This window comes from Hyperolius riggenbachi, chromosome 8, assembly GCF_040937935.1.
Source record: "Hyperolius riggenbachi isolate aHypRig1 chromosome 8, aHypRig1.pri, whole genome shotgun sequence".
NCBI lineage: Eukaryota > Metazoa > Chordata > Amphibia > Anura > Hyperoliidae > Hyperolius > Hyperolius riggenbachi.
The window spans coordinates 27,867,016-28,011,194 of record NC_090653.1 but is presented as its reverse complement, the minus strand read 5'-3'; the positions used below and the strand labels follow the sequence as shown (position 1 = coordinate 28,011,194).

At 45.1% G+C, this 144,179-nt stretch overlaps 3 protein-coding genes across 4 annotated transcripts; 1 reads left to right on the top strand and 2 right to left on the bottom strand.

The window, feature by feature from the left end:
- The first annotated feature begins 29,669 nt into the window (after positions 1-29,669).
- LOC137527213 (olfactory receptor 2AP1-like) lies at positions 29,670-30,608 on the top strand. Its single transcript, XM_068247716.1, has one exon. The coding sequence runs from the start codon at positions 29,670-29,672 to the stop codon at positions 30,606-30,608; it is 939 nt and encodes a 312-aa protein (XP_068103817.1).
- An 11,246-nt stretch (positions 30,609-41,854) lies between these two features.
- LOC137528057 (peptidoglycan recognition protein 1-like) lies at positions 41,855-118,025 on the bottom strand. Of its 2 annotated transcripts, none has more exons than XM_068249295.1 (5): positions 117,845-118,025; positions 74,115-74,203; positions 62,286-62,499; positions 44,986-45,104; positions 41,855-42,091 (listed from the first exon to the last, which is right to left on the bottom strand). In XM_068249295.1, exons 2-5 carry the CDS (start codon positions 74,167-74,169, stop codon positions 41,916-41,918), a joined length of 564 nt encoding a protein of 187 aa, XP_068105396.1. In that variant the 5' UTR covers positions 74,170-74,203; positions 117,845-118,025; the 3' UTR covers positions 41,855-41,915. The 2 variants fall into 2 exon arrangements, with proteins under 2 accessions (XP_068105396.1, XP_068105395.1); XM_068249294.1 differs by lacking the exon at positions 117,845-118,025 and adding an exon at positions 99,196-99,271.
- Positions 118,026-125,070: 7,045 nt separating this feature from the next.
- On the bottom strand, positions 125,071-142,919 carry LOC137527211 (peptidoglycan recognition protein 1-like). The gene is made up of 4 exons (XM_068247715.1): positions 142,913-142,919; positions 136,180-136,405; positions 132,316-132,434; positions 125,071-125,234 (listed from the first exon to the last, which is right to left on the bottom strand). The coding sequence occupies exons 1-4, from the start codon at positions 142,917-142,919 to the stop codon at positions 125,071-125,073; spliced, it is 516 nt and encodes a 171-aa protein (XP_068103816.1).
- Between the last annotated feature and the right edge of the window lie 1,260 nt (positions 142,920-144,179).

Genomic DNA, 144,179 nt, shown 5'->3' with positions numbered 1-144,179 from the left:
GCAGGAAATGGTCCTCGGCAGGGGGTCAGCCAGGCGTGAAACTCCTTGCTGACCTGACACAGGATGTGTGGGAAGGTTACTGTACTCTCTACAATGCTCTCAGAGGGGGGAAACGAGAAAGGAAAGGTATTTTTTGTAGTTACACAGCACTGACAGTGATGGAGCGGGACCATACGAAAATCGTTGGCGATTACGCACACGACTTTCCGTAATGTTCACCACACATACTCCTAAGGGCACTCCATTTACTGTCTACTAGGGATGATCAATGGTAAGCAAATCTTTCATAGTCCATGCAGGATTATGTACATTTTTTTTTTGCGTTAATATGCAGCTTGAAAATGGACCAATTAATTTGAACCTGGGTGGGACTTGATTTCAAGCTGCATATAATTTTTGCATACAAATTTATATAATCCTGTATAAACTGTTATATTTGCATCTCATTGATAATCTTTACTGTCTACTCATAAATTCCAGTTAGTGAAAAAGGATAAAAAGTTCATGACTAGTAACAAAATAAAGAACCAAACGTAAAAAAAAAAATGTGATACTGGACTTATGGTTAAAGTGCTAACTAGTGGGTTTTGCACATGGTTACAAAAAGCATTTCCATTGCATTGTTTCGTTCATAGTTAGACCACGTCCATGAAGCTGATACACCAAGCTTCCTTTCAGAGAAACGACTTCTCTGTATCCCTCGCTTCTCAGAGGCTGTACTGAATCAAGGACCAACCACCATAATTGGGGAGCAGTTTGCCTCACATAGCAAAAATGTCTAGCGACCAACGTTTTGTACCTGGCCTCACCCACCGCGTACTTATAGATGGAATATTTATGCTCTTGTCAGCTGACTTACTAAGCAGGTCATCATGCCCCACATACATCAGGCCACAAGGGCATTTGAGGCCTCCCGTTTATGCTGACTACTCTGCCAGAATGTGGGTTTGAGATGGTATTACCTCTCCGGATTGCACTGCACACATTGCAGCTGCAACAGGCAAAGTTATCATTCCTTCGCTGCTCGACCCTTATCTCAGCTGGTAGTATATCGACCTCTCTCTCCCATGTTTGCATGGTTTTTTTCCTCTTTTCTAGGCAAAAATAGGATTGTCCTCAAAGAGTGACCCAATGGTTTGGTCACTACTGAGTACTGGCCAGAACTTCCTTACAACCTTGGAGTATTCCAGCCGACATTCATAACAAAGGGAATGCATTTTGAGCTGTTGCTCTTTCTAGAGCCACCCAAAAGATCGGTATAGTCTATCATTCCGACTATAGCACAAATTTTATCCAACTGTTCTTGCTGGTAGTATAATACCATGCCAGAGTTGGTGTTGGTGTTCTTTCCAGCAAGACTGAAACGATCTGCATTGAATTTCAGAAGATCTTTAACTCCAGGAATGCAACCTTCAAAAAGATCCTGCTAACCTGAACATGCAGTGGTGAGTTCTACATACAGTTAGTCACCACTAACTTTGAATATGCTCATATAGAAGATGGATACGGTGGATGGGTTTAAAGCTTCACTAAGATCTCTGAATCAGACTTTCTCAGACACTCAATGGCATAAGATCCTTATACTAGCCCATAAATGCTCTATTTCAGCCCGCATTCAGGAGTGTGGCTATACAATCCTAACACAGTGGTACCATACGCCGGACAGACTCTGCCGAATATACCCAAGCTCTAGCCCCCTCTGCTGGCGATGCTTAACTCACACAGGTACTCTTTTGCATATATTGTGGAGTTGTCCGGCTATTTGCCCATTCTTGGATTCTGTAAAGGCCATCATTACATAGGTGACAGGAGTTAAAGCCTCAGATGATCCTGCCTATTACCTACTACACAATTCTCTGTGAAGGCTCGGAAACTATAAAAAAATAGCTCTCTAAACATTTGATTAACACAGCACGAATAATCATAGCACAGCAATGGAAGTCCTCTCGGGCACCCTCGGTAGCTTAAAGGAGTTATCAGGCAAAAAAAAATGAGTTTCACTTACCTGGGGCTTCTACCAGCCCCATGCAACCATCCTGTGCTGTCGTAGTCACTCACTGCTGCTCTGGTCTTCCTCCGTCAGCTAGTTTACTTTTTGCTGACCTCGGGGTCGGCGGGCCACATTGCGTACATTTTTAAGCATTCCCGCTGATGCAGGAACATTAACACATATGTTTTTACGCGTTAGTGGTTCCATGCGTAAAAATGTACGTGTTGAACCACTAACGCGTAAAAATGTATGTGTTAATGTTCCTGCACCAGCAGGAATGCGTAAAAATGTATGCAATGTGGCCCGCCAACCCCGAGGTCGGCAAAAACTAAACTAGCTGACGGAGAGGGACCAGAGCAGCAGTGAGTGACTACGACAGCACAGGATGGCTGCATGATAACTCCTTTAAAGGAATACTATCAATACCCAAGTGTTCTAAAATGACAATGTACAAATAATGTCTAAGTAGCCGTGTAAACATTTTCCTAATTTTCATGTAAAATATCAGAGGCAAAAGCTTTAATTCATTGTGTATAGGATTCAACTCTATTGGGGCAAATCATTTGCAAAGGGGTGTCTGCTTCAATGCACAGTCAGTGTCTTTTTTTTGCATATCAGACTAAGGAGTAGTTTTCCCTGAAAGCAAAACAAAGTATGAAAAGCTGTTGAGGCACTGACAATTAATGTTTAAAACAAGTAACCGTACATTTCCTCTGCTCTCTGCAGACCGCTCAGAAACACAGGCAGCGTCTGAGAGCTCTCTCACACACAGTTACACACAGAGATAACAGTGAGGGAATCCCCCCTCCCCTCATTGTTCACTCTCCCATCACAAAATGAGCAGACTGCCGTCAGTATGTATACATCATTATTAGGGATGAGCGTAATGACCTAATTACGAATTTCCGAAATTTCGCGAAATTACTACAATTACGATTTTAGCAGTAATCGAAATTTCGTAATTTTCGCAAATTACGCAAATTTTCGTAATTACGATTACGAAATTTAGTATTTTAAAGTTTGCAAAGGTTTCTATCCCTCTAGATGCCTTCGTAATCGAAATTTCACTCCCGTAATGACGAATTTTGTGTCTTCAACCGAAATTTTACTGTTTCAGGTTTGTAAGGGTTTCTATCCCTCTAGATGCCTAAAATGAATAGCACAGCCAGCCAGCTCCTCCTCCTCCTCCCTCTCTCTCTCTCTCTCCAGAGATCTGTAGTACTTCAAAACCATACTCACATTCATGACATGTCCAGGGATCAAACCCAGGCCAACCACATGGAAGACAGCTATGCTCACCACCATACCACCAAACACACACTAAATAGACTGCTAACCTAAATCTTACTTGTAGACAGTCATATGAGACACATGCTGGGTGCAGGGCTTTGTGATTGGACCATGCGATAGAGTGAGGTGCAAAAATGAAATCATGCCTAGCAGAGGATGGTTTCACAGTGCTAAATGCTAGGCTGGCTGTGGTGCAATTGGTTAGTGTGTCTGGCTGGTAACAGCAAGGTTACAGGTTCAATTCCATCCAGGCATGTCTTTTCCTTTTGCGTTCAACAGTTGTCCAAACAGAGCCAACAGAGCCCCAGATAGCCATGTAGAGTTAGGTCACAGCTAGCCTGGCTGTGGTGCAATTGGTTAGTGCGTCTGGCTAGTAACAGCAAGGTTACAGGTTCGATTCCATCCAGGCATGTCTTTTCCTTTTGCGTTCAACAGTTGTCCAAACAGAGTCAACAGAGCCCCAGATAGCCATGTAGAGTTAGGTCACTGCTAGCCTGGCTGTGGTGCAATTGGTTAGTGCGTCTGGCTGGTAACAGCAAGGTTACAGGTTCGATTCCATCCAGGCATGTCTTTTCCTTTTGCGTTCAACAGTTGTCCAAACAGAGCCAACAGAGCCCCAGATAGCCATGTAGAGTTAGGTCACAGCTAGCCTGGCTGTGGTGCAATTGGTTAGTGTGTCTGGCTGGTAACAGCAAGGTTTGATTCCATCCAGGCATGTCTTTTCCTTTTGCGTGCGCGCGCTGCGCCATTGAACCCCATGGGGTATTTTGCGTGCGTAAAACTTTACGCATGCAAAACTTTGTGCTCGGTGTTTGGACAACTGTTGAACTCAAAAGGAAAAGACATGCCTGGATGGAATCGAACCTGTAACCTTGCTGTTACCAGCCAGACACACTAACCAATTGCACCACAGCCAGGCTAGCTGTGACCTAACTCTACATGGCTATCTGGGGCTCTGTTGGCTCTGTTTGGACAACTGTTGAACGCAAAAGGATAAGACATGCCTGGATGGAATCGAACCTGTAACCTTGCTGTTACCAGCCAGACGCACTAACCAATTGCACCACAGCCAGCCTAGCATTTAGCATTGTGAAACCATCCTCTGCTAGGCATGATTTCATTTTTGCACCTCACTCTATCGCATGGTCCATGGTCCAATCACAAAGCCCTGCACCCAGCATGTGTCTCATATGACTGTCTACAAGTAAGATTTAGGTTAGCAGTCTATTTAGTGTGTGTTTGGTGGTATGGTGGTGAGCATAGCTGTCTTCCATGTGGTTGGCCTGGGTTTGATCCCTGGACATGTCATGAATGTGAGTATGGTTTTGAAGTACTACAGATCTCTGGAGAGAGAGAGAGAGAGAGAGAGAGAGAGAGAGAGAGAGAGAGAGAGAGAGAGAGAGAGAGGGGGAGAGAGGGAGAGAGGGGGAGAGAGGGAGAGAGGGAGAGAGAGGGAGAGGGAGAGGGAGAGGGAGAGGGAGAGGGAGGAGGAGGAGGAGGAGGAGGAGGAGGAGGAGGAGGAGGAGGAGGAGGAGGAGGAGGAGGAGGAGGAGGAGGAGGAGGCTGGCTGTGCTATTCATTTTAGGCATCTAGAGGGATAGAAACCCTTACAAACCTGAAACAGTAAAATTTCGGTTGGAGACACGAAATTCGTCATTACGGGAGTGAAATTTCGATTACGAAATTGTAAATTACGATTTGAAAATTAATTACGAAATTACGAATTTGGGTCGTAATGTTAAATTTCGCATTCGTAATAAAAGCAGTTCGAAATTTCGAAAATTTCGGCTCATCTCTAATCATTATCTACCAGCACTTCAGGAACTCTCTCAAACTCAGGTTCAAAAACACGTTACTCGATAGTGTCCCTTTAATGGCTGCTCAAAATTAAATCCATTGAGCAAATGGAAGACTTAACAGTCTATTTATTTGAGAATTGAGCAGTACACTCAGACATGGAGGCCCTGGTTTGAATTTTCTGAATCAGATGAATATAAACGGCTTCTAGGGAACTAACAAAATATAATCCCACGTACCCTGGCGTTAAATGGCCGTCGTCCTTTCCTCAAACCTTGACTGGAGATCTTAGGCTTCAGGAGCACATCCACGGTACATTGAATTGGCCATATTTCCTGCTTTTCTCCCTTCTCTCTTTATATACTTTTCTTATCTTGTCCTCATTTTTCTTTCTTCTTTTTCTTACTCTCCTTTTCTTATTAGCTGTAACGGGGAAACATTTGCCCATTTGGCTTCCTAATCCGGGAGATTTAGCTATAAAAGGTGGTGCCTGAGTGTATGATCCCTCTGGACCTCAGGTACACCAGAAATATTCATCACTGGCGGTTCTCTCCTGGATTTCCTGGCTGTACACAGGGGGGCAGACCTGTGGTACCTAGCTATTTTGTTTATGTTTATAGCAGTTTATGGTCAACATTTCCTGTTGTGACCAATCTCATATTATTCTCATTGTGTTCTGTCAATAGCCATATGGTGACATTGGCTAGTCACCTTGACCTTACATCTTCTACTTGTATGCCTGACACGATGTGATGTTCTCTCTCTCACACAGTTGTTTTGAAAAATGTTTTCAAAAGTAAAAATCTTTAAAAAAAAAATATTGACATATTGTATAGAGATAGAAAAAGAAACATGAGAGAAAGATGTTAGCACATGTCCTTACTGGGGTTTTACCACTAAACATGGCTTCAACTCAGACCTGTTTGGTAATTAGTAGAAGTGTAACCAGCTGTGGGGTAGATCTCAGCAGCAAGCTGTGTTTGGCTATGGTGATGTTCACCCAGGTATGTGCTGTGGCAGCATTACAATAGTGTAGTGTATTAATGTAGTAAGTATACTTACAAGTTTACAAGTAATCTTATAATCACTCATACTTACTTTACAGTGTTGTGATTTCTGGCCACTAGATGTCAGTGCGCTTCTTGTGAATAGGGTAATACCAGCATGTGGTTCAGGCTCAGTATATAACAGGTCTGCTGCTCTGATTTTTCATACTGTGAACTTCTGCAGTTCATGCCTGAAAACAGGGGCGTAGCAATAGGGGGTGCAGAGGTAGCGACCGCATCGGGGCCCTTGGGCCAGAGGGGCCCCGAGTGACCCTCCCTCAACTGCAGTATTAGCTCTCTATTGGTCCTGTGCTCATAATAATGATTTCTACAGGTACTTTGAATAGCAGTAATCATTAACAAACTGTTCCCCATCCTCTTCTTGCACCTCTGACACTGTAGTTGCCATTGGCAGGTTTTGGTGCGCCGTATCAATTGTTATGTATAGAGTGCTTGGGGGGGCCCCATTGTAAAACTTGCATCGGGGCCCACAGCTCCTTAGCTACGCCACTGCCTGAAAATGCATACAATCCTACAAAGTGTGCTCCCAGCCTTATTCATTTTAATCACGTCCACTTTTGTTGATTTCTGCAAAGAACAGGACTTTTTTTTTTCTGGAATCCATCTAATAAATGGCTAGAATTTGCTCCAAAGTGACTGTAAAGTTGTGCAGTATATCCATATTGTTCTGCCCATATCTACCAATATAGGCATTTAGTAAGCTAAAATGTGATGTTATGCTGACACCTAGTGGTACTAGTGAGCAATTATGTTTAGTCAGATCAGAATTACAGGATGATGTAATTTCATGGGAGGGTCTCAACCCTTGAACTGGAACTTCCTGTCTTCCATTTTGTGAGAAGCATTCAGCTGAATAACAGCACATGGCAAGAGCTCTTACTATTTCAGGACTAAATGGTGGAATTGTCTGTAAGTACTTACGCCTATGGGATGATATAATGCTTAATGTGCTGTAGTGATGTTTCATGTACTGATTTGTGCATTCTGTATTTGTTTATGTTGCAGTTTTAAAAGTAAAGTGTAATTCAACAAATATTCATACAGACTCAAGGTCTCACGTGTCTTACTACTGGATTACTTATTGTTAAGCTGTCTGACTAGCGTTATACAACTGCTCAATAACGCGAAGCAGAACAGTAAAAGGACAACCTGCGCAGCAGTCTGAAATATACAGAGACCTCATTACTGCAGCATGAGTCTTAGATCAGGAACAAGGTATCAGGTGGATGATGTGCCACTGCCGACACAGCAGAGCAGGGAGAGCATCCCCAGTGCTCAGCAAGACGATGCACAGTCGCATGTGTCCAGATCTTCACGATCTAGCAAGACGTCCTCAGCTAGTTCCCTAGCAGCCAGAGCTCGCGCAAAAGCAGCAGCTGCCCGCATCCAGCTACAGTTTGCAGAAAAGGAAGCCAGGATGATGCAGGAGATGGCAGCCAAGAAAGCCGCTGTAGCACAAGAAGAAGCAGAGCTAGAATCAAGACTGCTTATCCTGCAGCGTCAGACAGCAGTTGCTGTGGCTGAAGCAAAGGTTGCTGCCTATCAGGAAACAAGCCAGCCAGGGAGTGAGAAATCATATGAAGACCCAGAGGTCCCAGGAAAACTTCTATCCCCTGTGGATCGTACAAGTGAGTATGTTCAGAACCTCACTAATGTGCATACAAAAGAACAGTCCTTAAAACCTGAAGCAAAGGAATTCAGACCGAGTTCCACAGAACCCCGGAATGAGTCCAATCAACCACGTGACAGCAACAGCTGCCGGCAAACCAAGAATCAAGCACCAGAGCCTCCCAGGAACAAGGAGGAAATGTTCCCACCACTTCAACCCAAAGATTACATGCATGAGCAACAATGTGCAGCGGATATCACCAAATATCTCATTCGAAAAGACATGATTAGCTCAGGCTTTCTTTAATTTGATGACTGTCCCGAAAACTACTGGGCTTGGAAATCTTCCTTTCTGAATGCCACCAGAGGTCTGTACTTATCACCAGCAGAATTGCTTGACTTGATGATAAGGTGGCTTGGTACAGAGTCAGCGGAACATGCAAAGAGGATGAGAAGAGCAAACCTGTTCAATCCCGCAGCAGGACTCGACATGGCCTGGAAAAGACTAGAAGAAACATATGGATCCCCAGAGGCAATCGAAGGAGCACTGTTGCGAAAGCTTGAAGTCTTTCCTAAGTTAGGCTACAGAGATAATGTGCGACTACAAGAGCTGAGTGATCTTCTGTTGGAGGTAGAATATGCCAAGGAGGATGGCTACTTGCCAGGACTTTCATATCTAGATACAGCCAGAGGTACCAATCCAATAGTAGAGAAACTGCCCTCAAATTTACAAGACAAGTGGATGTCTGTAGGAGGTAAATTCAAAGAGGACTATGGAGTTGCTTTTCCCCCCTTCTCTGTATTCTCCAGATTTGTTCGACAGCAAGCGAAAATCCGAAGCGATCCCAGTTTCACCTTTACCACAAGCAGCAATCAGTCACATAGGTCTGAAAGATCTCACAGACCTCAAGGTAAGACTTCTGTGTCCACACACAAAACAGCTGTACCTTCAGAAGCCACAGACTGTCAAAACACCCACAAGGTACATGCAATAGAAAGCCCTGATAAACATTGCCCAATACATAAAAGGCCACATTCACTAAAGAAATGTAAGGGCTTCAGAAGCAAACCTATTGCAGAACGCATGTCTTTCCTTAAGCAAAATGGCATCTGCTTCAGGTGCTGTGGATCTACTTACCACATTGCCAAAGACTGTAAAACACCTGTAGAGTGCACAGAGTGTGGCAGCGAGAGACATATCACAGCTTTGCACCCTGGCCCTGCTCCACTAGAGACTGTAGAACCTGTGAAAGATCAGGGCAGGGAGCAACAAGACACCCCACTGTCCTCAGTAATGTCTAATTGCACCGAAGTATGTGGCCAAGGCAAGAGTGCACGATCGTGCTCTAAAATCTGTTTAGTGACTGTGTACCCCACTGGCCAGAGAGAAAGAGCAGTGAAAATGTATGCAGTGCTAGATGAGCAGAGCAATAGGTCCCTTGCAAAGTCAGACTTTTTTGATCTCTTTAACCTTAAAGCAAGTGCATCTCCATACACTCTTAGGACATGTGCAGGGACAATTGAAACCACAGGGAGAAGAGCTATTGACTTTACCATTGAATCTTTCAATAAGAAAGCGCAGTTCCCACTTCCTACCCTGATAGAGTGTGACATGATACCTGATGACAAAACAGAGATCCCCTCTCCTGAAGTAGCCCATTATCACTCCCACCTTCACTCAATTGCTCACCTTATTCCAGCTGTTGAGCCAGATGTTTCTATCCTTCTACTTCTTGGAAGAGACATTCTACAGGTACACAAGGTGCGCCAGCAAATCAATGGACCTTACAATGCCCCCTATGTGCAGAGACTAGATCTGGGGTGGGTAGTTGTAGGAGAAGTTTGTCTGGGAACAGGGCACCAGCCTGACAGCATTAGCACTTTAAGGACATGTGTGTTAATGAATGGACGCCCATCTCTTCTCAGTCCATGTCACAACAGCTTCATTGTCAAAGAAAAGTTTGACAGCCCAACACAACACTGGGACTCTTCTATAGCATATGGCAAAGAAGAAGAAGTCAGTTACAACACTGAGACAGACAATCTAGGGGTTACTGTGTTCCAGAAAACCAAAGATGATGATAAACAGACCCTCTCCATAGAGGATCAAACCTTCTTGCAGATTATGGATAGGGAGACCTACCAAGATGACAATCACAATTGGGTGGCCCCTCTCCCCTTTCGCACACCCAGGCGTGCTTTGCCCTGTAACAGAGAGCAAGCCATGAAACGTTTGCAATCACTTAGCAAAACACTGCAGAGAAAGCCAGAAGTAAAAAGAGATTTCACTGAATTCATTGAGAGAATGTTAGTCAATGACCATGCTGAAGTAGCAGGACCACTTGAAACTGATAAGGAACACTGGTACCTACCAATGTTTGGTGTTTACCACCCACACAAACCAACCAGATCAGAGTAGTTTTTGATTCCAGTGCAGAGTATGATGGAGTTTCTTTAAACGATGTACTGTTAAGTGGCCCTGACCTTAACAATACTTTGCTAGGTGTCCTTATGCGCTTCAGAAAAGAGCCCATTGCATTCACAGCAGATGTGCAGCAAATGTTTTATTGCTTCCTTGTCAGAGAAGACCACAGAGACTTCCTGCGTTTTCTCTGGTACAAGGACAATGACATACACAAAGAAATTGTTGAGTACAGAATGAAGGTACACGTATTCGGCAACAGCCCTTCTCCTTCAGTCGCTATATACTGCATGCAAAAGACTGCCCTGAAAAATGCTGAGCGCTATGGGCAAGAAGCCAAACACCTTGTATTGAGACACTTCTATGTAGATGATGGACTCGCTTCTGCTAGCACACCTGAAGATGCTATCTCTACCCTCAGTAAGGCAAAACAAATGCTGGCAGAATCCAATCTGTGTCTTCACAAAATCGCTTCTAACAGCCAAAAAGTAATGGAAGCCTTCCCTGTAGCAGACAGAGCTAAGGACCTCAAAGACCTTTGCCTAGGTACAGATACTCTCCCCTTGCAGAAAAGCTTAGGCCTGAGTTGGGATTTAGAAGCAGATAGCTTTGTTTTTCAAGTTTCCTCAGAGGAAAAGCCCTTCACACGTAGAGGTATTCTGTCCACCGTAAATAGCCTTTATGATCCCTTAGGGTTTGTATCACCCGTGACAATAGGAGGCAAGGCCTTAGTTCGCGAACTGTCATCTGGTAAAAATTATTGGGATGCATTGCTTCCACAAGAGAAATTATGTAAGTGGGTTCAATGGAAAGAATCTTTGCAAGCTTTAGAGCACCTAAAGATAGACAGATGCTATGTTCCCGTATCTCTATCAACAGCTTGTAAGAAGGAACTGTGCATTTTCTCAGATGCATCCACCACAGCTATAGGTGCAGTAGCTTACTTGAGAGTAATTGATGCAGAAAATGTATGCCATGTAGGATTTGTGATGGGGAAGTCCAAATTAAGCCCTAAACCAGCCCACACGATTCCTCGTTTAGAGTTGTGTGCAGCTGTACTAGCAGTTGAAATGTTTGAGCTAATCTCAAGTGAGTTAGATACTGACTTTGATGCTGTACAATTCTTCACCGATAGCAAGACTGTCTTAGGGTACATTTGCAACAACACTAGGAGATTCTACCTGTATGTCTCCAACCGAGTGAATAGAATCAGGCAATCTACACAGACAGATCAGTGGTTCTATGTACCTACAGAGCATAACCCTGCAGACTATGCCACTAGACCTACACAAGTTGCATGCCTTCAGAACTCCATATGGTTCTCAGGCCCATCTTTTTTGTACCAATCACACTGTGAAAATATGAACACTGCCAACATGTACCCACTCATAGAGGCCGAAGCTGACCCAGAAATCAGATCTGAGGTTACGAGTTTAAGTACTAAAGCTTCTCAAGCCACCTTCCACTCACATTGCTTTGAGAGATTTTCTTCCTGGAAGGTACTAGTTAAAACCCTGGCCAGACTCATCCACGTCTCTAAAAGCTTCCAGAGGGAAACCAATAGCAGCCAGGTTAGAGGGTGGAAAATTTTCCATGAGCAGGTTGATCTAGAAGAACTTTCTCAAGCAAGGTCTGTTATCATTTCTTCTGTTTAAGCCAAACACTTCCAAATGGAGATTAACTGCATCTCAAAACAAAAGACATTACCAAAACAAAGCCGTCTTAGAAAGCTAAGTCCCTTTTTTGACAAAAATGGATTGCTTAGAGTAGGTGGACGTTTGTCTCTTGCTGAACTTTCAGAGGTAGAGAAACAGCCTATTATCATACCTCACGATCACCACATTGCTACACTGCTTGTTAGGTACTATCATGAACAAGTTGTCCACCAAGGGCGCCACATCACAGAGGGTGCAATTAGATCTGCAGGTTTCTGGATCCTTGGTGGCAAATGCTTGGTATCAGCAGTCATACACAAATGTGTCACCTGTCGCAAGCTGAGAGGGAAACTACAAACTCAAAAGATGGCAGAGCTACCTAAGGACAGAGTGGTTGCTGAACCACCTTTCACTAATGTAGGTTTGGACGTGTTCGGTCCTTGGTCAGTGTTAACCCGCCGCACTAGAGGAGGCAGCGCGGACAGCAAACGCTGGGCAGTACTTTTCACTTGTCTGTCTACCCGAGCTGTACATATAGAGCTACTTGAAGCCATGTCAACTTCAAGCTTCATTAACGCTTTGAGGAGATTCTTCTCAATTCGTGGCCCAGCAAAACTACTCCGCTCCGATAGAGGAACAAACTTTGTGGGAGCTTGCAAGGAACTTGGCATTTGTGTTGGTGACCCACAGTTTAAGAACTTTCTACATGATAAAGGATGTACATGGGTTTTCAATCCTCCACATTCCTCTCACATGGGCGGTGTCTGGGAGAGACTTATAGGTATAGCCAGGCGAATCTTGGATGCTATGTTGCTACAAAATAAATCTGCTCACTTGACCCATGAAACTTTAAGTACCTTTATGGCAGAGGTTACAGCCATCATGAACGCCAGGCCCTTAGTTACTGTATCTTCAGACCCGGATACACCTATGGTCCTCACCCCAGCAATGTTGTTGACTCAAAAAACAAACTCTTTGTCTGCTCCATCTAAAGACCTAAACACAACACAAGTTCACGTGAAGCAGTGGAAACAAGTGCAATGCTTAGCAGACACCTTTTGGAAAAGATGGAAGAGGGAGTATCTGTCTACTTTGCAGTGCAGAAGGAAATGGACTGAGGACTGTCCAAACATAAAAGTGGGTGACGTTGTTCTGCTAAAATATGACCAAGAGGGCAGGAATGAGTGGCCCATGGGACTTGTTGTAAACACATTGCCAAGTAGAGATGGCAAGGTTAGAAAGGTGGAGGTTAAAATCACCAAAAATGGGACTGCCAGAGTTTATCTTAGACCTATCACTGACATTATAATTCTAGTCTCAGATTAGTCAGGATTTCATTTTCTTGTTTCTATGTTTTCTACATAGTGGTAGTTTATGTAAGTAGTGACATAATAAATTATGCCAGGCAGGGAGTGTTCTGCCCATATCTACCAATATAGGCATTTAGTAAGCTAAAATGTGATGTTATGCTGACACCTAGTGGTACTAGTGAGCAATTATGTTTAGTCAGATCAGAATTACAGGATGATGTAATTTCATGGGAGGGTCTCAACCCTTGAACTGGAACTTCCTGTCTTCCATTTTGTGAGAAGCCTTCAGCTGAATAACAGCACATGGCAAGAGCTCTTACTATTTCAGGACTAAATGGTGGAATTGTCTGTAAGTACTTACGCCTATGGGATGATATAATGCTTAACCTCCCTAGCGGTATGGACAGAAATGTCCGTTCAAAAAAACATGCTGTGAACAGTATAAACATGCATACACATCAATACTCTCCTGCACTGTATACTAGACCCTTGCTTGACACATTTTGGCAAGTTACAGGGAAAAAAAGTTTTAAAAATAAATTTTATCACTGTTTGCACAGAAATCCTGGGGAAATTGAACGCTGGGAAGGTTAATGTGCTGTAGTGATGTTTCATGTACTGATTTGTGCATTCTGTATTTGTTTATGTTGCAGTTTTAAAAGTAAAGTGTAATTCAACAAAGATTCATACAGACTCAAGGTCTCACGTGTCTTACTACTGGATTACTTATTGTTAAGCTGTCTGACTAGCGTCATACAACTGCTCAATAACGCGAAGCAGAACACATATTATACAGATACAGTACAGTTACGTGTAGGACCGGCATTGTGTGAACCGAGCCTGAAGAAAAGATTGCCATTAGTAATAAGAACATTTTGTTTAGAGCTTATTGTAATGCCTATTATATATATTTATGTACAGACTGGACTGAGTATTTACAGTGTTTTTCGTTAAAAGTATTATACATAAAGTGTTGGATGAAGAGCCCGCCCCCTTTCTGTATAAATATATACAGCCAGGAGTGATCTGTTGCTATAGCTGCAGAGAAGGAGGAGAAGTCTGTGCGCAGAGGAGGGAGAAGCTCAGCCTATACAGAGAGTGTAGTGGAGAAAGTTATGAAGTGACCTCTCTGAAGATTTGGCGACTGGAAGGACACGCGATCTGTCTTTGTTTTTGGCATCCTGGTTTCCATAGGTGCAGGGAGTCAATTATGACCAATTGTCACGGGCAGCACGGTGGCGTAGAGATTAGTGCCCTCGGCTTGCAACACTGGGACCCTGGTTTGAATCCCAGCCAAGTCAACATCTGCAAAGAGTTTGTATGTTCTCCCTGTCAGGAACCAGCCCCGCAGCACGCCTGCAGATACGGTTCCCAACTGCGGGTTTGACCAGATCAAGCGGGGAGCAGCCTTATTCAAGCTACAACAAGGCTGTCGCCCCTGAAAGCACTTCTCACTGCCACCACTAGCTGCTGCTAGACACTTCAACAATTCACACTCTGCTGTTGAGTGATCTGCACGCAGTCCGCGTTTTCGTATTTGGGGCAGCTTTGCGCTTATGCCAAACACGGGAATGCCACACACACAATACAATCGTACAGTAGCAAGGCACAATCAGGCACTGAACTTGTGATGTAAATTACACTGCAGTCTCTTTCTAGGCTATGAGCGTTGGCTAAGTATAGCAGAAGTCAAACTTATTAAATAAATATTTAATATTCCAAAAAGTAGAACAGTGCAGACAAGAATATATACAAAAAGATTTACAAAACAAAGTAAAAATTACAAAGATAAAAGTTACAAAGGTACACAAAAAGATAATTTGCAGAAATAAAAATAAATTGGGATAAACGTTCCCAGCACATAGATCTGAGCGTTGTTGTGAGGAGAACGTGGTTCTGGTCAGACCAGGATAGTCCTAGCGTCTTGCTATCTCCAAAGAACTACAACTCAAAATCTTCCTAGCTGAGGTTTTATAGCCAGATTTGTGGCCCGGGGCCACTCAAATGTCCAGATCCAGGAATAATCCAATTTCCTCAGGTGTGACAGCACATCCTTGCTGAGTTTCCTGTTAGCCTTTGAAGTTTGCAGAGATTTCCCATCTCCCCATAGATCTAATTTCCACAGGTAAAATTGTAGTCTAGCACACACATCAAAAATACTTTTTGAGTAAGGCTTCCTGGCTTCTTCAACATTCCAGCAGGCTGTCATATGTAAATTCCTGGCTCAGGCTGGTGTGATCTGCGGCCAGTCCAGGTGACAATAGTACACATCTGAGACAGTATTTCACAGCAGATCAAAGGCGGGGACATGACTGCTATTGGCCTAATTAGCCATCTACTAATTAGAGGCTAGCAAGCCAATTTAGCAGTTCCTGCTCCTACTATTCACAAGAGTTCACCCTTCAGATGCAAATGTACTATAAACTGGCCTACAGAAGATCCAATTAGCAGTTTCCAACTTCCAGAGGAACTGAATACAGACTCAAAGTACTTCATATTGTCATACAGACAATCACAGCTTCCCCCAAAGCCAGACCGGCTTTAGAAGACATACACAGGATACAGTCAGAAAAATGAAAAATATGGCATCCACGCGATACAATATGGCTGCTATGTTCTGCATATTACCGTACATATCATTACCACATGGACCCTCACACTCCCCGTGTCTACGTGGGTTTTCTCCGGGCACTCTGGTTTCCTTCTACATCCCAGAAACATACAGATAAGTTAATTGGCTTCCTCCTAAAATGGCCCTGGACTACAATACATACACTACACGATACATACATAGACATAGGACTATGGTATGGATTAGATTGTGAGCCCCTTTGAGGGACAGCTAGTGACTAGACAATAAAATATGTACAGCGCTGCGTAATATGTCTGCACTATATAAATAAAAAAAATCAGTTTTGCAATTTAATACAGTATCTCAACCCTCCTCAGGAATATCCTTTCAAAACACATCTGTCACTCTCCAACCTGTGAAATCTTTAAAGGATGTCTGAGAGGCGAGACATAAAAGTTAGCTTTACTCTCTAGGGCTTCTTTCAGCCCCTAGAGGTCACGTGGGTCCCTCACTGAAGCTCCGTGTTTTTCCTGGTCCGGCTAGCAGCCTCTACAGTATCGCGACCCTAGATAAGTCAGCGTCTTCTGCGCATGCACCGACATGTGACTGTGCCGCGTGCTCTCTTGCCCACATTATTGGGAGCGTACTGCGGCTGCACAATAGTACTGCACAGGCACAGTACGCTCTTGGTGACGTGGTTGCGGGTGGGCGCCCGTGCATGCACAGAAGACGCCAACTAATCGGGTTGTCAATACTACTAAGGCTGCTAGCGGGACTAAGAGAGGAGCAGAGCTGCAGCAAGGGACACACGTGACCTCTAGGAGCTGGAGGAAGCCCCAGGTAAGTAAAACTAACTTTAATGTCTCACCTTGGATATCCTTTAAGCACTCCCTGAAAACTCACTTTTTTACAAAAGGCAAACACTTCAAGTTAGACCATTCCTAATTCAACCTCTGGACAAGTTGTACGCCTTACTAGATAACCTAAAACCACACTGCCACTAGGTACTCATTATTATTTTTTTTCAACACTGACTTTTATTGAAGATAAAGAAAAAGCGTATTACAAGAGTACAAAAGGTTAAACCTGTGTAGAGTTTCTCTAGGAGATGGCTTAAAGAGGAACTCCAGCCTAAACTAACATACTGTCATTAAGTTACATTAGTTATGCTAATTAAAATAGATAGGTAATGTAATCTCTTACCCACGCTGTTTTAAAAGAACAGGCAAATGTTTGATTTCATGATGGCAGCCATCTTTTTGGTTGAAAGGAGGTGACAGGGAGCATGAGACACAGTTCCAACTGTCCTGTGTCCTGATCACCTCTCCCAGTTGCTAGGCAACGTGAACAACAACATAGGAAATCCCATCATGCTCAGCACAACATCAGGGAAAAAAAGCCCGGGCTTTTTTTCTTTGATGGGTGGAGCTTAGGTAAAAATGCAGCTAAAAAGGATGCTTTGGTAAGAAAAACAAAGTTCTGATGCTGTGAAACTGTTAAAGAAACACCAAGCCTTTTCAGTTTTGCTGAGTAGATTTTTAGTCCAGAGGTTCACTTTAAAGGGAAGGTTCAGGGACTAGCTAAAAAAAATAAAAATCCATTTCCACTTACCTGGGGCTTCCTCCAGCCCGTGGCAGGCAGGAGGTGCCCTCGGCGCCGCTCCGCAGGCTCCCGGTGGCTGACCCGACCTGGCCAGGCCGGCGGCCAGGTCGGGCCTCTTCTGCGCTCCATGGTGCGTTCCACGCCGGCGCGCTGACGTCATCGGACGTCCTCCGGGTTGTACTGCGCAGGCTCAGAACTACTGAGCATGCGCAGTACAGCCCGGAGGACGTCCGATGACGTCAGCGCGCCGGCGTGGAACGCACCATGGAGCGCAGAAGAGGCCCGACCTGGCCGCCGGCCTGGCCAGGTCGGGTCGGCCACCGGAGACCACCGGGAGCCTGCGGAGCGGCGCCGAGGGCACCTCCTGCCTGCCACGGGCTGGAGGAAGCCCCAGGTAAGTGGAAATGGATTTTTATTTTTTTTAGCTAGTCCCTGAACCTTCCCTTTAAGGAGAGTTAGTGGTAGAGGGGACTATGTCGCCTTGTTAAGGTTTGACAAGATCTTCAGTCGGCAGTCCGAGACTCTGACAGTAAACTAGACGAGGAAAGTTTCTATTGTCCATGAGAAACTTATTACAGGATGCTTGGAGGTAAGATTATAAACATTTAACCTCCCTGGCGGTTTGTTAAAATCCGCCAGGGGGCAGCAAATACCTTTTTTAAAAATTTTTTTTTCATGTAGCGAGACAATGTCTCGCTACATGATAGCCGCTGCTGAGCGGCATCCCCCCAGCCCCTCCGATCGTCGCCGGCGAACGGAGATCAAGAGATCCCGTTTAAAGAACGGGATCTCTTGGAGGGCTTCCCCCGTCGCCATGGCGACGGGGCGGGATGACGTCACCGACGTCGTGACGTCAAAGGGGAATCCGATCCACCCCACAGCGCTGCCTGGCACTGATTGGCCAGGCAGCGCACGGGGTCTGGGGGGGGGCGGCTGCGGCGACGGGTATAGCGGCGGATCGGCAGGTAGCGGCGGCGATCGGAGGTTACACGCAGCTAGCAAAGTGCTAGCTGCGTGTAACAAAAAAAAAATTATGCAAATCGGCCCAGCGGGGCCTGAGCGGTGCCTCCCGGCGGCATAGCCCGAGCTCAGCTCGGGCTTACCGCCAGGGAGGTGAAATGGCAGTAAAGTATGAAGTATGAAAGACGAAAGGGTATGAAGAGATGAGAAATATAGTTAGAGAGTAGAGGAGTGGAAAAGAGGGAAGAAGGTAGAAATAAAGATACTGGGGTTTGTCATGAGTCACAGTGGTTATAGACCTCCCATAATGTTTTTAGGTTAGAATAGTAAGGGAAGGGGTCGAAGGGCCTGCTCAGGATATGTTGTATAATTGGGTAAAAAGGGGTAAGGGTGGAATATTGGGAAGCTTGGGGGAAGGTGAACAGTCGGTACGCCTTAGGATACTGGGATGGTAGAGTCAAGGGGGTCTATACTAGGTACTCATTTTATATACTACCCCACCTCTAGTTTTCTCCCTATTTTTTAGATTGTCAGTTTGCAAGGGCAAGGTTCTGTCACCCTTTTGTGTCTCAGAATTTGTTATAAATTTCATTTATAATGCTACATTTGTCCCTGTAATTGTTATGTCTGCCCAACTCTGTATTCTGTACCAACTTCTATATTTGGTTTATATCATGATATTATCATATACCCCATGTTTGCTTTAAAAATCAATGATCATTTAAGTGATTGGTCTTTCTTTTTGCCACTTGGAGTAAATTATGGTACAGGAATTTTTAATTCTTTAAAACTTATTTTTGCTGGGTAAATTAATCATTTTACTACATTTTTTTTCATTTTATTTTACCTAAGCCTCCTAGTTCATTGTTAAAGTGTTTATTTAGTAGATGCGAATTTAATTACTTGCCTCATGAGATATAAGGTTGGCCAGAATGACTACATCTTGTTAAAAAATAATTGCGTAGTCTTCAGCGCGATCTATGCCTTATGGGACAGAAATAAGCTACACAACCCTTATAAATGGTTTCTGTGAAATAAAAAGAATGAACGATAACAAAGGTAATCACAATTTTTACAGGCGAATAAATGTCACTGCTTGAATTATAAGGCAGCAGCAGATTTCTCAGACAAAAAAATAAAAATAAAAATCTAAATTCACCTAGAGCACGACACTTTCTCCGAGAAGCACAAACTTTATTTAGTTGCAAGAATACCACCTGCTTTCCAGTATTCCTGTATGTTTATGGACCTCTGCTGCTCCTGACCAACATTTTTTTTTAATGTTTGACTTTTCTTACAAGTTGTTTTATTGGTGAAGAATTCCTACCTTTATATATGTTTCTGTATGTAGTAATATTATATTGCGCTTATATATTTTTTACAAGCTATAAAAAAAGTGTGTGTTGCTGAAACGGTACTTTCTCTGCATGGTAGTTGACAAAGTAATAAAAAAAAATAAAAAAAATGTGGAGAATGGCTATAGGATTAACAGTATAGGCAAAACCACAAGATGACGCTTTTGATTTAGATGGAAGGGACTTCACAGAGCGAGTTTGAAATGGAAAGTCCACAAAATGTTACCACAAGTTAATGAGAAAAAAAATAAAATACGGTTCTTATACAAGACAAGACAAATAACATTTATATCATGCTTTTCTCCTGGCGTACTCAAAGCGCCAGCCACTAGGAAGCGCTCTATAGGCAGTTGCAGTGTTAGGGAGTCTTGCCCAAGGTCTCCTACTGAATAGGTGCTGGCTTACTGATCAGGCATAGCCAAGATTCTAACCCAGGTCGCCTGCGTCAGAGGAAGAGCCCTTAAAGAGAATCTGAAGCCAAAATAAAAATGGCTTTTTAGCTTATTTCCCTATGAGGCATGTATGCCCCAGCTAAAACACCCCTATTGCTCTGCATAACGAGGGGTCTTTACCCCTAAAATCCCCCCTGTGCTGCCAGGGGAGAGCTTCCGTGTGAGGCAGGGCTATGAGCTGCAGCCCTGCCTCGCGAGCGTCTGTCAGCGGCGGATCTCCGCCTCTCCCCCGCCCCTCTCAGTCTTCCTTCACTGAGAGGGGCGGGGGAGAGGCGGAGATCCGCCGCTGACAGACGCATGTGAGGCAGGGCTGCAGCTCATAGCTCTGCCTCACACGAAAACGCACAGGGGCAGCAAAATCCACGACCAAGAAAGTCGTGGATTTTGCAGAGGGGATTTGGGGGGTAAAGACCCCTCATTATGCAGCGCAATAGGGGCTTTTTAGCTGGGGCATTCATGCCTCATAGGGATATAAGCTAAAAAGCCATTTTTATTTTGGCTTCAGATTCTCTTTAATCAGAACAATATCCTGCTCTATTTATAAATTCCCTGAAACCTAATAAAATACGTCTTTTTACCTGCTACTTATGTTAAGCAATATCAGCAGTGCTGAAACGCTGCATTCCTGTGGCAGAACAAGGCTTTTATACCCCCAAATCCCCGGGGCAAAATTCTGCAACTTTCCAGGTTGTGGATTTTGCTGCCCGGAGAGGCAGAGTTTTGCCCTTTAGCTCTGCCTCTACTGGAGTCAATCCTCTGCTGATCACTGCCTCTCCCCACCCCTCTCAGTGAAAGAAGAAGGAGAGGGGCGGGGAGAGGCGGCCATCGGCGGAGATTGACTCCAGTAGATACAGAGCAACAGGGCAAAGCTCTGCCTTTTACAGGCAGTACTCCCCGATTTTTGCCCCGGGGATTTGTGGGGTATAAAGCCCTCGTTCTGCTGTGGGAATGTGGCATTTCTGCACTGCTGATATTGCTTAACATAAGTAACAGGTAAAAAGAAGTATTTTATTAGGCTTCAGACTTCTGCTAGTGCACTTCTTTGTTTCCTGCACCAGTGATTACTTTTGCTGCGCAGTTCAGAACTTATGCATGCGCAGTTCAGAATCGCTTGAATATGGCTACTTCCTCTGGAATACTTGACTGAAGGAGCTGTTTAAACATTAAGGCCTGGGACACACTGGCAGCGCTTTTCTAGGCACTTGTGGTTTGTAAAGCTCTGGCTCATGTAAGGCTATGGGGGATTTTCACAAAATCTCTTAAAGGGGCACTACAGCAAAAAACAGTAAAATGTAAAATATGTGCAAACATATACAAATAAGAAGTACATTTTTTCCAGAGTAAAATGAGCCATAGATTACTTTTCTCCTATGTTGCTGCCACTTACAGCAGGTAGTAGAGATCTGACAGAAGTGACAGGTTTTGGACTAGTCCATCTCTTTATAGGAGATTCTCAGGGATATAATTATTTTCAAAAGCACTTAGTGAATGGCAGTTGCTCTGTCCAACTGCTAAAAAACTGTGTAGGGAGCAGGGAAGCTGCTTGTTTAAATACTTTTTAGGGAATATCTTTATAAAGAATAAAAGCCTTGCTGAGAATCCCCTATCAAGAGATGGACTAGTCCAAAACCTGTCACTTCTGTCAGATTTCTACAACCTACTGTAAGTGACAGCAACATAGGAGAAAAATAATTTATGGGTCATTTTACTCTGGAAAAAGCGTAATTCTTATTTATATATGTTTGCACATATTTTAAATTTTACAGTTTTTCGCTTTAGTGCCCCTTTAAGTGAGATCACACACATAGCATTACATTAGCAAGAGCTTTACAAATGACAAGCACTTAGAAAAGCCCTGTTCGTAGGTCCCAGGCCTAAAGGTACTTGGATTGATGAGCTAGAGGGACTGTTTCCTTAAAACCATTATTAGCAACTTTTTTAGGTGACCATTTTATAAATGATCATGATCGTTGCACAGACACATAAGCAGCCCTTTCCATTCTATGGTGGGGCGGAGGGGGTGGCAATAACAGTTGTTTACGTTGGTAATTTAGTGATCCAGCACAACACATTGCCAGACAACATCATGTACCGATACTAGGTTTACACTCAAGATGATCATGAGCATTTGTCTTATCCGCTTGACAGAGGTGCCAAGCGCATTTTTGACTCCGTGCTGTGTATCACTCCTGTTGTTTATCGTCTGAGGAAGCTGGATTTTGCCCGTGAAACGCGTTGCAACTTGTCTTTGGAGTATATAAATAAATTATTTATTACTTGAATCGACAGTACCTGTGTCTGTTTTGGGTTGGCTGGTCCACCACCGCATCCCGAACGTTTTAAACGTTTTAGTGACTTTTATCCTACTGGCGCCTCTGTACAGCTCTACACAATTTTCAGTTCAGGTTTTCTTTAAGGAAGCACTGCTGATTAATGTATATTAGAATATTTATTGGGCGTCCTTTTTTCTGCTTTGGGCACCGTATTAACAATAAATGCATGGTGGCGGCCTTTTCGTTCACCCTTTTTTCCTGCTTCCATTTTCCAGACCTTCTCAGGTGCATATTTTAAAGAGCAAATGCAGTCATCAGTTGAAACATGTAAATTTGCTCTGGGTTGGAGCAGGGCCGGATTTAGGCCAAGGCCACCTAGGCCATGGCCTAGGGCACCACAGGAGCAAGGACACCAAAGCAGCTGACTAAACTGGTGCAGCATTTGCAAGCTTGCAAATGCTGCAATGCAAGGAGATCAGGCGAGCACCTGATCTCCCTGCTGCCAGCCACTGGTGCAGCTGCCATCTTGCTCTCTGTGCACGTTGGTGTTGGTGCGGGTAGCTATGGACTTGGGCAGCATTGGAGACGGAGGGGAAGAGGAAGCTTCTGCACTGGAGATGAGCAGAGAAGTGAATGACACTGATGGCTGCTGTGGTGTGGAGGTAAACTGTACTGAAAGAGGGGGAGTGGGAAAGGGAGGGATTAAGGGAGTCATCAGGCTATCTATATGGGAGAGGGACATCAGGCTACTTATACTTGAGGGAAAGAGGGGAGGGGTCATCTGGCTACCTATACGGGGGGGGGGGTGGTCATCAGGCTACTTATACAGTAGGGAACGGGATAGGGGTCATCTCGCTAGCTATACTGAAGGGGGCAGCTGGTGACATTGGCCTTGGGGGGTAAAGAGTACAAATCCGGCCCTGGGTTGGAGTAGGTAGTCTGGGACCACTCTAGTTTGACTGCTTTTTTGTCTGCACTGGGAGGAAAAAGGATTTTATGCATAAGTTATGAAAACATCTCCTGTGAGAAAACTCAGGAGAAATGTTTATTGAATCAGGATGTGTATATTTTTTTAGTTTTGTTGATTCAAAATGCTTTCTGACTCTGAGATACTGTTTTACAAAAAGTCATTTAAGGAAGAACTCTATGAGGTTTATTTATTTATTGCATTTTATTTATGCCTTCTTTTTAATATTTTTCCTCACCCTTCAGAAATTACTAGATGCAAAAACTTTAATGTGTCTTAAGCCCTTTCTTTAACCTCCCTGGCAGTAACCCCGACCTGAGCTCGGGGTAGGAAAAATGTGCTAAGAGTGGTAATCCCGAGCTCAGTTCGGGGTAGAGAATTCAACGCTTTCCTATGTGATTAGGAGTCCCGTACGCGATTGTCGCTGCGCAGCGGGACTCCAGCCTCCCTCCCCAGTTCTATGCCGCTCTCTGCAGCTTCTCTTGCCGCCGGGATCCCCTTATCCCCGCTCTTGTTCCAGGGACCTGGCGGCCAATCAGTGCGGCGGTGGCGCGGCAACGCAACATCAGGGGTGGGACTTATTTTTAAAGTGGACACTGGGCAAAAAAAAAAGAGATGCACCCTATTATATGTATATACATATAGTTTAGTGTCACCTGACTGCCATGGCAGATAAGCTCATTTGAAAGCACAAGATGTCAACATTGTAGCCATTTGGTTCCCAACTGCTTCTGAGCTAAGTGCTTCCAGCCTTATTGTTACTTAATTTTACCTGGATCTTGACTACTCTCAACCTGCCGCCTGCACCAACCTCTGTCTGCATTTTGACTACTTTCTGCCTGCCGCCTGCTCCGACCTCTGCCTGGATTTTGACTACTTTCTGCCTGCCGCCTGCTCCGACCTCTGCCTGGATTTTGACTACTTTCTGCCTGCCTTATTTGTACAGTTTCACATTTTTCAGTTTATTCATAGATTTAATGAATTTAACAAATGTGTGTTCTAGTCTTTTATTTATACGCAAAATGTCTGCCAGGCTTTTATTCTGGCATATTTTGGTGAGTTATGACTATTGGAGGTCTAAAATTCTTGAAAAAATGTACCACTTTTGACTCATAATTCTAGACAGAAATGCACCGCCAGGGAGGTTAATTTGCTGTTCAACGTATGGCTCAGACTCAAACAGACCGGGCCTTTGTGAACTGGCCCACAGAAAGTCATTGTAGTCCTCAAACCATCTTTTAAGTCCAATGCCTGGTCAGTCCAAATGGAAGGCAGCGGACATGCGACCTGATCCAAATTCTTCAAGAAGATTTTTTGTATTGCTTTTTTTTTTAACATAATTTTTATTTACGGAGAGAGACATTACAACACAAATCCATGTTAAAAGCAAAAAGGAAACAAGAAAAGCATGATAAAGGTACCTGCGCAGGGGTCCGTAACACAGACAAGAGAAAACCGAAGATATAATAAGCATCCACTCCTCAGATTTTCTGCTAAACATCAGGTGAGGCAATACACCATGATATACAAGTGAAGCCACTGAAATTCACCTACTAGGCCAAACCTTGACCCAAACTAACTAAACATAACTATAGTATGGTATATTCAGGCTTTATAGAAACATATTAATAATAAAGGCAGGGATTTGAGACTGACAGACAAACGGACTTAACAGTGTATAACTTAAAGAGGAAATCCAGTGAAAATAATGTAATACAAAAAGTGCTTCATTTTTACAATAATTATGTATAAATGATTTAGTCAGTATTTGCCCACTGTAAAATCTTTTAAATCCCTGATTTATGTTCTGACATTTATCACATGGTGACATTTTTACTGTTGGCAGGTGATGTAGCTGCTGCTTGCAGTTTTGGCAGTTGGAAACAGCTGTAAACAGCAATTTCCCACAATGCCACAGGGTTCATAGACAGGAAACTGCCAAGAGTACGTACTCAGAGCTTCTTTGTGGGAGGGGTTTCACCACAATATCAGCCATACAGCGCCCCCTGATGGTCTATTTGTGAAAAGGAATATATTTCTCATGTAAAAGGGGGTATCAGCTACTGATTGGGATAAAGTTCAATTCTTGGTCAGAGTTTCTCTTTAACTTAGGATTCTCACGTATTCCTCAGATGATTGATAGTCTATCCAGATTGCCCAGGTGGAATAATATTTGTTATATTTGTCTTTACTTTCCAATACCATCTCCTCGATCCATTTGATTTCATTATTCCTTAGAAACTAATCCCTCACCGAAGGCACCTGGGTAGACTTCCAATTTAGTGCTATAAAGCTTTTGGCGGCATTTAACATATGCGGTACCACCGATTTCTTATAACTTTTGGATTTAGAAAGGTGTAAAAGCACGCACCATGGGTTGTCTTCTATTTTTTGACCGACACCTGCCTACTTATTCTAAGAACCTCAGACCAAAATCCCTGAAGCTGAGGACATTCTCAAAACAAATGGAGAAGCGTACCTCTAGCTCTGCAGCCACACCAACAACTGTCATCTGTTAACCCATACGTTTTTGCAAGTTGTACAGGCGTCCTATACCAGTGTGTTAGAGCCTTATAGTTAGCTTCTTGGATACTGGTACTGATAGAAGAGGTATGAACATTCTGTAAGATGGTCTCTCTTTGGGAGTCATCCAGGGTGTCCCCAGTTTCCCTTTGCTTTTTTTGTATTGCTTACCCAGTAGAAGGTGGGGATTTTCCTTTGAAACTTTCATTTTAACTCGTGCCATCGCTTAAGTTTTCAGTCCTTCCTAATAGATTAATATCATTACTATATATATTATTATTCTTTGTTATCCTTTATACATAAAGTGTTGGCATTTTATGCAGCACTGAGATTTTGAAGGACCACTGTCGCGAAAATAATAAAATTTTAAAATATATGTAAATCTATATAGATAAGTAGGTTTCTTCCAGAGTAAAATGAGCCATAAGTTACTTATCTCCGATGCTGCTGTCACTTGCAGTAAGTAGTAGAAATCTGACAGAACCAAGAGGTTTTATACTAGCCCATCTCTTCATGGGGAATTTAGTGTTTTCTTAATTTTCAAAAGCGCTTAAAAATGGCAGTAGCTCTGTACAACTGCCAGAAAAGTGTGCAGCGAGCACAGAGGCTAGCCAGTATATTTGTATAAATCTTTTTTCAAGGAGTGTCTTTATAAAGCATAAAGGTCATGCTGAGAATCCCCTATGAAGAGATGGACTAGTCCAAAACCTGGCTTATTGTAATTTTTTTTGTTCATAAAAATGTTTATTTGGGTTATTTTTTTGGTGCTGGGAAATAAACAGTTAATTTTTAATGTTATAATATGTGTAAATTGGCATGAAAAATGTATGTAGATGTAGTTTTACTATTTTGAGTTTTTTTTTTCCTCCTTGTGCTTCTCACTTACCGGAAGCACAAGGAGGACAGGGGACATTTTTTTTTTCAGAAAAACTGCGGTCTCATAAGAAAGCGTTGGTTTTTCTGCCTGCAACTTAGATCGGTCAACGGGAACCATGTTCCCGTTCACTGATCCCAGGGCTACCATGGGACAGCATGGGGACACGGGGGCGCGCTCGGTAGCACGCCGAAGCACGCCTCTGCATCAGAGCAGCCGCCTGGACGTGAGGATCACGTCCGGGCGGCTGAAATGGTTAAAGAGAACCCGAGGTGTGTTTAAAGAATGTTATCTGCATACAGAGGCTGGATCTGCCTATACAGCCCAGCCTCTGTTGCTATCCCAAACCCCACTAAGGTCCCCCTGCACTCTGCAATCCCCCATAAATCACAGCCGTGCTGTGAGGCTGTGTTTACATCTGTAGTGTCAGTCTCAGCTGCTTCCCCGCCTCCTGCATAGCTCTGGTCCCTGCCCCCGTCCCTTCCCTCCAATCAGCAGGGAGGGAAGGGATGCAGGCGGGGACTGGAGTTCTGCAGGAGGCGGGGAGAGCAGCAGACTGACACTATAGAGATAAACACAGCCAGCTCTGACAAGCTGTTTGTCAGCAGCGTGGCTGTGATTTATGAGGGATTGCAGAGTGCAGGGGGACCTTAGGGGGGTTTGGGATAGCAACAGAGGCTGGGCTGTATAGGCAGATCCAGCCTCTGTATGCAGATAATATTCTTCAAACCCACCTCGGGTTCTCTTTAAGGAAAATCTATGTAAAAAGAAATTACTTTTTTTTTACTGTTATTTATTGTGCCATGTAATTCTCTTGTTTTGGAGGGGAACAACTTCAGTTCAGTTTTATAAATAGCAAGCAATGATACAAATATTATTTCAACTTGTTCATATAACTTTTATGTATTTAGAAATATCCATTCCAAAGTCTCCCCCCCCCCCCCCAGCAAACTTAGGTGGGCGTGTCACAGCTTGCTGGCAGTCATTGGATTACTTTATGTGTGCAACAATAATAAGGGTGCCTGCTCCTGCATACATTCAAAATAGTTGTGTGCAAACGATAAATAAAAATGTAATTGGGGTAGTAGAATATTGGTAAATATACCAATATTCTACAACCTGATTCATATAGTGAAATATTGGCAACATTTGCCGATATTTCACTATAACCTAACATCTTCCTACTCTCACACAGAACCCTCCCGGTGGTGCCTAACCCTAAGACCTTCATGTTGGTGCCTAACCCTAAGACACCCCCCTGGTGGTGCCTAACCCTAAGACCCCCCTGGTGGTGCCTAACCCTAACACCTCCCTGGTGGTGCCTAATTCTAAACCCCCCCCCCCTAGTAGTGCCTAACCCTAAGACCCCCCCTGGTGGTGCCTAACCCTAAGACCCCCCTGGTGGTGCCTAACCCTAACACCCCCCCTGGTGGTGCCTAGCTCTAAGACCCCCCCCCCCCTGGTGGTGCCTAACCCTAAGACCCCCCTGGTGGTGCCTAACCCTAAGACCCCGCCTGCAGGTGCCTAACCCTAAGACCTCCCTGGTGGTGCCTATCCCTAAGGCCCCTCTGTGATTAATAAGTCTCCCTCGCTATACCAATATTCTACAACCTGATTCATATAGAGAAATATTGGCAATATTTGCCGATATTTCACTATAACCTAACATCTTCCTACTCTCACACAGAACCCTCCCCGGTGGTTCCTAACCCTAGGACCTTCCTGTTGGTGCCTAACCCTAAGACCCCCCCTGGTGGTGCCTAACCCTAAGACCCCCCCCTGGTGGTGCCTAACCCTAAGACCCCCCTGGTAGTGCCTATCCCTAAGACCCCCCTGCAGGTGCCTAACCCGTTTGTTGTACACCACACAGAATATTGTTGCCATTGTTGCAAAATTGTAGGTTTCAGTCTATTTGGTAACATTAACTGCCAGCTACAAATTGAAATTGGAAGGTAATTTTTAATAACCTGAACAAATTGTAGCATTTATGCTTTTTTATTGTTTTTTGTTGATTGATTTTATATTGTTGATTTTTTTACCTCATCTTTTTACAATTAAAGAGAACCCGAGGTGGGTTCTGACAATGATATCAGCACACAGAGGCTGGGTCTGCTTATATTGCCCAGCCTCTGTTGCTATCTCGATCCCCCCCTAAGTTCCCCCTGCGCTCTGCTATGCCCCATAAATCATCAGCTGAGCTGTCGACACGCAGCGTGTCGCAGCCAACTGTGTTTACCTATGTACTGTCAGTCTCTGCGCTCCCCCCACCTCCTGCATAGCTCTGGTTCCCGCCCGCGTCCCTTCCCTCCCCACTGATTGGAGGGAAGGGACGCGGGCGGGGACTGGAGCTATGCAGGAGGCCGGGGGAGCGGTGAGAGTGACACTACAGAGGTAAACACAGCCCGCTGCGTGTCGACAGCGTGGCTGTAATTTATGAGGGCATAGCAGAGCGCAGGGGGAACTTAGAGGGGATTGAGATAGCAGCAGATGCTGGGCAATATAAGCAGACCCAGCCTCTGTGTGCTGATATCATTCTTAGAAACCACCTCGGGTTCTCTTTAAGAGAGGGGCCATTTAAACATGCTTAAAATAGACATTAGTCTATTTGATGAAGAAAAATCCAAAAGAGCGGTGTCTGTCAAGCTGTGCACTGAAAAGCTTGAAGGAGACTATTAATTGCCAGATAATGGATGGAAACAGTTTGAGTGAATTTATGGATAAGGTCTGGAATTTAGGTGGTACACAATTTATGAATTTAAGGCAACATGTAGTAATTTAAACTTTATTCTCAGGGGGACTGGAAGCCAGTGAATGGATCAGTTACCATAATTACACCATGGCTGTTTAAATATTTTAACTATTTGGCATAATATTGATGTCAAATTATTTTTAGCTGGATCTTGAAATACGCATATAAAGCTTAGTGTCCATAATTCTGATATTCCTACAAATATGAATGAGCAAAATAGCACGTCAGTGGCCTTTTTCGTGATCAAGGGGATTTCAGATGTCGCAGTGCTCCAGATCCTCGTCTTTGTCTTTGTTTTTCTCATATATCTCATCACATTTACTGGGAACTTGACCATTTTTATGCTGGTTTGCCTAGAACCACACCTTCACACTCCAATGTACTTCTTCTTGAGTAACTTGTCTGTCATGGATCTCTCGGCTTCAACCATCGCTCTACACAAACTCCTTCTGATGTTTGTAAGCGGGAACAACACGGTATCCTTTATCAGTTGTATGTCACAAATGTTTATTTTCTTGTCACTGACATGCTGTGAAGCTATTTTGCTGACCATCATGGGTTACGATCGCTATGTGGCTATATGCAACCCGTTACATTACTACATGGTCATGAAATGGAGTAAGTGTGTCCAGTTGGCCATAGTCTGCTGGATAATAGGCTTTGTAGAAATTATACCTAACCTTTGGGAAGTTGTCCATTATTCCTGCTACAAGTCCAATCATATCAACCACTTCTTTTGTGATATAGTCCCTCTCATGAGCATTACATGCAGCAGCACGTACATTTTGAAGATGTATATATTGTTCGTAGGAGGATTACTGTGTGGTTTTACGCCGCTCTTTCTCACCTTCCTCTCTTACGTGTTTATCATCTCGAACATACTTGGAATCCGTTCTAGAGTTGGAAGACAAAAGGCCTTCTACACGTGTTCCTCACACCTTACGGTTGTGATTCTGCTCTATTTCACTTTGTTTTGTCAGTACCTGAATCCAGGCTATGTGGAGTCTTCGAACTTCAAGCTTTTTTCTTTGGTTAATACGGCCGTTGTTCCAATGCTAAACCCGCTAATCTACAGCTTGAAAAATAAAGACGTTAAAATAGCCTTAAGGCATATGCTTAAACACAATAAAGCTGTTTTTTAAAAGGAAATATTTATCTGTTGTTTATAAGGTACTGATGTCACTGCTGGACTCATTTTCATAATATTTCAGTTCTCAGTACAGTCAGCCTCAGTAAGGATGAGCACCAAGATTGGGTATTGAAGTGTACCCAAGCCTAAGCTTGGGTACAAATTGAGATACTTACCTAAAGAGCAAGAAGTTTTGAATCAGTATGATACCTAAAGAGAGGGAAGCCTCAGGATCCTATTGAGGCTTCCCTCCGTGTTCTGTTGACCCCCGTTGCTGAGCATGGCGATCCGTAAGATTTGCGATAAGCTGGAGCTTAGATTAGCTGGAGTCGTGGACTTCATGCTACTGCGCATGTACGGCCGATGTGGAGAGGGCCTGCACTTAGTGACAGGGGACATTGGACCACCGAGGGAAGCCTCAATATTATCCTGAGGCTTCCCATCTCTTCAGATGAGTAACTTATTCTGCTTATCCCGAAGCTCGCTTTAGAGAAAACCTGAAGTTAAAAGAAACTTATGGGATAATTGTATCTGTAGAACTAATCTCAAACAGAACTTTCCTGCAGTCCCGAATTCTTAAAGGGGCACTGTGACGGTTAATGCCACTACTCAGATGACTGATTACTGGTGATCTGCGGGATCACCAAGAATACAGACGCTATGCTCGATTATGTGTGATCCGCAGAATCACCAATAATGCCAGTATAGCAAGAACGAGAGCAGAGCGTAAGTGTGTGTCTGGTGCCACCGTAACTCTAATGGTTTTACAGGACCTTACCACAGGAGTTAGTAAGGAACACTCAGGACACCAACAGAACAGACTAGACACAAGGCCCCCCAGTGGGGCTGGAAGGTACGGACAGATAAATACGGTTCTAACGGTCACCTGTGGAGCAGGTGATTCAGACCTTACTGCAGTCGCAGAGATACAAACAACACAGCTCTAATGGTCACCTGTGGAGCAGGTGATTCAGACCCTACTGCAGTCTCAGAGATACAAATAGCACAGCTCTAATGATCACCTGTGGAGCAGGTGATTCAGACCTTACTGCAGTCTCAGAGATACAAATAACACAGCTCTAATGGTCACCTGTGGAGCAGGTGATTCAGACCTTACTGCAGTCTCAGAGATACAAATAGCACAGCTCTAATGGTCACCTGTTGAGCAGGTGATTCAGACCTTACTGCAGTCTCAGAGATACAAATAACACCTCTAACCTGTGGAGAGTGTAAGTGTAAGGTGCAAACAGTAATACCTTGAGGACCGCACCTAGAAGTAGAGTTGGGCCGAACGGTTCGCCTGCGAACGGTTCCATGCGAACTTCCATGGTTCGCGTTCGCGTCCCGCAGGCGAACGTTTGCGGAAGTTCAGTTCGCCCCATAATGCACCATGGAGGGTCAACTTTGACCCTCTACATCACAGTCAGCAGGCCCAGTGTAGCCAATTTGGCTACACTAGCCCCTGGAGCCCCACCCCCCTTATATAGGGCAGGCAGCAGCGGCCATTACGGTCACTCGTGTGCCTGCATTAGTGAGAGTAGGGCGAGCTGCTGCAGACTGTCTCTCATAGGGAAAGATTAGTTAGGCTTAGCTTGTTCCTGGCTGCATACCTGTTCTGTGAACCCACCACTGCATACCTGTTCATTGAACCCGCCACTGCATACCTGTTCTGTGAACCCACCACTGCATACCTGTTCAGTGAACCTGCCAGGCTGCCACTGCATACCTGTTCTGTGAACCCACCACTGCATACCTGTTCAGTGAACCCACCACTGCATACCTGTTGTGTTCAGTGAACCCGCCACTGCATACCTATTCTGTGAACCCGCCACTGCATACCTGTTCTGTGAACCCACCACTGCATACCTGTTCAGTGAACCCACCACTGCATACCTGTTGTGTTCAGTGAACCTGCCACTGCATACCTGTTCTGTGAACCCGCCACTGCATACCTGTTCTGTGAACCCACCACTGCATACCTGTACTGTGAACCCACCACTGCATACCTGTTCAGTGAACCCACCACTGCATACCTGTTCATTGAACCTGCCACTGCATACCTGTTCTGTGAACCCACCACTGCATACCTGTTCTGTGAACCCACCACTGCATACCTGTTCAGTGAACCCACCACTGCATACCTGTTGTGTTCAGTGAACCCGCCACTGCATACCTGTTCTGTTCAGTGGACCCGCCACTGTATACCTGTTCAGTGAACCCGCCATTGCATACCTGTTGTGTTCAGTGAACCTGCCACTGCATACCTGTTCTGTGAACCCGCCACTGCATACCTGTTCTGTGAACCCACCACTGCATACCTGTTCAGTGAACCCACCACTCACCACTGCATACCTGTTGTGTTCAGTGAACCCGCCACTGCATACCTGTTCTGTTCAGTGGACCCGCCACTGTATACCTGTTCAGTGAACCCGCCACAACAAAAGAAAAGGCATGTACATGCGCCCATTCCCCTTCGTGATCATTACCTTGCCGTGGTGAAGGGGCTTGCGTATCACAATGAAGCAATGACCGGCGCCTAGATGAGTGTCTCGGGGGGCACACAAAAGATAATAAGGTCGTTGCTTCATTGTGGTCAGACCAAATTTGATCAGCTGGACAGTCACTGTTCTGTCATTCAGCTACATCAGCCAGGCGACCATATGGGCTGTAAAGCCACCAAAACCTGCACTCTCGCCATGGTGCGCACCAGTCCAGCACGGCCGTCACTACACAAATAGCTGTTTGCGGTGCGTTACACGGTGAGTTTGGTGTGTCAGTGTGAAGCAGTACCTTAATTACACTACCTAATTGATGTATACACATGCAAGATGTTTTAAAGCACTCTAGGCCTGTCATTTAGCATTCAATGTGATTTCTGCCCTTAAAACGCTGCTTTGCGTCAAATCCAGATTTTTCCCGGGGACTTTTGGCGTGTATCCCACTCCACCATGCCCCCCTCCAGGTGTTAGACCCCTTGAAACATCTTTTCCATCACTTTTGTGGCCAGCATAAATATTTTTTTTTTCAAAGTTCGCATCCCCATTGAAGTCTATTGTGGTTCGCGAACTTTAACGTGAACTGAACCTTCCGCGGAAGTTCGCGAACCCGGTTCGCGAACCTAAAATCGGAGGTTCGGCCCAACTCTACCTGGAAGACAGGTGCAAGAGCCAATAGGAACACTGCTCAGCAACAAGTTCCTTCCGTAGTCTGGACTCTCCACGGGGAGGAGTCAGACAGGGAGAGGGAAGGACAGAACGTGAGTGACACCAGAGAGAGGGTGTCACTAACAGGTCTGGCGTACAGTAACGATCGGTGTAACACAGAGAGGGTCTGATTACCGGTGAACTGCAGTATCACCGAGAATGCAGAATATACCCGATTATTGATGATCTGTAGTATCACCGATAATCAGATATATATTCTAACCTCTGGACACCTGAGTTACAAGTGAGTGTTTAGGCAATAGTAACACTTTGAGTATACACAGAGGACAGTTCCTTCCAAGGCCTAGACTTTCCCGGGGGAGGAGCTAGGCTGAAGGTAGGAAGGACAGAGCGTGAGTGACACCAAAGAGGGGGTGTCACTTACAGGTCTGGGAACTGCCTCTAACAGTAAGGCCAGTTCTCGAGGTCGGACAAGCCAGGTCGTCAACACACGGACAGACAAAGTACAGACTCAGGAGACAGACACGGAATCCAATGAACAGGCAGGGTTTGGCAACGGTGTATCAGATTAGCAGGGTACAGAATCAGAAGGCAGATACAGAGTCCAGGAACGAGCAGAGTTTGGCAACAGGATATCAGAAATAGCAAGGTACAGAATCAGAGTTCACAAGATTAGTCAGGCAGGCAGAAAGTCATAACAAATAATACAGTTCAATTCCTAACGCTAAGGTGTGAGATCCTTAGCCGTCAACACCTTTGGAAACTATGCTAGTACACAGAAACAATTCAATTAGTACTTTAAGCTATCAACAGAATCTGGCTAAGTGTGGATCCCCGGCTCCGGCCGGTTCTAGCACACTTTGGGATCTGCCTATGGTCTGAGTGCTGACACACAAGTGTTCACGACGACAGACAAAGACAGAGTAACAACTCCAGGTTAAAACACTGACAACAGATTCAAGCAGCCCCGCCCGAGGGGCTGAACCAACCTGCAAGGAAGATTGACAGGTGAAAGTCAGCTGACCACAAAGTCAGCTGATCTGTCTCCTCTGCCCATAAATGTCCTTAAGCTCCATGTAAAGGTCCTTTTGCTCCATGTGCAGGTGTGTGGACCCAAGCTGCTGCAACAGAGATCCCTGTCCCAGCTGAGTCGGGAAGCGACACCCGGGATGGCTTGGCCAGAGAGGTGACATCAGGTGTGAAAGCAGCTGCGCTGCTTCCCACCACAGAGGTAACGTTTTAAATCGTTACAGGCACTATGGCAAAAAATTGTAATATTTAACCACATAAGGACCACAGTTTTTTCGCCCCTTAAGGACCAGAGCCTTTTTTTCCATTCAGACCACTGCAGCTTTAACGATTTATTGCTCGGTCATACAACCTACCATCTAAATGAATTTTGCCTCCTTTTCTTGTCACTAATACAGCTTTCTTTTGGTGCTATTTGATTGCTGCTGTGTTTTTTAGTTTTTTCTATATTCATCAAAAAAGACATGAATTTTGTCAAAAAAATTTTTTTTTTACTTTCTTTGATAAAATTTGTCAAATAAAGTAAAATTTCTGTATACATTTTTGTCTAAATTTATTGTGCTACATGTCTTTGATAAAAAAAACATTCAGTGTATATTTATTGGTTTGGGTAAAAGTTATAGCGTTTACAAACTATGGTGCAAAAAGTTTTTTCCCATTTTGAAGCATCTCTGACTTTTCTGAGCACCTGTCATGTTTCATGAGGTGCTAAAATTCCAGGATAGTATAAATACCCCCAAAATGACCCCAAATGACATCCCAAAGTATTCACTGAGAGGCATGGTGAGTTCATAGAAGATTTTATTTTTTGTCACAAGTTAGCGGAAAATGACACTTTGAGACAAAAAAAAAAGTTTCCATTTCTACTAACTTGTGACAAAAAAAAAATTTAATCTGCCACGGACTCACCATGCCCCTCTCTGAATACCTTGAAGTGTCTACTTTCCAAAATGGGGTAATTTGTGGGGTGTGTTTACTGTCCTGGCATTTTGGGGGGTGCTAAATTGTAAGCACCACTGTAAAGCATAAAGGTGCTCATTGGACTTTGGGCCCCTTAGCGCACCTACGCTGCAAAAAAGTGCCACACATGTGGTATTGCCGTACTCAGGAGAAGTAGTATGTGTTTTGGGGTGTATTTTTACACATGCCCATGCTGGGTGGCAGAAATATCTCTATAAATGGACAATTGTGTGTAAAAAAATCAAAAATTGTCATTTACAGAGATATTTCTCCCACCCAGCATGGGTATGTGTAAAAATACACCCCAAAACACATTATACTACTTCTCCTGAGTATGGCGATACCACATGTGTGACACTTTTTTACAGCCTAGGTGCGCTAAGGGGCCCAACGTCCTATTCACAGGTCATTTTGAGGCATTTGGTTTCTAGACTACACCTCACGATTTAGGGCCCCTAAAATGCCAGGGCAGTATAGGAACCCCACAAGTGACCTCATTTTAGAAAGAAGACACCCAAAGGTATTCCATTAGGTTTATGGTGAGTTCATAGAAGATTTTATTTTTTGTCACAAGTTAGCGTAAATTGATTTTTATTGTTTTCTTTTCACAAAGTGTCATTTTCCACTAACTTGTGACAAAAATAAAATCTTCTATGAACTTATCATACACCTAACAGAATACCTTGGGGTGTCTTCTTTCTAAAATGGGGTCACTTGGTGGGGTTCCTATACTGCCCTGGCATTTTAGGGGCCCAAAACCGTGAGGAGTAGTCTGGAAACCAAATGCCTCAAAATGACTGTTCAGGGGTATAAGCTTCTGCAAATTTTGATAACAGGTGGTCTATGAGGAGCCGAATTTTGTGGAACCGGTCATAAGCAGGGTGGCCTCTTAGATGACAGGTTGTATTGGCACTGAAGTGCAGGAAGTGCAGGGTGTTCTCAAATCATGACCTGGACATGGCAGCAGAGAACATGGGCATGTGATGTATTGGGTGCGTAGGCCAATAAGACCGCAATACATTCTTTTTGACTAGACCCATGTTAAGGAGAAGGCCCCCAAAAATGTTACATTCGGAAACTTGGTGTGGTTTCCACTGAAAAGGCTGGGCATGGTAGCTTCTTGGATTGGCGGTTGCGTATTGTGTGGCATAACGGTTGGTCTCAGCCACAATTAAGTCGTAGAGACCAGCAGTGATCAGGAAAAAAAAAATCTGTCACTGCGGTGGGGCAGGTGAAGGATTGACCGGGTGATCAGAAGCCCGTAGGGGGCAGATTAGGGCCTGATCTGATGGATAGGAGTGATAGGGGGTGACAGGAGATGATTGATGGGTATCTCAGGGGGTGATTAGAGGGGAGAATAGATGCAATCAATGCACTGGGGAGGTGATCGGAAGGGGGTCTGAGGGGGATCTGAGGGTTTGGCCGAGTGATCAGGAGCCCACACGGGGCAAATTAGGGCCTGATCTGATGGGTAGGTGTGCTAGGGGGTGACAGGTGGGGACAGGAGGTGATTGATGGGTGTCTCAAGGTGTGATTAGAAGGGGGAATAGATGCAAGCAATGCACTGGTGAAGTGATCAGGGCTGGGGTCTGAGGGCGTTCTGAGGGTGTGGGCGGGTGATTGGGTGCCCAAGGGGCAGATTAGGGTCTGATCTGATGGGTAGCAGTGACAGGGGGTGATTGATGGGTGATCAATGGGTGATTAGAGGGGAGAACAGATGTAAATAATGAACTGGAGAGGTGTTCAGGCGGGGTCTAAGGGAGATCTGAGGGTGTTTGCGGGTGTTTGGGTGCCCACAGGGGGCAGTTTAGGGTCTGATCTGATGGGTAGCAGTGACAGGTGGTGACAGGGGGTGACGGGGTGATTGATAGGTGATAGAGGGGAGAATAGATGCAAGCAATACACTGGTGAGGTGATCAGGGCTGGGGTCTGAGGGCGTTCTGAGGGTGTGGGCGGGTGATTGGGTGCTCAAGGGGCAGATAGGGGTATGATCTGATGGGTAGCAGTGACAGGGGGTGATTGATGGGTGATCAGTGGGTGATTAGAGGGGAGAACAGATGTAAACAATGCACTTTGGAGGTGATCTGAGCGTGGGTCTGCGGGCGATCTGATGGTGTGGGTGGGTGATCAGATGCCCGTAAGAGGCAGGTTAGGGTCTGATCTGATGGGTGGCAGTGACAGGGGGTGATTGATGGGTGATTGACAGGTGACTGACAGGTGATCAGTGGGTGATTACAGGGGAGAATGGATGTATACAGTACACAGGGGGGGGGGGGGGAGGTCTGGGAGGGGGGTCTGAGTTCATTCTGAGGGTGTGGGCAGGTGATTGGGTGCCCAAGGGGCAGATTAAGCTCTGATCTGATGGGTAGCAGTGACAGGGGTGATTGATGGGTGATTAGTGGGTGATTAGAGGGGAGAACAGATGTAAACAATGCACTTTGGAGGTGATCTGAGGGTGGGTCTGTGGGCGATGTGATGGTGTGGGTGGGTGATCAGATGCCCGCAAGAGGTAGTTTAGGGTCTGATCTGATGGGTGGCAGTGACAGGTGGTGACGGGGTGATTGATGGGTAATTGACAGGTGATCAGTGGGTGATTACAGGGGAGAATAGATGGATACAGTACACAGGAGGGGGTGTCTGGGGGGGGGGGGTCTGGGGAGGATCTGAGAGTGTGGGGGGTAATCAGGAGCCCCCAGGGGGCAGTTTAGGACCTAATCTAAAAAATAGCGTTGACAGATAGTGACAGGGAGTGATTGATGGGTGATTAGGGGGGTGATTGGGTGCAAACAGGGGTCTGGGGGGTGGGCAGGGGGGTCTGATGGGTGCTGTGGGCGATCAGAGGGCGGGGGGGCAGGATCAGTGTGCTTGGGTGCGTACTAGGGGGGCTGCAACCTGCCCTGGTGGTTCCTCGATCACTGGGACCACCAGGGCAGGAGGCAGCCTGTATAATACGCTTTGTATACATTACAAAGTGTATTATACGCTTATGTCGAGGCAGATCCGGGGTTAACAACCCGCCGGCACTGCTAATTGGCCGGCGGGTTGACGTCGCGGGTGGGCAGAGCCTATTGCCGGCGGATGTGCACGTATACAGCGCGCGATCCCCGGATAGCTTGTGCAGAACGAGCCGCCGCCGATGGGCGTATTGGGGTCGTTCTGCACACCACTTTGCCGCCACCCATGGGCTGTGGGCGGTCAGCAAGTGGTTAAAGGAGAATTGTAGTGAGAGGTACATGGATTGCATACGTGCATTGATCTATTGATCTATTGACTTACTTAGTAAATGTAAAATTACTGTTGTAGGTGGTGCCCAATGCTGGCTTTTTCTATTTAATTTACTTAGCACAATAAATTGATACATTGTTAAGTTTTAATACAATTCCCTGGTTTGTCCCCCAAGTATTAAATCCAACAAATGTAGCACATGTTTTCTCTATTTGCCTATGCTCACCTCTGTTGCCTACTATAACCAATACCAAAAACCTCCCTGTGGCTGGGTTGCCTGTGTGGCCTATGGTGCCATAATGTCAGGGTGCAGTGAGGTAATAAGACAGAAATGGATGGAGTTGACATGAACACTGATTTTTTTTACTTTCAATTTTACCTCAAGGAAGGGACAATGATGGACAACGTCAGATTCCAACTGGGAGATGGGATTTGTTTGATAATAATCAGATCTTGGCTGACTGGCTGGAGGAGAATGGAAGGAGATATAGCTATGTAAGAGGCAATTGGACTACAAGGGGTTTGCAATGTGGCCAATTGAGTTTTTATATAGCTCAATAGAGATGGAAATGTAACAACATAGAGAAATATGGCTGAAAGAGGAATATGGTTTTATGTTGCCCATTTGACTAGAAGCTGTCTAATGTTGATAAATTCACCACACACAAGCAATAGAACACAACAGTACATGCATCCAGCTACATTTAAAAGTGGTCAGCAGGTGCTCGTCAGCCAATCAGGATGCACTGTAATACACCCTTTACCTGCCATACCACATCTAGCAGCCATTAGCATTCAGGTGGGAGGCTTCAGTTGGACGCCATCGCAAGATTGCGTCGCTAGCAGGCCTTGGGGCCCCGGCCAGTGAGAGAGGTCCGGGGCCCCTGGCCATCGTGTGAACCAATCGTGTGTTTTTAAACGTTTTCTTTCAGCTCTAGGACATGGCGGACAGGTGAGCGGTTAGGGAGGGACCCCTGTGGGAGGGATGCCTGCACGGGGCGGTCCTGCTAGCAACGCAATCTTGCGATGGCGTCCAACTGAAGTCTCCCACCTGAATGCTAATGGCTGCTAGATGTGGTATGGCAGGTAAAGGGTGTATGACAGTGCATCCTGATTGGCTGACGGGCACCTGCTGACCATTTTTAAATGTAGCTGGATGCATGTACTGCTGTGTTCTATTGCTTGTGTGTGTTGAATTTAGCATTCAGTATGGAGGCAGTGTTGGTGGGTTTTCTGGATGTGAGAGGGCTAATGTTGATAAATGTAAGGAATGTAGCGAGTAGGAGGAGACTAAGGCAGGGATCACACTTGAGTCAGCAGAAAACAGCAGCAGTTTATGCAGATGAATCTGTGTCTGTTCAGTTTGGGTCGACAGCCAGATGACAGCAGCTGAATTTCAGCAATAGGGAGTCGCACGTGATGTGCGAGAAAAAGTAATGCTGCTGGTATTTTTTCCCACAGTGGCAAAATACACATTACTCCCATTGCACTGTGATTCTGTGTTGGGAATCATCATGAGCATTTCCCTATGTTTCCAACATTTCCCAACTGAGGCACTTAAGATGGCTACTGATGAAGCGGGACCCATGAAACGCATTGCAAAAATCATGAATAAAGAGATTTTTTTTTTGCTGTTTAATTGACTGGTGTGTGTCTACTGTGTGAGGTTAGTCCACTACTAACTCCCTTTATAAACGGTTTTTAAATATTTTCTTTAACTTTGGCACCTTTGTTGTATTTATTATTTTATTATTGTTTTTTAGATAATTTTTATTATTACTTTTTATTTATTTTAATTTTTAGACACCCACATTTTATACTAATATGTAGAATCTAACATTTTTAGAGTCTAAATACTACATTCTATTATTTTCCATTGTCACGTGTTGTTTTGGCTTAACACTATATATTTATTTGGGTTCTGAGCCATCCATCTCTGCTTTACAGATACTGATCCATTATATTACCTGATGAAGCAGGATCATACCTGCAAAACACGTTGCAAATTTAGAATGTTATGAATTAATTGTTGTATGTTTAAAACCAATGATTTTTGTTCCTTACTGAATAGGTGCTGGCTTACTGAATAGGAAGAGCCGAGTTTTGAACGCAGGTCTCCTACGTCAGAGGCAGAGGACCTTAACCAGTACACTACCAGTGGCTGGATAATGTACTGGTTAAGGGCTCTGCATCTGACACAAGAGAGGCAGAGCCCTGTTCAGTAAGCCAGTACCTACTCAGTAAGGAAACCTTGGGCAAGACTCCCTAGTACTGCCAGCGCCTATTCAGTAAGGAGACCTTGGGCAAGACTCCCTAACACTGCTACTGCCTCTAGAGCGCACCCTAGTGACTGCAGCTCTGGTGCTTTGAGTCCGCCAGGAGAAAAGCGCGATATAAATGTTATTGTCTTGTGTCTTGTCTATCCAAGCTCTGCACGTGCCACAACCAATGAAACATGTGACACCATTCAGATAAATGATCAGACTTGAGCATACTATATGTGCTCTGCTATGAACATGCCATATTTAATAGATCTTCTTCAGCCTCTGATTAGTGGAAGGGCCCCTCCCATCAGCCCAGAGGCCAGACAAGTGAGAGTCTTGCTCCACCCACTCTGAAAAGGAATCGCCACACTGTAGCCTGGAAGCAATATAACTGTAAGAATTTGCTTGTCATTGTTACGCAGCAGGAGGAGTAGAAACACTGTATAAAGTTTCACTAAATTCACACGACGGCACACAGTATTTGCAGAAGCAGGAAATGACATTTTTATTGGTCGTTCAAAGCAAATTATACAAAAGGCAAAAGAACATATCAAATAATTGCAGTTGCCGATTTGTCTAATTACAGAGATCCGCTGCCTGATTTGTCTATGCTAAATATTGATGACATTTATAAGAATAAACTCCTGCACCGGTTGGAAATGGAAGAGTTCATCAATTTTATGGAGTAACTATTAACTCTGCAGTAATGGCTTTACCAAGTTCAGAATCTGGCTTGACTGTTTCTGGATCCTGGAATCCCTCCAGGTCAGCATTTTCTGCGATGACAAGGTTGGCCTTCCCACAAGCAATAAGGTTTCTAGCTGCATCCTGTGCTGCTTTAAGGGGGGCTGTATCTGCATGGAGGAGACAAGCACAGTAACAGGTCATTAGAATGAAATGATCATTTGGTGGATCGTTTGATGAATACAGCCTCATACACATGTTTGTACATAGTCACCTAATGTAGAGATACATTAAAACTGACTGTGCTCAGGGCTGGATTTGTATTTTCTACTACCATCTGTTAGCAATCCCCCCTGCCCCCAGGCGGTGTCATGGCGCTTGTTTCTCACCTGGACCTACTCCACGTGTAGACTCAGGGTCCTTCCTGACCTGTCTGCCGTCCCCGACTTTTATTACCCTGATACACACTTTCAGGGGGAGAAAAGAAAGCGCTGTGCACCAAAACGTGTGCTTGCAATTTATTCCAGAATCACATACAGACAGCAAAAGCGAGTAGGGGTAACAAAAGGCCTAACAGCCGTTTCGCGGGATAAAAGTTGCCCGCTTCCTCAAAGACCAAGATATAAGCACAGGCAGTCCCCTTAAATACAGTAAATGTAGTCACTCACCTACCGCAAAACGCCGTCTGCCATAGCGCCCAGCACGCGGATTCATGGGGTGGTAGCAGTCTGGAATTTTTGGATCTTACAATTTTTGCAGAAAAAGGGAAACTCCTGACTAAGGGGTACCGCAAACCAATGGCTACTAATAGTCTTGCTGTATTCAAGTTTCCACCCTAGACATGTGATAGACTCCATCCCATACAGCCAGTTTGTGCATTTGAAGCACAATAACAGTAAGGAGGAGGATTTTATGAACCAAAGCTTTGAACTGGGTATAAGATTCTTGATGACAGGGTATCCCATACATTTGATTGTGCAGGCTTTTAAGAAAGCTAAATTGCGGAGCAGAAATGAGCTGATAGAAAAAGGGGGGAGGAGAGATAGGAGTACACCCACGAACCATAGAGAGAGTAAGGGGACAGAACATCAAAATCCCATTTGTATTTGATTTTTCCCCAATGGCAAAACAGATCGTCACATCAGCTCATAGAAACTGGGGGGATCTTAAAGGAACCTCAGATTTGAGCCCACTAATCCAGGAGAAACCCCTGGTTACTTTTCATAAGGCTCGGACAAATGGCGATTTGCTAATCAGCAGTGAACTGAGGGAGCAGAGGCAGACGGACTAGATGGACTAGCCATGAGAGTGCTTGCTAATTAATCAGCATATTTATGTCTCTTGGCTAATTCTGATACTGTAAAAAACCTGTATTGACCCAGGAATCGCATGGTGTAAGTATCTATTTGCAGTGGAAAATATCTCAGTTTCCCCACATTCTATACGATGAATATATCTAATTATGTGGTCACACATACATATTTTTTTGTGATTTTGTGTCAGGAATGGAACATTACTGGAAGGTAAGTCATTATGTTTCTGTGTTACGGGTTGATTCAATGAGCTTACTTATTTTTTACCTTAAATGGGCACTACAACGAAAAACTGTAAAATTTAAAATATGTGCAAACATATACAAATAAGAAGTACGTTTTTTCCAGAGTAAAATGAGCCATAAATTACTTTTCTCCTATTTTGCTGTCACTTACAGTAGGTAGTAGAAATCTCACAGAAGTGACAGGTTTTGGACTAGTCCATCTCTTCATAGGGGATTCTCAGGGATATATTTATTTTCAAAAGCACTTAGTGCATGGCAGTTGCTCTGTCCAACTGCCAAAAAACTGTGTAGCGAGCAGGGAAGCTGGCCAGCATCATTGTTTACATGCTTTTTAGGGAATATCTTTATAAAGAATAAAAGCCTTGCAGAGAATCCATATGAAGAGATGGACTAGTCTAAAACTTGTCACTCCTGTCAGATTTCTACTGCCTGCCTACTGTAAGTGACAGCAACATAGGAGAAAAGTAATTTATGGCTCATTTTACTCTGGGAAAATGTACTTCTTATTTGTATATGTTTGCACATATATTACATTTTACAGTTTTTCGCTTTTCTCCTTTAACTGTAAGGAGAGCAAACACATGAGATAAACAAATAAGGAGAATTAAACCATGATTTAAATCAGTTAAAGGACATCCGAGGTAAAAATAAATTAGAAAAACAATTGTACAGTAGCTATCCTGCTTCTTCTAAAAATGTTTTTTTTTTGTTTTTTTTTAGATATCCCATAGTTTTATTTTATATTTAAATTTACTTTTTACGTTTTTACTCTTTTATTGCTTTTGCTCAATGACACTTTCATTGAAGTATGCCAGAGCTAAAATCTATGAACTATTGAACCTTTTTATCTCTTTCCTAATCTCAGAAACCATTAACAGTTTTTAGTGTATTTTACCCTATGCTGGCATCTCTGTTATAATTATTTTGTACTGTTTACCTACCCTTGGTGGAGAGGTGTTGCCCCTTTCTTCACTACAGAGAGTGACTTCTTAACCCAAGTGTGGTCGGGTTTATTTTCCCAAACTGCCAGCGTGTGATGTCCCACACGTGCCCACATCATGCCGGTAACCACAAGGGGTGTGTGCATACGGCACAGAGACAGAGAGAGGTAAAGTATACTTAGCCGGGCACCGTGGGGGCACAATTTACATTAGGGGGGACAGTACCAGGGGTTCCGTCATGTTGATCATCCTGAAATCACTCGCTGTTACCGCCGTGCACTCAATCAACCATGACGGCCTGACATCCTGCAGCATGTCCGTTCGATACAGCCAACCAACTTTGGCCCAAAATAGGTTGCATGCTCTTGGCGGCATAGATTTTCAACCTATTCAATAATAATTATCGAATTGGATGGTTGATCGGCTGCCAAGTTGAGAGGTGTATGGCCACCTTAATTTATGGAGAGATAAACTGTGAATTAATAAGTAAGGTGAGATAATTTAACAGAAAATCTTTGTGAATCAGCCACGCAGTCCTCTGAGAATACGGTGCAGTACTACATACCTTTGAAGTTTCCTATGAAGGCAATACTAATGACGCCCTTGTCATAGTATTTAGCATAATATCCCAGTGTTACCCAGCCACGACCTTCATACACATTGCCATTGTCATCGATTAGGAAGCTGTGTGGAAAATAATAAGAGACGTTCAGTGAGCCACACACTATACTAATGACACTAAACAGCTTCTGTCACTATCTTACCTTACTGTTGTGAAACAAGAGATAAAAGCTCCAGACATATGTAACTTGGGATGCCAATTCGGATCCCTGTGGAATTTAAATCTCCGCATTTCCAATCAAAAACACACATTTCCGGTCAGAATTCGGAAATCGGAAAAATGGAAATCGAAACTCTCTGTAGAAATCCGATTTACCACAACTCGGTAATTTTAGCCAAGTCACAGGACTTGGAAGCATTGGACCAACCCGAGAATGCAGAATTTTTCAGCAAACTTTTACTTGTAGCCCAATTACAAGACCATTCTTCCGATTTTCTGACTTCCTATTTTCTGATTTCCGTTTTTCAGATTTTTTTTTCAGATTTTGCATTCTCTGATGCAATAAAGTGACTAATAAAATACTCCAAAAAAAATTGGAAAAAATGAAAATCGGAAGTTTGGAAAATCGGAAAACCGAAAATTAGACATTAGACATAGAATTGGAAATAGGCATTTTGGACCACCCCTATATGTAATCATATAACAACCTCAAGGGTGAAAACTAAATGTTCCAGCTACAACTTTTTTTTTTGGAGCAAACAAGTTTTGGAATTGGACTAATCAAAATGGCAGAACGTTCTTTTGATTGGCTGAGTGCCAAACTGTGTAAAAATTGCATTAAATCTACATGCAAGATGGAATTCTTAGTATCTTGTTGGCCATGTCTGGTAAGCTGTATTGCATTTAGTATGATGTGTTCACTTCAAAAGGAAATTAACTGTAACATAATTTAGCAGCTCCTCTAGCTCCGCAATAGGCTATTAATCAGCATAGAGGTGTGGCTTCAGGTGATAGAGCAACCACTCTCCCCTCCTCCGCATGCCTGTGGGGCTAAATGAATGCTTGCTGAGGTGAAGTTGAGTATTAATAAAATACAATAGTTAGTTTACTCATTTTGAAAATTTTATAAATATATTTAAATCTATATAGGCATAATGAATGTAAAATATTGTTCAACTAAAGGCTGTACAATGACAAGCTGAAATGATTTGCATCTCACTGACCATGACTAATCATGGAGTAAATATACTTCATAGGGGTGCTGCATTTATCTGTCCTAGTAAGGTGAATCATTGACCTGGCATTAATGTTTCAATGTAAAGCGATGTATGGGCAGATTCGACAAAAAGACACATTTATCTCTAATCAAATCTGATTAGAGATAAGTTTTATTTGTTGGTTCTGCCCATACACTACAGAGCGATTCCCGTCCGATTTCAGCATGAAATCTTCAGGGAATCGGCTGAGTCCGCACCGCCACTGCCCCCCCAATGTAAAATGTGCCCCCCGTGTGTACATTTATATGTCACCTGTCCTGCAGCAGCCTCCGTGCGGGGTCCGTATTCCTCTGGTCAGCTATCCGTACACGTTACTGGCGCATAGCGTCTAATATCAGACGCTATGCGCCGATGTCAGTCACTATGCACCAGTAGCGTGTACGGATAGCCACCCAGAGGTTACGGGACACAGCGCGGAGGCTGCTATAGGACAGGTGACGTATAAATGCACACACGGGGCACATTTATACATTGCGGCAGGGGTTTCGTTGCCTCGTCGCTCGTTCCAGAAATCGCCGCCATACCTTCGCACACCTGACCAACCAACTTCGGCACGACATCTTGCGGCATGCGCGATCGACCATGCGACCAATTTCCATCCCAAAATTGTCACGTTGTCGGTCGGGCCTGCACTTGGCAGAACCGATTTTCATCCAGTTAGATTATAATAATTGAATTGGATGGTCGATCGCCCGCCAAGGCACCTGATGTATGGCCGCCTTTAGTCTTGAATCACGATGATACCATTTATTGACTAACTTAGAGATACATAAACATAAAATAATAAGCGTTCGTCGGACTTGGTTCCTGACCAAATGTGAAGAACACAGCTTATATATACTGACATGCAGAGGAGAAACATTGTTTAGCAAACATAAATAAATGTAATTCGATGCCTTAACTGTTACTTCAGGAGGCTTTCTCAGGCATCCTGGCTAAATAGATAAGATGACCAGTCTCCTAAAACATAACATACAACAGACTGATGGTGAGACATGGTAAATCCCGAGTTCAAATGTGACTGGGCAGACTACATGCACCATTAGTTCTAAGCTAAAGAGAATTGTGGCATTTATAACCATCTTCCCAGCACATGAAATAAAATGAATAGTGGCATTAAACACCATCTTACCAGCCTATCAAACAAAAAATGAAAAATAAAAAGAATTGTGGCATCTAAAACACATCATACCAGCACATAAAATTAGAATTCTTCTACAGTTTTGAACCAATGTATAAATTGTGTTTCTTGTGTTAGTCTCTCTTTATGAGATTTAAAGCCACCCTTTAATACAGTGAGGAGAAAATCACTTAAACTGTGTAACAAAAGTGTGTGGGTAATGGGAAATCAGTTTATTTATTTTTTGCTGTTAATAGTGAACCTGTGGTGGTTCATGCTATCACCTAGAGGTTTTGGACTAGTCCATCACCTCAAAGGGGATTCTCAGAATTTTCTTTGTTTTCAAAAACATTTCCTGAGTGGCAGTTTAACTGCCAAATTGTGAGAAAACGCGGAAGCAACACCGCATGCACTTCTGGCAAGGCGGCGGATTCCGCGTCCAGCGTGACCACTGATGTAGGTGATCACTCGTCTTTGTGTCTGCCTGAACGCGGAGGAACCGCCGCATGCGCATTTCACAGCAGGGTTCTGGTGTGGCTGGGAGCTGTAGTCCACATAGGTTTAGGTGGACTGAGAGGAAGAGCTTTATACCAGTCAGTGGGGGATCAGCTGACCAGGCTGGTCAGCTGACGCCAGAAACGGTTTCCATTGGTCCAGCACTTGGGGGAGGCGCTGGAGAGCGCTGAACTATATATACTGGTGGCTGGGCATTTGCTGGTTGTCTGCCGTTGCGATCACTACATGGTAGCACTCAGACCTTGTCTGTATCTGTGTTTAGACCAGTTTCCAAAGGTGTTGATGGTCAAGGATCTCACACCTTAGTATAGGAATTCTGTTATCTGTATTGTAATCTAGACCAGTTTCCAAGGTGTTGACGGCCAAGGAACTCACACCTTAGTCTAGGAATTCTGTACCATCTGTATTATTCGTATTATCTAGTCTAGTTCCTGGAGTGTGAGAATCTTGGAGCTCACACTCAAGTCTAGGCATTGTTTATTATCTGTTATGACTTTCTGCATTCCTGACCATTCTCCTGATCTCTGATTTTGTACCTTTGTCTTCTGATTCCCTGTTGCCAAAACTCGGCTAGTCCCTGGATTCTGAATCTGCCTACTGTCTTTGTACTTTGTCTGTCTGTGTGTGAACGACCTGGCTTGTCCGACCTCGAGAACTATCTCCCCGGTTAGGAGATAGTTCACAGATCTGTCAGTGACACTTCTCCATTGGTGTCACTCACGTTCTGTCCTTCCCATTCTCTGTCTGACTCCTCCCCTTAGAGAGTCCAGACTACGGAAGGAACCAGTTGCTGAGTAGTATCCCTATCTGCTCTTGCACCTGTCTTCAGGTGTGGTCTAGTGTTGGGCGAACATCTAGATGTTCGGGTTCGGGCCGAACAGGCCGAACATGGCCGCGATGTTCGGGTGTTCGACCCGAACTCCGAACATAATGGAAGTCAATGGGGACCCGAACTTTTGTGCTTTGTAAAGCCTCCTTACATGCTACATACCCCAAATTTACAGGGTATGTGCACCTTGGGAGTGGGTACAAGAGGGAAAAAAATTTAGCAAAAAGAGCTTATAGTTTTTGAGAAAATTGATTGTAAAGTTTCAAAGGAAAAATTGTCTTTTAAATGCTGAAAATGTCATGTTTCTTTGCACAGGTAACATGGTTTTTACCGCCAGGCAGTCATAAATGTAATAAAGAGAAGAGGTTCCATAAACAGGGACCGGTAACGCTAACCCAGCAGCAGCAGCAGCACACGTGATGGAACAGGAGGAGGCGCAGGAGGAGAAGGCCACGCTTTTTGAGACACAACAACCCAGGCCTTGCATGAGGACAAGAAGCGTGCGGATAGCATGCTTTTTACCGCCATGCAGTCATAAATGTAATAAAGATAAGAGGTTCAATAAACAGGGACCGGTAACGCTAACCCAGCAGCAGCAGCAGCACACGTGATGGAACAGGAGGAGGCGCAGGAGGAGAAGGCCACGCTTTTTGAGACACAACAACCCAGGCCTTGCATGAGGACAAGAAGCGTGCGGATATAGCAGCAATGCTTTTTGCCGCCATGCAGTCATAAATGTAATAAAGAGAAGAGGCTCAATAAACAGGGACCGGTAACGCTAACCCAGCAGCAGCAGCAGCACAGAGCACACGTGACGGAACAGGAGGAGGCGCAGGAGGAGAAGGCCACGCTTTTTGAGACGCAACCCAGGCCTTGCATGAGGACAAAAAGCGTGCGGATATAGCAATGCTTTTTGCCGCCATGCAGTCATAAATGTAATACAGATGAGAGGTTCCATAAACAGGGACCGGAAACGCTAACCCAGCAGCAGCAGCACACGTGATGGAACAGGAGCAGGCGCAGGAGGAGAAGGCCATGCTTTTTGAGACACAACAACCCAGGCCTTGCATGAGGACAAAAAGCGTGCGGATATAGCAGCAATGCTTTTTGCCGCCATGCAGTCATAAATGTAATACAGATGAGAGGTTCAATAAACAGGGACCGGAAACGCTAAACCATCCCAGATGTTCATTGGTCATGTTACTTGGTTGGGGTCCTGGAGTGTTGCGTAGTCATTTCCAATCCAGGATTGATTCATTTTAATTTGAGTCAGACGGTCTGCATTTTCTGTGGAGAGGCGGATACGTGAACCTTGCAGGCAACGGCATTCTTCAAGCTTCGGGTTATTTTGCTGACCACGTGCTCATGCAACTCAGGCACTGCAGAGCGCGCAAAGTGGTAGCGGCTGGGAACCACGTAACGTGGGATGGCCACTGACATCATGCCCTTGAAGCTGTTTGTCTCCACCACTCGATATGGCAGCATTTCGCAGGCCAGAAGCTTGGCTATGCTGGCTCTTACTGCCACGGCCCGGGGGTCATTTGCTGGCAATTTCCTCTTGCGCTCAAACATCTCCGAGACAGACAACTGAACCGTAGGGCTGCACAACGAAGGGCTGTTGGTTGTTGTGTTTGATGAACACTGGGAGACCTCAAGAGCACTACTCCGGAAAGTGACAGTGTCAGCGTCATCTGATTTTTTGGAATGTTTTGAACCACGCAATGGCTGGGCTACTGCTGCTGCTGAGGCGGGTCTGGTGGTGAGTCTGGTGAACCCAAGGGAGGCAGTGTTGCTGGTGGTACCCTGTCCTGCCGCGTTTGCCCACAGAGTGGGATGTTTGGATAGCATGTGGCGGCTCATGCTGGTGGTGGAGAGGTTGTTAATACTTTTCCCCCTGCTCAGGCGGGTCTTGCACACCTTGCAAATCGCCATGGTAACATCCTCAGTGCAGTCTTCAAAGAAAGCCCAGAATTTGGAGCACCTGCCTTGCTGGCGATTTCTGTTTGCGCCTCTTTTGCCTCTCACTTGAACTTCCACGCTTGTGGTGCCTGAAATTGCGCGCCGCCTACCTTGTGGCACAAGGCGAACTCGTGCAGCAGTGGGTTCTTCAACAGACTCATCTGTGCTGCTGCTACGACGGCGATGTTCTCGTTCACAAACAAAATCTGGGTCTATGTCCACATTGTCCATACCCTCCTCTTCCATCTCCTCAAACTCGTCATATGTCATTGTGGGGGGCCGCCGCCGTGGAGTACAGCTCCCCAGCACAACCGTCAGGGGAAACACCTCTTCCCTTGCCCCTCCCTCTTTCACCGGATTTCTTCCTCATTTCACTTATCCTTACAGTACACGCTGACTGGCAGCAGTACAGTGGCAGTACAGAAATGCTATACAGTGGTGGGTGAGCGGTGTACCACTATTGCCAGCAGCGACACAGAGCACAATGCTATACAGTGGCGGGTGAGCGGTGTACTACTGTTCCCAGCAGACAAAGAGTGGCAGTAAACACAATGCTATATAGTGTGGCTGAGCCGTGTACACAGAGTGGCAGTAAACACAATGCTATATAGTCTGCTATATAGTCACCCCGAACGGGGTGATGTTCTGCAGCACCCGAACAGTGGCGAACACTGTTCGCCCAACACTACTGGGAACGCAGATTTTAGTACCTAAACACACGATACAACATGTTTTCCGGGGTCGGACTCTGAGGCACATACAGATGGTCCCGATCATCATCCTCATCATACAACTCTTCTCCTGAGTCTGACCCACCCACCACCTCTGCCACCCCAACATCCCCAGACACAGTCACAGACCCCTCATCGTCCTCAACATTAACTTGGGATGCTGGCCTGAGCCCGACCTCCTCCTCCACATCAGGCCCCATCATCCCCTCAATGGCAGCCCTCATTAATCGCTCTGGCGCCGGACCGATGGACACAACGTTCTCCTCCGGGGAGGGCTGCTGCTGACCACTGGCTGCTGGGGTGGATGTTATAGCTTGCGTGGGGCGTTGGCTGTTGCTGTTGTTGGGAGTGCTGCTCACAGCGGAGGTCTCTGAGGAACTCATGGTGAGCTCATATAGTGGTTGACGGTGAGTGGAGTATTACTGATCCCAGCAATATACACACTGACTGGCAGAGTACGCAATGCTATATAGTCTGGCTGAGCCGTGTACACAGAGTGGCAGTGAACAATGCTATATAGTCTGGCTGAGCGGTGTACACAGAGTGGCAGTACACACAATGCTATATAGTCTGGCTGAGCCATGTACACAGAGTGGCAGTAAACAATGGTATATAGTCTGGCTGAGCGGTGTACACAGAGTGTCAGTAAACAATGGTATATAGTCTGGCTGAGCGGTGTACACAGAGTGTCAGTAAACAATGGTATATAGTCTGGCTGAGCGGTGTACACAGAGTGTCAGTAAACAATGGTATATAGTCTGGCTGAGCGGTGTACACCGAGTGTCAGTAAACAATGGTATATAGTCTGGCTGAGCGGTGTACACAGAGTGTCAGTAAACAATGGTATATAGTCTGGCTGAGCGGTGTACACAGAGTGTCAGTAAACAATGGTATATAGTCTGGCTGAGCGGTGTACACAGAGTGTCAGTAAACAATGGTATATAGTCTGGCTGAGCGGTGTACACAGAGTGGCAGTACACACAATGCTATATAGTCTGGCTGAGCGGTGTACACAGAGTGGCAGTACACACAATGCTATAGAGTCTGGCTGAGCGGTGTACACAGAGTGGCAGTACACACAATGCTATGTAGTCTGGCTGAGCGGTGTACACAGAGTGGCAGTAAACACAATGCTATATATAGCGTGGCTGAGCGAGGTGCACAGTGGCAGTACACACAATGCTATATAGTCAGGCTGAGCCGTGTACACAGAGTGGCAGTACACACAATGCTATATAGTGTGGCTGAGCGAGCGGTGTACTACTATTCCCAGCAGACACAGAACAGTAAACACAATGCTATATAGTGTGGGTGAGCGAGCGGTGTACCACTATTCCCAGCAGACACAGAACAGTAAACAGAATGCTATATAGTGTGGCTGAACGAGCGGTGTACCACTATTCCCAGCAGACACAGAACAGTAAACAGAATGCTATATAGTGTGGCTGAGCGAGCGGTGTACCACTATTCCCAGCAGACACAGAACAGTGAACAGAATGCTATATAGTGTGGCTGAGCGAGCGGTGTACTACTATTCCCAGCAGACACAGAACAGTAAACAGAATGCCTTATAGTGTGGCTGAGCGAGGTACACAGAGTGGCAGTAAACAGAATGCTATATAGTGTGGCTGAGCGAGCGGTGTACTACTGTTCCCAGCAGCGACACACAATGACTGGGGGGGACCCTGGCTAGCGTGGCTGGAGAGCGAACTACCCTGCCTGCCTACCCAAAGCTAAACCCACAGAGAAATGGCGGAGATATGACGTGGTTCGGGTATTTATTTACCCGAACCACGTGACCGTTCGGCCAATCAGAGCGCGTTCGGGCCCGAACCACGTGACCCGTTCGGCCAATCACAGCGCTAGCCGAACGTTCGGGGAACGTTCGGCCATGCGCTCTTAGTTCGGCCATGTGGCCGAACGGTTTGGCCGAGCACCGTCAGGTGTTCGGCCGAACTCGAACATCACCCGAACAGGGTGATGTTCTGCAGAACCCGAACAGTGGCGAACACTGTTCGCCCATCACTAGTGTGGTCCTCAAAGTATTACTGTTGCACCAAAACACTCTTATCTCTCAGGTGTCCAGAGGTTAGAAGATATATCTGATTATCGGTGATACTGCAGATCATCAATAATCGGGTATATTCTGCATTCTCAGTGATACTGCAGATCACTGGTAATCAGACCCTCTCTGTGTTACACCGATCGTTACACAAATCAGATAGAAGCCCACCTCCCTACTCACTTGCACACTATTTTGGCAGTTAGACTTATCGACAGCTGTTCAGGAAATGCTTTTGAAAACATTGAGGATATGGACTAGTCCAAAACCTGTTGGTTCTGTCAGATTTTAACTGCTTACTTTTTTTCGCCCAAGGGGTCTTTTAAGAAAGGCTTCACACTTACCTCCATGGAAATGATTTTCCCATTGACTAACATGGACAGTTACATCTAATGTGATTCTGCATGTGGTGAAACCACGTGCAATGTCCTCTGTAAGAATTTAGGGATTATATTTTTGCAATATAGAATCCCTCATTCACTTTAAAGAACCGCTGTTCAGCAAGAAGACTGGATATTCAGAGTTCTGCTTTAGGACACATTTCTAGAGAAACAGTTCTGGGTTTTAGCAAAACATTTTGCTTGAAGGGAAGGTCACGGAGCAGATAAAGATGCTCTATGTACAGACAGCCAGCAAGCAGAATATCAACAAACTCGCCTCGATTCCAAAACATATGAAAACACATGCATTCCGGGAATAGGTACAAGTCACCTGAAGCTCCAATTTTGGTTATAATTTCTGGTGCACGTGCAGTGAGTCTCGACATGTCACATGCTCCTGACAGCCAATCGCAGGCTTAGGAGTGTGAGGTGTAGCTGGCCCACTCCCACCGGATGATGTTAAAGTTAACTCTTGGGAGGAATTCTAACTTCCTTAAACTTCCTGTATCTTCACTCCTACCTACCTTCACTTCACTTTTGCTGTAGTCTCTGTCCTAGTGTAATGTAGTGTGGACTGTTCTTAAGAGAAACCTGAGTTATTCACAAGGACTATCTCAAGCTCCATGAAACGCCTTTAAGAACAAGTGACACCCATGCTAACCTGGTAATAAAAAACACGTGTATAAGTAGATAAATACTACTTCTAGTTACATAACAGATGTATTGTGCTATCCACGTAATGATTCCTGTGAATTTTATAAAGGCAAAGCAGAAAATCCTATTGCAAGCAGTGGCCATTTTGCCAAGCTAATGCTGACATCATATCCTCCCTGACTCTTGTTTCCCCCCCCCCCCTCCCTTCTCTTGCTCATTGTGTATTCATTAGCTGCCCTCCTCCTAGAGTCTTTTTTTATTTACACATCCAATCGCTGAGTCACCTCAGCCTTGCTTGTAAACACAAGTGATCAGCTAGGCAGGGAAATAAATGGAAGAGGAGGAATATATTATAGATAGGAACTCCCAGCATTCAAAAGAACTCCCAGCATTCAACTTTTTGGCACTGTTTGGCACTAGGGCCAGTGCTCCTAAAGTATGTGATAACTCCAAACCATAACAGCAGAAACAGTTTTGAATGCAGGATTAGCATTTTTATCACTTAATACACTCAGACCAGTTGCTGTTGAAATCTGATTTTTATGGTGACAATACAGCTTTAAGATGAACTACTACAGATTCCTAGCTTTGTTGAGGTGATGGCAATAACTGATGTACACACCTGTATGCCTTCATTTGCCAAATAAATGTTCCCTAAAACTTAAGGCATCTGGAGTCCAAATTTGAGATATCTGTCGGGCTGTGAGAGTGTCGAACCACTAGGTGCGGCCATTCGGGCTGCTGGTGCCGAAGAACAGTGTGGTAACCCCTAGCAACCGTAAATCACGTTTTAACACCATCATGTGTGTCATTGAATGATCCCCCTGGCAGATCAACTCAGCTGAGCCCTGGCTAAGGACATTGTTCTTTCACTCGCCCTGCCTGCTCCATTTTGTGCTGTGCTGTAAGCCCTCCTCCCCTGTATGGTAGCAGAACTGTACTGTATTGGCCCCAAACCTTCACCCCAGGGAACAAATCCCATTCCTTTCCGGGGGACAGTCCTCATACATATGTACACTAGAGATGGTCCGAACAGTTCGAACGTCGAACTATATGCGAGTTCGACCCGCCCCCTATACTACATCATTAGGGTCAACTTTGACCCTCTACAACACAGTCAGCAGACACAGGGTAGCCAATCAGGCTACACTCTCTCCTAGAGCCCCCCCCCCCTTATAAAACGCAGGCAGCGTCAGCCTTTTCACTCACTCGTGTGGCTGCAGTAATTAGAGAAGGGAGAGAACCTGCTGACATAGGGAAAGCTTAGTTAAGCTCTTGTGTTAGGCTTGTTAGGTTGCTCCTTCTTGCTGATACTTATTGCTAAAAAGCACTCCTCATCCTCAACAGCTCTTTTGAGAGCTAATGTTGTTCTTGTGATCTATTTTTTTTTGTGTCCCACAGACACTTGTGTTGCATGTACAGCCCTGTTAGTCAGTCACAGCTGCTGGACCTTGGCCCCTTGGTAATTCCTACTGTGCTACTGCCAGGCCCAGCACATTCAGTGACTACCTGTGTGTGACAGCTGCACAATTGTAATACCAATCACTGCATACCCACCTGTTCAGTGCACCTACCTACCTACGTGAGCGCATGCAGTGTTATATACCACCAGTCACTGCACATTGTATACATGTCACTGCATACCTGTTCACTGCACCTGTGTGACTGCACATTGTATTAGTCAAGTCATACCTTTCACTTCATCCCCCCCCCCCCCAATATGGGCAAAACAGGCAGAGGCAAGCCACCCGGCAGCTCTGTTCGAGGTTGTGCTGTCGTGATTTCGTGCAGCCCTGGACCAAAGTACAGTGTTCAGAAGGCGCATGCCATCAACCCCCAAGATTGTCAGGACGTAGTTGACTATTTAACACAGAACACCTCATCTTCCTCAGCTTCCGCACAGAAGCGTGACATATCTTCCTCCTCCTGCTCTGATTCTGGCACCCCACTTAACACTCAGTCGGCCGCCTCCACCAAAGTGCCATCACCCCAGGGCTCAGCGGTGTGGGCATATTTTTGTGTGTCTGCCTTAGATGAGAGCAATGCAATCTGTACTCTCTGCCACCAAAAATTGAGCCGTGGAAAGACCAAGACCCACGTAGGGACAACTTCCTTACGAAGGCACATGATGACAAAGCACAAACTGCAATGGGATGACCACCTGAGGAAAAGCAGATCACAAAAGCAAAGCAAAGCCATACACCGAAGTGGAAGTGGAAGATACCAGGCCGCAATTATTTCTCAAAAAAGGTGATACCCAAACTGTACCGTGATGTTCAAAGGCAAGTGGTGTCATCTCTGGCACACAGCATTGGGTCAAGGGTCCATCTGACCACGTGGCCAGCAAAGCACGGTCAGGCCTGCCCGAAAGACTAAGTCAGTCCTCACACACAGCATCTCTGCCTGCACACCGTGTGACTGCCTGCCCCAAGACCAAGTTGCTCCCCACACAGCATCTCTGCCCGCAGGCCGCTTGACTGCCTTCTCTGCCACCACCAAAAGGGTCCAGGACTCCAGGCGGATTCTTGAATCTTTAAGGCCGCTGCTAGCCTGCCTAATTTTTCTGGCTGCACTGCGGCTGCAACAACAAAACAAAAGGACAAAAGGCATGTACATGTGTCAATTCCCCTTCGTGATTGTTACATTGCCGCGGTGAAGGGGCTTGCGTATCACAATGAAGCAATGACCGCCGACTATATGAGTGTCTCGAGGGGGGCACACCCAAGATAATAAGGTCATTGCTTCATTGTAGACAGACCAAATTCAATCAGCTGGACAGTCACTGTTGTTCTGTCATTGAGCTACCTCAGCTCGGCGACCATATGGGCTTGAAAACCGCCATCGCCTGCACTCTCGCCATGGTGCGTACCAGTCCAGCACGGCTGTCACTACACAAACAGCTGTTTGCGGTGCGTTACACAGTGAGTTTGGTCTGTCAGTGTGAAGCAGTACACTAATTACACTACCTGATTGATGTACACACATGCAAGATGTTTTAAAGCACTTTAGGTCTCCAATTTAGCATGCAATGTGATTTCTGCCCTTAAAACGCTGCTGTGCGTCAAATCCGGATGTTTCCCCGGGACTTTTGGTTTGTATTCCACTCCGTTGAAACATCTTTTCCATCACTTTTGTGGCCAGCATAAATGTTTCTAGTTTTCAAAGTTCGCCTCCCCATTGAAGTCTATTGCGGTTTGAAAAGTTTGCGCGAACCGAACTTTTTGCGGAGTTCTTTGAGTTCAACTCGTTCTTATTAATGTTATTATTATGTTGGCTTGCTGCCAACACATTGTTCTACAAGTTCAGCTGGTTCTTCTTCTTATTAGTGCCCCCACTTTCTATACGCTACAGTTTTAGGGGTACAAGCGCCACATTTTTTACATTTATTCGTCTTATAGCAAAGTACATTACTTGTGCTTTAATAAGTGACCCACCGCGTCTGTGCGGCGGACCACCAAAGACCACTTTTTCGCCATTGACTTTGACAGAGAAAATTTACAAATTCCTGCCACTCGTACGGTTTTGAAGCTTCACTCCCCAAACTCAGACCACATATTGTTAGTGGTTTGTTTTGGGTGTAAGACACCCTCTAGAAAAATACACAGGAGACAAAAAAAGGGACGGAGCCCAATGGTGTAGTATGTCAAGATTATGTGGTAAATGTGGAAGTAAAAAGAACTACTCACAAAGGTGGGTTGCAGAGGGGCAACCGACCGCAGGAAGAAGGTGGAGACAATAAACCCAACTTCACTCGGGGGGTCGCCGGGGACCTGGATGTGGTCGCACTCCTTAGGAAAAGGAAGAAGACAGATCTCTACCATGGTAGGACCACGGATGCTCTGCCTCCGCCCCTCAGACTGGTGACGTGTGGGGGTATTAGATGCACTATTTGGGTAAAAGAGGCGCCGTGGTATATGGTAAAAGCGTTTAAAAATGAGGTAGCTTACCTCAATGATGACAAAATCTTTGTAACAACAAAATATTTTATTAGTGATAGCACAGGCAGCACGTTTCGCGGGTCTGAGCCCGCTTCCTCAGACACTGCTATTGGCCTGAGGAAGCAGGCTCAGACCCGCGAAACGCGTTGCCTGTGCTATCACTAATAAAATCTTTTGTTACTAAGATTTTGTCAATTGAGGTAAGCTACCTCATTACCTTTTAGTTTTTAAACTGTTTTTAAACGCTTTTACCGTATACCAGGGTGCCTCTTTTACCCAAATAGTGCATATATTGTTAGTATCACCCCAAATAAAAATATGAATTTTGGGGACAGACAAAAGTGGGCAGAGCTAGCAGAGGCCAATGAATATTTTGCAATTTTCTATACGCTACTCCTCCTACAGTTTTAGGAGTACGATTTTGAAACTTTGCACACTTGTTCGGCTGATACCCGAATAGGTTGCTTGTGCTCAGGGCAAAGGCGAGAGAGGCTCCAGCCTCTGGGCGCAGTGTAGGAGGGGGCGCACAACTTACTCAGCTATCATTCCCCTATTGTATTTGAAGCAGAGAAAAATAAGAAAAGGGGATACATGGCGGTGACTGCAAGCCAGATAACCAGAGATTAAGGTGTTGGGGGCCTCTTAGTCTAATAGCAATCAGTGTGTGTGACGGCTGGGGTGGGAGGGATGGAGGGCGCACTTTGGTGTGTCAGCCTTGGGGGGCTGGAGGACCTTGTTCTGGCGCTGCTTGTGCTCTGTTAAAGTGGATCCAAGATGAACTTTTACTCATTGCATAATTGTGTTCCTTTCCTATTGTTTATAGGGCATTCCTTAAGCCAAATAGTTTTTTTGTTTTTGTTTGAATACTCTAATTTATTATAAACTAAATGAGCGCCGCCCACTTTTTTCAGAGAGCCTTGGCAGTAGCAAGGGCTCATGGGAGCTCAGTCTGGGCAGGAGGAGGGGGAGGTATTACTAGCCAGAAATTTCAGAGGCAGAGGGGAGGAGGGAGGAGGAGGGGGGATCAGGTTTTTTTCAGTCTGTGCTGATGGTGCAGATAAGCCTGCTTCTGTGTAATGTTTACAAACAACATGGCTGCTGTCATTGCATCACAGCAAGAAATAATCATATTCTCTTAAAGCTGTATGCAGACAGATTTGCTGTTTAAACCATCTAAACTTTAGATAAGATATATAGACAAGTTACTTGTTATAGTTAGTTTTTCATCTCGGATCCGCTTTAAGCAATTCCACCCTCTATGCACCTGTGGCGGCCCACCAAAGACCCCATTTTTCCTATAGACTTTCATTGGAAAATTTGAAACGTTTCCCACTCGTACAACTTTGAAGTTACACTCACCAAACTTGGGTCACTTAGTCATGGGGTGAAGGTAAAACATTCTGTCACATTTTGGGGATCCAAAAAGTGGGCAGAGCTGCAAACAACCAATCACATTTTCCCTATTGATTTCAATGAGAAAATGTAAAAAGCTCTCATTCTTATAGCATTAAAGTCAGAGACCCCAAACTTGGAACAGTGGGTCACTGGGCTAAAATCTTGCAAGGTGGGTGAGTCACAGACTCGGCACTTCTCATGTCTTTTACCATTTTATGAAGATTGAATAAAGTATTATTTTAGATGGTGCGGATCATTTTGTGAAGAAAGTTACATACCTTTTAGGCCTCTTTCACAGTGGGACGTTGCATTTGATGCAACGTTAAGGTCGCATAACGTGACTCTAATGCAACACATTGAAAGACTATAACTTGGACGTTATAGTACAATCTTTAGCCCTGCGTTTGGTGCGTCGTTTTCATTGCACAGTGATGGAACGAAAACGGTGCATGCGTTACATTTAAAAAAAAAACATTACTGAGCATGTGCAACACACATAACACAGCAAATGTATTGCTAAACGCACAGCATGCAGCAGCTTTCTAAATATTGCTACACGTTGCACACAACGCAACGTGTGCACTGTGAATGTCGCACAGACTTAGTATTGCTGTGCGTTAGTCTGTGTTGGAACATTTTCTAATGTGCGGCTTTAACGTCCCACTGTGAAAGAGGCCTTAGAGCAGAGAGGAAGTTCTGAGTTCAGGTCCGCTTTAACATGTATCTACTAAATCTAATAAATACACAACTGGACTAAATGGAGACTTCATTGGGCATATGCAATTCACTTTTTCTCCCAGGTGATATTTTCACACCTTGTTATAAAATGCCTTTTAAACCACCAGCAAGCAAGAAAATACGTAAAATAATTTTGATAGTGCTTTTTAACCAAGTTTTGGTTACTTTTTAAGTTATTTTAACCACTTAAAGGGAACCTTAACTGTGGACCCCCCAAAAAATTCACTTACCTGGGTCTTTCCCAAGCCTCCTGCAGCCGTCCTGTGCCCGCGCCGGTTCTTTGGTGCCCTCCGGTCTCCCTCCGCGGCTAAGTTTGTTTTCGGCCGACTGCCAGTCGTCCTTCGGCAAAGCATCCTCTTCTTCCGCATTCCCCGTCGTAAAGAGCCGTAAAGCGCGTCCGCATGACGCGTCTTGCGACATGCGGACGCGCTTTACGGCTCTTTACGACGGGGAATGCGGAAGAAGAGGGCGCTTTGCCGGAGGACGACTGGCAGTCGGCCGAAAACTAAACTTAGCCGCGGAGGGAGACCGGAGGGCACCGAAGGACCGGCGCGGGCACAGGACGGCTGCAGGAGGCTTGGGAAAGCCCCAGGTAAGTGAATTTTTTTGGGGGCCCACAGTTAAAGAGACACTGAAGCGAAAAAAAATATATGATATAATGAATTGGTTGTATACTATGAATAATTACTAGAAGATTAGCAGCAAAGAAAATATTCTCATACTTTTATTTTCAGGTTTATAGTGTTTTTTCTAACATTGCATTATTCTATAATATGTGCAGATTACACAACACTCAGCATTCAAAATGATTCTTTCAGAGCAGTCTGTGAAGTAATGACCTCTCCTCTAGCAGAGAAAAAGTAAACAGTTTACTTACAGTTGAGATAATAAAAGTCAGATAATAGCCCTCTCCACGACTAATTTAGTCGGAGAGCTTAATGGCTTGTTTACATAGAGATAACAACTGGAGTTTCTCAACTCTTCCTGTACTGGAAACAATTAGACTGATGTATCTGATCTTAATGTTTTATTTCTTAGCTGTACTACACATACAAATCATAATATCATAATTTTTTTTCGCTTCAGTGTCTCTTTAAGGTTCCCTTTAAGGACCAGGCCATTTTGATCTGATCTGTGCTGCGTGGGCTCTCCAGCCCACAGCACAGATCAGCAGACAGTCAGGGTGACCAGACTTCCCCCCTTTTCTCCCCACTAGGGGGATGTCTTGCTAGGGGGGTCTGATCGCCGCCGGCTATTTTCGCCTTGTGGGGGGGCTCCTCAAAGCCCCCCTCCGCAGCGACTTTCGGCCTCCCTGTCCTTCCCTCCCTCTCCTCTTTCCCCTGGGCGGCACAGGACGGCGTTCCATCCTGCGCCACCTCTGATAGGCTTTAGCCTATCAGACTGCGGCGATCCCCGGCCAATCAGAGGCAGAGGCAGCAGCGCCGTATGATGTAAACAGCGGGATTTCTTCCCCGCATGTTTACATTTTGCCTGCGAGCCGCGATCGGAGGCTCGCAGGTTGTTCACGGAGACACCCTCTGTGAACTGACATGGAACGGCCGTTTCCATGTAAAACCACTTAACACCTAGGTTTGCCGATCGGCTAAAATATGAAAATGATCTCCTAGGAAATAGCTCAGGAGAAACCAAAGAGAAGCATATGGGCCCCAATGTCTTTCTGAGCAGACTTGATTTGCTTCTTACTTGTAGGCAATGTCTTTCAGATTTCTTTCAGCCATGTGACTGTCCCGTATTCCCTGGAGAATGGTATCACAGGATGTTTCTGGACATGAGTTTCCACCTGTCTGATGGATGATTACTTTTGATGCTGCACCGATCAAGGGTTTTCCACAGGTTGGTTCCTCTGTTCCGAATCCCCACCCATCACGCGCTATAACAGCGGGTGTGCACACTATTTCTAGAGACAGAGAAAAGACAGACATTAAACTACACAATAATATACCGGTATAAAGCAAAGGAGAGAAGCCAGCACATCCTATAACCGCTCACATCTGAAATGACTAGCAGCTCTAATAGGTTAACTACACACATTGCATTCAAAACAGGTGCAATTCATATGCATTAATGGCCCTAGTTTTAATTGAACTGAACATTAACATGCAAGCTTGAATACAGGCTGAGAACAGCTAGCCTTGTACTTACATTGTATATAGCAGACACAGAAAGGAAGGTGGGGCTGTGCATCCCAAAAACGGATATGCCGCATCTGAATGGTTAGGTTCCATTTATGCTTAATCAGTTGGTACGCGTTTTTTCGTTCTTCTCCATAGCAGTGCATTATGAAAAATCTTTCAGTTAAACCGCGTATAGTGTGAACTGAGCCATTGGGAAACATGGACATTACTTTGAAAATCAGTTATCCTTTCAGTTATAACTACGAGCAACTGATTAAGTGTAAATAGGGCCTAAAGGTGGCCACACACCATACATTTTTTTAAATATCTGTTCAATTCAAGAATAGCAATCAATTTTTCTGACTGATCGTAACAATTCAAAAATCTGACCAATGTACCACACACCTATGTTCAATCTTTCCCCAATCATGAATAAAATAATTGAAAGCTCAGAAAAAAATTGATTGGAACTGTACATCGAGTAATTGACAATCCATCACACCCCATACAATTCTTGATAAAGTTGGTCTGAAATTTCAAACATGACCAATCTCCAAAAATCGAAAAAAAAAGAAGAAAAATAAATTTGATCGGATTTATTAATCGAAAACAATGAAAAATTCTCGATTTTTCGAGACAACCGATCAAAATTATCGAATTGGTGAAAAATTAGATCATTAATTATATGGTGTGGGGCCACTTTTAAAATGGATAAACGCCCAGGCGTGCACCCCCTAACAGGCTAAATATACTCTCTGAATACAAACAGATCCTGCATTTATTTACACTATGGAGGAGGCTATCCTCAGATGCTGCATGCCCATTTTTGGAATGCGCAGCCCCCCGTTTCTGCAATGTACCTGTATAATACAAAGTACTTTAATCCTTCCCCAAGAATTCTGACAGACAAATTGTAGGCCATACAATTTGTCTGTCAGAATTCTTGGGGAAGGATTAAAGGAGTTTGTGCATTATTTTGCTGATTGGTGCCCGGATATTTGTATACTTTCTTGTGCCATAAATTGTACCTACTCTTCCGGAGGCACGGTCTCTAACCCCTGTTACCCCCCTGGGGCTGCCTACCAGGGCATCTAGTGCCACCCTATCCACTCTTCTGGTTGCTGATAATACAAAGTACAAATGTGCAGAAAGATGGTCTCTGTGTTTTCTCTTTAAGCCAGAAATTCGAGCTGCTGTTTTTCTATTATAATCGGAAACATTAAGGACTAGTATACACAGATCACAGTGCAAATGCAACCTAAATGCAATATGAACTGCATTCATACTGCATTTGTGGCTTTCCAAACATAAAAAACACCATATGGTACATTTATTAAACCAAACAACTAAATCATTTCAGTGGCATTTTTGTATTTCTAAAATATAACTAAACCAGTGGGTTGTATTTTTTTTCTTTAATCAGAACCACAATATAATCTCCCTGGCAGTAATCCTGAGTGTAGCTCGGGCTAGCCGCTGGGTGCTCAATGCAGAGTATAGCGCACACCGTGCACTTTTACTCACCTCCCAAGGGATCCAGACATTGGTAGTCATTCTCCTTCCTGTTTCTCTGAGACTCTGAATCACTCTGGCGAGATCGCCGTCATTGATCTCACGACAGAGTTACAGCGCCACCTGGAGGATGGAGGGAAAATTGCAGCACTGGAGCCCAGGGAGGTGAGTGAGAACCACTGCAGAGATTATGGCGGCATGAATTTTTTCCTGATTTTAGGGTCTGAAACATTTTAAAAAGACCTTGAAATCCGGAAATAACCATACCACCAGGGGAGTTAAAGGACCACTGAAGTGAGAGACATATGGAAGCTGCCTTTAATATTTCCTTTTAAACAATACCAGTTGCCTGGCAGCCCTGCTGATCTATTTGGCTGCAGTAGTGTTTGAATCACACCAGAAACAAGCATGCAGATAATCCAGTCAGACTTCAGTCAGAAACCTTTTATCTGCATGCTTGTTCAGGGTCTATGGCTAAATGAAATAGAATAAATAGTGCAACCTTCATATTCCTCGCACTTCAGGTTCCCGTTAACTGATTTTGAATGTCCTTAAAGTGAACCTCCGGACTAAAAATCTACTGAGCAGAACTGAAAAGGCTTGGTGTTTCTTTAACAGTTTCACAGCATCATAACTTTGTTTTTCTTACCAAAGAATAATTTTAGCTGCATTTTTAGCTAAGCTCCACCCATCAAAGGAAAAAAGCCCAGGCTTTTTTTCCCTGATGCTGTGCAGAGCATGATGGGATTTTTCTATGTTGTTGTTCACGTTGCCTAGCAACTGGGAGGGGTGATCAGCACACAGGACAGTTGGAACTGTGTCTCATGCTCCTTGTCACCTCCTTTCAACCAAAAATATGGCTGCCATCGTGAAATCAAACATTTGCCTGTTCTTTTAAAACAGTGTGGGTAAGAGATTATATTACCTATCTGTTTTAATTAACATAAGTAATGTAACTTAAAGGGAACCTAAACTGAGAGGGATATGGATGTTTCCTTTTAAACAATACCAGTTGCCTGGTAGTCCTGCTGATCTCTTTGCTGCAATAGTGGCTGAATAACACACCTGAAACAAGCATGCAGCTAATCCAGTCTGACTTCAGTCAGAGCACCTGATCTGCATGCTTGTTTAGGGGCTGTGGCTGAAAGTATTAGAGACACAGGATCAGCAGGAGAGTCGGGCAACTGGTATTATTTTAAAAGGAAAAAAACATGCCCTTCTCAGTTTAGGTTCCCTTTAATGACAGTATGTTTGTTTAGGCTGGAGTTCCTCTTTAAGTATAAGTACACTAGCACATTACTAACACAGCACTTTAGCTCCCTGGAAATGTCTTGTTAGTGAGGTAACGGTCCAGGCTCCCACACTGTGCAAGAACCGGCCGCCAAGTTTTTTATGACCACATTTCACCATTATTTGAAAGAAGTGGAGGAACAAAGATAAAATTGATTTAAAAATAAGCTTCATAGTTGCCCTGTGGCTTTGAAGTTAGATGCATAGGGCTATATGCCAGCATTAACTTCTTAGGGGGAAGGAAACCCTGCTGGGAAATTCAAAGATATTTGTGTCGAAGTTCCTTGTACAGCTGCAATAGGAAACTGTATAGAGCCGTGGATTTTTTTTTTTTTTAAATAAGTACCCGTGGTTTTTTAGAATTTGCTTCTGGGATCTCTATTAGAGATGATATTTAAACTGACCAGTGAGTATTCTTCAGTGCGAGGACTCTCATTGGTAAGGAGTTCTGGCAAAAGATTCAGGCTGGATTCACACTGCACGCATTATAATGTATGTGACCTGCAATGGAGGCTGGACATAGACTTTAATACAATGCCTGCATGCAGCCCCCCCCTAGTGTTTCCACCTCTCCCTTTAGATTGTAAGCCTCTGGCAGGGTCCTCCACTCCCTAGTGTAATCTACAGGATCATGTCTTCTGTCCTATGACAGCCTGTACTTGTATTACTGGGCCTACCTAACCAGCCCATATTGCATGATCGTGTATTTTGTACAATTTGTATGTATAACTTTGTTCTATGTGTATAACCCTATATATGTCATCCTTGTATCATTGTATATATTTATTGTCCAGCGCTGCGTAATATGTTGGCGCTTTATAAATACAATAAATAATAATAATAATAATGCAGCGAGTTAGAATAATGCGATCAGTTGCAATGCAGTATTAACCTGCTGAGCGGTCTGGACGAGCTCAGCTCGTCCAACACCGCCAGAGGCTGCCGCTCAGGCCCTGCTGGGCCGATTTGCACCAAATAAAAAGCAGCACACGCAGCCGGCACTTTGCCAGCCGCGTGTGCTGCCTGATCGCCGCTGCAGCGCGGCGATCCGCCGCGTGCAGCGGCGAAAGAGGGTCCCCCCAGCCGCCCGAGCCCAGCGTAGCCGGAACAAACAGTTCCGGCCAGCGCTAAGGGCTGGATCGGAGGCGGCTGACGTCAAGACGTCGGCTGACGTCGATGACGTCACTCCGCTCGTCGCCATGGCGACGAGGGAAGCGAAACACGGAGGGCCGCTCATTGCGGCCTTCCGTGTTATCTCTTGCCGCCGGAGGCGATCGGAAGATCGCCTCCGGAGCGCCCTCTAGTGGGCTTTCATGCAGCCAACTTTCAGTTGGCTGCATGAAATAGTTTTTTTTTTATTTAAAAAAACCCTCCCGCAGCCACCCTGGCGATTTAATCAGAACGCCAGGGTGGTTAAGAACAGGCCCATAGGGCGAGCACAGGGAATCCAGCGCAGGAGACTTGGGCTCACAGAGAGTAACTCCGGCGCCGTCAGCAGGCGGAGCTGAAGTTACTTTTAAAACACAATAATTCGGCCTCCAGCAATCGCTGGAAGCCAAATTATTTCATTCCCCACCATCCATGGCGGCCTGGAGAGGGAATAGTATTTAACACGGCCGGGACTTGTGCAGCAGCAGGATCAGCCATATACCGGCTGTATCCTGCGCCCAAGTCTCCCGCGCTGATATCTCTCGTACGCCTATAGGATTGTATGGGCAATGAGTTGAATTGCTCTGCAATCAGGGGTGTAACTAGAGGAGAGCAGCCCCTGCGACTGCAGGGAGACTCAGAGCTGTAAGGGGGACCCAACTACTACTTCACTCCCTCCGATAAAGACGTCCATCCTTCAGATTAGCTGTTTTGGGCATCACTTGTTACACTTGTTATGGGTGTGAAGATCATCATGTCGACACTTGTCACATGACCCTTGTGAGATGGCCCCCCCGGGCTGTCCTGGTGACCAGGAGTAGGAGAGGAAAAGTGTATAAAAATTGGAAGACCCTATCAAAATTTTGCAGGGGGGGGGGGGGGGGGGCATGATTTGTAGGTATGGCCCTGTCTGCAATGCAACTGATTGGGTAGTTACCCTCACCTTTAAAGAATAGAGGTGAGTATGAGCCCCTTCTCCTTGTCAGAAGCAGGAAATTTGGGCGCAAGAGGCAAGTGGACAAAAAGGGTGTTGCCATTGACTCTCATGTTAAATATCGTTTAATTGGTTGCCAACCCCGTCACGCCAATGGAGGCTATGTCCAGCCTCCATTGCCAATGGGCGTGGCCGTGGCGGCAGCCGGCAGCCCCAGGACCACCTAACGCTGATCGGCGTAAAGTCCTGGGGCTTCAGTTTGCAGGAGATCATGCACAGGCTGCGTGCGCATCTCCTGGTTGGTAGGTGGAGCGGAGTTCCGCCTTCAGTCTCCCAGCGGCGTTTGCAATTGGTGCCTGGTAAATAATAACGTTTACAATGGGTGCCTGGTGAATAATAACGTTTACAATGGATTCCTGGTGAATAATAATGTTTACAATGGGCGCCTAGTGAATAATAACGTTTACAATGGGTGCCTGGTGAATAATAATGTTTACAATGGGTTCCTGGTGAATAATAACGTTTACAATGGGTTCCTGGTGAATAATAACGTTTACAATGGGTTCCTGGTGAATAATAACGTTTACAATGGGTTCCTGGTGAATAATAAAGTTTACAATGGGTTCCTGATGAATAATAACGTTTACAATGGGTGCCTAGTGAATAATAACGTTTACAATGGGTGCCTGGTGAATAATAACGTTTACAATGGGTTCCTGGTGAATAATAACGTTTACAATGGGTTCCTGGTGAATAATAACGTTTACAATGGGTTCCTGGTGAATAATAACGTTTACAATGGGTTCCTGGTGAATAATAACGTTTACAATGGGCGCCTAGTGAATAATAACGTTTACAATGGATGCCTGGTGAATAATAACGTTTACAATAGGTGCCTGGTAAATAATAATGTTTACAATGGGTTCCTGGTGAATAATAATGTTTACAATGGGTTCCTGGTGAATAATAATGTTTACAATGGGCGCCTGGTGAATAATAATGTTTACAATGGGTTCCTGGTGAATAATAACGTTTACAATGGGTTCCTGGTGAATAATAACGTTTACAAAGGGTTCCTGGTGAATAATAACGTTTACAATGGGCGCCTAGTGAATAATAACGTTTACAATGGGTGCCTGGTGAATAATAACGTTTACAATGGGTTCCTGGTGAATAATAACGTTTACAATGGGTTCCTGGTGAATAATAACGTTTACAATGGGTTCCTGGTGAATAATAATGTTTACATTGGGCGCCTGATGAATAATAACGTTTACAATGGGTTCCTGGTGAATAATAACGTTTACAATGGGCGCCTAGTGAATAATAACGTTTACAATGGGTTCCTGGTGAATAATAACGTTTACAATGGGCGCCTAGTGAATAATAACGTTTACAATGGGTTCCTGGTGAATAATAACGTTTACAATGGGCGCCTAGTGAATAATAACGTTTACAATGGATGCCTGGTGAATAATAACGTTTACAATAGGTGCCTGGTAAATAATAATGTTTACAATGGGTTCCTGGTGAATAATAATGTTTACAATGGGTTCCTGGTGAATAATAATGTTTACAATGGGCGCCTGGTGAATAATAATGTTTACAATGGGTTCCTGGTGAATAATAACGTTTACAATGGGTGACTGGTGAATAATAACATTTACAATGGGTTCCTGGTGAATAATAATGTTTACAATGGGCTCCTAGTGAATAATAACGTTTACAATGGGTGCCTGGTGAATAATAACGTTTACAATGGGTTCCTGATGAATAATAACGTTTACAATGGGCGCCTGGTGAATAATAATGTTTACAATGGGTTCCTGGTGAATAATAATGTTTACAATGGGTTCCTGGTGAATAATAATGTTTACAATGGGCGCCTGGTGAATAATAATGTTTACAATGGGTTCCTGGTGAATAATAACGTTTACAATGGGTGACTGGTGAATAATAACATTTACAATGGGTTCCTGGTGAATAATAATGTTTACAATGGGCTCCTAGTGAATAATAACGTTTACAATGGGTGCCTGGTGAATAATAACGTTTACAATAGGTGCCTGGTAAATAATAATGTTTACAGTGGGTTCCTGGTGAATAATAACGTTTACAATGGGCGCCTGGTGAATAATAACGTTTACAATGGGTTCCTGGTGAATAATAACGTTTACAATGGGTTCCTGGTGAATAATAACGTTTACAATGGGTTCCTGGTGAATAATAACGTTTACAATGGGTTCCTGGTGAATAATAACGTTTACAATAGGTGCCTGGTAAATAATAATGTTTACAATGGGTTCCTGGTGAATAATAACGTTTACAATGGGTTCCTGGTGAATAATAACGTTTACAATGGGTGCCTGGTGAATAATAACGTTTACAATGGGTGCCTGGTGAATAATAACGTTTACAATAGGTGCCTGGTAAATAATAATGTTTACAATGGGTTCCTGATGAATAATAACGTTTACAATGGGCGCCTGATGAATAATAACGTTTACAATGGGTTCCTGGTGAATAATGTTTACAATGGGTTCCTAGTGAATAATAACGTTTACAATGGGTGACTGGTGAATAATAACATTTACAATGGGTTCCTGGTGAATAATAATGTTTACAATGGGCTCCTAGTGAATAATAACGTTTACAATGGGTGCCTGGTGAATAATAACGTTTACAATGGGTGACTGGTGAATAATAACATTTACAATGGGTTCCTGGTGAATAATAATGTTTACAATTGGTGCCTGGTAAATAATAACGTTTACAATGGGTTCCTGGTGAATAATAATGTTTACAATGGGCTCCAAGTGAATAATAACGTTTACAATGGGTGCCTGGTGAATAATAACGTTTACAATGGGTTCCTGATGAATAATAACGTTTACAATGGGCGCCTGGTGAATAATAATGTTTACAATGGGCGCCTGGTGAATAATAACGTTTACAATGGGTGCCTGGTGAATAATAACGTTTACAATGGGTTCCTGGTGAATAATAATGTTTACAATGGGCTCCTAGTGAATAATAACGTTTACAATGGGTGCCTGGTGAATAATAACGTTTACAATAGGTGCCTGGTAAATAATAATGTTTACAATGGGTTCCTGGTGAATAATAATGTTTACAATGGGTTCCTTATGAATAATAATGTTTACAATGGGCGCCTGGTGAATAATAATGTTTACAATGGGCGCCTGGTGAATAATAACGTTTACAATGGGTGCCTGGTGAATAATAATGTCTACAATGGGTTCCTGGTGAATAATAATGTTTACAATGGGCGCCTGATGAATAATAACGTTTACAATGGGTTCCTGGTGAATAATAACGTTTACAATGGGTGCCTGGTGAATAATAACGTTTACAATGGGTTCCTGGTGAATAATAATGTTTACAATGGGCTCCTAGTGAATAATAATGTTTACAATGGGTTCCTGGTGAATCATAACGTTTACAATGGGTTCCTGGTGAATAATAATGTTTACAATGGGTTCCTAGTGAATAATAACGTTTACAATGGGTTCCTGGTGAATAATAATGTTTACAATTGGTGCCTGGTAAATAATAACGTTTACAATGGGTGCCTGGTGAATAATAACGTTTACAATGGGTGCCTGGTGAATAATAACGTTTACAATGGGTGACTGGTGAATAATAACGTTTACAATGGGTGCCTGGTGAATAATAACGTTTACAATGGGTTCCTGGTGAATAATAACGTTTACAATGGGCGCCTGGTGAATAATAACGTTTACAATGGGTTCCTGGTGAATAATAATGTTTACAATGGGTTCCTAGTGAATAATAACGTTTACAATGGGTGACTGGTGAATAATAACATTTACAATGGGTTCCTGGTGAATAATAATGTTTACAATTGGTGCCTGGTAAATAATAACGTTTACAATGGGTGCCTGGTGAATAATAACGTTTACAATGGGTTCCTGGTGAACAATAATGTTTACAATGGGCGCCTAGTGAATAATAATGTTTACAATGGGTGACTGGTGAATAATAATGTTTACAATGGGTGCCTGGTGAATAATTTGTTTACAATGGGCGCCTAGTGAATAATAATGTTTACAATGGGTGACTGGTGAATAATAATGTTTACAATGGGTGCCTGGTGAATAATTTGTTTACATACATACTTACTATAGTTATCGTTTGTATCTACGTAAAGTTTAATAACTAAAACAATATTATCTGGAAAATGCAAATATTCCTCAAATAACTAAATATATTGATTTAAAAAATAATTTGATAAATGATATGGGAGTTTTAGGGTTAGGCACTACTAGGAGAGTTTTAAGGTTTAGTAAAGTTTGATAACTAAAACGATATTATCTGGAAAATACAAATAACTAAATATATCAATTTTAAAAATAATATGATAAACAATACGATATAGGAGTTTTAGGTTTAAGCACCACCAGGGGGGTCTTAGGGTTAGGCATCAGCAGGGGGGGGGGGGTTAGGGTTAGACACCACCAGGGGGGGTCTTAGGGTTAGGCACCACCAGGGGGGTTTAGGGTTAGGCATCAGCAGGGGGGGGGGGTTAGGGTTAGACACCACCAGGGGGGGTCTTAGGGTTAGGCACCACCAGGGGGGTTTAGGGTTAGGCACCACCAGCGGGGGGGGGGGGGGTTAGGGTTAGGCACCACCAGGGGGGTCTTAGGGTTAGGCACCACCAGGGGAAGGGTTAGGATTAGGCACCACCAGGGGGTCTTAGGGTTAGGCACCACCATTTGGGTTTTAGGGTTAAGCACCACCAGGGGGGTTTAGGGTTAGGCATCAGCAGGGGGGGTTAGGGTAAGACACCACCAGCAGGGTCTTAGGTTAGGGTTAGGCACCACCAGGGGGTTTAGGGTTAGGCACCACCAGGGGGGGGAGTTAGGCTTAGGCACCACCAGGGGGGGGTTAGGGTTAGGCACCACCAGGGGGTCTTAGGGTTAGGCACCACCAGGAGGGGTTTTAAAATTAGACACCACCAGGGGGGTTTAGGGTTAGGCACCACCAGGGGGGTTTAATGGTTAGGAACTGCCAGGGAGGATCTTAGAGTTAGGCACAATCAGGGGAAGGGTTAGGCGCCACCAGTGATGTGGTTAGGGTTAGGCACCACCAGGGAGTGGTTAGGGTTAGGCACCACCAGGGGGGTTTAGGGTTAGACACCACTAGGGGGGGTCTTATGGTTAGGCACCACCAGGGGGGTTAGGGTTAGACACCACCAGGGGGGGTTAAAGGTTAGGCACCACCAGGGGGGTCTTAGGGTTAGGCACCACCAGGGGAAGGGTTAGGGTTAGGCACCACCAGGGGGTCTTAGGGTTAGGCACCACCATTTGGGTTTTAGGGTTAAGCACCACCATGGGGGTTTAGGGTTAGGCATCAGCAGGGGGGGTTAGGGTTAGACACCACCAGCGGAGTCTAAGGGTTAGGCACCACCAGGGGAGTTTAGGGTTTGGCACCACCAGGGGAGTTAGGGTTAGGCACCACCAGGGAGTCTTAGGGTTAGGCACCACCAGGAGGGGTCTTAAAATTAGACATTACCAGGGGGGTTTAGGGTTAGGCACCACCAGGGGGGGGGGGGGTCTTAGGGTTAGGCACCACCAGGGGGTTTAATGGTTAGGAACTGCCAGGGAGGATCTTAGAGTTAGGCACAACCAGGAGAATGGTTAGGGTTAGGCGCCACCGGTGATGTGGTTATGGTTAGGCACCACCAGGGGGTGGTTAGGGTCAGGCACCACCAGGGGGTGGTTAGGGTTAGGCATCACCAGGGGGGTTTAGGGTTAGGCAGCACTAGGGGGGGTCTTAGGGTTAGGCACCATCAGGGGGGTCTTAGGGTTAGGAATCACCAGGGGGGGTCTAAGGTCTAGTGCACACCAGAGTGGTTCGGCAGCGTTTTCAGATCCGATTGTGGATGTGGAAACGCTAGGGTAATGTATTTCAATGGGGTGGTGCACACCAGAGCGGGAGGCGTTTTGCAGAAACGCATACTCCCGGGCTGCTGCAGATTTTGGATTGCGGAGGCGTTTCTGCCTAATTGTAAAGTATAGGAAAAACGCAAACCACTCTGAAAAATGCTACATCAGAGCGGTTTGCCAGGCGTTTTTGTTACAGAAGCTGTTCAGTAACAGCTTTACTGTAACAATATCTGTAATCTGCTGTACCAAAAACCGCAGCACAAAACCGCAAAACGCTAGCAAAACGCTTCAAAATAAGAAGAAAACACGCAGCTAAAAATGCTAGCGTTTTGCGGATCTGCTTGCAGTTTTTGGTGTGCACCAGGCCTAAGAGTTAGGCATAGGTAGAGGAAGGCAGGGCCAGGCCGACACATAGGCTTGCGAGGCATGTGTATTGTACAGTGCTGCGTAATATGTTGGTGCTATATAAATCCAGTAAATAATAATGCATATTACGTGCCAGTTCAAGGATTATATTTATGAGGTTAAGTTATGTACACAGTACATCCCAAAGCACTAGAATGAAAATGACTCAAAAACTTACCCAGGGCATTTAGTGTTGTGCACAGCACAGACAGAATAACAAGAAAGAGAATCATGATGACACCAGGAAATACAGGAAGTTAGATGACTCTGCAAGAGGAAAAAGACAAAAGTAGGCAATAAACTTTTGATATGTGTAATAAGTCAATAAACCAGCAAAGGAACATTGTCCATCCACGTTTTCTGCCTCTAGGCTAACCTTCCTGTAGCTCCCATTCCACGTACAGCAGACCCCCACCTATTCCATGTGCAGGTCCCTCTACTATATGTAAAATCCATATACAGCAGCTCCTCTTTTTAATGTACAGCTCATTTAGGTGCCAGCTTCCCTCTTCCATATTTTCATCCCTACTTGCCTCCTCCCTTTTCCATTTGCAGCCTCCTTTTCGAAATGTAGCAAACTCTAGTGTTGATCGGATACCTCATTATCCTATTCGAGTTTGGTCGAATTCGGATAGTAAACTATCCGAATTCACTCGAAGTTCAATATCCGATGTAATCGAATATCCGATTCGACCTCGGATATCCGATGTCACTATCCGAGTCTGTATTCGAGTAAAATATTCGAGCTGGCCTTAAATAGCTTGTAAAACTTGTATTGGAGGTCAATGATGCATGAAACCACCTTTTTTATGAAGAAAAACATCAAGATTATGTGGTGATGTAGTAGTTATAAAAAAAGGTCTCAAAAATAGTAAATTAACTTCATGAAAAGTTTTTGCATGAGAAGATGTGTCCAAAATGGTTGTTGTAACAGTCTTCATTTTACGTTGTCTTCATCTTTTTCTTCTATATCTCCTTCTTCTTCTTCTTCTTCTATATCTTCTTCTTCCTCTTCTTCTTCTATATCTTCTTCTTCTTCTTCTATATCTTCTTCTTCCTCTTCTTCTTCTATATCTTCTTCTTCCTCTTCTTCTTCTATATCTTTTTCTTCTTCTTCTATATCTTCTTCTTCTTCATCTTCTTCTATATCTTCTTCTTCTATATCTTCTTCTTCTATATCTTCTTCTTCATCTTCTTCTATATCTTCTTCTTTTATATCTTCTTCTTCTATATCTTCTTCTTCTTCATCTTCTTCTTCATCTTCTTCTATATCTTCTTCGTCTATGTCTTCTTCATCTTCTTCATCTTCTATATCTTCTTCTTCTATATCTTCTTCTTCTTCTTCTTCTTCTTCTTCATCTTCTTCTATATCTTCTTCTTCTATATCTTCTTCATCTTCTTCTATATCTTCTTCTTCTATATCTTCTTCATCTTCTTCTTCATCTTCTTCTTCTTCTTCTATATCTTCTTATTCTATATCTTCTTCATCTATATCGTCTTTATCTTCTTGATCTTCTTCTTCTTCTATATCTTCTTCTTCTTCATCTTCTTCTTCTTCCTCTTCTTCTCTATCATTATATTATGTGTCTTGGTTTTCCTTTCTTTTGTAATATTTTTTTTTACTTCATTTGTGGAAATATTTTATTTTAATAACACCATAATTATGGTTGTGTTGATGGCACAATAGGTAGGTAGTGGCACATTGCAAGCCACAGCACCTTTTTCTGTGTACCCAGGCGGTGGTAAAACACAGACATCAGCAGGAGGAGGAAGTAGTTGCAGGCTTGCAGCTATTTGTAGTGTGTGGTAATAGTCGGTCGGTACTCGGTAGGAGAGTGGGTGGGCAGGTGGCAGCAGAAAATAGTTCTTCTTCTGTTCTCCCTGGCAGTGGTAGCAGCACACAGACAGCAGAAGCTCAATGCAGCTACAGGATGAGGAGTAATGTGTGTCAGGCAGTGTGATGTGACTGACATAATAGGCCCTGGTTCCTAGCGGTGGTTCCAGGGCCATAAATGAACATCATGAGGTTCCAGACAGCGGTCGTGAAGCCCACATTGTGTCCAATACACAATTGGGACAGCACAGTTTTCAACCCGGACACCTCTAAAATAATTACAATTTTTTTTAATTATTGCAACTATTGTTGAGCGTAACAGCTGGTGGCGCATGGGCAGCAGCACCTTGTAATGTGTTCCCTGGCAGTGGAGAGGAGACACAGACAGCAGGAGGAAATATAACAGCAGGCAGCGTGAGGAGGATAAGTGTGTGGCAGACTGGCATTTGGCAGCAGGCAGGAGGGCAAGCAGCGAGACATAGTAAGCCCTGGTTCCTAGCGGTGGTTCCAGGGCCTTAAATGAACATCATGAGGTTCCAGACAGCGGTCGTGAAGCCCACATTGTGTCCAATACACAATTGGGACAGCACAGTTTTCAACCCGGACACCTCTAAAATAATTACAATTTTTTTTTTAAATTATTGCAGCTATTGTTGAGCATAATAGCTGGTGGTGCATGGGCAGCAGCACCTTGTAATGTGTTCCCTGGCAGTGGAGACACAGACAGCAGGATGAAATACAACAGCAGCAGCAGGTGTATGTGTGTGTGCCAGTCGTCACTTCATGTCCCCCTCTCGCCGACAACAGGGGCCATGAATTCGCCTTCCACCCAAGCCTGGTTCATTTTGAGAAACGTCAGTCTGTCCACAGACTTGTGAGACAGACGAGATCGCTTCTCAGTGACGACTCCACCGGCTGCACTGAAGCAACGCTCTGACAGTACGCTGGAAGGGGGGCAGGAGAGCACTTCCAGGGCGTACTGCGCAAGCTCGCTCCAGATCAGCAGGTGCTTGACCCAATACTCCATGGGATCAACAGGGGCCACGCTGTCAAGCCCGCTGAAGGACTCCAAGTGGTCAGCCACCATGCGGGTCAAGCGCTGCCTGTGACTGGAGAAGGATGCTGCTGCAGGCACCTCCTCTCTAGTCCTTGGCAGCTCTACACTCATGTAGAGCTCTTGGGTCAGAGACAGCAGGTCTGTGGTGTGCGTGCGCTTGCTGCTGGTGGATGCAGGCACCTGCTGCTGCCTCTGTGCTGGCTGGACAGTGGGGGTGGATGTCTAAGGGAAGGCTTCCTCCAAGCGCTCAACAAGGGACAGCTGCAAATCCCTCATTTGTTGCGCACGGTCTCCTCCTGCAGGCAGGAACTGGCTGAGCTTCCTCTTCAGACGTGGGTCCAGCATCATGCAGATCCAGATGTCCTCCCTCTGCTTCATCTGGATCACTATTGGGTCCTTGCGCAGGCATGTGCGCTGCCATTGAGAAGAGTCTGGCCACGTCTGTTGGCACATCATCGGCAGCCCCAGAGCCGACATTGCTGTCCTCCTCTGCCTCCTCCACCTCATCCTCTCTCCACCCCCGCACCAGTCCAGCTGCGCTCTGCTACTCCCCCTCATCAGCAGCAAGGTCAGGGACCTCGACCAACTCCAAGCCCTCCTCCTCCTCAGAGGTGGCCTGTGAAGCTGCCTGCAGCTCCTGCTGGTCCAAGGCTGCCGCTCCCTCTTCCAGCAGTGCATACAGGGCCCTGTCCAGCACACACACCAAGGGGACCCACTCGCACACCATTGCATGGTCCCTGCTCACCATGTTGGTGGCCTGCAGGAAGGGTGCCAGGACTGAGCACACCTGCTGCATGTGCCCCCAGTCCTCCGTGGAGATGATGGACGGGAGGTTGGTGGCGGCACGCCCAGTTGCAGTGAGGGAGGCAACTGTTGCTCGTGCAACGTACTGGCTGACAGCCTGCTTCTGTTCAACCAGATGCTCCAACATCGCCAGGGTGGAGTTCCAGCGAGTTGGAACATTGAGCATGAGCCGGTGCTGTGGCAGGTGCAGCTCCTTCAGCACCTCTTCCAGGCTCGCCACGGCTGCAGGCCGGTGCCAGAAGTGACACACAACCTTCCTTGCCGCCTCAAGGAGTCGGTCCATCCCCTGGTAGGTCCGCAGGAACTTTTGGACTACCAGGTTCAGGACGTGCGCCAGGCAGGGGATGTGGGTCAGGTCTCCCCTGCTGATGGCAGCAACCAGGTTTGCCCCATTGTCGGACACCACCTCTCCGACTCTGAGGCCTCTGGGGGTCAGCCAATTCCTCTCCTGCTCTCGGAGTTTGGCCAGGACGTGGTTCGCCGTCAGTTTGGTCTTCCCCAGGCTGACCAATTCCAGCAGCGCTTGGCAGTGGCGGGGCTTCACGCTGCTGCTGAGGCGGGGGGTTTGGGCTGGTGTGCCGGAGGATGGAAGCGGATCAGAGTAACCTGCTGCTGTTCCGCTGACCCTGCATGGTGGCACCACCCACTGCGTTGTTGGTGCTGCTGCTCTGACAGTGCCCGATGCTGCTCCCCCCTCCTCACCCCCTTCCACCAAGCTGACCCAATGCACGGTGAAGGACAGATAGCGGCCTGTCCCAAACCGGCTGCTCCATGAGTCCATGGTGACGTGAACCCGTTGACCCACCGCCTACTCCAGCCCTCTCCCGACATTGGCCATCACAGAGCGGTGAAGTGCAGGGATGGCCATGCGTGCAAAATATTGTCGGCTGGGGATTGGCCAATCGGGGGCTGCACACATCAGGAGCGCACGCATGTCGCTCCCCTCCTGCACAAGGGAATAAGGCAGGAGTTGGGAGCACATGGCCCGTGCCAGCAAGCCGTTCAGCTGACGCACGCGACGGCTGCTGGGAGGCAGAACCCTGACCACCCCCTGGAAGGTGTCGCTGAGCAGGGTCTGGCGAGGCCTTTTGCTGGCACGGGAAGCAGTGGAGGGAGCAGAGGAGGCCACTGAGGACTGGCTGCCAGAACAGGCCTCAGTGTTGGCGGCAGGAGTTGCAGAGGGAGGAGGATCAGTGACGCACTCCTGCTGCCGACGGCTTCGCAGTGGTGGCGGGTCTGCCACTGCCAGTTTCCTTCAACTTCACGAACTCCTCATGCTCGTGAAAGTGTTTCCCTGCAAGATGGTTTGCCAGAGAGGTGGTGCCAAACGCAGAGGGCTCCTTCCCTCTGCTGAGCTGCTTGCGGCACTGGTTGCAGGTGGCATACTTGCACTCCAAATATGGAAGGGTGAAAAAATTCCATATTGGGGAGGTGAAGTTGCCCCTTCGGTTGAAGGTGCTGCTGCCGCTGGTCTCCCTGTGGTGGTTTGGGGGGGGGGGGGTTCTTGGTGCGGCTGGTGGTGGCACTGGCAGAACTCGTCTCCTGATCAGCACGCTGTGTGGCCTGCATACAGGGCCGGGCCGAGGCATAGGCTGGAGAGGCTCCAGCCTCAGGGCGCAGTGTAGGAGGGGGCGCACAATTCATTCAGCTGTCATTCCTAATTGTGTATGAAGCAGAAAGAAATAAGAAAAGGGAATACATAGCAGTGACTGCAAGCCAGATAACTAGAACAAGATGGCGCCTGGATAGGTAGCCACGGCCACAGGGGCTCTGGCTAGTAACCACTTTTTTACTCACTTTCCCAGCCTGGTCCTCTGGTCTAGCCGCCTCCTGGCTCACCCAAGGGAAGCCCGACAAATTGAGATGTCTGGCAACTCCAGCACAAGCCCAGTCCCGACTTACTAAGCGGGGCGACTCCAATTCCAGCAGCGGCCATGAGAGCTCCAGCAGCGGCCATGTGCTCTTCCACCGGTACTCTTCCATCGCTCCTCTGCACTCTGCAGCAGCAGACCCCAGGACATCGGATCAGTGGCGGCTTGCAGTCCAATCTCGGCAGGTGACGCACGACTTCGGCTCCAGCGGCGGCTTCTCCGTACCACGTGGGAGAAGCTTCGACCCGATGGCGGCTCTGATCAGGACACCACCGCTACCCCCTCATGGCGCCGTTTTGGAGAGGCCCAGCACATCACATGGGGAGATCACTTTAGGTCATGCCACTCTACCGCCGACCGCCATCCAGGACACTCCGTCGCTCAGCCTCTTGCTGCACAACACTCCTGCTGCCGATGTGGGCCTGTGCTGGGGAGTTGGGGGCTGAGTAACGCCACCATCGGTGGCCTTGTTCTGCCGCTTACCGCGGGAGTCAACCTCACGCCGCCCGGCTTCACCATTGCAGCTGCTGCTGCAGCTCTCCAACTGTCCTTGTCGCCCTGCCGGCCAATTCACTGCGGCCCGCTCATGGAGGTCGCAGCGGCGTTCCCATCGGGCCGGTCCCATGAATTTTTTTGCCTGCAAATGCCGCATGCCCGGGCACCCATGCCACCGATTCTGCCCCTGGCTGCTCTGATGGAGTCTGCACCAACACGGACCTTCTGCCTAGGAATGGGGTATGCAAGACCGGGACAGGTATTACCATCCCCCAGGGGACTCTTGGACTCACTGGCTACCACTTTTTTTTTCTTTTTTTTTTTCTTTTCCAATTATCTTTTTTATTTCTTTGACCTCTCTCTTCCATCTTCTTGTTCAATAGCATACTGCGGGGCGTCCAAATGTGCTGCAGAGCAGTTGAGCGCCACACAAAGATTGCGGCAGCTCCGCTCAACATAGCACCAGACGGTCCCCCTATATGACTACTATGTGTATTTTCATCTGTATTTTCACCTGCATTCTCATCTGTGTGCTTGTTACTGTACCATCGCCAACCCTGTATGTGGCAAAAATAATTCCGGGTTCAACCCCTGTTGTACTTGGCGAAATAAAGTATTCTGTATTCTGTATATTAAGGTGTTGGGGAGGTTGTGCTCTCTTAGTCTAATAGCAATCAGGGTGTGACAGCTGGGGTGGGAGGGATGGAGGGGCGCACTTTGGTGTCTCAGCCTTGGGTGCTGGAGGACCTTGTCCCTGCTCTGCCTGCATACCATGCCCACTTGTGATCCTGCCCATGCCTGCGATGCTGATCCTTCTAGCAAGGCCCGCAGACGCATCCTCCTCCTCCTCCTCAGAGCTGATGACATCCCCACTCCCAGGACCTGGCAACCAGTCTTTGTCCTTCACAGTGTCATCATCATCCTCCCCTCCGCAAACATGTCCTGCTGGGATCCCCCAAACTCCCCTTCTGCATGCATGGGCGGATGGACAGTCACCACTGTCTGAATGTCCAAAGCACCATCCCCCAAAGTGCCCATGAGCATTCCTTCCTCCGCCAATTCTTCCGCAACAGCATTCCATAACCCCACTGCGCTTGGGGATAACAAGGTGCTGAGTGACAGGGTGCTGATGTCGCCCGCTGGGGCTGGAGAACTGCACTCCTCCTCCTCCTCCTCCTGCTCCCCAGGCAGTGCTCGTTGGCTACTGCTGCTCTTGCGAACAGGAGTGGTGGCGGGGGTGGAGGACTCGGTTCCAGAGCTAATGGTGGCCTGCTCATCCACCATCAGTTCCACCACAGCGTCTGCGTCCTTCTCCTCAATAGGACGGCTACGACCTGGCGGTGGGAGGAACATCTGGGCCACACGCTGCTGCTGCTGCTGCTGTATCTCTGCAGCGTGACTCCCAGCTGTTGGGCGGCCAAGGCGTCCACGGCCAGTGGCTAATGGCGGAATAGCCACTGGTTCAGACGCAGAACTGTGCATGGTGGTGGTGGCGCGGCTGCCACGTCCATGACCTCCTCTCTTGGCGATGCCCTTGCTGCCCTTGCTGCCCCTGCCCAAACCGCGGCTGCCAGTGCCAGACATTGTATATTTTTAATATTATACAAATGAAAAAAAAAACATATGTATGTAAAGGCGGGTGGGACAAGTGGGGTACTTTAATGGGGTGGGACTGGTGGTGGTGGGTGTGTGAGGTGACGGACAGGTGTACTGTACAGCAGAGACCGGTGTAGCACTAACGAGAGAGTGCGCACTGCGCACACAAAGACCCTAGCTGACGCTGACTGACGGTGTCCCTATACACAGACTACAGTACAAGTCAGCAAATACACAATAGAAGTAATAGAAAAAATAGGACGGGTGTAGCACTAACGAGAGGGTGCGGACAGCGCAGATGTGCACTGCGCACACAAAGACCCTAGCTGACGCTGACTGACGGTGTCCCTATACACAGACTACAGTACAAGTCAGCGAATACACAATAGAAGTAATATATAAACAATAGAACGGTGTAGCACTAACGAGAGGGTGCGGACAGCGCAGACGTGCACTGCGCACACAAAGACCCTAGGTAACGCGGTGACGGATGGTACCTATACACAGACTAGAGTACAGTACACTACAGTACTACTAACTAAACAATAGAAGAATCTAGCTAAATAATACAACAGGTGTGACTAGATTACAGAGAGCAGATACAACAGGACAGGTATAGCAGTAAAGCTGGGCCTTGCTAACTACAAAATAGTACAAATCTATCTAACACAGAAGTAGTAGTAGTACAGGAGTAGAGTAGGACAGGTGATAGCACAGGTAAGGTAACTAGAGACTAGAGCACAGAGCAGGGCAGGCTGCCTTGCCTAGGCACAGGGCCTAGCTGCTGGCTGCAGGCCTGCAGCAGCACCAGTGACAGTCTCTCTCCCTCCCTAGTCCCCCTAGTAATCACCCAAACTAAACTGCCTAAAATACAATCTATCTACAATACAAAGCAATACAGTTGAAGATCAAGTGTTGGAGTGTAAAAACGCTAGGTTTAGAACAATAGCAATGCACTTGCACACAGACAAAAAGCACTGGAGCAGTCTCTCAGTACTATCAGTCAGTAAGTCGCAAGCAGGACGAGTGAGGCAACATGGCGCCCGCTATTTATAGAGGGGGGCTTGGCCAGGCTCCCCCTATGTGATTGGCTGCAGTCAGAGGGCTGGGAGCCCTCTGATTCACTTGTGAGGACTCGAGGTGACGTCTGTCGTGACGCTATCCGAGCTCGTGACGCTATCCGAGCTCGGATAGCTAGGATATCTCCGGATAGCTGCTTGCGCTAATACTATTCGAGTTCGGTATTCGAGCTCGAATAGTGAAAAAAGAGCTAGGATATCCGAGACCGAGTAACTCGGATATCCTAGCTCAGATAAGCATCACTAGCAACCTCACTTCCATGTCCTGTTTTCCCCTTGAGCAGTAGCCACCCTAGTCTTGGGTCTGTGTGTTCTTCACAGAAATCCAGCCCTAATCTATCTAAAACAACAAGGGATTTTTTAGCTTTCTCTTGGAAAAAAACACTTAAGCTTTTTGCAATTACTAAAACAGACAAGGTAGATGAGGTTACTTTTGGGGGTGGTTAATTTAGAGTTTTCTGTCAGTGTAAGGTTCAGACTAGTGTGAAGAAATTTGTTTTGGTCACAGTGCTGGGATATGACAATACTGATTCTGGTACCTACTAGGTGAAGGTACTTGGTTTCAGATGGCAGATAATGGAATTTATTGCTGTGGATGCTTGTATTATGCCTCAGATAGGGATTCCAAACTCGTAAGAATAGAAAAAACACACAGGCACCAGGAGCTCAATCTGATGTAATAAAGTCTGGTAATGGGCACAAATATAACAGTAGGTAAGTATACTAACAATTGTGGGTTGCTAAAGGAGTCAACCGCTCATAAGAGCATGTGGGGAAGTACCATCTCCACTTTGCCTTGTAATAGGATGTGAGTTTTCATTCTATGAGTAACTTGTTGAATGCGTCTCCCAGTGGGCCAGATTTATCAAAGCATTACCAACAGTTTTTTCTTCTTAAACAGTTCTAACCAGCAGAGGAACTGTTCTGCATGATAATAAGAAACTTCTTAAATCCTACTTAATAGTGACAGTTTAGCGTCAATTTCTAGAGCTGCTCTAAAAAAGTGGAAATACATCCCTAAACTGTCACAGATTAAGGAGCGCTTTATAGTAGTTCTACAGATGGTGCAGCAGTGCAGGCTAGACACGATTTGTGAAGGGTTCCTCCCCCTGCTGAATTCCTCACTGAATCAATACAGCAGATGTATTGGTTACCTCAGCAACAGCAATTTCCCTCACACACTGCACTGTCTGAGAAACCTATTTTACAACTGTTTTAGAAGGAAACTGCACTATCTAGTTATGTCTTAATATGTCTGAGACAGTTCTGCACAGATTTCTAAAAACTTACCAATATTTTGTCACAGACACTCTTGATAAATGTCCCCCTCAGGGACAGATTTATCAAAGCATTACTGACAGGTTTTTCTTCTTAAACTGTTCTAACCAGCAGACGGACAGTTCTGCATGATAATAAGAATATTTCTAAATTCTACTTAATAGCATCAGTTTAGCATGAATTTCTAGAACTGCACTACAGTTAAGAAAAGTGCAAATCCATTCCTAAACTGCCACAGATTAAGAAGTGCTTATTAGCACTTCTACACAGCTTGTGCAGTGCAGGCTAGACATGATTTGTAAAGTGCTCCGCTATTTCAATTCTAATACATTTATATCATATACTTATTTACATTACATCTTGTCAGATAACCTAAAATAATCTACCGTAAATAATATATTTATGCTATTATAACTTCTCTTTTCTGTATCAATATAGCAGATGTATTGGTTATGTCAGCAACAGCAATTTCACTCACACACTTCACTGTCTGTGTTACCCAATACATCTGCTGTATTGATACAGAAAAGAGAAGTTATACTAGCATAAATATGTTACCTAAGGTAAATTATTTTAGGTTAACTGACAGGATCTAATGTAAATAAATATATAATATAAATGTATTAGAGCTAAAAAAAAAATCAAGCTTAGGAATTTGCAGCATCAGATATTGTTTTCCCCTTATCTTTCTCATCTCTCACACACACTCTTTTTCTGAGAGAGGAATTCAGCAAATCATGCCTAGCCTGCTCTGTGCAATCTGCAGAAGTGCTATTCAGTACTTCTTAATCTGCAGCAGTTTAAGGATGGATTTGCACTTTTCTTAAATATAGTGCAGCCACTATTAAAGGACATCCGAGGTGAAAATAAACTGATGAGAAAAACAATTCTGTCTATCCTCCTTCTCCTAAAATGACTTTTTTTTACATATTACCCCAGTTTTATTTTTTATTTAAATCTTGTTTTTAAGTTTTTACTGTTTCATCATCTCTGCTCAATGACACTTTATTGACGTATGCCAGAGTTCAAATCTTTGAATTATTTTTATCTCTTTTCTGCTCTCAGAAGCAATTTACTGAAAGAAAAGTGTTTTATGGCTGTAATTACTTATCACTGAGGGTTATGCTATAATCTGAACCAGTCCGATCCGGTCCCGACTGAGACATAAACTGTCACTTGCACACCTAATGTTTAACTCTTTCAGGCAGAGAAAGAAAAAAAGGAACACAGCCTAGTTATATATGGGCTTGAAAACCGCCACGGCCTGCACTCTGGCCATGTTGTGCACCAGTCCAGCACGGCTGTCACTACACAAACAGCTGTTTGTGGTGTGTTACACAGTGAGTTTGATGTGTCAGTGTGAAGCAGTACTCTAATTACACTCCCTGATTGATGTATACACATGCAAGATGTTTTAAAGCACTTTAGGCCTGCAATTTAGCATTCAATGTGATTTTTGCCCTTAAAATGCTGATTTGCGCCAAATCCAGATTTTTCCCCTTTGGACTTTTGCTGTCTATCCCACTCCGCCATGCCCCCCTCCAGGTGTTAGACTCCTTGAAACATCTTTTCCATCACTTTTGTGGCCAGCATAAATGTTTCTAGTTTTCAAAGTTCGCTTCCCCTTTGAAGTCTATTGCGGTTTGCGAAAGTTCACGCTAACTGAACTTTCGCGGTAGTTCGCGACCCCGGTTCACAAACCGAAGATCGGAGGTTCGGGCCATCTCTAGCTGTCCCAAGCAATGTCAACTGAACTCGGACAACCGTAATGACAGTGATATGGAGGCTGCCATATTTATTTATCTCCTTTTAAGCAATGCCAGTTGCCAGGCTGCCAGGCAAATGGTATTGTTTAAAAGGAAATAAATATGGCAGCTCCCCGTCCCTCTCATTACAGTTGACCCCCCCCCACACACACACACAAATATCTGCCACCACGTTTTACAGTTAAAACACAATGGGCTTGATTCACAAAAGAGTGCTAACTGTTAGCACGGCTGTTTTCGCGCAAATTTTCGCATTGCCTGCGATCGCGAACTTTCGCGTGAAACGATAACGGTTTCGCGCGCAAATGCGAATTTTCACGCGAAAACGATATCGATTTCGCGGTAAAATTCGCGTTTGCGCGTGAAAACGTTATCATTTCACGCAAAAATTCGCGATCACGCGCAATGCGAAAATTCGCGCGAAAATGGCCGTGCTAACAGTTAGCACTCTTTTGTGAATCAAGCCCAATCTCTCAACAGTCAGCAGGCTAACTCATTCTAGCCCTGTTCTAGCCCTTTGTAAGAAATGTCTGCAACCTCCGACTGCCACGCTCCTGGCAGAAATGATGAAAGGTTGCATACACAATATTTTACAGTATATATGTTATATACAGTAAGTTTTACAGTAGCATTACTAGTATCATTACCCGGTTCAAAACATCTGCTTCAAAATACAAAGATATTTACATGTTTGAGAGCTGAGGCTATTTTTCAGGTTATGTCAGTGATCTGCAAACTTGGCTCTCCAGCTGTTAAGGAACTACAAGTCCCACAATGCATTGCAGAAGTCTGACAGCCACAGTCATGATTCATAAAGGGAAATGCATTGTGGGACTTTTAGTTCCTTAACAGCTGGAGAGCCAAGTTTACACATCACTGGGTTATGTCTATAAGTGTCTGTGCATAATGGCCCCCAGAATGAGAAGGAACATCATTTTCCTAGAGGACCATCTGGCAGGCTCATTAGGAAAAACAAAAAGATGACTTCTGACTTTTTACAAACTTACATGAAAGACTTCTCAGAGGAAGATATTAACTATTTGAGCAGAAAAAAAGATCAGGAGAGGTGGGTGAAAAATACAGAAAGATGAAATAAAGGGCAGTGAGACTATGAGCCAGAAATCCTACCAAATGAGGTGGAACCATGGAGGTTTTTTCAAACTGTTAAGGTTAAAGCATCATTCATTATCTGCACGTTTAATTGGTACGATTGCTGCTTCCTCTTGCAAAGTCTGATTTACAATCTCTGACTGCAATCATTATCTGCACGTTTCATTGGTACGATTGCTGCTTCCTCTTGCAAAGTCTGCTTTACAATCTCTGACTGCAATCATTATCTGCACGTTTAATTGGTACGATTGCTGCATATATTGCTACTAAGATTGTTTAATATTAAATTAAGTAGTTCAGCAGTGTTTGTAAATTTCCATATTACATTTGTGAATCCTCGTGTTCCAGCCCAGTGAGCAGCAATTATTTATTGTAGGGCTGCTCTTGGTAGCCACACCCATCCTCAGCTGAACTGTTTTTCCCAATTTCTAATTGAGAATCACTTCCAATTCAACCATGGCAGCTATCATACCTATTTAAGCGCTGGAGCTTGGTCACTTATGGCCTAGGTCACTTGGTGCCATTTAATTCCTAAGTGCCATTTATTACAAAGTGCTTTACAACTTAACAAGAATTTACCAAGAATTCACCCAGGAATTAAAACAGGATTCAATAGCCACAGGACTCTGCTGGAAACTACTACTCTGCATCCACACCTGCCTCCAATGATGTTGCTAAAAATGCCACTGCTGGACATATGTTGCACAACCAAGTAGACTCTGCTTCTTTATTTACACAGGTTTGCTTGTACTAACTGCATACTCATATAAACTGTTTAGTGGTTGGTTCCTGGTTATGATATCGTTACCATGTTTAAACCCACCCTCCGTTTCCTCCCTCTCTGCCACAGATTTAGCCACCCTCTTTACCAACAAAATTGTATCCATCCGTCAGGAAATATCCAATCTTCACCTCCCAACCCCTCCCAACCAGCTCCTCCTTCACCCTATCCTCCCCTCACCTCCTTCACTCCTACTACCAGAGAGGAAGTCAACCACCTACTGCAGACTTCCCATTCCCATACCACTACTTCCCCCCTTGACCCCATCCCTTCTGATTTACTCCAGCCTCACTTCACGGAATTGGCCCCAGTCCTCACTACCCTGTTTAACCTCTCCCTATCCACAGGCACCTTCTCCTCAGACTTCAAGCAGGCCACTGTACTACCCCTGCTCAAGAAACCCTCCCCCGACCCCTCGCTACCCTCCAACTACCGCCCTATCTCCCTCCTCCCCTTTGCCCCAAAACTCCTTGAGCATCTGGTTCACAAACGTCTGACCCATACCTCAATGTCAACTCACTGCTAGATCCACTGCAATCTGGATTTTGGCCTGCCCACTTAACCGAAACTGCTCTCACCAAAGTGATCAATGACCTTGCCTTAGCTAAAGCTGAAGGTAAATACTCCATTCTCCTCCTCCTTGACCTTTCAGCAGCTTTTGACTCAGTAGATCATCCCCTACTCCCCCAGTCCCTCCAGTCCATGGGCATTCACAACCTTGCCCTGACCTGGCTTTCATCCTACCTCTCCAACCGCTCCTTCATGACTGCCTTCAATGAGTCCTTGTCCACCCCCAACCACCTCTCGGTGGGAGTCCCCCAAGGCTCGGTCCTTGGCCCCCTACTGTTCTCCCTATACACATCCTCCATTGGCAAGGTTATCTCATCCATGGGTTTAAACTATCATCTGTATGCAGATGACACCCAGATCTACCTCCACACCCCTGACATATCCACCACTACCATGGACAAGGTCTCCTCCTGCCTATCAGCCATCTCCTCCTGGATGTCCGCTAGGTCCCTGAAACTAAATCTAGACAAAACGGAATTTATGATCTTCCCAGCCTGGCCATCCATGAACCTCCCAGATGTGCATGTCACTGTTAACCACACTACCATTCGCCCTACCTCTCAAGCCCGCTGTCTGGGTGTCACCCTGGACTCCGCACTCTCCTTCACTCCCCACATCCAAAACCTCACAAAGTCCTGCAACTTCCACCTTCGTAACATCTGTAAGATTTGCCCTTTCCTGACCTTTGCCACCACCAAACTCCTCATCCATGCCCTCATAATTTCCCGCCTTGACTACTGCAATGCCCTTCTGTCTGGTCTCCCTATGACCCGAATAGCCCCACTGCAGTCCATCATGAATGTGGCAGGCAGAATTATCCACTGCTCCCATCGCTCCACCACAGCAGATCCCCTCCTTGAATCCCTCCACTGGCTTCCTATCCAGTCCAGAATCAGATTGAAGATACTGTGTCTGACCTACAAATCTGTCCACAAAACCTGTCCAACCTACATTTCCGATCTTACTCAGAGGTACACACCTAGCCACTCACTCCGCTCTTCCAATGAACTTCGCCTGCCCCCCCACCCCGCATCACCCAGTCCCATGCACGCCTCCAGGACTTCTCAAGAGCTGCTCCAACACTATGAAACTCCCTACCTCCACCCATTAGGGCAACCCCCTCCTTCAACATCTTCAAGAAGGCCCTTAAAACTCACCTTTTCACTCTGGCCTACTACCCCTCACAAGTGCTCTAAACCCACAGCTGAACTCTGGTCCCCTACCTCTCGTGTCCCTACCTCTCCTTCTAGATTGTAAGCCTTTGGGCAGGGTCCTCCTCCTTTTGTGTCCTACCTGATCATGCACCTCCATTACTGTGAACCCATGCTATGCATCTGAGTGAACCTAACTTGCCTAATCTCCATGCTCCCATCCAGTGACTAAGCATTACCTTGTATTAAAATAAATAACTCGCACACCATGCAAAAAAGTAAATGCAAAAGATTTGTGTATTTAAATACAAAAGCTACACAGTAATTTATAGCAACTGGTCATATAAGGCAAAACATCACAGAAAGTGGCAATTACAATACAGCTCCTATGGAGTCAGTGTGCAGCATAAACAGGGCTATGCATCTAATGCAACAGGCAACTATATTACAGACAAGACAGAGACAATAATGCAGCTATGCACAGCAATCAGCCTAAAGGCGGCATAAGCAGTGGAGCAATAAGAAAGTAAATATGCATGTCAAAACAGAGACTCCATCGTGAGGATATACCCCGACAGCGCGCTGTTTCGGTACCACCCTTCGTCAGAGGGTATATGCCAGTATGCTCCTTCCCAGGGGCGTAGCAATAGGGGGTGCAGAGGTAGCGACCGCATCGGGGCCCTTGGGCCAGAGGGGCCCCGAAGGGCTCTCCCTCAACTACATTATTAGCTCTCTATTGGTCCTGTGCTCATAATAATCACTTTTGTAGATGCTTTGAATAGTAGTAATCACTAACACACTGTTCCCCATCCCCTTCTTGCACCCCTGACACTGTAGTTGTCATTTGCAGGTTTTGTTGCGCCGTATCAATTGTTATGTATAGAGTGCTTGGGCGGGCCCCAATGTAAAACTTGCATCGGGGCCCACAGCTCCTTAGCTACGCCACTGCTCCTTCCTCTGACGAAGGGTGGTACCGAAACAGCGCGCTGTTAGGGTATATCCTCATGATGGAGTCTCTGTTTTGACATGCATATTTACTTTCTTATTGCTCCACTGCTTATGCCGCCTTTAGGCTGATTGCTGTGCATAGCTGCATTATTGTCTCTGTCTTGTCTGTAATATAGTTGCCTGTTGCATTAGATGCATAGCCCTGTTTATGCTGCACACTGACTCCATACGAGCTGTATTGTAATTGCCACTTTCTGTGATGTTTTGCCTTATAGGACCAGTTGCTATTAATTACTGTTTAGCTTTTTTATTTGAATACACAAATCTTTTGCATTTACTTTTTGCATGGTGTGCGAGTTATTTCTTTTAATACCGGATTATATAGGGCTACTCTGGTGGCTCGGTTTATTTACTCAGCACCCAACAATTGTTTTGGTCGCTTTAACTTCAATGCAGGGAACACACTTGACTGTTTTCGTGCGAGTTTTCTGCACAGAAAAACTGAGAACTCATGTTAATCAATGGGCTAGTACACACTTAATATGTTGTCCGCGCGCAGAAAAAAAACTGACATTCTGCATGATGACTTTGCACATTTTGTCTGTTTTCTCTATCAATTACATCAGCTGCTGTGAAAAAACGCACGCGTTTTCCTGCATAGAAACACACTTAGTGTGCAGAAAAAGTATGCAGGAAAACGCACGCAGAAAACTGAAAGACAAGTGTGTTCCCTGCCTTAAGGTTTATTGGGTGTGCATACTTCTTTTGTAAATAAGCATTACCTTGTACTCATACTGTGCTGTGTGATCTGGTTTTTCTTGTATTCCTGTATTGTCATATTTCTGTATGTCACCCCTAAATATTGTCTGTAACCTAAACTAATGTCCAGCGCTGTGTAATATGTTGGCGCTTTATAAATACAATAAATAAATAAATTAAATCCTCATGTTACGAGATCTCCTGATAAAGAAGACATGGTAGTTTTTTCCTCGTTGTTCACTGGCTTACATAACAGAGCATGTTTAATCCTCCTTCGCACACAATTATGAATTAACGTATAATTGGAAAGTCTTTTATTTATTGTATTTATAAAGCGACAACATATCATGCAGCGCTTTTAATACTGAAAAACACCTTTTTGGATAAGCAGATGCGTTACAGACATTTTCGATCATTGTAGGGCTCTTTTCTAGTGTTGGGCGAACAGTGTTCGCCACTGTTCGGGTTCTGCAGAACATCACCCTGTTCGGGTGATGTTCGAGTTCGGCCGAACACCTGACGGTGCTCGGCCAAACCGTTCGGCCATATGGCCGAACTAAGAGCGCATGGCCGAACGTTCCCCGAACGTTCGGCTAGCGCTGTGATTGGCCGAACGGGTCACGTGGTTCGGACCCGAACGCGCTCTGATTGGCCGAACGGTCACGTGGTTCGGGTAAATAAATACCCGAACCACGTCATATCTCCGCCATTTGTCTGTGGGTTTAGCTTTGGGTAGGCAGGCAGGGTAGTTCGCGCTCCAGCCACGCTAGCCAGGGTCCCCCCTGTCATTGTGTCACTGCTGGGAACAGTAGTACACCGCTTGCTCAGCCACACTATATAGCATTCTGTTTACTGCCACTCTGTGTACCTCGCTCAGCCACACTATATAGCATTCTGTTTACTGCCACTCTGTGTCTGCTGGGAATAGTAGTACACCGCTTGCTCAGCCACACTATATAGCATTCTGTTTACTGCCACTCTGTGTACCTCGCTCAGCCACACTATATAGCATTCTGTTTACTGCCACTCTGTGTCTGCTGGGAATAGTGGTACACCGCTCGCTCAGCCACACTATATAGCATTCTGTTCACTGTTCTGTGTCTGCTTGGAATAGTGGTACACCGCTCGCTCAGCCACACTATATAGCATTCTGTTTACTGTTCTGTGTCTGCTGGGAATAGTGGTACACCGCTCGCTCAGCCACACTATATAGCATTCTGTTTACTGTTCTGTGTCTGCTGGGAATAGTGGTACACCGCTCGCTCAGCCACACTATATAGCATTCTGTGCACTGTTCTGTGTCTGCTGGGAATAGTGGTACACCGCTCGCTCAGCCACACTATATAGCATTCTGTTCACTGTTCTGTGTCTGCTGGGAATAGTGGTACACCGCTCGCTCAGCCACACTATATAGCATTCTGTTTACTGTTCTGTGTCTGCTGGGAATAGTGGTACACCGCTCGCTCATCCACACTATATAGCATTCTGTTCACTGTTCTGTGTCTGCTGGGAATAGTGGTACACCGCCCGCTCAGCCACACTATATAGCATTCTGTTCACTGTTCTGTGTCTGCTGGGAATAGTGGTACACCGCTCGCTCAGCCACACTATATAGCATTCTGTTCACTGTTCTGTGTCTGCTGGGAACAGTAGTACACCGCTCGCTCAGCCAGAGTATATAGCATTGTGTTTACTGCCACTCTGTGTACACCGCTCAGCCAGACTATATACCATTGTTTACTGACACTCTGTGTACACCGCTCAGCCAGACTATATACCATTGTTTACTGACACTCTGTGTACACCGCTCAGCCAGACTATATACCATTGTTTACTGCCACTCTGATTCTGCTGGGAACAGTAGTACACCGCTCGCTCAGCCAGACTATATAGCATTGTGTTTACTGCCACTCTGTGTACACCGCTCAGCCAGACTATATACCATTGTTTACTGACACTCTGTGTACACCGCTCAGCCAGACTATATACCATTGTTTACTGAAACTCTGTGTACACCGCTCAGCCAGACTATATACCATTGTTTACTGCCACTCTGATTCTGCTGGGAACAGTAGTACACCGCTCGCTCAGCCAGACTATATACCATTGTTTACTGACACTATATAGCAGACTATATAGCATTGTGTGTACACCGCTCAGCCAGACTATATACCATTGTTTACTGACACTCTGTGTACACCGCTCAGCCAGACTATATACCATTGTTTACTGCCACTCTGATTCTGCTGGGAACAGTAGTACACCGCTCGCTCAGCCAGACTATATACCATTGTTTACTGACACTCTGTGTACACCGCTCAGCCAGACTATATACCATTGTTTACTGCCACTCTGATTCTGCTGGGAACAGTAGTACACCGCTCGCTCAGCCAGACTATATACCATTGTTTACTGACACTATATAGCAGACTATATAGCATTGTGTGTACACCGCTCAGCCAGACTATATACCATTGTTTACTGACACTCTGTGTACACCGCTCAGCCAGACTATATACCATTGTTTACTGCCACTCTGATTCTGCTGGGAACAGTAGTACACCGCTCGCTCAGCCAGACTATATACCATTGTTTACTGACACTCTGTGTACACCGCTCAGCCAGACTATATACCATTGTTTACTGCCACTCTGATTCTGCTGGGAACAGTAGTACACCGCTCGCTCAGCCAGACTATATAGCATTGTGTTTACTGCCACTCTGTGTACACCGCTCAGCCACACTATATAGCATTGCGTACTCTGCCAGTCAGTGTGTATATTGCTGGGATCAGTAATACTCCACTCACCGTCAACCACTATATGAGCTCAACATGAGTTCCCCAGAGACCTCCGCTGTGAGCAGCACTCCCAACAACAGCAACAGCCAACGCCCCACGCAAGCTATAACATCCACCCCAGCAGCCAGTGGTCAGCAGCAGCCCTCCCCGGAGGAGAACGTTGTGTCCATCAGTCCGTCGCCAGAGCGATTAATGAGGGCTGCCATTGAGGAGATGATGGGGCCTGATGTGGAGGAGGAGGTCTGGCTCAGGCCAGCATCCCAAGTTAATGTTGAGGACGATGAGGGGTCTGTGTCTGGGGATGTTGGGGTGGCAGAGGTGGTGGGTGGGTCAGACTCAGGAGAAGAGTTGTATGATGAGGATGATGATCGGGACCATCTGTATGTGCCTCAGAGTCCGACCCCGGAAAACATGTTGTATCGTGTGTTTAGGTACTAAAATCTGCGTTCCCTCCCAGTAGTGTTGGGCGAACAGTGTTTGCCACTGTTCGGGTTCTGCAGAACATCACCCTGTTCGGGGTGACTATATAGCAGACTATATAGCATTGTGTTTAATGCCACTCTGTGTACACGGCTCAGCCACACTATATAGCATTGTGTTTACTTCCACTCTGTGTCTGCTGGGAACAGTAGTACACCGCTCACCCGCCACTGTATAGCATTGTGCTCTGTGTCACTGCTGACAATAGTGGTACACCGCTCACCCACCACTGTATAGCATTTCTGTACTGCCACTGTACTGCTGCCAGTCAGCGTGTACTTTAAGGATAAGTGAAATGAGGAAGAAATCCGGTGAAAGAGGGAGGGGCAAGGGAAGAGGTGTTTCCCCTGACGGTTCACGTACAGGCCACAGGGGAGCACCCAAGAAAACCCACTCAATACTGCCCATGTTGTCCAGGACAACAACCCTCACAGATCCAAAAGAACAGGACCAGATAATTACTTGGATGACCTCTCAAGCGTCCAGCAGTGGGTTAAGCAGCACCAGCACATCACGCACGAGGTCCGAGTCCTCAGCCAGTTAAAGTCTGGGCTTTCTTTGAAGACTGCACTGAGGATGTTACCATGGCGATTTGCAAGGTGTGCAAGACCCGCCTGAGCAGGGGGAAAAGTATTAACAACCTCTCCACCACCAGCATGAGCCGCCACATTCTATCCAAACATCCCACTCTGTGGGCAAACGCGGCAGGACAGGGTACCACCAGCAACACTGCCTCCCTTGGGTTCACCAGACTCACCACCAGACCCGCCTCAGCAGCAGCAGTAGCCCAGCCATTGCGTGGTTCACAACATTCACAAACATCAGACGATGCTGACACTGTCACTTTCCGGACTAGTGCTCTTGAGGTCTCCCAGTGTTCATCAAACACAACAACCAACAGCCCTTCGGTGTGCAGCGCTACGGTTGAGTTGTCTGTCTCTGAGATGTTTGAGCACAAGAGGAAATTGCCAGCAAATGACCCCCGGGCCGTGGCAGTAACAGCCAGCCAGCATAGCCAAGCTTCTGGCCTGCGAAATGCTGCCATATCGAGTGGTGGAGACAAACAGCTTCAAGGGCATGATGTCAGTGGCCATCCCACGTTACGTTGTTCCCAGCCGCTACCACTTTGCGCGCTCTGCAGTGCCTGAGTTGCATGAGCACGTGGTCAGCTAAATAACCCGAAGCTTGAAGAATGCCGTTGCCTGCAAGGTTCACCTCACCACTGACACCTGGACGAGTGCGTTCGGCCAGGGTCGATACATCTCCCTTACCGCGCACTGGGTGAACCTTGTGGAGCCTGGCAGCGATTCCTCACCTGCTACGGCGCGGGTGTTGCCCACGCCGCAAACAGCTGGATAACAACAGCAGCACCTACCTCTCTGACTCCTTCTCCTCCAACGCATCTCAAAGCTGTACCTCATCCGGAAATGCTAACCCAGCACCAGCAGCAGTAGGATCGTGGAAGCAGTGCAGCACAGCTGTTGGCATGCGTCAGCAAGCGTTGCTGAAGCTGATCTGCCTTGGGGATAAGCAGCACACAGGGGAGGAAATTTGGAGGGGAATAAAGGAACAGACGGATTTGTGGCTGGCACCGCTGGACCTGAAACCGGGCATGAAGCTAGACACCTGGCACGAACTGGCAATGTACGCAATAGAGGTGCTGGCTTGCCCGGCAGCCAGCGTTATGTCGGAACGCTGTTTCAGTGCTGCCGGAGGCATCATCACAGATCGGCGTATCCGCCTCTCCACAGAAAATGCAGACCGTCTGACTCAAATTAAAATGAATCAATCCTGGATTGGAAACGACTACGCAACACTCCTGGACCCCAACCAAGTAACATGACCGATGAACATCTGGGATGGTTTAGCGTTTCCGGTCCCTGTTTATTGAACCTCTCATCTGTATTACATTTATGACTGCATGGCGGCAAAAAGCATTGCTGCTATATCCGCACGCTTTTTGTCCTCATGCAAGGCCTGGGTTGTTGTGTCTCACAAAGCGTGGCCTTCTCCTCCTGCGCCTCCTCCTGTTCCATCACGTGTGCTGCTGCTGCTGCTGCTGCTGCTGCTGCTGGGTTACCGTTGCCGGTCCCTGTTTATGGAACCTCTTATCTTTATTACATTTATGACTACATGGCGGTACAAAGCATGCTATCCGCACGCTTTTTGTCCTCATGCAAGGCCTGGGTTGTTGTGTCTCACAAAGCGTGGCCTTCTCCTCCTGCGCCTCCTCCTGTTCCATCACGTGTGCTGCTGCTGCTGCTGCTGCTGGGTTACCGTTGCCGGTCCCTGTTTATGGAACCTCTTATCTTTATTACATTTATGACTACATGGCGGTACAAAGCATGCTATCCGCACGCTTTTTGTCCTCATGCAAGGCCTGGGTTGTTGTGTCTCACAAAGCGTGGCCTTCTCCTCCTGCGCCTCCTCCTGTTCCATCACGTGTGCTGCTGCTGCTGCTGCTGCTGGGTTAGCGTTGCCGCGTGGTCCCTGTTTATTGAACCTCTTATCTTTATTACATTTATGACTACATGGCGGTACAAAGCATGCTATCCGCACGCTTTTTGTCCTCATGCAAGGCCTGGGTTGTTGTGTCTCACAAAGCGTGGCCTTCTCCTCCTGCGCCTCCTCCTGTTCCATCACGTGTGCTGCTGCTGGGTTAGCGTTGCCGCGTGGTCCCTGTTTATTGAACCACTTATCTTTATTACATTTATGACTGCATGGTGGTACAAAGCATGCTATCCGCACGCTTCTTGTCCTCATGCAAGGCCTGGGTTGTTGTGTCTCAAAGCGTGGCCTTCTCCTCCTGCGCCACCCTCCTCCTGTTCCATCACGTGTGCTGCTGCTGGGTTAGCATTACCGGTCCCTTTTCCTGGAACCTCTTATATGTATTACATTTATGACTGCATGCCGACAAAAAGCATGTTACCTGTGCAAAGAAAACAGACATTTCCCGCATTTAAAAGACAGTTTTCCCTTTGAAACTTTAAAATCGATTTTCTCAAAAACTATAAGCTCTTTTTGCTAAATGTTTTTTTCCTCTTGTACCCACTCCCAAGGTGCACATACCCTGTAAATTTGGGGTATGTAGCATGTACGGAGGCTTTACAAACCACAAAAGTTCGGGTCCCCATTGACTTCCATTATGTTCGGAGTTCGGGTCGAACACCCGAACATCGCGGCCATGTTCGGCCTGTTCGGCCCGAACCCGAACATCTAGATGTTCGCCCAACACTACTCTTTTCCACTGAGTGCAATTCGATCCGAATTGTAAAACGCCAGTGACTTTTAAATTGCTAGGGTTGCTAGTTTAAAAAAGGAATCGCGGAAAAGTATTAACCATTTCCACAATTCGATTTTATGTGAAGCGCAAACGCTTTTTGAAGCGATTTTACCTGCAATTGCGCTTCTGTGCTAAAAGATAAATGCATAAATGCAATCACACATATGAAATTGATGAAAAATTGCAACATGTTTGTGTTTGCATAGGTGATTGCTAGTGGAAGAGAGCCCTAATTCCCAATTAAATATTCCCAGTAAAAAAATAAATAAATAAAAAGTTGTGACCGCCTTAAGAATACAATAAAATGATTGTCAGGAAATATTTTAAATATGGCACATGGAGATTACCTTGGGGCTATTAACATTATGACAATTTCAGTCACATAACTGTGTATAAATATTATAAAAAGCTAATTGGCTATTAAAAATGTTTTAAAGTGACATAAAAAAAACAAACATACTTGCAGACATTTTTGAATAGCTTAGTGCCTGCTGCAAAGTGCTTCTGCATAGTTAAGGTATTCATAAACAATGCAGATTTGTAGGAACAAAATCATTATTAACCTATTTTGGTTTCTGGACGTAGAAACTACGTCCAGAAACCATGTGCGCTACCGCGCGCCCCCGCGGCCGATCGCGCGCGTGCACGCGCACTCCCGGCCGCGGATTCGGTAGCCAGGCAATCAGTGAATCGGGCTATGAAGCCCGATCACTGATTCCTCTCCCCCGCTGAAAAAGCGACAGCTTCTCTCGGAAGCTGCGCCTTTTCTGGCCGTTCCCTTCCTGATGCGCCACTCTAAGCGTGTGTTACGCTTAGAGTGACGTCATGTAAACAAACTCATGGCTGCCATCTTGTGGCCAAAAAGTAATACTACACCTGAAAATAAAAATAAGTTAAAATCAACACACATTTACATTATAAATCTATTGTTTACCCCCCACCCTCCCAAAACTACCCAAATAAAATGTTTACTATGAATAAAAAAAACCATTACAATAAAAAAACAAACAAACATGTAAATATTTACCTAAGGGTCTAAACTTTTTAAATATCAATGTAAAGATGAAATATTTCTATATTTTTTTTATTTTAAACTTGTTAATAGTGATAGATGCAAAATGGAAAAAATGCACCTGTATTTCCAAATAAAATATTGTCCCCATACATTGTGATAGGGACATAATTTTAACGGTGTAATAACCGAGACATATGGGCATATACAATACGTGAGTTTTAATTATGGAGGCATGTATTATTTTAAAACTATAATGGCTGAAAACTGAGAAATAATGAATTTTTCCATTTTTTTCTTATTCTTCCTGTTAAAATGCGTTTACAGTAAAGTGGCTCTTAGCAAAATGTACCCCCCCCCCAAAGAAAGCCTACTTGGTGGCGGAAAAAACAAGATATAGATCAGTTCATTGTGATAAGTAGTGATAAAGTTATAGGCTAATGAATGGGAGGTGAACATTTCTCTCGTGAAAACCACGGAACCTGAATGGGTTAATATAGTAGATCACTAAGGCAGCAGCAATGCTCTGCGGGGGGTGATGAGTGCGACCAGGAGGTGAGATAATCTGCTGTAGATGCCACTTACCTCTCCTGAGATCTTCTGATGGCTCAGCTGCCTCCTCTCCTTCCCTTTATACCCCTCTCTGGCCGGGGTTGGGCCATACAGAATTAATGTATGTAATGTATGTAACAAAATGTAACCAATTCCGCATTTGGGAATTTCTCGTAAAGTTTAGCTGAATTGGACAGTTATAGGTTGTTATGTTGTAAATGTAGCTGTTAAGAGTCTCCGTCACATGCTCTGTCAGCTAGATATACTTTGCACGTCCATACGGGTGAGAGGACTCTATATCACTATTGTGTAACATAAGTCCCCTTTCACTTAGTACCGATCATTTCTGACCCAAAAAAACAGTTCATACAGCTGATCAAATTGTGCACAATCCTGGCCTGTAGAAGCCACTTAATGCTCAACATTTACATGATGATCGGATGTTTTTCAGATATGCTTTAACGGAAATGTTGTCCATAATCTCAATAAATATGTATATTTATTTTTATATACGCTTCAGGTTGACACATCCGTTTTATTTTGTGGGTATCAAGGTTTGTGAAATACTTTATGGTAGGCCAGCAAAATACAAATAATAATACGTTTTCTGCAAGGGAAAGAAGTTTGAGAATAAACATAAGAAAATCTGATCAGTGAAGTAATGAAAAACATCCAAAGTTTCTATCTCCCAATTCTGAAACATGTAGTGTATGTTGTTAAAGTGTACCAGAGACGACCTGTTTAAACATTTTTTTACTTACCTGGGGCTTCCTCTAGCCCCATAAGCACGGATGCGTCCCTCGCCGTCCTCCTGAGTGCCTCCGTTAAGCCACAATCTTCTCTGTTATTCATCTCAATGACGTCAGTGGGAGCCTTCTGCGCATGCGCGGACTTTCCCGGCTGACGTCACTCAGTCAGACTGAGCCCGACTGAGCCGAGTACCAGGGGCTGATTGCGGCTGAAGAGAGGATTGCGTGAGGACTGCAGGAGGACGGCGAGGGACGCATCCATGCTTATGGGGCTGGAGGAGGCCCCAGGTAAGTAAAAAAATGTTTAAACAGCTTGTCTCTGGGTAACTTTAAGGTGGGTACAGATGAGGTACTTCTATTTAACTACCATGCCAGTACACAGAGGTTACTTTTTCACTCTACCTGTTTCTAGTAAGCCTTTTTCACTCTACCTGTTTCTTGTAAGCCTCTCTGGGGGTACAAAATCCAGAAACCTTTCTTGCAGGAGATGCTTTCTCATCTTAGCAAACAAAATATCTTTTCAGCATCCAGCAAGGTAAAAAGCACCAAAAGGTATGCAAGAAAGGTAATATCAAACTTGAGATAATTTGGGACAATTTATTTTACTTTCAATGTTTTTTATTGAAACAATTTGTCATTACAAGTATAACAAAGGTTGATTATAAATGACAATTTCTATGCTTTCCATAGACAAAGGTGATATCAAAACCATTACTAAAAGCAGGATATATCTAGTACATCTATCAATGTTCTATTACTTTAAAATTCAGGCGATAGACTTACACTAAGTTTGCAGAACCAATGTGTCTGATTATGACGTTTTTCGAACAGTTAGAACATCTCGAGATTTTGAGTGGTGGAGGATGCAGCATCTAAATGATAAGGTAGCTTTACCTATGGAGTAGGTTGGAACAGGAAGTAGTTCAGTTGGGGGGTAAAAGTTGTATTACTAAGTAGTCCTTTTGCGGACTCTGCTTCAGCACCAGACCATGTCTCTTTCATTGACATGGGCGTGCTGTTTCCAGAAGGGCCTGCCAAGCCAGAGGAGGGATAGAGGAGGGATAGAGGAATGGGGGGGGGGGGCAGGAGGGGGGGGGGGCAGGAGTTGATTGGTGACTTTAGACTCTAGACTCTGTTTGTGAGGGTGTTAACTTATTTTAGCTTAGTATAGTTTGTGTGGCTCAAGGGGCTGTGTATGGTTTCTATGGGTCGTCGGTTGGGGTGAGACAATTTCCCCAGTCTATTGTTAAGTGGTCTGAGGTTCTTCCAGGGAAGTGGCGTCTAAGGAATAGGGATTCCATATGGAGGTTGAAATCCACTAGATTTTTTAATTGAGTGGAGGATGGGATTTGGTCACTCTTCCAGGCGGTTAGAAGGAGTTGACGAGCTGCACAGATTACATGGGTGATCCTGGCCCTATATTGTGTCTGGAAATTGTCTAAGCCGATTAGAAATAGCCCTAAGAGAGGGTTTATATTGACCTGTGTCTTTACGATGAACGAGATAATTTGGAATATTAGAGCCCAGTATGGTTGGATTTTGGGGCAGGTCCATAGGATATGGAGGAGCGAGCCCTCTTGATGACAAGATCTCCAGCGTAGTGAGGATGAGGAGGGGACAAATCTGGCCATTGTTTTGGGAGTGAGATACCAGTTGTAGATGATTTTTTTTTGTCGTTTCAACATGGGTTATACATCTTGTGTGTTTTTTTTGCTCTAGTAACGCTTTTTGTAGTACGTTTGTGTTTAAAGGGATTTTGAGGGATTTTTCCCATGAGGTTGCAGAATTAGCCATAGGGTCTGTAGAATTGCTATTGATATATTTGTACCAGAATGATATGTTACCTGTTGAGCTCTTAGTGAGTGTCGGAGGAAAAAGTGTTTCCCATATTTCAGTAGGGAGATTAATACGTTTTATGGGTTTTGTTTTGTGGAGATGGGAGATTTGGAGGTAAGTGTAGAAGTCTTGATTTTTAAGTTTATATTTCCATTTAAGAAAGTCGAAGGTGACTAAAGCAGATTGAAGCAGTAGGTCGTTCACTACGTGGATGCCAGCCTCAATCCAATTCTTCAGATTGATCTGGGGGATAAGCGACTTTAGTAATGATACTGGAATATTATGTGCTTTAGTGGTTTTGGAGGATGCTGTGGGGATTTTAATTAAGCTCTTCCATGCTGTAATAGTTGCCTGGATGGACGGGTGGGTGGATTTCTGAGGGGTTTGTGAGGCCCATATGAGGTATAGGAGGTCATGAAGAGGGGGCGTTGATTGGGCTTGTTCTAAGGGGACAATTTATTTTGAGTACTTATCTTGTTGCTGGGGACTGAAAGTGTATTTCATTGATAAGGTGCATACGTTTATTGTGTAAAACTACTGCACATTCTGTGCATATTAAATCAGTGTCCAAAGAATAATACCTTTAATAAAAACATTTTTTTTAAGTATTTCACCATTAGATATCTTTAAAGTCAACTCCAGGAAATTATTAGGATAGTGTCCAAAGTGACTAAGCTTAATTTGGCTTTATATCTGTTCCCCATATGCATTTAACTTTGTCTCGTAAATTATCTCCTAGGAGATAATATTCATATTCTCTTTAAAATAACTTTTCAGCCTTTTACTATTAAAAAAGTACTTAAAAGTCTGTGAAAAAGTACTATCAAAATTATTCTGAGTATTATTTTGCTTGCTGGTGGTTTAAAAGGTGTGTTTTGACAAGGTGTGAATATATCACCTAGGAGAAAACTATGGAGAAAAAGAGAATAGCATATGGGCCTGTATCCACAATGCAGAGTTTTACTTGTACTTCCTGTTAGAAAATTGTCAGTATCTTGGTATACCTGTTGCGTTATTGTACTGCACATAGTTTTACTGGCCACCACTAGAGACAGTAGAGATTGTCAGTGAAATGCTCATACATTCAGCTTGCATGCTAGTCTAATGCAGATTTGTATGCAGCTTGGAATGAAGGTGGGGCCACACACCATACAAAAAAAAAATATTTACTATAATAAAATCAATTGGCTGTAAAGAAAATCGAAAGATTTTTCTCTCCTAGGGTGAAACCTGATCGAATTTCCAATTTTTATCGAAATAAGTTGATCAGAAGTGGCTCATATTTTAATACATTTTTATAAAAATTGAATGGTGTAAGAGAGATTGTTAATTTCTGTATTTACCACACAATCCAAATAAATTGTAGAAGGGGGATAAATATGCAACACCTGTTCCACTGGACTCAGCCCTATTTGTACATAAATCGGTCTATTATACAGATCAGATTAGTATACTGCATTAAATCTAAAAAGACTGATAGCACAAGTCAGTCATGACTTGAGTTTGTGGTGCAGATATTCCTATGAGTTTGTGCACAAAGGAGACGTGTACACAGGGCTTGTGAGCAAGTCTCTCTAAAAAGAAGAAAGTGTCACGCCTCAGGCTGGTTTCATACTACAAATTGGCGTTAGTGTTGCAGTGCACTGCATCGCACCACCAAAAAAACAGGCCTTCAGGGAACACTACGTTAGTACAGAGTGTTCCCTGTCTGGCATCCGTCCACACAGGAAGTGATGGCCATTTGCGGTCACTTCCTGTTTCAGACATGCAGAAGTGCATGGAAGCGTATTGTAAAAATACGAGTTTAGTAATTTAGTAACTTAAATTTGCATAATTACTATTAGAAACAAACTGAAGTCCATTTTCGTAATTAAAATGAATTTGTTTCTATAGAAAACACTAAATTACGAAATTTCGCTTTAAACAAACATTTTCAGCAGAACACGAAATTACACAATGGAAATTACATTGACGGAATTATGGATTACCGTTTGTATGGCAATTAGGAAATTATGAATTTGCGTCGTAGTGGCAAAATTCATGTCTGTAATTACTGAAACGTGAAATTACGCAAATTTCGGCTCAACACTTACAGCCTGAGCCCACTAACGCAGTTGTGTCCGCTTCTGTCCGCTTTTCAGCATCTGTAACATTGATGTGTAACTGAAAAGCGGACACAACTGCATCAGTGGGCTCAGGCCCTAATGAACAATTGACCTTGTCCTATCTCTCCCCTATCCTCAGAAGCTGTATTCTGCCAATAAAACTTTTATGGCTGTAATCTGCTTAACAGTGATATTTACTATATTACCAACAAGGTACTGACAAGACAAAAGCTGTCACTTCCATGCCTAAAAATGAACTCTTTCAGGCAGCAAAATAAAGCAAGTAAAACAGCCTGGTTATTAATATGTTATGTACTGTACATACACATGTTTATCTCATAATGTCACATGTCGCCTACACTTTAAGTTGCATCTGCCTTCTTCATCAGTGAAATTCAGAGTTTGGATTACTGGGTATCAACTACATCTGACGTCCAGGGTTACTTGGGTGAGAAGACATGTGAAGAACTCTGTACCACAGCTATGCGTTTGCTTTGGTAGAGCTGTGATCTGGGTGGTCAAACATCTTATTCACCCAATCACAGATATTGTTGAGAAGGTTGGGACTGTTCGTAGATGCATAACGATGCATGAGTCAGTAATGTCTGAGTAGGCTACCAATAATAAAAAGTTGTTGTTCTGATCCTAAAATGTTCCTCTGATATCAGACTTTCTGTGCTCTGACTGATGATGCTGGCTAGTTGTTCAATAGTCAATAGATAGTTCAGTATTTTAGTAGCACTACTGGCACAGAATGCCCCTTATGTTCCCCTTTAACCCTAGTTGATGTTTAGATAAGCCTGTAAGAAAATGCTTTGAGCAGAATTTGTAACTCTAAATCTAAGTGTACTTCTTGATGTCAGTCCTGCAATCAAGTCATCAGAGAAGATAAATTAATCATCCTTTATCACAATGGCACCATATATCACTTTCAGCATTTTACCATTTCTAATACTGAGGGTGTTATTTGCCTTTTACAGTGCCCCATGGGGCTTTTAATGTCTTTAAAACAAGATGCCCTTTCATTAATGAATCTAAAGCATATCTGTGGTATCCGTACTAAAAACTGGGAATCTTCATTGGTAAGATGATTTGTGAAGTTTCATTATGGCATCGGGGGATACTTCAACATGGAAGCTATTGTTTAGCTTTAGATTGAGTATACAGCGGGCTTTAGAGGTGGGCACTGGGATCACTCCCTGTTACAGCTTGAGTTGAGTCATCCTGGATTTAAATGACTAGTGTATGTTGACCCTCGTGTTAACAAGGGAGTTGACATTGCACGCTTCCTATAATGTCAACCACATTAAAGTGTTTTTGAGTATAGTGGTCTGATTTTCTCACAGGCCTAGGATGATTGCCCTGGGATGGTTTTGGTCGCTCGGCTCTCCAGAAGAAGCACAGTTGTAGGTACTTAAAACAATAAACACCCAACAATGGATTTCCTCGTAGGGGTTTGAAGGGTGATGACTGGAAGGGATGTGCTTCACAAAAATAAAATAATAAACTGTTTAAAAGTTAAGAATCAACTTACCTCAAAAATGAATAAAAGGCCAATTCATGGGAGTAAAAAATTTATGTAGACACAAAAACAAATGACGTTTTGTGGACCAGAACCTGCTTCCTCATGTCAATATACAATGTCCATAAATGTCGGCGCTATAGAAATACTAAATCATAATAATAATTGCAATAATGATCTTTATCCAAAAACTCAGCTTATAATTACTCCAAAAGGATCCATGTACAATATCTCCAACCACAATCCTTTACAGCCTGTAGCCACCAAGTGCAGATCGATGATACTCACAAAACAAGTGGCTGCCACCACTATCAAACATAAACTGGCATCAGGCTGTTATTGTAAAGAAGGTTGTCATATTTTTACTCTATACACTTAAAAACAGAGAAGTTTGACTTATATTGCGGGCACAGGAACTCCTTCCCCAGTCTGTTCTCCTCCTGAACTCTAGCCACCTCCTCTGCAAAAACATCTAGCCACCCACTACTGCCTCCATGGGCGTCCGCACGTTGGGCAAATTGGGGTGCCTGCCCCTTTGGCCGCCAGCTGCCCCCGCCCCTGCTGCCTAATCACAAACGCTGCCCATCTACCATGTAGACCGCACCAGTGCTCCGCAGAAGATTCCCCGGACGGATCTACAACACTTGAAAAGTTGAAGGACCTCGCTCCCCTGCCCTCTGCACCTGTTTCCCAGTGATTAAAAAAACTCTGCGTATTTCAGTCAGGTGCTGAGGGGACAGCCTGCAGAGTCCTGGCTATTCGTATGCACGCTGGCATGTGCGCTCTCCATACACATGTTCTTAATCAAGCCGCTACATGTGTGCATCTCCTGTAATATGTGCATGCCGGGATTCCTGCAGCCAGCACAGTGGCTCCAATGGAAGAAGTGAAAGCTGCATATGCTATGTGTGTGTGCACTGATCGCAGAGGAGCACAAAGCCACAGCTGTCATATGGAGGGGGAGCGAGGTCCTCCAACTTTTCAAGTGTTGCAGATCCGTCCAGGGAATCTCCTGCAGAGCGCTGATGCTGTCTAGATAACAATGATGGATGGGCTGCGAGGCTTGGTAAGTCCAAGCTGTATTGTGCAGACAGGCTGGGAATATGGGGGTCTGTTATCCTGCTGACAGCAGAGTGCGTGTCCCATCTTACATGTCGGCAAGCTGTACATGTGACACTGCTCTCCTGCCTGTGTGTACTTCATCTGCATTTGCAGAATACAGATAATTGCAAGAAAATTGAGTATTGTATAAAAGGAAGGGGAGGGGGTCATGTTTGCAGTGTACTGTGGTGCTATGTGTGCTTTGCAGTAAAACTACTCTACTAATCCTGCAGATGGAACAAATTCATAGCTCCCCCTGTCCCTCATTCTTCCTCATTTGTCACTCTATAGTATCAGGACTGAAGTACAGATCTGTGTAAATATATGTTTTTCTACTGGTGTGGTTTGAGTTCTAAAACATATTATTCCTATGAAATCTTAAAGTGAACCTCCGGACTAAAAATCTACTCAGCAGCACTGAAAAGGCCTGGTGTCTCTTTAACAGGTTCACAGCATCAGAACTTTGTTTCTCTTATACAAACCTCATTTTTAGCTGCACAGAAGAAAACTGCCCGGGCTTTTTTCCCCTGATGCTGTGCAAAGCATGATGGGATTTCTGATGTTGTTGCTCTCGTTCTGCTGTTTTGGTGCAAATTTTTTTTTTTTTTACATTTTGAATTTGACATTTGAAGCCTAGCGTGTGCAGCTGGGAGGGGTTATCAGGACACAGGACAGTTGGAACTGTGTCTCCTGCTCCTTGCCACCTCCTTTCAACCAAAAAGATGGCTGCCCCCATGACAAAGATGGCAGCCCCCATGAATCACAAACATTTGCCTGTTCTTTTATAGCAGGGTGGGTAAAAAATTATATTACCCATCTATTCTAATTAACATAACTAATGTAACTTAATGACAGTATGTTTGTTTAGGCTGAAGTTCCCCTTTAATATGCGTGAATATGGCTGTGTTGGGGGTGTGGCAGGGGTGTGGCCTAAGTGTCCCTCTTTCTGATTTCAAAATGTTGGGAGGTATACAGCAGGCAGCCCAGCGTCAGACCCCCGATCAGTCGGCGACCAGTGAGTGCAGGCGCTAGGATCTCGCAGACACCGCACTGATATGCGGAAGTGACATCACTTCCGCATATGCATCACGGTGTCCACGGAGTACCGTGCGCCCGCTCTAACTGGTTGCCGGCTGATTTTGAGGTCTGATGCTGGGCTGCTGCTGTCACTACAGTGAGTGGGGAGACCCTGTGGATTCCTATCGCTACTTAAACTGGGGGGCCCTGTCACTACCTAAACTGGTGGTCCCTGTCACTACATACACCCAGGGGCACCTGTCATTACCTAAAATGGGGGTCCCTGTCACTACATACACTGGGGGGCACCTGTCACTACATATACTGGGGGGCACCTGTCACTACCTAAACTGGGGGGCACCTGTCACTAACTACACTGGGCGCTCCTGTCACTACCTGAACTGGGGGGCACCTGTCACTACATACACTGGGGGGCACCTGTCACTAAATACACTGGGGGGCACCTGTCACTAAATACACTGGGGGGCACCTGTCATTTCCTAAACTGCTGGTCCAGTCACTACATACACTCGGGGGCACATGTCACTACCTAAACTGGGGGTCCCTGTCACTACGTACACTCGGGGGGTCCCTGTCACTACCTAAACTGGGGGTCCCTGTCACTACATACACTCGGGGGGTCCCTGTCACTACCTAAACTGGGGGGCACTCGTTTCGGAGACGCTCGTGTCGGAGGCGCTCTAATTCCTACCATAGTCCTAGTCTAATGTCCCACCATTGCTAAGTTCATCTAAATTTTGCTCCACCCATGACCACACCCACATTCTGGTCCATGACCACACCCAATTTTCGGCATGGCGTGCAAAGTGCGCCGCACAGCATGCGCCCCAATTTTTGGTGCGGTGCGCTAAGCATGAGGTAAATGCATGAGGTATTTCAGTGGTAAGCCTGCAGCAAATAAGTAATAGTCTTTAATTGTCTTCCATAAATTAGGATAGTCTTTGGAAGATGTGTTTTTTTGTTGTTGTTTTTTTGAGGAGGGAAGGTGTATTTGATTATGTAGCAACCTATGAAAAGTAAATTTATAGGCATCCATTATAAAAAAAAATAAAAATAAATCCAGCTCATTTACCTTTAGAGGCTGGGGGTAGGGGGGTAGGAGCACTTTTAGAGGCTGGGGGGAGGGGGGGTCAGAGCACTTTTAGAGGCTGGGGGAGGGGTCAGCACTTTTAGAGACTGGGGTGTGAGTACTTTTACTTTTAGAGGCTGGGGGTCTGGAAGGGGGGCTACAGAACTTTTACTTTTAGAGGCTGCTAGGGGGGGGGGGGGGGGGTCTCGGAGCACTTTTAACCAGAGGAGGAGGGGAGGGGAAATCGGTGTTTGCCGCAGTTTTACTTACTTTTTTTTAAAAAATAGAGGCTGTGGGTTGGAGCATTTTTACTTTTTTCCCCCAACCTCTGGGCGAGGGGGGGGGGGGGGGGGGCGCGGCAGATGAAGAATTGTACAGGGTTTGGAGCACTTTTTCTTTTTTAAAACAAAATGGAAGCTGGGGGGGGGGGAATTGTTGGTCAGATCACTTTTACTTATTTCAGCAAAATATGGGGGCCTTGAACACAGAACAAGCTGAAAAGGCTCCATGTTATGTGACAGATATCACAATTCTATTACAACACTGCATTTATCATGTGGTAGAGGTAGGTCTAATTATGTGAGGTAAAAGACATGCAAACAGGTACCTTATTTCACTTCAGAATTCAAGTGTGAGATATTTCACTACTAAATACCACCCATTTTTAGTAGAAAATTACCACATGAATTACCTCATGAAATTACATGAGGTCAAACTTTACATAACCACCTGAGCGGTCTGGACGAGCTCAGCTCGTCCAACACCGCCAGAGGCTGCCGCTCAGGCCCTGCTGGGCCGATTTTAATGAAATAAAAAGCAGCACACGCAGCCGGCACTTTGCCAGCCGCGTGTGCTACCTGATCGCCGCCGCAGCACGGCGATCCGCCGCGTGCAGCGGCGAAAGAGGGTCCCCCCAGCCGCCCGAGCCCAGCGTAGCCGGAACAAACAGTTCCGGCCAGCGCTAAGGGCTGGATCGGAGGCGGCTGACGTCAGGACGTCGGCTGACGTCCATGACGTCACTCCGCTCGTCGCCATGGCGATGAGGTAAGCGAAACACGGAAGGCCGCTCATTGCGGCCTTCCGTGTTACTTCTGGCCACCGGAGGCGATCAGAAGAACGCATCCGGAGCGCCCTCTAGTGGGCTTTCATGCAGCCAACTTTCAGTTGGCTGCATGGAATAGGTTTTTTTTTATTTAAAAAAACCCTCCCGCAGCCGCCCTGGCGATCTTATCAGAACGCCTCCAGAATTCAAAAGTTGATTTCTCTAATGAGGTAAACCCAATTCCATGAGGTAATTATTTACTAAACGCTATGTGGCATGGTGAAGAAAGAGTTAATGGGAACAGTGCTGGAGGGGAGGTACTTTTCTCCCAGGTCTCTCTATTATGCAGGTTTGTTTGCATAATTAAGGCAGCTGGAGCTGACCTGGGAGATGAGTTAAAAGAAAGGAAAAGTGGGCGGGCAGCTGCTCACTCCGGGGCTGCTGGTGTTAGAGCAGGAGCTTTGCAGGTCTGCTCTGTGAGCTCAGAGAAACCGAAACAGGTATTGTTCTGGTCAGTGTGCTACTTTTCTGTTCATAGTGCAATAGACAGCCTTACTTATTTTGTTTAAGTTAGTTAGCAGCCAGACGGCTAGGATTTTATTTTGGTTTTGTTACCTGCCTGTACATATTGTAAACAGCCTTGCACGTGTGCCAATAAAGGTGTTGGTGAACCTGAAAAGAACTGTGTCGCCTGTCTGACAGCTCTGAAAGCCCACCCCAGAGGGCAAAACGCAACCCATACCCTGTTCCCGTTACATATGGTGGAGGATGCGGGCACTATAAGGTTGTGTGCTGTCAGACTAGGCCCAATACCAACCGAAGATGGATAAGCTGGTGGAGCAGTTAGTCCTCTCAAACATGGTCCAGAGGGAGACCCAGCAACAGCTGATCCTCGCTAATGCTGAGCAACAAAAGGCGACTGCTGCACAGCATGAGATGATCGTGGAAATACAGCGCCAGTCACAGGCCATGTGTGAAAGTCTGGCCGCAACTGTGGAAGCTGACCGGAAAGCAGTTGCGGAGGACAGGAAAGTGTTGAAAGAGCTGGCACAACGTCTTGCTGACAGCACACCACCAAACCCCAGTCCTGTGTCACTCGTCCACGTGGGGCGATATCTGCAGCGAATGACCACTGATGATGATACCGAGGCCTACCTCTCAACTTTTGAACGCACAGCGGAAAGAGAGGGATGGCCTAAAGAACAGTGGGCTGGACTGTTGGCCCCCTTACTGACAGGGGAAGCGCAGAAAGCTTATTTTGACCTAGAGGAAGAGGTGGCCCGGGTCTATGACAGCCTAAAGAAGGAGATTCTGGCTCGGCTTGGGGTGACACTGGCCCTCCGGGCACAGCGGGTGAATAACTGGAACTTTCGCACAGACAAACCACCCAGGTCCCAAATGTTTGACCTCATCCACCTTGCTAAGAGGTGGTTACAGCCAGAGACTCTGACCGGTCCGGAGATTGTGGAAAGGGTAGTGGTGGATCGCTACCTGAGGTCACTACCTGTTCGCCTACAGAAGTGGGTGAGCCATGGGGACCCCAAATCGGCAGATCAATTGATTGAACTTGTGGAACGTTATTTTGCCGCTGAGGACCTGGTGTCGATGGACTCTCGGAGTAGGACTGCCCAACTGAGGAGTACACCTCCCCCGGCATTCGGTAAGCCTGAGAATGGGGTAATGGGCGGGCGGTCACTGAAAGAGAGGACACTGGGAGAGACTGCAGGTGCAAGCTCTAATGAATGGCGTTCCCGGCCAGGAAGGGTTGTACCAAAAGACTATGAAAGATATAAATGTTTTCGTTGCAGGGAACTGGGACATATAGCTGCAGACTGTCCTTTAGTGGATGAGGCCATGCAGTGTGATTTCGGTGCTAGAAAACTTTCTTTGTTTGCCAACCCGGCATGGTCAGCAGTGGCAGCTGAAAAACATATGGGACAGCTATTTATTAATGACAAAAGTGTACATGTTTTGTTTGACTCAGGTAGTTTGGTAACATTGGTGAGGGCCGATGTTATTTCTCCTGAGAATCTGCAATCAAAAAAAGTTGGGGTGATATGTGTACATGGGGATACTCGGGAGTACCCAGTGGCAACCGCTGAGTTTGCTACCCCGCTGGGACAAGTAACTCATGAGGTAGGAGTTGTACCCCATTTATGGTATGCAGCTATAATAGGGAGAGATTTTCCTCATTTTTGGCAGTTGGTGGGTAATGACGAAGTGTCCCCCAGAGTCGGACGTTAAGCATTCTGAGGGGGTTCCCCACGGTCCTACTGCTTTTCCTTTGTCAGTCATGGCAGGGGAATTAGAGGACCCTGGAGAAGTTCCCTCTACCTCCAACGGTGAACAGCCCCTGGCGGAGTCGGGGAGTGGTGTAACTTTTGGGGATTTAAATGTGCGTAGAGACAATTTTGGAACAGCGCAGTTGAGGGACCCCACCTTAACTAAAGCACGCCAGAATGTAATAATGATTGATGGGCAGCCGGTTGACCCCGGTGATAGAGTAGCCTATCCCTTTATGGCCATAAATCAAGAATTACTATATCGTGTGTGTAAAAAGAGTGAGGATATTATAGAACAGTTAGTGGTTCCAAAGCCTTATCGCCAGTTGGTTCTGGACCTGGCCCATGGTCATGTGTTGGGGGGACACCTGGGAACCGAAAAAACCACAGAGAGGGTGCTGCAAAGATTTTTTTGGCCTGGGGTGCACCAGGACATAAAGAATTTTTGTGAGTCTTGCCCGATATGCCAGAAATCGGCACCCCAATCTCATTTTCGGAGCCCATTGGTTCCCCTTCCTATTATAGAGACCCCTTTCCAGAGGATTGCCATGGACTTGGTGGGCCCCCTGATCAGGACGGCTCGGGGACATCAGCATATCCTAGTTATTGTCGATTACGCAACTCGATATCCGGAAGCCATCGCCCTGCGGAATACCTCTGCCAAGACAATTGCCAAAGAATTGGTTCAGGTATTTAGCAGGGTGGGAATACCTAACGAAATCCTAACTGATCAGGGGACCCCATTTATGTCCAGAGTAACCAAGGAATTATGTAAATTATTTAAAGTGACCCAATTGCGCACCTCAGTCTACCATCCACAGACAGATGGATTGGTGGAGAGGTTCAACAAAACTCTAAAAAGTATGCTGAGAAAAGTGGTGGATAAAGATGGGAAAAATTGGGACTGCTTACTTCCCTATCTCCTGTTTGCAATCCGGGAGGTACCTCAGTCTTCTACGGGGTTTTCACCCTTTGAGTTGTTATATGGCAGACACCCTAGAGGCCTCCTTGATATTGCAAAGGAGACTTGGGAGACAGAACAGACTCCCTACCGCAGTATCATCCAGCATATAGCGGATATGCAGGATCGCATTGCGGCAGTAATGCCTATTGTAAGAGACCATCTAGAGCAGGCCCAGCTGGCTCAGGAAAGAGTGTACAACCGGAGTGCAAGAACCCGTACTTTCTCACCAGGGGATAGGGTGTTGGTGTTAGTCCCTACAGTGGAAAGTAAGTTCTTAGCCAAATGGCAGGGACCTTTCGAAATAATTGAGCGGGTGGGCGAGGTAAACTATAAGGTCCTACAACCTGGGAAAAGGAAACTTGAGCAGATTTATCATATAAATCTGCTTAAACCATGGAAGGAGAGAGTGTCCCTGGTGGCTGATCCTGTCCCTTCTTCCTCTGAGGCATCCGAGGTGCCAGAAGTTACAGTGGCTGAGACCCTGTCACCTGTACAGAAACAGGAGGTTAAAGATTTTCTTCTCAAGAATAAAGGGGTGTTCTCAGAACACCCTGGACGGACGACGGTGACGACCCATGACATTGTGACAGACCCGGGGGTCACTGTAAGACTGAAGCCTTACAGGATTCCAGAGGCCAGACGGAAAGCAGTGTCAGCAGAGGTAAAAAAAATGTTAAACTTGGGGGTGATCGAGGAGTCCAGTAGTAACTGGTGTAATCCCATTGTGTTAGTGCCAAAACCCGATGGGAGTTGGCGTTTTTGTAATGATTTTCGAAAACTCAACTCCGTAACAAAGTTTTAAGTGTATCCCATGCCCCGGGTAGACGAATTGATCGATAGGTTGGGAAATGCTCGGTATTTGACTACTCTAGATTTAACAAAAGGGTATTGGCAGATCCCTTTAAGCGAGGAGGCAAGAGAAAAAACTGCTTTTGTAACCCCAGAAGGGTCATTCCAGTATCGGGTAATGCCTTTTGGGTTACAAAATGCTCCAGCCACGTTCCAGCGAGCGATGGACAAAATTTTGAGGCCCATGCAGCAGTTTGCTGCTGCTTATTTGGACGATGTGGTCATCCATAGTGAAGACTGGGGTACACATCTACAGAAGGTACAAATGGTGCTTGATGCCCTTCGAGAGGTGGGGTTTACTGCCAATCCAAAAAAATGCTCCATAGGGTTGGAAGAGGCTAGATATTTGGGGTACACGATAGGACGGGGGGTAGTGAAACCCCAGTTAAACAAAACAGAGGCCATTAAGGGCTGGCCTCGCCCTTCCACTAAGAGACAGGTCCGCACTTTCCTGGGCATCACAGGATATTACAGACGCTTTATTCCACACTTTTCCACACTCGCAGCTCCCCTGACTGACTTGACTAAAGGCAAGGAGAATGTGACTGTAAGGTGGACTTCTGAAGCAGAAGAGGCATTTAAAGAATTGAAACAGGCCTTGTGTTCCCATCCTGTGTTGTACTCCCCTGATTTCTCTAAGGAGTTTGTGGTGCAGACGGATGCCTCAGGGGTAGGGTTAGGGGCAGTCTTGTCTCAGGTCCATGGTGAAGAGGAACACCCAGTAGTTTATCTGAGCCGGAAATTAAATAAGCACGAGAAAAACTACGCGGTGATTGAAAAGGAGTGCTTGGCGATAAAGTGGGCCTTAGAGGAGCTAAAGTATTATCTTCTTGGGCGCCACTTTATCCTGATAACAGACCATGCACCTTTAAAGTGGATGGCTTTAAAGAAGGAGACCAATAGTAGGGTAAACAGGTGGTTCCTTACCTTGCAGGATTTCTCCTTCAGCGTTGAACACCGCCCTGGAACTCTCATGGCAAATGCAGATGCTCTCTCCCGTGTTCATTGCCTGGTGGCAGGCGGTGTTTCAACACTGAGGTTGAAACAAGGGGGGGGGGGGGGTATGTGGCATGGTGAAGAAAGAGTTAATGGGAACAGTGCTGGAGGGGAGGTACTTTTCTCCCAGGTCTCTCTATTATGCAGGTTTGTTTGCATAATTAGGGCAGCTGGAGCTGACCTGGGAGATGAGTTAAAAGAAAGGAAAAGTGGGCGGGCAGCTGCTCACTCCGGGGCTGCTGGTGTTAGAGCAGGAGCTTTGCAGGTCTGCTCTGTGAGCTCAGAGAAACCGAAACAGGTATTGTTCTGGTCAGTGTGCTACTTTTCTGTTCATAGTGCAATAGACAGCCTTACTTATTTTGTTTAAGTTAGTTAGCAGCCAGACGGCTAGGATTTTATTTTGGTTTTGTTACCTGCCTGTACATATTGTAAACAGCCTTGCACGTGTGCCAATAAAGGTGTTGGTGAACCTGAAAAGAACTGTGTCGCCTGTCTGACAGCTCTGAAAGCCCACCCCAGAGGGCAAAACGCAACCCATACCCTGTTCCCGTTACAGCTACCAGAATTGAGCCCACTGCGACAAACCAAAAAACTTTGAATAAGAGTCTTCTGACATTGTAAAAAGTGGGCTGCTGGAGGATTTTTTTTTTCAGTTATCCCTTGTTTTTTTAAGTTGATAGATGTTGACTAGGCTTTGAATTTAGGGGAACATCTAGCAGCATTACTAAGATGTATGATAGACCCCCATCCTGATGCATTCTACACGCCAAACATTTAAGAAAATAATGTCTTAAAAGACCCCTTTAGCAAAGTTTACTTGCTGCTGAAGAACCACAGCAAAACTGCCAACATTTTGTTTTTGTAACTCCATATAACGGCCCTGCACGCCAAGTGGAATGTGTAACAAAATCTGTAAAACTATGCCCTGTGGTTTTGTGCTTTTTCAACCATGGACTGTTTAAATTTCTGACTGCAAGTGTTCTATTTACCTTAAAGTGAACCTGATCTGAAAATAAACTCTAGAGATAATACTGTAAATTTTATGTGTGGTAGCAATGGTAAATAGAACTTTACTAAAGTCTAACATTATTATTTTCAATGTAAGGAGTTCAGTTTTAACTGTGAGGTGCACGCAGCAGCCATGTCGGTGTGATGTAAATTCTGGTTCATTCAGCTCCCAACAAAAATAAATAATTGAGCTTGAGAGTACCCTGTTGTTATGCTACAAGGGTTTTGTTACTTATTACATTATATAACCATTGATAAGCCAACTTTTTTACACACAAATGTGTGTGTGTGTGTGTGTGGGGGGGGGGGGGGGGGGATTGCAGCTTATCTGTGGGTGATTTACTATGACACATTGATAAATGTGTTTGGGCCCCCACCCCCCTGCAAAGTGCACAATGATAGTGCACCGTAAAGCATAGCGACCTGTCCTCACTCCAGCTTGCATCCTTGTGTCTCCCCAGCAGCATCTTACCTTCCTGCTAGAGCTCTAGGCTCACTGCAGTCACATGACACCTATCCATGGTGATATATAGAAGTGGCCCGAACTTCCGATTTTAGGTTCACAAACTTCCGCAAAAGGTTCGGTTCGCGTGAACTTCCGCGAACCGCAATAGACTTCAATGGGGAGGCGAACTTTGAAAACTAGAAACATTTATGCTGGCCACAAAAGTGATGGAAAAGATGTTTCAAGGTGTCTAACACCTGAGTTTTTTCAGTGACTAAAAGAGGGGGAAAAATTCAAAAAGAGCTTATAGTTTTTGAGAAAATTGATTTTAAGGATCTCCTTCTGACCGTGGGAAAATTAAACGCCCGCCGAATTTAGCGGTTAATAGCAAAGCCCCTTTAAAGGCTAGAAACACCAAAATTGCTGGGAATGTTAAGTAGAGCAGTGGGAACAAGAGGAAAAAAATGTTCAAAAATACCTTATAGTTTTTGAGAAAATCGATTTAAAAGTTTTGATGTAAATTCTCCTTCTGACCGTGGGAAAATAAACCCCCACCGACTTTAGCGGTTAATAGCAAAGCCCCTTTAAATGCTAGAAACACCAAAATTGCTGGGAATGTTAAGTGGAATAGTGGGAAAAAGAGGACTTTTTTTTTTTTTTTTAAAGACCTTATACTTTTTGAGAAAATCTATTTTAAAGTTTCAAAGAAAAGAGTCAATTTATTAAAAAGATCCGGCTCATTCATGAACCGTTAGTATAGCAGAGAATGCGTCCTGAGCAGGACGTGAAGCTGCCGGCTCCGCTGCTGTCTCTCCCTGTCACGGACGGTTGCGTGGCCGCCAACGGTGTCCTTAAACCGCCCTTGAAAAAATGCGATCGCAATCGATTTTCTGCATCGTTTGCGATTAAGATTGATAGAATCTGGATTGGTTGTGTAGGGGCTACCTGGAGCAACCTAGACTCTCTCTTCCTCTCAGCGAGTTTCTTTTCATAAGAGCAAGTATGCTCACTGAATAGACCTGTGATTTGTAATTAGCATATGACTAGGATCTGGGCCTTCACAGAGGTGCCAAAGCTTGTCCAAGCTGATCTCACGCTTAGATGTCAATTAGCCAGAGGTGTAAAACACCAAAAGTTTGTTCATTTAGAAGAAGCTTTTCCTGCTCAGGCTCAGACTTGCCGGAGCCATTCAGCCAGCTTAAGAAGTACATGGATTTTATGATTTTTTGCATGTTTTAGGAATACCATTCATAGGAAAGATGTGAAAGTTATCTCATTCTGCTGGTCCGGATCTTGTGAATATTTTGATACTAAATTGGGGCCACTGACATAGCCAGAACTTTAGGTATTCTACTATTCCGTAACCGGGCATGCAAACTCGCCCAAGTTTGGTATCTTATGAACTGTCATATTCTGAGGAATATAAATCTGTGAAGGTCATGTGTGTGCAGAAAGCGTAAGCCGAGATATGACAAATGTCATATTTGGTGGGCATGGGACAAAGTGCTTGATGCTTTCGCAGAGTTACCTGCGGAAAAAGATAATGATTATGCAGCTATAAAAGACTCTATCATTACTAAATACCAGCTGACGCCAGAAGCATATCGCAAAAGGTTCAGGTCCTGGCAGAAACAATCTTCTGACTCTTATCGAGATGTAATCATCAGTCTACTCACCACACTCCGCCAGTGGACTCTAGGCCTCACTAAAGGGTCTTATGATGTCCTGGAGGACTTGATAGTTCTACAACAGTTTCTGAACATTTGCCCTGCTGATGTACGACAGTTTGTGCTGGAGCGCAAGCCTGCATCAGCAACTGTCGCTGCAGACCTTGCTGAAACCTTTGCGACTACCCAGGTGCCTGACACACGCAGGACTGCACCTTCCAGCTGGAGAGGAGGTCCGCCCAATATTGTGGCAGACTCTCCTGCCCCTGTGAACCGTCCGCCACAGAGGCCACCCAGCGCAGCTGCTACGCCCAGGCCTGCAGCACCTGGTGGGATCACCTGTCACTACTGCCGCAAGCCCCGACACCTGAAATTCAACTGCCCAGAGCGGAGGAAGACAACGCCAGCACCAGCACCGCCAGCACCTCGCCCACGGCAAACACGGCCAGCCAGCGCACCCGAGCCTGGAGTACCCACCAATATCATGTTCGCTGGTGGGGAAAGGATCCACTCCACCACAAGCAATCACCAGCTGGTTACAGTGAATAACCAGCTTGTCACCGGTTTCTGCGACACTGGAGCGGATGTCACTCTGGTGCATGCGCACCTAGTCCCAACAGAAAACATCATCCCTGACAAATACCTTACCCTCACTGGAGTGGGGGGCACTCTTTCTCACATTTCCCAGGCTCGGGTGTCCATCGACTGGGCGGTGGGGGTTCAAGAGAAGGTTCTGGACCAACTGCCGGTCCCAGTTTTGTTGGGGACCGACCTGGGCAAGCTTGTGTCCTATTATGAACCTGCCCCAAGCCCCTCAGAATGCCAGGACAGAGACGGGCTCTCTGACCACACCCAGGTACTTTGCACCCGGGGGCAAGAACGGGGGGAAGGTGGGTTGAACGTGCCCAGTTCAAGGGTACCGGGTTCAATAGTACCTGAGTCAAAGGTACCTGTGTTTGATGTACAAACTGTCTGTGATGAAAATGTTCCTATACCTGTCACTGTCATTAATGCCTGTAGCAATGATGTGAGTAATGCCAATCTGTGCCATTTTGAAGGTATACCTGTGCTAGCAGTAACACGCAGCCGTACTGCTCAGAACCTGAGCTCAGAACAGGTGGAGGGGGTTCTGGCCTCCTCCCCCTCCTCTGACCACAGGGATGGTACCATTCGGCCACTGACCACATATGCAACGGGCCAGCTGGCTGAAAGCGAGAGTGCTGCATTTGTGCAAGCACTCCAGACTGACCCTAGCCTCGAGGCACTCAGAAGACAGGCTTCTGAGCCCCTCACAGACGAGGCTACATTCAAGGTATACTGGAAAGGTGGGAAGTTGTACAGTGAGCCTATACACCCCACCGAAGGTGAAATGAGTGTGGGTGCCAAGTTGCTTGTGGTGCCTAGTGCCTTCCGGGAGCATGTGCTGAAGTCCGCACATGACATTCCCCCGGCAGGGCACTTAGCAATCCGCAGGACACTTGATCGTATCCAGGGACATTTCTACTGGCCTAGAATGCGGATAGATGTGACGAACTACTGCCGCTCATGTACCATTTGCCAAAAGGTAAAGAGGGCTGGGAATCCCCGCAAAGCTCCCTTGTGTCCACTGCCAATCATAGGTGAGCCCTTTCGCAGAGTGGCAGTCGACATAATTGGACCATTGCCCACTCCCAGCAGCAGTGGCAAAAGGTACATCCTGACGGTGGTGGATTACGCCACCCGCTATCCTAAGGCCATGGCACTTTCCTCCCTGAGGGCGGACAAGGTAGCGGATGCGCTACTTAACATCTTCTCCCAAGTCGGGTTCCCTGCGGAAATGCTCTCTGATCAGGGATCCCAGTTTATGTCCGAACTCATGGAGGCCCTGTGTACAAAGATACAGATGACGCACATTGTTTCCAGTCCCTACCACCCGCAGACCAATGGACTGTGTGAAAGATTTAAGGGGTCGCTGAAGCAGATGCTGACCACGTTTGTTGAGTCGCAAGGTGGGGACTGGGAGCGATACCTGCCTCATCTGTTGTTTGCATACAGGGAGGTGCTGCAGGAATCAACCGGGTTCTCCCCGTTTGAACTCCTGTATGGTAGGAATGTCCGAGGACCCCTACAATTGATGCGGGAGACGTGGGAGGGCAAGGGTGACCCCACAGATGTCTCCGTAGTTGATTATGTTCTCAAGTTCAGGGACAAAATGGAGTCCCTGACAGCAATGGTGACCAAAAACCTGGCCCAGGCTCAGGCCAAACAAAAAGTATGGTATGACCACACTGCTGGAGAGCGGTCATTTGAAATAGGTGACAAAGTGTATGCCCTCCTCCCCGTGAGACAGAACAAGTTGCAAGCTGCCTGGGAGGGACCCTACACCATAGTGAATCGTTTAAACCCCCTGACGTACCTAGTGAACATGGGAGGCAGGAAACAGAAAAGCTTCCATGTCAACATGCTGAAGGCCCACCATGACAGGGTCAACTATGTGTTGCCAGTGTGCAGCCGGTTAGAGCAGGGAGAGGCAGACCCCCTTTTAGATCTGCTGGCTGACACCCACGAGTTGGACGGTGACATAAATGTCAACCTGCAACTCTCTCCATCCCAGACAGAACAGCTACAAGGGGTGCTGGCCCCATACCAGCACATCTTCTCAGGTATCCCAGGGCGAACCCGTCTGGCAGTTCATCAAGTGGATACAGGAACCCATCCCCCCATCAAGCAATCCGCTTACCGTGTCTCTCCGGAGGTGCAAGCAGGCATGCAGAAAGAGGTGAGGGAGATGCTAGAGCTAGGGGTCGTTCAAAAGTCCTGCAGTGCCTGGGCAGCCCCAGTTGTCCTGGTCCCCAAAAAGGACCAGACAACTCGGTTCTGCGTGGACTACAGGAAGTTAATTGCCATCACTACTACAGACGCCTACCCCATGCCTCGCATCGATGAGTTGTTAGATACCCTGGCGGCCGCCAGGTACCTCTCAATCATGGATGTGAGCAGGGGGTACTGGCAGATACCGCGTGCACCCAACGCGTGCAAAAGTCGGCCTTCATCACCCCTTTCGGCCTCTTCGAGTTCACGATGATGCCTTTTGGGATGAAGAATGCACCTGCCACGTTTCAGCGGGCCGTGAAGGACCTGCTGGAGGGAATGCAAGGGTTCGCTGTAGCGTACCTGGATGATATTGCAGTGTTCAGCCCCACCTGGGAAGAACACCTCAAACACCTGTCTCGGGTACTAGAGAGGCTGGCCAGAGCCAATCTGACGGTTAAGCCGAGTAAGTGTCAGATTGGCATGACCGAGGTGCAGTACTTAGGTGACCGGGTGGGGGGGTAATACCCTGCAACCTGACATGGGAAAGGTCGACGCCATCCTGGCATGGCCTTGGCCTATCACAAAGAAACAGGTCCAGGAGTTCCTGGGGACTGCGGGCTACTATAGGAAATTTGTTCTAGCCTATAGTACCCTCGCAAAGCCCCTGACCGATGCCACTAGCAAGAAACACCCCAAGATTATTAGCTGGACCCCTGAGTGTGAGAGTGCCTTCCAGGCCTTGAAGCAGGCGCTCGCAAGCGCCCCTGTGCTGCAAGCCCCGGATTTCAGTCGTCGGTTCATTGTGCAAACCGATGCCTCAGACTACGGTCTCGGCGCAGTCCTCAGCCAGGTGGATGGAAAGGGAGATGAACACCCTATCCTTTACCTGAGCCAGAAGCTCCTGCCCCGAGAGGTAGCCTACTCCACTACTGAAAAGGAGTGCCTAGCGATCGTGTGGGCCCTACAGAAACTGCAATCATATCTGTACAGCCACTCCTTCACGATCATTACCGATCATAATCCCCTGAGTTGGCTGAACCGCACTGCTGGGACCAATGGCAAGCTCTTACGTTGGAGCCTGTCATTGCAGCAGTACGACTTCATGATTCAACACAAGGCAGGCAGCCAGCCGACACCAGAACGCCGACGGGCTATCCCGTTGCAATGGGGAACTAAACCAGATCTCGCAGGTTAGCGGCAATGCCACACATCTTGCGGGTTTTTGTCTAGCCTCCGTCAAAGGGGGGGGGGGCTGTCACGGACGGTTGCCGCCGATGACGTCCTTGAACCGCCTGTGAAAAAATGCGATCGCAATCGATTTTCTGCATCGATTGCGATTAAGATCAATAGAATCTGGATTGGTTGTGTAGGGGCTACCTGGAGCAACCTAGACTCTCTCTTCCTCTCAGCGAGTTTCTTTTCATAAGAGCAAGTATGCTCACTGAAAAGACCTGTGATTTGTAATTAGCATATGACTAGGATCTGGGCCTTCACAGAGGTGCCAAAGCTTGTCCAAGCTGATCTCATGCTTAGATGTTAATAAGCCAGAGGTGTAAAACACCAAAAGTTTGTTCATTTAGAAGAAGCTTTCCCTGCTCAGGCTCAGACCTACCGGAGCCATTCAGCCAGCTTAAGAAGTACATGGAGTTTATGATTTTTTGCATGTTTTAGGAATACCATTCATAGGAAAGATGTGAAAGTTATCTCATTCTGCTGGTCCGGATCTTGTGAATATTTTGATACTAAATTGGGGCCACTGACATATCCAGAACTTGAGGTATTTCACTATTCCGTAACCGGGCATGCAAACTCGCCCAAGTTTGGTATCTTATGAACTGTCATATTCTGAGGAATATGACTCTGTGAGGGTCATGTGTGTGCAGAAAGCGTAAGCCGAGATATGACAAATGTCATATTTGGTGGGCATGGGAAACCCACCCAGGAGATTAACCGCCCCTGTCCAGCCCCTGGGAGACTCCACCCAAAGATGTACCTTATTCAAAAGTGTCTGCGAGGGACTCCTCCCTCAGTCCTCCCCTATGTACCATCACCTGATCAAGCCAGCCAGAGGACCATGTGGATGGCGGCCATTTTCCTGAACTGGAACAAAGGACATTTTCCATGTGCTCAGATTTTCCCAGAAAGGACATATTTCCACGAACTTTAAGTATCCGTTTTTCTCCATTTTTATTTTCTTTACTGTGTTATCATTTGTCTCTATAATTGTTGATTTTAACGATTTTCTGTATATATTAATTATTTATATTGCATTTTAATAAACCGACGCTAACGTCAGTTTGTTTATTCCGCTACCCTATTATTCAGCCATACACAGAACTGAACCCGGATCTCTGGAAAGACGCTACTATTGTCGCTAGCTAGACAGAATAGAGTGTGTTTAACCGTTTTTATTTGCAGGTCTAGACTTTCTAGCCAGTCAGTGGGCTCCTCTGTCCCATGGTAACAGAGGTGGTGGCAGTTATACCCTGAAATAGTGTGTAATTTGTAATTACCGTAACTCACAGGCTCCCTTCTAGTCGGTCTGCTGCCAAAATTCCAGTGGTTTCTGCGCACCGCCTGTGACCACAGCTTGCATGGTCTGTGTGCTGAAACCGATTGGAAGGCAATTTGCGTTCCAGTCACTAGGGGTCCTGTGACACTCCCCACCTGCCTGCACCTGTCAACCCCCACCTAGGCTGGCACCCAGTGCACCCATGGGTGCACTGGGTGCCAGCCTAGCTGAGGGTGGCAGGCGGGGAGAGACAGCAGAGCCGGCAGCTATGCGTCCCAAAGGACGCATTCTCTGCTATGTGGGGGGCATCGGAGATCTTCAATCAACTTAATTGAAGATCGCAACATAAAGGGATACATTATTCGTTGGATCATTTACATAGGATATTGGCGTGGGAAATGTTTTTTAAAGGTTTTTTTCAGATTTCCCACACTCAGCACATAAAAATAATATATTTTTTTTTATATAGGACTTCCGAGGCCACAAATGTGAAAAAAGTTAAATATCTTTTCATAATCCAGATCCATGGAGGATGCCATCTGCGCCCTCCCGTTCATTCCGCCATGGCTCCTGCAGTAATACCGGCCCCGGTCAGGTCCCGACCCCTCCGAACGGGTTGGGTTCTTATTTTCCCCCTAAATATGGCCGCACCGTGCGCCGGGTGCCAGGCTAGCTGAGGGTGAGAGGTGAGGAGGTGGGGAGAGACAGCAGGAGCCGGCAGCTATGCGTCCTGCTCAGGACGCATTCTAAGCTAAACTAACGGTTCATGAATCATCCGGTTCTTTTTAATGAATCAGTTCTTTTTTTTAATGAATCGACTCTTTTTTCTTTGAAACTTTAAAATCGATTTTCTCAAAAAGTATAAGGTCTTTTTTTTCCTCTTGTAGTCACTGCCCTCCTCTACATACCCTGCAAATTTGGTGTTTTTACTATGTAAGGGGACTTTGCTATTAACTGATAAGTTCGACGGGCATTAAAGTCTATGGGCGAACCAAACTTTTTTGAAAAAAAGTTCCTGGTTCACTGCGAATGCGAACCACCCAAAGATCGCCTGGAACCATTTGCGGTGAACTGTTCGGGCCATCTCTAGTGATATATGGTACTTTTCAGTAGAGATGCCACTGCAGTTCAACTGCCTCAGTTGCACAAATAAAGTACTAGTGCATTAGCCTTTAGCTATAAAAAAAAAATGAACACAGGCAAGTTCTAAATGGGCTTAATAATATATGTGCCCTTGTTTATTTAATCATGTCACATGTCAGTTCAAGTACACTTTAATGGAAACCTGAAGTGAGAGGGATAAGGAGACGACCATATTTATTTCCTTTTAAACAATGCAGATTGCCTGGCTGTTCTGCTGATCCTCCATCTCTAATTTTCTTAGCCATAGACCCTGAACAAGCATGCAGCAGATCAGATGTTTGTCTGAAGTGTGACTGTATTAGCTGCATGCTTGTTTCAGGTCTGTGATTCCGACACTACTGCAGCCAGATAGATCAGCAGGACAGCCAGGCAACTGGTATTGCTTAAAAGAAAATAAATATGGCAGCCTCCATATCCTTTTCAGTGCAGGTGTACGTTAAAGGAAACCTAAAGTGAGAGGGATATATAGGTTTTGCATGCAAATCAGGTGCTCTGAAGTCAGACTGGATTAGCTGCATGTGCATACTTGTTTCAGGTGTGGGAAACAGACACTATTGCAGCCAAATAGATCAGCAGGACTGCCAGGTAACTGGTATTGTTTAAAAGGCAATAGATATGGAAGCCTCGCTTTAGGTTCCCTTTAAGAAAGCAAGAGGTACACAGAGATGCCATGGGCAGTTCTCTGGCTGCTCTTTTTCTACTTTATTTAATTTATTTCAGCAAATTATCAGGATTGATTTAAAAGTTAAAATGACGAGCAAAGAGGAGATGAATCTCATTCTTCAAATTATTCCCAGTTTTGAACGGCCTCATAGAGCTTCACCCCAGGGCAGTCAGGTCCTAAGGTCTTGTGTGCCTTCAGGACAGAAGTAGAGTCAATAAGTCCTTTGGCTGTGCCACAAGCGATAAGGTCTTTGGCTGCTGTCACAGCTGCAAGCGTGGGATCATCCTCTGCAGGAATAGAGAGTGAGATGGTGATAACTGATTATTTTGTAAAAACAACAAACTAAAGATTTACATTTTAAATGTCTTCTGCAGACAGCACCATGATCCATGCTCTCACATTAGCAACTTAGCAGATTTTATTTGGTTGGGATATTGTAAAGTATAGTGCTGGCTTTTTGCTTTCTTCAGTTCAGATTATAGATGCCCATTAATAGTGCAATTTTTAGAGAACACTTTTATTTTCAATCACATTATACAGATTGTATTGTATGAAAACAGAGAGGCTGGTGGGCCAAATCAAGGTGTAATGATACAATGCCATATGATCGTTTATGTATTTATTTACATAGCGCAGCGCTGTACAGAGTATATATTGTCTTGTCAATAACTGTCCCTCAGAGGGGCTCATAATCTAGTTCCTACCATAGTCATATGTCTATGTATTGTGTAGTGCCTGTATCATAGTCTAGGGCCAATTTAAGGGGAAGCCAACTAACTTATCTGTATGTTTTGTGATGTGGGAGAAAACCGGAGTGCTTGGAGGAAACCCACGCAGACACGGGGAAAACATAAAAAACTCCATGCAGATGTTGACCTGGCTGGGATTCAAACCGGGGATCCAGCACTGCAAGGCGAGATCGCTAAACACTAAGGCCTCGTTCAGACTATATGTGCTGCTGTGTGCATTTCAGCAGCGCTATACGCGCGTGACACGCAAGAACGGTAGAAGGGCATAGACAGCACTTCTACCGTTCCCATCATCTGCGCTGCGCAGCAGTGCGATGCGCTATCACACATGCTGAATGCATTTTTCGGGAATCGCAGTGCAGATCCTATTCCCTGTAGTGAATGGGATCTGTAGCGCATAGTAGTACTGATGGCATGGGATCATACGCGTTGCGTTCCGATCGCACGGCCATCTCCGTTAAATGATGTAAATGAGCCCTAAGCCACCATGCACAGTGGTTATTCATATGAACGATCAGAAATGATCTTTTGGGACCACTAATGGACAAAAATCTCCTAACCAATCTGATCAGATTAACGTGGTCGATTGTTGTTCTCCTGGGTCCCTCCGTTTCTCCGCCCTGTCCTCTGGTATATATCCCACTCGCGGCCAGGGTTCACCATGCATGCGTGGCCCAGCCACAGGGAGTGTTCTGTGCCTGCGCAGCTAGTACTGTGCAAGCGTAGAATGGCCTGGGCCACAGTTGCCCACAGCTGAGCTATATACTGGAGACACAGCGAGGAACAGAGAGGCCCAGCAAGATGGTGATGGAACCCACGGCCAGCATGAGGCTGGAGGAAACCTCCGGTAAGTATAACAGCTGCTTATTTAATCATCTCTGGTACACTTTAAAGAAGTGATCAATCGACATGGCACATTTGTTCAAAAATACAATTGTAACTAATTTTGATTTTATAGCAAGTTGAATTTTTTAATACCTTGAATCAGTAAATTAAGTCTTTTTCTCTCAGTTTGAATGATCTTATGGGTTTATAGATAAGGGCAGTTAGTGCTGTCTTTTTCATGTTTGCCATCAATAAAGATGATGACCAGCAGGCTCACAAAACATGTACAGATTACATGGAATGTATCAATAATTTCTTGATATATCTCCTATTTTTTAACTTCTCACTTTGCAATGTCTTGATTTTTTTCCCTACGCTAAAAATGCTTCTTAACCCCTTGCATACCAGTGGTCTCTGCCCCCTTAAGGCTCCACAAAAATAAATGTATCGGTGGATCGCCACACAGACCCACAGCACTCATCGGTCACACACTCACCCATTGCAGCAGGCGTCTGCCGTCACTATGACGGCAGAGCTCTGTGAGCCGGTCAGGAGCCAATGAAATCGGCTCTTGACAGGCTCACAGAGCTCTACCGTAATATTGATGGCAGGGCAAGTGAGCTGCGAGTGGGCAGAGTGGTGCGATCGGCGGGAGCAGCAAGAAAGCGTGGCAACGATGTTGAAATCTACATCCTGTCAGAAATAAGCAGCCACAAACAGGACGTAGATTTCAACTAGCGTGGTCTGGAAATGGTTAAGGTGGGCCATCAAATGTTATTGGTCATGGCTTAGCTGGTAACAAAGCAGCTGATCAGATGATTTGTTTACTTCCTAAGGCCTTAATATTATAGGGCATACTGGATAGCACTCTTGCCTTGTAGTGCTCGAGTCCCAGTTCCCAATCCCCAATTCAAATCTTGCTCAGGACACTACTATCTGCATGGAGTTTGTATACTTTTTCTCTGGTCTTTTGTGAGAGTCTTTTGAGCATTCTATAAAGTGGGAGGAGGTGCCCCAAATTTAAAGGACAGAATGTATATGGAACAAATCAAAATGTCCTACCTCAATACATAGGTTTGAACATATATTTACTGGACAACAACATTTTTATTTGTGGGACTCGCCTGCTTCCTCAGGCCAATTTATCAGTGTCTTAAAGAGAACCCGAGGTGGGATTTACTCATGCTAGTGGGGCACAGAGGCTGGTTGTGCACACTAACACCAGCCTCTGTTGCCCCATGGTGTGCCTCCAAGACCCCCCTGCGCGCCGCTATACCCCCTGCAGTGCTAGCAACACACAGCGCTATACCCCCCGCGTCCCTTTTCTCCAATCAGCAGGAGGGAAGGGATGCAGGCGGGTAGCGCCGATACGGAGGAGGCGGGGGAGCGGCGCTAACAGACAGGTGAGAGGTAAACATTGTGCTGGCAACATGCTGCGTGTCGCCAACACTGCGGGGGGTATAGCGGCGCGCAGGGGGGTCTTGGAGGCACACCATGGGGCAACAGAGGCTGGTGTTAGTGTGCACAACCAGCCTCTGTGCCCCACTAGCATGAGTAAATCCCACCTCGGGTTCTCTTTAAGGGATAGCAGCACAGACTCTGAGTCTGTGGCTATAACCGGTTCAGCACTGCAGTGCCGAAAATCTCATGCATCCGAGCAACGTTCACCTCCCACTCATTCGCCTATAACTTTATTACTACTTATCACAATGAATTGGTCTATATCTTGTTTTTTCCGCCACTAATTAGGCTTTCTTTGGGTAGTACATTTTGCTAAGAATTATTTTTTTCTAAATCCATTTTAACAGGAAGATTAAAAAAGAAATGAAAAAAATTCATTATTTTTCAGTTTTGGCCATTATAGTTTGAAATTAATACACGCTACCATAAGTAAAACTCATGTATTTTATTTGCCCATCTGTCCCGGTTATTACACCGTTTAAACAATGTCTCTATCACAATTTATGGTGCCGATATTTAATTTAGAAATAAAGATGCATTTTTTCAATTTGCATCCATCACTATTTATAAGCTTATAATTTTAAATACTATAATAACATACTCTCTTGACATGCATATTTAAAAAGTTCAGACCCTTGGGTAACTATTTATGTTGTTTTTGTTTTTTTGTTTTATTGTATTTTTTTTTCAATTTTTTTTTTAATAAAAAATGTATGTGGGTAATTTTTGGTGTGGGAGGGAAACTGCTAATTTTAAATGTAAAATAATATAATTGCTTAATTAAAAATGTATGTGGGTGCAGTTTACTATTTGATAGTGAAAAAAGTCCTGCATGCGAACGATCTCGCATCCAGGAACTAAAAAACAGAGGAGAAGTTTCCTGGGGGCAGAAATACCACGCTCTCTGGATAGAAAGCGTCAGTTTTTCTGCGGGGAAGTTAGATCGGTGAATGGGAATCATATATATTTATAGGCTAGCGGCGGGCGGCGGGAGCGCACACCATGCGGCGGGAGCAGCAGTGCCTATCTGGACGAGGAAGCTCGTCCAGATAGGCTGAACTGGATAATCTGTACAGTGCTGTGGAAGACATACTTTATAAATACATATCATTAATGATGCAAGATGTTAAAAAATTAACAGTAATGGTCCATTAATTAGGAGAGGGTTTTTCACATCTTAGAATGAAAAGTCAGACTCAGGACAGACAAATTAAGTTTTTTATCAGATTTGTAGTTTTCCACAGAGGTCTTCGGACTGAGCAACCATTTCACTAATCACATAATCATGCAAAAAGCATGCTTTGACTGTCATAAAAACTTAAAGATAGTGGGAACTGGGAAGTTACTTCTCTTCTCTTAGTAAAAAGGAGTTTGTAAATAGTGGCCACACACCATACAATTGTTTTAATATTTTTTTCCATTTAAGAATTGCAATACATTTTTTTGATATTTTAAACATCTGACCAATGTACCACACACATATTAAAGTTCTCCCCAGTTATGAAAAATTGATTGAAAACTCAGAAAAAGATTGCTGGTGTCTGTACATCACATAATTAAAAATCGACACTACACCATTCAATTTTCATAAAAATTATTCAGAAAAATCAAACATTTCCTATCTTCTTCTATTGGATTGAAACCAGAAATTCGTTTAGATTTCTCAAACAAAAAGAAAACCACTTTCGATTTCTTCGAACGACCAAATGGTTTTATTGAATTGCTGTAGAATTGGACCATTTTATTGTATGGTGTGTGGTCACCTTTAGGCCTATCTATATATATAATAGACTAAGGGCCATATCCTATTCAAGGTGATAAGTAGCTTGCAGATGCGAGCTACTTATCACCTTGCCATCGCGCGAGGATTACCGGCAAATCCTATTGCCCATATCCTTCGCGCGATGGCCGATCGTTAGGGTGCATTACTCAGGCGAAAGCCTGAGCGATGCTCCCTTTTACCGAGCGATGGGGAGTGAGGTTTACGCTGTGGTGCTGTCCATCAGCAGCACGGCCTCACTCCCCACACATGCGCACTCGACCGGCTAACATCCTCCGCCATCTTCCGCCGCAGTATCTGGGGGTCTCCTTTAATAAGGAGACCCCCAGAACTCCCCGTCGGGTCACCGCACAGTTTAGAAGCCAGCGCGCAGCTCTGCCGGGCTCCTCTGTCATACGTACCGCCGCCGATCACCCGCCGCCTCTCGCCGCAAAATCCGTCATGTAATTACAGTGTATCTACACTGTAGTTACTGTCCGCATAGAAGGAGCCCGGGCAAAGCATCTTTGAATCTGCAGCCTGGGCTCCCCATTGGTCCGCTGTCTGAGCCATTTTATTGGTTCAGATAGCGGACCAATGGGGAGCCCAGGCTGCAGATTCAAAGATTTTGCGGCGAGAGGCGGCGGGTGATCGGCGGCGGTGTGTATGACAGAGGAGCCCGGCAGAGCTGCGCGCTGGATTCTAAACTGTGCGGCGACTCGACGGGGAGTTCTGGGGGTCTCCTTATTAAAGGAGACCCCCAGATGCTGCGGCGACGACGTGCATTAGCTAGTTTAGACCTGCTTTTTGCAGGTCTAAGCTAACGCTCATGTCTGCCGGGAAGCATCGCTTCCCGGAGACATGATATGGGTAATTGGATTCCGTGTTAAGAACTCGCTGGGCGATTATATCGCCCAAGCGAGTTCTTTTCCGCCTGGGGGGGTCTAAAGTTTAATTAGATTAGGCGATGCCCCCATCGCCTAAGTTAAGAACATGCCAGTGCTTAGCGCTGGCGAGTTCAGGAATAGAATATGGCCCTAAGTGCCTCAACCTTCAAGCAAGAAGAAGAAGTAGCGCCCTGCCCCCAGGGCCGGTCCAAGCAAGAAGAAGGGGCTGGTCCAAGCAAGAAGAAGAAGTAGTGTCATATCAAACCAAGGGCAAAGAGGGATAATTTGCATATTCAGTAGCAGTGCATTGTGGGTAACCACAAATGTTCACTTATAGCTGAATTATTGCAGATTTGCTTCTGTTTTAAGAAGGAAAATTACACCAAGCTTTGTTTTTTTTAGTAGGAGGGCTTTTTGGTCTCTTTTATCCTCCTATACATTCTTAGTAGTTTGGGTCACCCTGAGCTGCTTGGTTACTCTGTTGTACTGGTCCAAGCCCTATCTCATACAGCCATATCAATCCCTGCTATGTACTGATGAGGATCAAAAGTCTGAAATATGCTGTCACATGTGGGTTTGGTATGACAGTGTAAAATTTAAAGCTATAGGGCCTGATTCACAAAGCGGTGCAAACTGTTTAGTATGGGTGTGCCGTTCGTGGACTTTTGCGCGCGCAACGTGCTGCGATTTGTGGCAAATCGTGGCACTTTGCGCGCGCAAAAGTCAGCGTCCTGCGCTAAACAGTTTACACAGCTTTGTGAATCAGGCCCATAGGCTTGCTTGACTTACCAAGGGTGAAAAGGAATAATTTGCATATTTAGTAGCTTTGCATTGTGGGTAACCACAAATGTTTACTTATAGCTGATTTATTGCAGATTTTCTTCTGTTTTAAGAAGCCAAATTACACCAAGCTTTGATTTTTTTAGTAGAAGGTCTTTTTGGTCCCTTTTATCCCCCTATACATTCCGAGTGGTTTGGGTCACCCTGAGCTGCTTGGTTACTCTGTTGTACTGGTCCAAGCCCTATCTCATACAGCTGTATCAATCCCTGCCATATACAGATGAGAACCAAAAATCTGAAACAGGCTGTCACATGTGAGTTTGATATGGCTGTGTAAAATTTAAAGCTATATGCTTGCTATACACCAGCGACTCTGGATGCTTGCTTGGCTTACCAAGGGGGAAAAGGGGTAATTTTATATTTAGTAGCAGTGCATTGTGGGTAACCACAAATGTTCACTTATAGCTGAATTATTGCAGATTTCCTTTTGTTTTAAAAAGGCAAATTACACAAATACAGTGTGCGGCATTGCAGGAAGTGACAACAGTGGAACGCACGCTGGAACACGGAAGAGGTGAGTCATCCCTGCCCGCTGCCTCTTACTAATAGTGGCGGCTGCTACTGTGCTTAAGCAGGAGGGGGAGCGCACATGGGGGACCCAGGTGAGAGAGGGGGGTTCCTGCTGAGCTTAAGCTGGAGGGGGAGCACACATGGGGGACCCAGGTGAGGGGGGGGTTCCTGCTGAGCTTAAGCTGGAGGGGGAGCACACATGGGGGACCCAGTTGAGGGGGGGTCCGACCCCCCTCCCCGCCCCTGTGCCCAATACCCCCTTCCTGCCCTCTACCCCTTATGCGGCTTATGCTACGCCGCGGGTCGGCTAGTTACAATATAATAAACCAGGACTTACCAGTAAAGGTTCCTATAAAACAGATTCCAATGTACCCGTCAGGATAGGCTTTTTTATGTGGCCCAAGAGTTGTCCAGCCACGGCCTTCATACTTAGATCCATCTCCTCCAATCAGGAAACTGTGTGGAAAATATTGAGAAGTGTTCAGTAATCAAAATATACTACAAGTCTTCTGTATACTACACATCTTTTTGCCAATTTGCACGATTTTGGAAGAAAAAAAAATACTTCAGATGTGTACGGGTTGAAGTGCATTTTTTTGCAGAGCTCCCATATAAACATTGTATTTCCAGAGCTTTTTTTAGGAGCTTTTTAATTTTTATCAGTGCACTCATTGTACAAGATTATAGTTTGTAGTTTCCTGCAATACATGAAAAATAGCCAGGGACCTGCAATTAGTATTTCATAAGGATAAATACTTTAAAGGTCATCTATCACTAACATTAAATTACTGGAACTAGTGGCAGAGCTCTTTAAAGTGAAGGAGGATCAGGGGCATAACTAGAGGAGATGCAACCACTTCAGTCGCAGGGGGGCCCGCCCAGGGCTGATTTGAGGGGCAGAAGTGCTGTGTGCAGGGGGAGCACTGATTGTAGGACCCTCCAGGTGTTGAACTGGCCGCGACATTTAATAGACTCCCGCTGCCCACAGCTCACTTTAGCCTGCGGGAGTCTTCCGAGAGGCAGAGCAGGGCTACGGGAAGATGGCATCCAAAGCCCTGCACTGGAGACTATTTGTGTCTCCAGTACAAGGCTTTGGGCACCATCTTCCCGTAGCCCTGCTCTCTGTCTGTCAGCATGGGAGATTTGCTGCAGGAGGATTGTCGGGGGAGCTGCGCACCAGAGGCCAGCCAGGAGAGGAGACTTCTGCCAGGTGAGTGAATTGTTTTTTTTACAGGTGCATTATTTTCTAGTGAAATGCTGCCCACATTACGATTTTTTTCTGGTGAAATGCTGCCCACTTTAGAATTATTTTCTGATGAAATGCTGCCCACTTTACGATTGTTTTCTGATGAAATGCTGCCCGCTTTACGATTCTTTTCGGGTGAAATGCTTATGCTGCCCACTTTCTGGTGAAATGCTGCTCACTGTACTAATATTTTCTGGTGAAATGCTGCCCACTTTACGATTTTTTTCTGGTGAAATGCTGCCCACTTTACGATTATTTTCTGGTGAAATGCTGCCCACTTTACAATTAATTTTTGTGAAATGCGGCCCACTTTACGATAAATTTTTGGTGAAATGCGGCACACATTACGATTATTTTATGGTGAAATATTGCCGCATTACGATTATGTTTTGGTGAAACATTGCTGCATTACGATTATTTTATGGTGAAACGCTGCCCCATTACAATTATTTTATTTTATAGTGAAAAGCTGCTCCATTACGATTATTTGGCACCTATGGAGGAGGGGCCCATCCAAATTTTTGCAGGGGGGGCCCAGTGATTTCTAGTTACGCCCCTAAGGAGGATCCTCAGTTAGAGTGGAGTATAAAATTAAACATTAGAGCAGACAGTGTCATGGGTTTCGTTGCGTTCATTGCTAGCCCCGATATCACGTGCTGTTACTGCCACACACCTGATCGAGCAAGTTGGCCCTACAGCATGTCCGACTGATTAAGATGACCAATTTCGGCCTGAAATTGGTCACATTGTCGGTCAGGCATGCACTTGGCAGTGCCGATTTTAATCCAATTATTGCAATCGAACCGGATAGTCGATCGGCTGCCAAGTAGCCTGATGTATGGCCACCTTAAATCTGTGGCTGGAAACAGCTGCTTTAATGGTCATTGCAGGCATTATGTCTACAGAAAGAGTTGCACACAGCTGTGGTCCAGATGTTTTTAGAAATTCCACAAGCTTGGGCTCTTAGGAACATTTTAGACGGGCGCTCAGGCACGTCACCTTTAGCCGATGCTAAATGCTTCTCTGCAGAGGAGCATTTGGCAACGGTTCCGGTTCTTCAGCAAATGCATCATGTTTTGACCCCCACAGCGGGACACAGAAGCACCACGGTTAGCTGATCCTCTGTGCTGTATGTAGCATCCAGGACAAAATGAGATGACGGAGAACAGCAGAATCAAGCATGGCGTTTGCATGAATGACGGTTATCGGCTGCACCCATGGCTATCCATTCATTTGAATGGACATTGCTCAAGTGACAATTGCCGTGAACACCAGTTCAGCACCCATCTGAACAGGACTAAACATAGCTCTATCACTAGCCTGTCTAGGTTCAGGAGATATTCCCAGATTTACCATGTTTTTCCAATGGACATTTACCAAGTTTGCAGACTGATGGCCAGATGCAGTGACTTGCGGTAATACTGCCTGCCATGCACAGAGCCCACGGCAATATTTCACTTATTTCTGCAGCAAGTACCATGAGTGAAGTTATAAGCGGCCACAGATGACCCACAGATGACCCACAGAACTCGAGTAGCACAATTGTTGTAATGGTAACATGAGTTACTAATGAGCATTACTGTATACAGATTATACAGATTATATTTCAGGGCTAATTAGATATTGGCTGTGATAAAAAGTATGTATGCAATTCAATATAACAGTAATGTCTAATTTTATAGGGGGGTATGGATCTACAAATCAGTAACTGAGTATTTTTGTAAAAAAATAAAAATAAAATGTTGAAAATTTCAGTTGATATTTTGGTTTGCAATCCTTGTTACTGTTGTTATTATGGACCTCTATGTGGACCTCCTGAATGCCAATTAAAGTGAACTAAACACCATTTTAGCACCCAGGGCACCTTAATAGCACACTTAATATGCATGCCAACAATGTGGCTCATTCATTTAAAAAAAATGTACATTTTACCTCTTCTTTTTTACATTTAAAAGTTTAGCAGTGGGTTTTATTACCCTACCTGCCTGACCACAGAAGCTTCAGGCAGATTAGGAATGATGTAATTATGTTATTGCACACATTAGCAGAGAGTAAACACACACTTTCATCAGTGAGGGGGGGGGGGGGTTGATGGGGTCGATTGGCCGACAAATAATTGGCAGCTAGAAGGTAGGGCAGCTCCTATAGATTTTAGAGACCAGGAAAAAAAGTGGTGCTCGGTTCCCTTTAACCAGAAGATCAACTTCAAACTTCTAGCTCTAACGCACAAAGCTCTCCAGAGCCTCCTCCATATATCTTCTGCCTACTTCCAGATACCAAACCAACTGCAATCTCTACTCTGCACATGACCTTCTGTTGTCCTCCTCAAGAATCAGCTTACCATATTGTCATAAACAAGGCTTTTCACAAGACTCAGCTTAACTCTGGAATTCCCTTTCAAAATACATCTCTTGTTTCAGACAAGCATACGATCTTCCCCTTCAGTCTCGGGTCAAGCTGTTTCTTGCTGAACATAATCAGAAAATGAATTGCCCCTGCATACACACCTTACATGTTGCCCCATCTCTTGCTGCTTACTTTTTCCTTAAGTATCCTGTGAACTTACAAGGTCTGTGCTCTTTCATTTTTGTAAATTGCTGTACATTTTGCCAATTGCAATATATTTGGCACTGTAAGCATTATCAGCCAACTCTGTGTTATGTACTAATACCTGTATTATGCACATAGGTTTCTTACTCTATCCTATGCCAAGAAACATGAGTGAAACCTGAATTCATAATAATCAATAAGAATAACAATACCAAAATGTATATGTATATATCATTATTATTATTGTTACTATTATTATTATTATTGTTTTATTATATACTGTTTGTGTGTTGTTTTGTTTGTTTGTTTTAGGAACGTGGGAAATATACATTTGGTGTTAAAAATGTTGTTTTCTTGGAGTTCAGTTTTAATTGATCTGACACATAAGCCTGTTTCATTTCTCACTTGCATCCGATGTCATTCCAGTTTTTGTCATCCATGTGAGAGGTCTGTAGGGTCTTGACTACTGTCTTACACGTTGGTTCAGTATCACAAGTTTCTCCACCTGTGTTGAAGATGACTATGAATGGTACTGGGGTCAGGTCATCCAAGGACTTTGGAGTTGTACATTTGCTGTCCACGGCTCCCCATGTTTCCCGATCTATAATAGTTAGAGTAGGGCAGTCTGGGTCTAGTGGTGAAGAAGAGGTAAGATTAGTAACTTACTTGCACAAAAAGTATCTACATTGTCTATATTAAGAAACTGTAAAAAGAATGTTTTATGTCTCGCCTATATCAAGTAGACAGATTACAGTTGGCATTTACATTTGTATTAAAGCACACAAACAACACATGGAAGGTGAAGTGGCTTAGTGTAGGCACCATCCATTGTTCTCCTAATGAGGATCCCCGACACATACAGGAAATGGTTGTCAAAAGCTACCCACTTCTCATTAGCTCCCATTCTTCTTGTCACAATTTATATAATTACTGCATCCATTGACGCAGCATAATGATAGCTATTTAATAGCCTCTGATGATTGGCCCCCAGGAGTTGCAAAATGCACGTCTGGCCAAGTTTACCTTACTGTCACTGAAATGTACTGTGATGTGTAAAGTATACCGTCTATACTCATATATAACCTGAATGTTTGTGATCAAAAAAGTGTCCAAAAGTGTTTGTTTGTGTGTGGGTGGAGAGGGTCGGCTTATATGTGAGTCAGATGTGTGGGATACCATATACAGTGCACACATTGGAAGCATGCACTGTATCTCTCCTTGACTCTGGGCAGCTATCTTCCGTTCTCCCTTCCAGCTCTGTACACACTAGAAGTCCAGGCTGCACTGTCCTCTCGTCTCCAGGCAGCTATCTTCCTGTCTCCCTTGCAGCTCTGTTTTTACCACTAGAGGTCAGAGGCAAGTAGAGAACTGCATGGGAGATGTAAAGATGGCTGCCAGGAACAAGTTGTAATAAAGTAATCTGAGTTATATTTTGAGGGTACTACAATAAGCATCCAGAACATTGCTTGCTTTTGGTTTTGTTTTATATACTGAATACAAGGCATTCATAATCGCTGTGCATTGATATACAGTACATGATCATTCAAATCAACAAGGATACTCTTAAAGTAATCAATAAAAAAATCCATCATCAGACTCCATTCATCTAAAACTTAACATTTCACAGAAGTGCTAAAAGTGTACGCACACAATAATTGATCAAGGGGTACCACATGTATTGTGGATGTATATATTTATATGTAAGCTAACATCTGCCAGCAAGGAAAACATTTAGATAACAAGATTGTTCAAGCTTGAGAAATGTCAAGAAAATTTTGTATTGTCCTGGCAAAAACTTCCTTCCAGAAAGAAAAGTTCCCCTTGTTAAAAAGAATTCTTGTCATTCAGGTAACTTGTCCAGAATATGCACACATCCATATGTTCAAATTGAAGCACCATGTACTGTAAGGGACATGCCCGCAGTGAATAGTAAATAAACTCCACATAAATCCATGGTGTAATAATATCGTTTGTACAGTCCAACAGCAGAAAAAACACTAGCTACAATTTGTTCAAAAATCAGGTTGCAGCCATCAATGCCAGGCAATCACATTGCTGACAGATAATATTGCTCACTGTGTCATATTGTGTAGGGTATGGAATGATTTGGAATGATTTCAGCAGCACTCCAGATGGACTTTTATTTGTTGTTCCAGACAGCCAGTGCCCATGGGAGTGTTATTGGGTAATACATGCCAACCAGTTTTGCCAATCCCGCTTTCTCAAGGCTGGTTCTTGAAATGATACCTTAGCTTTACAGACATTGATGTCGATATTATGTACAGGTTGTAAGAAGCGATCAGATTCTTGCAATATGGAATTCCTCATTTACTTTAGATAACCATGGTTTCATAAAGAATACTTTATACAGAGTTCTGCATTAAGACACAGAGGCCAACATGCAATTCACTTTTTCTCCTGAGTTTTCTCCTAGGTGACATCTTAACAACTTGTCATAAAATGCCTTTTAAGCCACCAACAAGCAAGAAAATACTCAAAATAATTTTGATAGTACTTTTTCACCAACTTTTGGGTACTTTTTCAATTGTAAAATGCTAAAAATTTACTTTAAAGAGAAGATAAAAATTATCTCCTAGGAGATAACTTCGGTGAAAAAGTTAATTGCCGAAAGACCCGAGGCCCATATGCAATTCACTTTCTCTCCTGAGTTTTCTCCTAGGAGAACAATTTTCATCTTCAACTTACAATAATTTTTTAGCACTTTACCGAAAAGCAGGTGAAAAATTGCTATCAAAATTATTTTGAATATTTCTTGCTTGCTCGTGGTTTAAAAGGCATATTATTGACAAGTTTGAAAATTTCACCCAGGAGAAAACTCAGGAGAAAAAGTGAATTGCATATGGGCCAGAGAAGTATAATTCTGAGGATCATTTTAGTGGTACATTGTGCTTTGTAGGAAAGGTCAAAAGTGCCCTTATCTCACTTTCGGGCAGACATACTGTCTGGAATGGGGCTACAAAAATGTAAATGTACAACAGAGAACATAAAAATCAGTTCATGGTAACATGGAAGGAAGCGCCATATACGGCTGGGAACATTCACAGCTGTGTAGTGGGTCCTGTCAGTCACATGCTCATGAGAGCCAATAGCAAGCTCCTGATGTAATTGACAGGCACCACATTCACAGCACACCCATAGTGTGACGTAAGGAGTAACCTTTGGTAAATTGGTATATAACAGAAACTCATAGTTTACTGGGGACTTCACCTTCTTGCTCTCTTTCTTTCCATTTTAACAGACCTACTTCTGCTGTTCCTGTTCTCTGCTTCAAGTAGTTTAATTAAAGCTGAACCTTAACCTTTAATTAAAGCTGAACCTAGGTCAGTTGCCTAGTGCTTGGCGCTTTGAGTCCGCCAGGAGAAAAGCGCAATATAAATGTTCTGTGTTGTTGTTGTTGCAGTGCTGACTTACGAATGCTATGCAACGCCAAGACTTGCACTGAAGTTCATATTCTTGCTTTTCTGACGTAATGAAGATTGCTGATGAAACATGCACCTGGATTCCTGATTGAAGCCAAATCAATTTCCCTAACTGCTTGAATGTCCATGGTTTACATTGATATCTGCCATGGCTGCTAGAATTTCAAGCTGCTAAGTGAAATTATTTTGGCTGCTGGTGCCGAAAGGTGGTTACCTAGGAAAACCACTCTTGTCAATTCTTTCACAGGTCTGCAGTGATCCAGTCTGACAAGTGCATGATCACCTCTGATTTATAATCGATAAGGAAGTAGTGATCAATTTTTCAACTTGCACCACTGGAACATGACCAGAACTTAATAAAGGAGCAACCAGAAAGTAGTGTGATGCTGTCTAAAGTTATTTAGCTGGAAGCTTTACTCTCCACCCACTTGAAAAATAATGAATGCTATATCTGATCATGGTTTTGTCAGTAAACTGTCTATATTTGATTGAAATATCTTGCAGGGGCGTGTGGATTACTGGCATATGCAGTGAAAGTGATCTAAGCTATCAAGAAATAGAATAAAAGTATGTTGAGATTGAGACTTTGTTACTCAAAATGATGATCCATAATTGTTTTTTAGAGCCAGACTTCAATTTGGCTTCTCAAAGAACATATATAACATATTAGCTCACTGACATATCCTGCCCAGATGAGTGGGAGGAGAAGGGAGAAATAAATGCTTCTTGTTGAAGATGGAAAAAAAAAACTAATTTGATGAAGGAATACAACATTTACCCAAATTATGTTAGGTGTGTGAAAAGAGATATGACTGTTAGCTGAAGTGATCAAAAGGAGACATTTTAGCCAGTAGAACTTTAATGTCTGTGAAGCTTCAAATTTGAGAGCACCCAGGATGTATACCGTGTGATAGTTCATACTATAATAATGAATAAACGGAATAATAAATAAGTTATAATAAATGATTGCATATTTACCAGCTGCATGCAGAGTAGTGCAGAGCACGGACAGAAGGACGACAAGGGGAATCATGGTGACACCAGGACACACTAGAACTCGGGTGACTCTGCAAGAGGAAAAGAATATTCAGGCATAGTCAGTCCCACTAACCAAGATGAATACCAGTAAATGGGAAGTAAACTTTTTGATATCCAGAAGAACAAAAACTCAGCACAGAAATCTCATCCAACGGAGCCTGCAAATATATATTTTTTTTAAAAACAACTTTTAGTTTTAATGCTCACTTGCCCAGAGGAATTCCTCATCCCCACAAAACAGTTCAATAGGGGACTCATACATCAGGACTTCCTGTCCTAAGGTCCTAAGTGAGGAAGATCAAGGCAAGTTACTACTAGGGTAGCTTAGCTTTTGCATGACGGCTTCAGACAATGTTGATATCACATTAAAGTGGTATGAAACTCAAATTTAATCTAACGTCTAAGACACGGGTGTCAAACTCAAAAACAAAGTGGGCCGAAATTAAACACACCCAACCTTAATGTTTAGTGGCCTTCTCCCTGCCTTTTAACGTTCCCTGGTATCTAATGCCTCCTCCCTCCCCTATACTGTTTCCTGTGTTTAGTGATCCTCATTACGTGCCCTATACAGTTCCTTAGTGTCTAGTGCCCCCTCCCTCCCCTATACAGTTCCCTGGTGTCTAGTGCTTTCCCCTCCGTCCTAGATATGGATTAGCTGGTGATCTAGAGCATCACCACCAATAAGGCTTCCCTGGTGGTCTAGAGTGGTCTAAACATAATGCAAAGTTGGGAAACCCTTGCGGGCCACATTTAAAGGCTCTGTGGGCCAGATTTAGCCCCAGGGTCAGAGTTTGACATGTATTGTCTAAGCAATAAAAACAGCATAACTAACAGGGAAAAAAGATATTGCTTTCCAAGTTACTCTAAGGGATAATAATTCATATTTTCACTTATGGTATCTCAGATGTTAGTTGGTAAGATTGTCATTGCCAATCCAAAATTATGAGATTGTGTTAAGCTGTTATTTGTTGAGTGAACAATGTACAAAAGCTCCCCCTGTATCCAGGGGAAAGCAGAGGACTTTCTCTTCTTTTATTTGCTCAGCAATAACAAAATTACTAGACAATCTGATAATTTGTGTTTTTTTGTTCACTTGTGTGATCATTAATGTTTTAGAGCAAAAATGAAATTGTGAGTTTCATACCACTTTAAGGGTAATGTAGGGTTAGTTGTTAAGTTATATAAGGCTAGGTTCGCAGTGGGACGTTGCATTGTGATCCAATGTTAAAGTCACAACGCAGCATTGCAATGCAAAAAAAATAATGTTGCATTACCATTGCATACAGCAGATAAAGTGGAGCATAAAGGCAATGAAAAGTATGCTTCTCTGTGTCTGTTAATGCCTGCACTGCAGCAGTGCATTACCGTAACACAACATTTATAAAAGCAATGCTAATGTCACACTGTGAACATCTCATAAACTTATCATTGCAGCGCGGTATCTTGCGTTATAAGACTTAATTAACGTAGGACAATAACGTCCCACTGTAAACGTAGCCTACAAGTATTATTATTATCTTTATTAAGTGCCAATGTATTATAAAGAAATGTTCAATAAATAATTGGGTGTGCAAATTACAAAGTTGCATGATAGCTACAAGCCAAAGGAGGAAAAGAGGATTTTGCCCAATCAGGCATAACATCTTGGAGGCAAGGAAATATAGAACGACTAGGAATGTAGTGATGAGCAAAAAATGTTCCCAACATGCCAATTATCTTCTCTTGATCTTAACTTGGTATTGCAATTCACTTTAATTAATACAGATGTTGGTTAACTCAGCCAGTCCTTATTTGCTAAACCCAAATTCTACTTCCTTGGCTTGCTCATTAGCATATAATAATATATTGTTTGCTTGTTGTGAGATACAATAGGAAGAAGGTATGGAACTGGGGGATGGAACTAAGGTTACTTAGTAATGCCAGACTAGGAGGGACAAAGGAGAACAGTAGATAATTTTATCAAGGTGGGTCTTGAAGGCGTGTACTATGTACAATTAGAATTAAATCTAACAAGGAAGAGACAAGACATAAAGTTACAGAGGTCCGAAAAGTAGAACGGAATCTGGCATTTGATTCGGGAAAACACTTTTATTTAACATGGTACAAAATGACAGCAGGTTAAAAAAAAGGCCACCTGTGTCGACAGCTGTTTTGTGTGTCACCTCGCCTCCTCAGGACAATTAGGCCCAGTTACAGAGGGTATGGGTACCTCTCTGACATCTTGGAGCTCTGGAACTGTGCATGGGAAATGAGGGCAACAAAGGAATTCTAGGCTGAAAGCATTTCCATGAATGGAAATGGAGGATCTTGATATACTGAACAAAAGATTACTTTGTGTAATAAAACACATAATAATATGGGTAGAAAGCTCTTGGTTTTCGAACATTATCCACCCCATTTTTCCAGAACCTGTATGAGCCAAAACCCCCCTTCATTTGTACTTGGCAAAATAAATTATTCTGATTCTGAGATATTTATGAATGAATATAAGTTACTCAAAAACCCTTCTGGTGTGATCACTCTTAAAAAAAAAAAAAGATATTGCAGAACCAAAAGATCAATAAAATATGAAATTCCCAACTTTAAGTGACAAGTATAACTGAAAGAAAACCTGAACTGAAAATTAAAAGTCAAAATAAGCATACACAAGTCATACTTACCTTCCATGTAGTCTACTCCTCAGTGTCTTTCTCCTGTCCCGCGTCCTGTTTGGTCACTGTGATCAAGGGAATTTTCCGTCCTCCATTTTGAAAATGGCCATTACCTATAACGGCTTTCTGGTCAGCACACAGTTAAACTAACATCGCCCACTTGAGCCATAGGGAAACATGGACATTACCTGGTACATCAGTTTTCCTCTCAGCTATAACTGACAGCAACTGATATTTTACTGACAGCAACTGATATATTTCAGATCTGACAAAATATTGTCAGAACTGGAAGGGATTATTGTCAGAAGAAAATGGTGAGCTTCTGAGAGGAACTGATGGCAAGGTAACTATGGAATGTTCATTTGAAGTTACCTCATGTGTTTATTTTAAATATTTTTACTCAGTACAGGTTCTCTTGAAGGAGTAGAGCCGCACAAAATCAATAAACCGCATACAACTTTTAACATTGAATGGTAAGGGTGGGTCTTATCACCATGGATGTAGTCAGGTGAATTCCAAGAAAAATGTTTATTAGCCCACTAAACAGCATGTTTTGTGAATCAGCAAATATGCCCCAAAAAGGAGAGATGCTGACTTTTTTTCTGTTTAAATCATATCACTCCATTGAGAACACACACATAACATTACATTAGCAAAAGCTTTTTAAAATCTGTGGCAGTAAGAAAAGCGTTCATGGTGTGAACCAGCTCTGAGTGCAGCACTTTAACTACTTAAAGACCGACCCACATCAATGGGCGTGGTCGCGGCAGCAGCCCCAGGACTGCCTAACACCAATTGGCATCAAGTCCTGTGGCTGCATTTTGCAGGAGATTGCGTGCAGGCTGCACGCGCATCTCCTGCTCGGGGGGGGGGGGGGGGGGCGGAGCTCCGCCCCTCTTCAGTCTCCGAGCGGCAATCGCTGCTCGGGAGACTGTAAGATGGCGTGACCGCCGTCTATTTACATGTACAGTGCTGCAATCGGCAGCAGCGCTGTACGGGGGACAGCCGTGTGACACGGCTGTCCCCTCCTGAGACTGGGGAGTGATCGGTTGTCATAGGCTGAAGCCTATGACAGCTGATCACCCTGATTGGCTGGCGGGGGGGAGGGAGGGAGCAGGGGAATATAAATAAAAAAGAGCAACATTTATTAAAAATAAATAAAATAAATATTTATAAAAAAACAACAACAACTGTGGAGTGATCAGACCCCACCAACAGAGAGCTCTGTTGGTGGGGGGAAAGGGGGGGGGGGTGTCACTGGTGTGCTGTGTTGTGC

Coding starts and splice junctions, on each gene's coding strand:
- LOC137527213 (XM_068247716.1), top strand. CDS start 29,670: ATGAATGAGCAAAATAGCACGTCAGTGGCCTTTTTCGTGATCAAGGGG.
- LOC137528057 (XM_068249295.1), bottom strand. CDS start 74,169: ATGATTCTCTTTCTTGTTATTCTGTCTGTGCTGTGCACAACACTAAAT. Junction 45,105..62,285: donor CTGAAAGACATTGCCTACAA/GTAAGAAGCAAA, acceptor TTTTCCACACAG/CTTCCTAATCGATGACAATG. Junction 42,092..44,985: donor CTTCATAGGAAACTTCAAAG/GTATGTAGTACT, acceptor TCCTCCATGCAG/ATACAGCCCCCCTTAAAGCA.
- LOC137527211 (XM_068247715.1), bottom strand. Junction 132,435..136,179: donor TGGAATGACATCGGATGCAA/GTGAGAAATGAA, acceptor TTTTCCACACAG/TTTCCTGATTGGAGGAGATG. Junction 125,235..132,315: donor TTTTATAGGAACCTTTACTG/GTAAGTCCTGGT, acceptor CTATTCCTGCAG/AGGATGATCCCACGCTTGCA.